The sequence below is a fragment of the Camarhynchus parvulus genome, chromosome 2 (assembly GCF_901933205.1).
Source record: "Camarhynchus parvulus chromosome 2, STF_HiC, whole genome shotgun sequence".
NCBI classification, from domain to species: domain Eukaryota; kingdom Metazoa; phylum Chordata; class Aves; order Passeriformes; family Thraupidae; genus Camarhynchus; species Camarhynchus parvulus.
Genome location: NC_044572.1, coordinates 97,246,298 through 97,390,476, shown reverse-complemented (window position 1 = coordinate 97,390,476; position 144,179 = coordinate 97,246,298). Strand labels below are relative to the sequence as shown.

The 144,179-nt window shown below is 35.4% G+C and overlaps 1 protein-coding gene across 3 annotated transcripts; it reads right to left on the bottom strand.

The window, feature by feature from the left end:
* Nucleotides 1-29,711: 29,711 nt before the first annotated feature.
* Nucleotides 29,712-94,700, bottom strand: CDH19 (cadherin 19). Of its 3 annotated transcripts, XM_030943395.1 has the most exons (13): nucleotides 94,553-94,700; nucleotides 69,311-69,370; nucleotides 66,478-66,704; nucleotides 62,874-63,168; nucleotides 56,943-57,062; nucleotides 56,142-56,306; nucleotides 54,964-55,148; nucleotides 53,656-53,909; nucleotides 51,160-51,296; nucleotides 43,650-43,771; nucleotides 35,468-35,585; nucleotides 33,258-33,509; nucleotides 29,712-30,898 (listed from the first exon to the last, which is right to left on the bottom strand). In XM_030943395.1, the coding sequence occupies exons 3-13, from the start codon at nucleotides 66,673-66,675 to the stop codon at nucleotides 30,405-30,407; spliced, it is 2,340 nt and encodes a 779-aa protein (XP_030799255.1). In that variant the 5' UTR covers nucleotides 66,676-66,704; nucleotides 69,311-69,370; nucleotides 94,553-94,700; the 3' UTR covers nucleotides 29,712-30,404. The 3 variants fall into 3 exon arrangements, with proteins under 3 accessions (XP_030799255.1, XP_030799254.1, XP_030799256.1); XM_030943394.1 differs by lacking the exon at nucleotides 69,311-69,370; XM_030943396.1 differs by lacking the exons at nucleotides 69,311-69,370; nucleotides 94,553-94,700 and adding an exon at nucleotides 65,005-65,314 and having other exon boundaries at nucleotides 66,478-66,593.
* Between the last annotated feature and the right edge of the window lie 49,479 nt (nucleotides 94,701-144,179).

Here is a 144,179-nt window from a genome sequence, read left to right as displayed (position 1 = left end):
GAATGTCTTAAAGGTAGGTCTCAGTCAGTGTAACATTTACTTCTACAAAGGGCCTGAAGATAACAGGCTGCAAAAACTCTGATTTCCAAAACATGTTTAATTAATTATAGAGATATATATCTGCACTTTTAGTGTTTGTAATGGCTCGGCTTTTTTGGTTGTTGGGGGGTTTTTACACAAAAAACTCTCTAACACATACCACAGAAAATTATTAATATGCCATGGAAATGACACAAATGGATTCCCTGGAAATGCACTAGTTCATGGATAAACACAAGAAATCACCAGCAGTCAATCTTAGCCAAAGTTGTTCTTTATGACAAAACTAGCCCTTGGACCCTTGGCTTTATTTCAGGGTCATGGCACTGAGGATCTGTGTAAAGGGGCAAAGACAGTCCCCATCTGCAAAAATCTTGTCCCCAAACTGTGGTAAAGAGCAAACACAGCAGTGAAATCTGGGGGGTTCTGCGTGATGAGAGCTTTTCTGCAGCACAGGTAAGCCTGGAAGAACCACCAGTGCCCAAAGAGAATGGCATCACCCCAGCCCTACTGACCATGTGAGAGAGCATTAAGAGGGCTGGTCTGGCACAGTTGCTTTACTGAGCAAGCCACTAAAAAAGAAGAGTATGGAAGAATGCAGCTAAGTCCTGTTTTACCTGTTCTGACTGCTCTTGAGCATTAAAAGTTCTTTTTTATCCCTTACTGATTTTTTCCTTGCTTATTGAATTAATTTTTTTAAAACCACAATTGAAAATGCTTTTGAAAGCAACATGAAAAGCTAAGACATATAGATATTTGTAATACCTTTTGGTTAATGAAACACATTTTGCTTATTTATTATTTGTTATTTATGTTTTTTTGGTTTTTTTCCTTTTTTGACCAGATGAATCTAGCCCTACATGAAAAACAATTCCACTTTTCCCATTTTCTTTCAGCTCTCTGACAAGTGTCAAAACACTTCTGTCCATCATTTCTTGATGACACAAAACAGCAGTTATAAGTTTCAAGTTATAATAAATATATATATAATAAAATATGCCAACATAAAGATTGTCAGAAAAATATTGTGAAGCTAGCACTGCAATTAAAGCAAGTATGTTTTCATAAGCAAGATTCCTAGCCTCAGGAGAGTTAAAATACTGGTATCGATTCATAAACTAAATGTAGGAAATTGTTTCCAAGGAGGTGATTGGGAATAAAACTTTTAAAATACCCAGGTTATTAACAAATATGACACCTTCTCATTATTATCATCTCTCTGATACACAATTTTTCCAGCCTGAGACACACAGTGATAAAAGTATAGCAAGAAAAAAATCTCTAACTTTCCATTTGGCATTCTGGTACTTTTTTCATTTTTTTTTTTTTTTTTAATCAGGATGGAGGCATTCAAAAGCTCAAGAAAAGTGCTCAGAGTGAGAGATGGGGTCTAGAAAGGGCTACAAGGAGTCAGGATGGGTCAGTCATGACAGCAAATTAAAGACATTGCAAAGACTCTTAATCTTACTTCGCACTATGTTCCATTAACAGTTCCAGCTGTTGAAGCAATCCAGAACCAGGGAGGGGATGTGCAGACTAATACTCCAGAATCCCTCTTTCTGAAGGGTTGCACTTTGTTCTGTTAATCGGAACTACAGCAGACTCACTGAACCATCCCACCGTGTGTAAATTAAATGTATACTTCTGAGGGAGTGTTCATATCATAATTACAGAATCTGTAGCAAAAGGCATGGGAAATAGCAATGTAATTTTAATAATCATACATTACCCATTTGAGATTGGAGAAAAACACTATACTGACAGAAAATGTCTTAAAAATAGTGCTATATATTTATCTAGAGAAAGATAATTGTCTATGCTTCTTTACTGTTTTATAATGGCCTGTTTTAATATTTCAATTTGTTTTTATTTTACAAAGTAGAAGAAAATTAATTGCACTATAATTTAAACAAATATGTCTCTAGGCACTGTTTCTGTGCTCCTTTTTTTAAGAAAAAATCTTTAAAGTCACAAGAAATATTCATTAGCTACAACTGTTCATATTTAAAATATAAGAATAACTAAAAATGCTCCATTAACATAAAAATAAGGAAACATTTAATTTCAGACATGGAATAGCCTAGATGAGGATGAGAAAATGTCATATATGCTTTTAATTTATCCTCAGTAAATCTCATGTATGTTGTTAAAAAGATTTAAAATAAATTGATTAGTAGTGCATTAAATTATTTTAAAATATTCAATAACAAATATTTAAAATTATTCTGCTCCTGTAAAAAAAAAATCACAATACTTGTTGTTTCTGATGCCAACAATTATGCTAAAAATAATTCAAGACAGAAACCCAGAAAGATAATACAGCTGTGGTTTCTCTATTCAGTCAAAATGTTGTCCTTACACCCGTAAAAATCATTAAGGATTCTTATATAAAGAGAAAAAACATAGAAATTTTTTGTGATAAAGGATTTAATAATGAGAAAATATGTATGTGCACATGAATCATCCCTAACAATATAAGATTAATATTTTTTCTGACCTTAGCTGGACATCATCTGCTCATTAATTCAGATTAACAAATGGGAGTTCATGGTGTTATGTTTGAGGGTGACATATCTAGGACATATTTGAAAACCCTAGTATTACCAACAATGTAGGCATATGTTAAGTGCTAAGAAGGTTGAATTTCCCCATTTCAGGGTTAGCATAGGTCTACCCAGACAAATACTGAAAAATAAGATTTTTCTCTGGATATGTGCACTCATTTTTCTTGTCTTTCTTGCATCAAAAAATATGTAAATATGAATGAAAAAATACAAAAGGTGCAATTCTATTTTCATGTAAGCTGGTAACAAAACTTTTGATTTTATTTGGGCTGATTTCTGTGACAAATATAATAAATATAATTTAATGTATTATATACTTTATTACAAAGATTATACTACAGCTGCATCAAGTACATTAAAATACAGCCAAAACACACTTCCTGCTTCCTTGTCTTTGCTTAAGTTTTAGATGAATTCTGAAACCTTAAAATGCAGTTGTAATTTTCTTCGCCATAGCAGCAGATGTCTTTCACGTGTCTTGCAGCCTACTCAATCCGTAGTCCAAAGTAAACAGCCTTTGTCTCTGATGCAATTTCTGGCAAAGTTCTATTGCCTTGAAACTAAAGAAAATAAGGCCAGTTTCTTTACTCAAAGAGAACCTACCACGGACAAATATTTGTAAACAGAAGTAAACCCTAAAAGTTAAAAACCAAGGTAGCTCAGGTTATCAAGTAGATACCTAAGCAAACCTGATACTCTGTGTCCACAGGCCAGGCAGGAAGCTTCCACAAAGGAGACAGCTCACTGATGTAATTTCATGGTCACTTTCAATAAGATTTGAATGATCCTAATGAATGGGAGAGGTTCCTAATGAATCAAGGCTCAAGGATATTAATTTGAGTTTTGAGATATCTTAAAAACGCCCTATGAAGTTGGATCATTCAGTGTGCTTAATTTATACACTCAACAGCATATGAGACCTTGTTTATGCTCTTAGTGTCAGTGGTACTTTTATAGTTTAGATAGGCTGGAATGGGATATTTAATTTTAACTTGTTGCTGAAGATTATCAGATTCTGAAAGGTCAGTGTGGATTTCATAAAGCATACAAATTTATACCAGCTAAGACAATAGCCCATTGGCTCTAAAACCCCTGCTTTCCTTGTGTTTCCATATCCTGCTGAGTGAAGAAGGTTAACTTGTCATTGCCTGGGTCATTAACTTTTTGGATTTTTGAATGCTCTCATACATAAATTTACATGGCAAGATGAACTTCTCAACTCCATAAAGTAGACACTTCAGAATCTCCCAAGGACAGCATTTGGAAATCAGCATTTTGATAAGCAAGTCATTTTTTTTCCAGAATGTAATTTTTAAATGGCACTGAAATACTATTACTGAGGTATAGAGATGATGGATGTGTGAGGTAAGCAGAGAAGAAAAAGTTCTCTTTGTTTGCCTCATGAAAAGGATCACACTCCCCAAAGACAAATCTGTTTAACCTGTGTGGAGCAAAAAACAGGCTACAAATAGTTGCTACTTTTTTTTTGAAGTCTGTTTTGAAAGAAAAGTGTAATGGAAAAAGGATTGAAGTCCTACTATGACTATTTTGTTTGTATTCAAATAATGTCATAGAAGCTCAATGCAACTGTGTACTGTCATAATTTTCCCACATTTCACCTATTCTATCCTACTATCCTGTAAACTTCAACAGCACTATGCATCTGCAGCTACGTGCACCAGCTTTTAGACAGCAATTAAAATTGGCATGTAGAGGCATTCTGAGATGAAATCTTATAATTGACAGCCTGAGACACTAGCCAAAGGGGTATTCATTTGGGTAATCCCTGGGCTGAAACACTGCTGGTTTGTCAGCCTCTGAAATTATTGGCAATCTCATAGACTGTATCTAGCAGCTGAGAGGAAGCTGTGCCAACTGGTGGCAGGCTTCAATAGGTTTAGAAACACCATCAGTGTAATTGTCATCTTTAACACTGAAAAGTGCTTATCTGACATTGTGATAAGTGTGATAGAAACTGTGTAAATAGAAAAGAGCCAGCAGTCTTGGAAAAGGAATTCTGCATTTACTGTCCCCCGCTGCTTTGAGCTGCCTGCAAACAGAAACTTTAAAACAACAGACAAATATCACATCCCATCAAGTACAAAGCATTATGAGAATGACCTCGGTGAATTTCTCTGATGCATTGTGCTGCACGGCAACAGGGGGATGAGGGCAAGAGCTGGCAGTTCTCCGGATCAGACAGATGCAAGATGGGACTGTGTCTCTGTTCCTGACACTGAGAGAGACAAAAATCATGAGGGGTGGATAAACACTTGCTGGAGTGTTTTGAGCTATTGTTAGTTTGCTTTATTCAGGGGAGGACAAAAACCCCAGCATATTCTTAAAGCTTTAGGTATTTCAGTGCAGGGCCTTTGAACTAGCACAGAAATATTAAAGCTATATAAATCATGCTGCATAGTGTGAAGCTGATAAAACTTTTCAGGTGTATTTTGCTGATTTTATTTTTAACAACAAACCAGGCACCTCTTTCATTGCACAGGATGGTTGTATGTTGATGCATGGAAAACAATTCCATCATCTAAAAGCCTGTAAGTGTTAAGGCATTATGTTAGAAAAAGTATGGATGGTTATGAACTAATTTCATTGTTAAGTGACAGAGCACTAACAAGAATAAAGGCAAGAGAAAAACACGTGAAAATTTTCCTAAATCAAATAGTCTGGAAGAAGTTGTCCTTGTGTATTAACTATTTATTTAAAAATAGCCAAATTGAAACAAGACTAATTCTGACTTTTTGAAAAAGTAATTGCTTTCCTGCTTTTTCTGAATGATGTAACATGTTCACACACTTGTACACACATAGAGGAACACTAACATCTGTCAAATAGAATTATGTATTATGCTTGTCAGCTTCTCTTACCCCAGTCTTTACCTGTTGAGAGAGCAACACAGCTGGGTTGCATGAAATGTCATTTTAGGGAAAATATTTTTACTTTTTGCTTGATTTATAGTGTGGGGATTTTTTCAAGCTAAAAGAGAATATTTCATTTGTTGCGTAAAATATATGGGTGAGCACAAATATACTAAGTAAAATCAAATTAAGGTTTTTCTTCTTTTTTTTTTTTTTTAATATGCTAAAAATAAAATTTATGAGGAGTTTTATAAGCATTCTCCTTAGTGGAATCCTTCACCAAGGATTACCGGCCCATTAGGAACCCACTGTGTCACTGTTGTCCTGTTTGTACATAGTCCTCATTCAAGTGTTACGTCTGTCACAAAATTAATTTTGAAAAACATTTGAGTCTTCTGCAAGGCATTTCCTGAGGTGCCTGTGTCTCTGTTTCCAGGCAAGCTTGAATTTTTTATCTCAGGCTCAAGAAGGGGTTTATTCTTACAAGTGGGTCTGCTCATGCCTGCTGAGTCTGGCTCTATCCAAATTGCAGCAGGAAGTAATGCTTCCTTTCACAGAGAGCTGTTCAAAGAGCCATGGATTATTGGAAGAGGCCTCCAGCCCAGCTGGAGAGAGAGCTATGCTGAATTTGCTACTCTGGCACTTCAAATAGCCTCTAGAAAAGTGTGATAAAAATCAAGGCAAAGGGACCCAACAAAGTAGAAAAAGAGTCCTCAGAATGAAATTAGGTAATTCCATTAAGTGACGCTAGAGATTCCTTGGAATGGAATTAGAATGAGGCAAGGGTGATGCTGCAACTTTGAGAGGAGGCTTCTCTATCTGAGGATCTACAGGGCCGTGTTTGTGTGGTTCTACTCTTCAAGCCAGTGTGGTTCAGTTGGTGGCGCAGCTTGACAATCTGGCTCTGAGACTGGGCTGGCAAACACCATCTTCACATGAGGTCAGGAAAATCCAACCAGAATTTCTATCTAGACAAGGATCCCCCACATGTTAAACCATCACACCTTCAAACCTCCACATCTTTAAGGAGTTGAGTATGCTGAAAACCTCCTCAGATCCAAAGGTGGGAGTTCCTCTCCTGATGTGCAAAATAAGAGGGTAAACTGGGACAGTATGTGTGTTATTATTTAAGAAAAAATTAAAAAGAAAAGCACATTTTCATATTCAGTTCTTATATGGAAGAATGCCTTTACAAAAATACCTAATAAATCTCTTATAAATTTATGTTACACATTTTTAAAATGTATTTCTTTCCAATGTCTTTTCTGCTCTGCCAAGAGAAGGATAAATAATGAGCATTTGAAGAACAAACATGATCAGCACAGGGCATACACTGAACTGTTAGTAAGATTGCAGATAGCAGCAGAGCCTTTTTAGATCTCTTTCATTTGTAAAGTGAAGCTTTTCCTTTGTACACATAATGTTCCACCATGTATTTACACAATAAATGGAGATGAATCAACATCTTATCTCTAAAGGAGATTAAAGCATCTCATTCATAAAATAACAACTCAGAAGCATCTGCTTACACATCCTTATTTAGACAATATGATGCACAGTTTGGTTGCTTGTGGAAATAGAGCACATGTGAAATAGCACCAGCGGCATTCCCGTATTTTACAGACTTGCATAAAAGTATAATGTGCTACTGCACAGTACTGAAATTATTCTAATGCAACTGCAAGTAAATATGTTTTTTTCAGTATTTCTCTAAGATTATAGGTTTTTTTACACTTCATGCAAATAAGGATGATGAGGTTCACTAGTTTAGTAACATCTTTTTCTAATTTCAGAAATAATTGCTGCCAGACACTTAGTGTAAATTGGCTATTTGGTGAATATGCAAATGGTGCTTTTCCCTTGTATTCACTTTCAGGAAGGACCTGAAATATTTAGGTTTTATTTGTAATGAACAAATAAAATAACTAGAGTTTCAATTTTCCACAGGAAAAGGCTTTTATAAAATAAACCCACAAATTGCACTGCACTATTCTTGGGCAGTCTTGGATGCTTTCGGTTTACTGATATTGGTCAAGTTAAGCACCACTCTTTTGCCCTTAAATACATTCAGTGTAAAGCCAGAGAGCAAGTGTAACATTTGAAATTTTTATTTAATGCTTACAGTACAAGCATAATCACCTATAGTCTCAGAGGAAGGCTGTGCTGTAGGTAGTCTAACCTGCTTGCAGAAATGTGTTGTAGGTAGTCTAACCTGCATGTTTTTGTGACAAATAAAGATTCATTAACAAAAAAAATACACACTCTATTAATTTAAAGATATTCTGACCTTACTATCCTGCTTTTTTTTTCTTCAGAGGCAGTTGTTCTTAACTTAGATATTTCTCAGCAGTGTAGAGAAGCTCTGACTTTCTAATGAAAATTCTGTAGAATTATTTGGACGATATTTTCTTCTAACGATCTGAAAAGCCCAAAAAAATGCCATGGAAAGAATAAATTTTTTGAGTGCATTTTATTGTAATTGCCTACCACAGGTTTTCCACTCTTTATTAACTTTTAATAGGCATTTTTTATAATTTCTAGTAAGATCTACTTAAGAAAAAAAAAATCATTTATTTAGCACAATGAAGCATGTGTCCTTGTGTGTCCTGAATAATGAAATCATAGAAACATAATAGAATAGTTTTCGTTGGAAAGGTGAAAAGGACCTTAAAGACTACTCAGCCAGGGCCAGGGACTAGATGTCACCTTCCAAGACAAGGCGGCATGAAGTCTTGTCTAACCCAGCCAGTTTCCCTGGGCAACTTCTTCCAGTGTCCCAGCACCCTCACAGTTATGGATTTCCTCCTAATATCTGATCTAAACCAATCCTCTTTCAGTTTGAAGCTATTATCTCTTGTCCTATCCCTGCAGAACACTGTGAAACATGCCTTTTTTTCCTTTTAGACCCTGTTAGGTACTGGAAGACTGCTGTAAAGTCTCTCCAGAGCTTTTTATTCTCCAGGTTGAACTCCAACTGAATCCCAACACTCTCAGCCTGTCTTCATAGAAAAAGTACTCTAGCCCTGCGATCATCTTTATGGCTCTTCTCAGGACCCACTCCAACAGGTGGAGTTCCACATCATTTACTGTTGCAGGTCCCAGAGCTGGATGCAGTACTCTGGTGGGGTTTTACCAGAGCAGAGTAGAGGGGCAAAATCACCTCCCTCTTCCTGCTGGCCATGCTGTGTTTGATGCAGCGAGGTTACTGTTATAGCTTTCAGGTATGCAAGCACATGTTGTTGGCTGATATTGGGCTTCTCCTCAACCAAGAAAAATTCCTCTCCTCAAGGCTCTTCTTGATCCATTCTTTCTACAGCCTGTATTTGTACTTAGGAGTGCTTCAAACCAGGCATAGGACCTTAAACTTGGTTTTGCTGAGCTTCACGAGGTTTGCACATGCCTATCTCTCAAGCTTGTCAGGCTCCCTTTGCATGGCACAGCTCAATTCTGTCAGCAAACGTACTGAGGGTGCACTGAATTGCGCTGTCCATGTCACTGACAAAGATGTTAAACAGCACCAGTACCCATACTGACCCCTGGGGAATCATTCATCACTGGTCCCTGCTTGGACATCGAGCTGTTTGCTGCAAATATTGAGTGTGACCATCTAGCCAGTTCCTTATCTACTGAGTAGTGCATACATCAAAGCCATGTCTCTTCAGTTTAGATACAGAGATGATGTGCAGGATAGCGTCAAATTCTCTGCATAAATCCAGGTAGATGCCATTGGTCACTCCCTCCTCATCCAGCAACACCATAATCTCATTGCAGAAGATGTCCAAAATTGACTGGCATGATTTTGCCTTGGTGAAGCCATGTCAACTGTCATTCTCGTATTTCATAGTTTCCAAGATGATCTGTCCCATGATCTTGCCAGGCACCAATGTGAGACTGACCAAGGTATGTGGTTTCCCAAGTCCGCCTTATTTCCCTTTTTGAAGGTGAGAGTTATGTTTCTCCTTTTCCTGTCAGTAGGAACTTCACTGTGTTGTCATAAGTTCTCAAATATGATGGATAGTTACTTAGCCACTTCATCCACCAGTGCCTTCTGGATCCATGGATACACCTCATCAACTCCCAAGGACCTGTGCATCTTCAGGTTCATTAAATTATCTCAGATCTGGTCTTCATTTACAGTGGCCAGTGGTAACCGGTTTTCCTAGTCCTTGCCTTGCCTTCTGTAACCTGGGTGGTGTGGCTGCAGCAATTGCTGGTGAACACTGTAGCAAATCTGTCATTGACTACCTCAGCCTTCATCACAGACCAGGGCAGTCAGATCTCCCATTTCCTTTCAGAGACAGTCCACATTATCCCTAGTCTTTATTTCATCACCAGTATACCAACAGCAGATTTTCTTGTTGTCCATGATATCCCTGTCCAAATTTTATTCTGCCTAGGCTTTAGCTTTCCTAATCTGATCCTTGGCTCTTCAGACAACTTCCCTGTATTCCTCCAGGGTTACCTGTACCCCCCACCCTCTGTAGGCTTCCTTTTTGTGTACTTGAATTTGCCCGGGAGCTTTTCATTCATCCGTGCTGGTCTGCCAGATTTTTTTTGCCTGGCTTCCTCTTTTTTGGGATGCATTGTTCTTGAGCTTGGATAAACTTGAATATTAACTGGCTTTCTGGGGCCTTTCTTCCCTTAATAAGATTGCTTTCTTCACAAACAAATGAAAGGTATATCATAAATGGATGAAATACCATAGATTACAAAGGTCAGTCATCTCCTCTGAATTCCTAATACCCAAAACCTGTTTGCTATCCATTTTCTCATGTGCTGCAGCACAGGTAGTATAAGGACAGTCTTAGAAAAATAGATAGAACTGTGTCCAAGGAATGTAGAGGAGGACTGTTCAGCTGTTTTTTCAATTTTTTTTTACCGTTATATGCTTTTCAGCAGTGACTGTTAAGGATTTATCTTTGTAAGATATGCTTTAAAGAAGTAAATGGCTGAATTCAATATGCATTGAAGACCCAGACTTTTCTCAGGCATAGTCTCAGAGCAATGCTAAATAATTTTTTCCCTTGCAAACAGAAAGAAAATTGTAACTAAGAAAATTCAGTAATAATTACCTAATAAAAATATATGTAAAACAACCTAACCAAGAAAAAAAATACATAAGCCTCTTCTGGAATTCAGTTTACTTTGTAAGCTCTGCTGTGTTTCATCCTGGAAAGAAAGAGATGGACAAAATAACCTAAAAGAATCAGATGTCTCAACACAGCTTAGCATTTATCGGAGCAAAAAAATAAAATAAATAAATGTGAAAAGGAAATTAGAAGATCAATTTTATGTGAGCAATAAACAGCAATGTTTTTTGAAATGTCAGCTCAGAAAAAGAAGAATAATAAATAACAAGAGCATCTACATTAACAAGAATAGTGATAAGCCAAGATGATGATAGTATTTTGCAGATTGTTTTGAGGTACTTTCTTCCCTTTATATGTTAGAATAAAACCTATAATCTTTTGCCAGCAAATGAGAAAACAACAATTTTAAGCTATTTGACACAAAACTGGTTGATATAAAAACCAAAAGTGCTGTGAATGGTGATGAGAAGTTTCATGACTGCATTTTATAATGTTGAGGTCATTCAGGGAACACATGTATGTAGCATATATAATTGGGAGGAAAAAAAATTCAATGCAGGCACAAAATGCAGTCAAAATCTTATTGTTATTACCGTTATTATTTTCCAGATAAATTCTCTGTTGAATGTTGCTCTATGCTGGATCTGGCTGCTTTTAATTTTTTTTTTACAATACATAATCAGACATTCCTGATACCAATGCAGCTTGTTAATGAGTATATTATTCTGAACTTTGTGGTAGTTAGGGGCTATGGCAGTCATTTCAGATAAACTAGAAACAAATAATTGAAAGTAATTGATTTTGTAAAAATGGAAACAGGATGAAGTAAAGTAAATGATTATGAGTTTTGTTGAATAATAAGAGATTGCTGAATCTCTTGTTCTAGGCTTCATCTGCAATGTAGTTTTGATGTCATTTAATCAGATTTCATCCATATCTCATAACTTCCTATCAGCTGAGGGGATGATTATCTATCATGCTTACATTTCTGTTAATGTAAGCATGAAATTAATTATTTAATTAATCTATCATGCTTACGTTGCTGTTAATTTCATTCTCACACAAATAAAACATAGTTTGGACAAATTCTTTGCTATCTGGTGTTTCAGGAGGATAATATTGTAAACTATAATTCATTTTGCAATTTCCTTATTATATTCTTATTGCCTCTATTCATGTTGCTTTGCTGTGTGTGGTTTTGTTTTCCTGAGACCTTTACATATTGCCTATCTTAATCACATAGGTTAGAATGTGTCTTTCTTAAAATCAGTTGGCCCAGGTTACATAGTGATGAAGCTAAAAGTGAATTGCTGAGTTGAATAAATACATTGTCTTGTATTTAAATCATTCAGGATGGAAAAGACTTCTATAAAGAAGTTAGAAGATAGACTGGTTTAATTCCTATGGTATTTATTTCCTATGGTCCTTTTAAAAAACCCCCAAAACCCAAGTCAAAATACTTAGTCTAGAGCTTTTATGATTTTGAAAGTGTTCCATTTGGAAAGAAAAGTAATTTATTTGTTTGATTGTCGAACTTATGATGAACACTACTGGTCCTGTGAAATTCACAGAGAACTTTTTGAAACTGGTAACAACACTGTTTTGGGAAGGCTGCTGGAGAAGGCAGGTGAGAGGGATGAAATACTGAGGTGGCTCCTACACTTCACATACACAATCCTAGTGTCTCAGATGTCTGCTGGAGAGTTCAGAGGGTTCTCAAGCACCTTGTACCATATGAGAAAGATACCTGCAGCTACTGTATGACAAGACGCTTTATAATTTTAGAGAAAGTCTGATTAATTTATAAATGTTCATAGGATGGATACTTAATTGCAGCTAGAATTGGGCACCTGTCATATGTTAGGGTTTCCTTTTGTTACAGCTATGATGCTCTGATGTATTTACCTTGTGACATATGAAGTGATTGGCATATTGAAAAACTGAATATTTAGGAGAGGGTTGAGTTTGTTTCAGGTTCAGCTGGAAAGTCATTGAATTCAAATTACCAAACATATTTTAAGATTTTTAGATGTTGATATCTTTTAGCTACAAGAAATTTCCTGAGAACATCTTAACTGAATTGAAGATATACAGTCAAGGACCTTTAATTCATTAAAAAATTACGTGTTATTGTCTTAAAATTTTGCTATCTCAATAAAAGAAAAAATCTTTATATCTTTTCATACTGTGGTACAAAAGAAAGCATTAATAAAATACAATCTAGAAGGGAAACATAACATTAGAAGCAATGCTTCAGCTACAGGGCCTTCCCTGAGCTTTAACCAAATATTGAACAACGTTAGATTAGTTTTCCTTCTAATCTTTTACTTCTCCCACCATCCCCGACCCCCCCACGCCAACCTATTTAAAATTCCAAATTCCAGGAGTCTGGGGATTTGGTCTCTTCAGTCAAACAAAGAGGTGCAATGCCATTAATAATATGAAATTTCTAGCCTTCTACTCAAAACCAATTTTAGTCTAGATTTAAGTGTTCCTACCAAAAAGGAAACATTCATGCTCTAGAAAAAAAATGTAAGTATATGCTGAAATTTGAAATAAATTTTATAAAACAGCATTTTTTTTTCTGAAGGCTGGATCTATGTTACCTTCAAAATATTTTTCAAGTTGAGTTTATCCATTCTGTCTGGACAGAAATAATCCTTAAGAGACAGACTTAGGGAAAATTTCCATGCACATGTTGTAGAACATGGAATGATAACTTTGAATAAAACCAAACCCAAAATATAAAAAACACATCATTTAAAAAATGACATAAAAACAACATAAAGAATGAAAGGCAAGGTGACATCTTTAGAAAGAGAAGTAGTTTCTAAAATACCAGAAAAAAAATCTCGGTACTGTTGATGCATAATCTGACTAACAGAGCAATCCTTATCAGAGAGACAAAATCATTTTGATTGGCTCACACTGAATAATTTTTAAATTATGAATTGAAACTTGAAATAAGAAAAAATAGATATTAAATTTACCTAATTTATTTTTCTATCAATTTGGAAAGCCCAAGTTCATATATGTGGCAGTCATGTTGAATTTAATTTTTCCAGGATTTTTGCAACACAGCCTACTTTCATGCAAAAAGAGTCATATTCTTCTCCTGGTCTCCAATTTTATATATAAAAAAACAAGGAAGCAAGCCTTTTTTCCAAATTCACTTGCTCTTTTCTTGTCAGTGCTTTGCACCATTTCATTTACCCTAAAAGTGAAATCTAGACCTAAACAAAAGACCCCTCCTAACAGGAAATGTCACCAAATATTCATAAGGTATAACCACCAGTTTGTCTCTCTTCCCTGAAGTCCTTGCATGTAGATAACCAATGTTTCTGGGTTTTTTTTTTAGCATTGTTAACCTGTGAAGTCTTTGAAGAAAATATGATCATTTGGATCATAATTTCTTCACTCGTAAGTGCAAAAGAGACTCATCCATGACTGACTCTCTAGGAGCTATGATAAGGCATTTAAAAGTACACTTATAAAATTAAAATTAAAATGTATCTCTGCACATGTATCATAAAACTACTTCTGCAGAGAACACACTTTCCTGCACATGAATTGTGAGCAGAATGTTGAAAATAATGTCAAATGCAGATTAAAATCCACAGCTCTGTAAATTTCTTGGAAAGAAAAAAAATGGTGTGTACTCAAGTTTAACATGGTAGGTACCAATTAATTAATTCTGAAAATAAGAAGTTAAAGTTTTCTTATTTATTTTTGACAGTTTATTCCTCAAATAGTTAATGTATTAGCTGTTACAGGGTAATTTTAGTGATGCTAATCAAGATATCTTTAGAGTAATAGCTACTACTGCTTACAAGTGTCAGATGTTTTATTGTGAACCAGGAGAGAAAAAAAAAACAAACCAGCAAACGACAAGCCAACAAGTAACACCCACCAACCACTCACTTCCAGAAAATAAAAATCCTCTCTGCCCTCATTATTTGTGATTGTGGATAGACAAAAAAATAGAGCACTTCAAACTAGACAATTTTAATAGAAACCACTATGTTATATGAAAAGTGAACACTGACAAGCCTTCCGTCAAATTAATTATCTGAAATTCGTAAATAAATTTCTGGAAGCTTCCCAAGTTCTCTGTAGTTTAGTGATGTCCTTTGGTTCTCATGTTTACAATTCAATGCTAAAAATTTATTGCCAACCTGAATTTGTAAGCTAGCCTATGAAATCAATGCCTTTATAAAAGACTGAAAAGACATTTCAATGAATGGCAAGTTCAAGCTAATAATTTTCTGTCTCTGAAATCCCAGATAATTTTCTATGATTCTGTTAAACTTGGAATAATACACTTCACCAGTTTAGAAGCTACAGAAAATTATTTTGTAAATGTACCATTTTTAGTGTATTTTGCATTATTTTAATCTATTCTTGAGTCAAATTGTACAATAAATTAAGTGATGAAAGATTGAGAAAGAATTTCCACTTGCCTAGATATATTAGAATAAAAAAGCCACCTGGATTTTACAGAACATTTTAAATTCAGAAGCCAATTTAAAAAAAACCCTTCTGTTTCATACAAAGCAGTAAAATGTTACTTAGTCTATTTTACAGGAAGAAAAATCAATCAAGATTGTCTCAAAGTCACCAATATTCCAGAGGTTTGAACATTGGTTTGATTGAGATTCTGCTGCAAGACTGGCACACAAATGCAGTAGAACATAGGTCATAAACAAAAGGTAAAATCCTAGAATAACTAAATCTGGAAACCATTTCCAGGCACATAAAGGACAAGAAGTTGGTTAAAAGTGATCAGCAAGGATTTGCAAAGGAGAAACCGTGTTTGACTGCTTGTGAGAGTCTTCTACAATTGAATGACTCAGTGAGTAGATGAGGGGAGAGCAGTGGACGTTGGATACCTCATCCTGTGGAAGGCTTTTAGCTCTGTCTCATGTAAGATCAAAAGGCAAGCTGCTGAAGTATGGCTGGATAAGCATGGAGGTGGATTGAAAACTGTTGAGCAGCTGAGCCCAAAACACTGTGATCAGTGGCATAAAGTCTGGTTAGAGGCCAGTACCAGGCACTATATCTCAAGGAGCCATACTGCATCCAGTCCTCTTCAAGATCTTATTAATGATCTAGGGAAAATGCTGAAAAAATTCACATTCTCTTCCACAAAACAGATATTTGGCTTGTGGAGTGGTAAGAGGGTGGAACTAGGACCCCCTGCCAACACTAGATATGGCAATGCAGGTCAACGATAACTTATGTGACTCTCATATAGAATCATCTACATAATAAATAAATTTCTCAAAAAAAAGTCATTCAAAGAAATAGTTGAGTGAAAAGTTATGACTGAGATGAAAAACCAATTGCTACAAAATCTTGAAGCCAGAGAAGTTATTACAGAATGAAAAAACAAGTTTCACTACTTTGACAGCTGATTCCTACAGATGGATGTTAATATATTACAGAACAAAAATATGTTTTAAAAGCAATTCCAAATGAAACAATAAGACAGCAACTGAGGAGGAATTTAATACTAAAAAGAATGCTTGAAAGATTAGAATGTACAGAAGAGAAACACACCAAAACAACCATTATTATAGACTCAGACAGCCTTGTTTTAGTCTGGGCTCATGCTGGAGTCCCAGCATACACGCCAAACTCAAATCAATGTCGTGACATTGCCTCAAATGTTCATCAGGCACACATATATACTATATATAGTATATATATTTAAACACACATATATGGAGGTTATAAAATGGTTGTAAAATATCTTACTCCAGAATTCTCTACCAGGGAGTGTAATGAAAAAAGAAAAAAAGAAGAAATGAAAACAAAAATCAATGAAACTGAATGAGCAAGTATCATCAGCTGTGATAGCTGGTGTCACATATTGAACAATCAGAATTTGTCATTCTTACTCGGTGCCAACTCTCTTCCCTGGCATCCCAGCCAAGAACTTGAGGGTCAATAGAACCTTCTTGCAAATTTTATAAAAAAAGTTAAGGAGAGAGACCAACTGCATGGGAGCTTCTATCTGAATTGCCTTTTGTGGCTATTCAGAATATTATGGGAACTTTTTCATGCCCCTTTCACAGACAAAGCTCATCATGCTTTAGGACAGTTCATTCTGGAACCATGTATCTTCTGGCTTTCAGTTTAACTTTTTGTGCGCTAGATTTGGGTATCTTACATTAATCATCAAGCCTGACTTACCATCAGCTGACCATGCTGCTTAGAGTGAGGCTCTTTGTGTAAGCTCTGACCTCATTACCAACGAGGAGGATGAGATGAGTGCTCCTTGCTTTTCCCAAGCTCTGGTTTTTTTAAGGGACTGCTGGTTGTTTCATCTACAGCTCCCTTTCCTGGTCTCTGGCTCTCCTACAGAAACCACTGCAGTCCCTGAACAGCAAGAGACCTATCAGGGTGGAGAAACAAAGGAAGCTCAGTCTGTAAAACTTTTTACAGTTTCCTTTTTCTATTATTTTATAAGAATTTTTGCTTTGTTCTTTTTCTTAGAGATCTTTTCATATAATGCTCTCTCTTGTTCTGATTCCTCAATATGTGCAGTATTGCAAAGCTCTTCATTTAAAGCAATAATATTTCTCCATTGGCTGGTATTGCTTATTTTTCTTTCTTTATAACAATAATAATGTCAAAATAAAACAAACATCTGCTCAACTGCAGTAAATTATCTGGCTTTCCATTCTCTGTGCAGAGTAAAAATAGCTGCAGTTTATTTCATAAAAGGCTATAATATGCCTGACATGAGTACTGCTCAAAGGCAGAATTTAACCTTTCATATCTAGTTTAAAGTGCTCAACTACTTTCCCATAATTTCCAGCAATTTTTGGCCCTGAGTTTCTATAAGACTTACATGATCAATTAATTAAAAAACAGAGAACCACTTGAAGAAACAAGTGATTTATAATGGACGATCCACTTCTGCAATTTGCCATGTTATTGGATTCTGTTAAAAAAGTTAACCCACAAAGTACTGATGCATGTTCTGCTGAGAAGCTGCTCTTTTGAATTTTACCCCAACAGTAAAATAATCCTCACAATTAGTCAGGATGAGGCTAATATTAGAGCACCTCTTTGCAGAGAAGTGCAGGCAAGCAGGTGTAGATATGTCAAGGCAGGCACATGTAAATCTGTTGTGATTTCAGAGCTGCATAGTGGAGCTGCTTTTAAAACAAGTTAGCACAATTTCTTTCTAATAAGGGTTTATTTATGTGCTTGAATGATAATATTGTTTCTATAGCTACAGCTGGCTGGCATCTGGACGGCTCAGGGGATGGTGGGAATATTCACAGTGCTCTCTTTTTTCGCACATACAGACACATGAACCAGAGTGACAGGAGCAGAACAACTCCAGTGCAGATCCTATTTGTGACACATTTCTTTTGCCACCTTTCCAGATGCATCTCGTAAAGCAGAGCATGCTCCCTGACTCCATATGCTGCTTTGAGTACCACTTTTCACAGCACTTTGGGTGAACCCATCAAGCCTTCTTAGTCCCTTGCACAAAAACTCTTATTGTTTATGTATGTAGCAAAGTAAATTATTTTGAGCTGTTCAAGGATGGGGATCAAGATCCAGACTAACAATTTGTTTTTATAGTTAGATTTACTATGACTAAATTTTTAGAAATCAGATGTAAAAAATTTCATGAGGCAGAAATTTGTTGTACATGAAGTGGCCTAGATAAGAAAATCAAACAAACAAATAAAGGATGCTAGTTTGTATACCTATAATTAAATAGAATTTATGTTTTTTTTCTGAGACAAAATATCACTGCATGGAGTATCAGCTGCATGGAATTATATATGTCTTAAGAGCTCTACAATACATCCATGCTTATCACAAGAAGAATATCAAATACTTTAGTATTTCTTATACAGAAGAGCAACAAAAATATTTAACATTTTTCTCCTCTCTTCTTGCAGCTGAACCCATATAGGTAAGCCACAAATAAGCCTGATTTGTTTACCACTGGATTTTGCATTAACAGTTATGTGTTATTTGATAGAAAAATCACTTGGAAAAGAAAATAACTGAAATATTAACATTCAAAAGCCTTGTGTGAATCTATTCTGAAATGAATCCTTTAAGAAAGAATTAGAATTATTTGCAGAATTGGTTTACTAGAAGCTGAAAAAGAAGATGTAGAATAAAAGCATTTTATGTGGAAATAGTGTATTTCTAACCAAAGTGTTCAACTGATAAGTGACACAAACTTATTAAAACCTAGAATTAAAAATCCCATTCTGTTGTCACTGAAAAGTTAATCACAGTGTGAAGCTAATCCTGGATATCAGGATTTTCCCACCAATAAGCTCCATGGTATATAAAGTAGGCCCTACAGTAGCACATCTATGCTTTACATGCTAAAACTTGAGCCCATATGAACCATCTTAAGTTAAAAAAATAAATAGAAGGAACGAAAGAAAATGAAAAAGAACCACAATAATCAGCATTTAAGTTAATATAGGAGCATGAAAGGATGTATATCATCATCTACTTAGTGGAAGCTGCTTGTGCAGTAATTCTCAATAAGTACTGGATCTTTGGGTCTTCTGTAAAGCCATAAAAATTCATTGCTTAAATTGATGAAAAAACTGTTTTCTGCAACCATCAGAAAAATAAAGTAAAAAAGCCAGCAGACCTAGGTATATTTCATTAAAAGATTCTTTCAATAGTTTTGCAAGATAAGTTCAGTTGACGGAAGCTTTTAACACTGCAATTACTCTACTGCAACAACAAAGATGTGTTAGAGTAGGAGCTCAGGAGCTAAGTCCTATTGCTTTTCTCAAAATTTTTTCAGTAAGGTGCAGAAACCTAATGGACAAATATTAAGGCAATTAGTGAAGTGTTTAGGCTAGCCCAGAAATTCAGAATATCACTTCTATAAAAAGGTTGGGCAAACATTTTCAGAATTCTTTCAATGGTATAACATTGTATAAAACATATGCTTTAACATTAACATTGTTAAAGCATATGAGTATAGCCCCAATGAGTCAGTGTGCTTCTACAGACACACAGAATTTCCAGCAGGGCAACTGTTTAGTGATCTGCTTCCCATCCATTAGTCTAAGCGAATCTGCGTGAAACAAAACCCCCAGTAAATGGCTCCACACTTTAGAAAAAAATCAACACTATACATATCCCCAGAATGACACTATTTTAAGGACTTTTAAAATATGGTTTCTCAATGTATAGACAATTGATTGTTCCCACCAAAAATCCTCTCTCAGTAAAAATAAAATACCTTGCAAGAAAATCAGTAGACACTTGTTTATTTTCTACTTGTTTTATATAAGAGAGGGTTAGGACTTCAGAATATCAGCTTCAGGTGGTAGGAATTTAGAACATGTGTTGTGAATTGGATAATTAGGGTTTTTTAATTAGCTCTTTTAATGAGGAAGCATGCATAGTCAAAAAAGGCATCTGAGAGCAGAAGAAGGAAGTTTTTGAAAGCTGTAATCTTAGATTGCCCTGGACTGCTACTTGGAATGTGTTCAAAGATTAGCCTAAAAGCTCAAAGTGTAAATAGCATTGAAGAAAATAGCTTTTCTATCAGAAAATTACGTTTTCCTCTCTTTACACTGTCGCCACAAATGTACTTTTGAAAACTTGAAGTGTGGTTCAAGGTATAGTGTCACTTTAAAACAATCACAGAGGAAAAAAAATTGATGTTTCTCTCTCAGGTTCATCTTTAAAGCTTGCCTTTTAATGGTTTTTCGAGGTCTGAGTTTTTTCTGATTTCTTTGTTTTTATGCTTTGTTATAGAATATGAGTTATGACTTAATTTTCTAATTTTGATTTTGAGATGCATGGCATTTGTTTTCTTTCTTGTCCTCACACATTTTTCTCTAAGGTACAGGTTGCAGGTCTTCCCTTCAACTACTATGAAAGATAGTGGTAAATGGGTAGGAATACAAGAAGTCCTTTGGATTTGCCTAGGTTGAATCTAACATTTTTTGGGGCATGCCAGCTTCTGGGAAATGGCAGGGAATATTAAATTCCCAGGAAGTCAGAAGCAATCAAACATATGAAAATTACCTCCCTGTGATCAAAGAAAGAAATAAGCAAGAATTGTTGGGATTATGATGTTATTTATCTAAAAAACCAATATGCTTTCTCTACCTACATATGCATAATACTGTTTTCACCTATTTAAAAAGAAAAAAAAACAAACAAAAAAAACTCCAAAAAAGCAACAAACAATCAAAAAAAAAAAAAACCAACAGATTTTGGGGTGGTTGAAGTCCCCTTCCAGAACCAATGGAACTTGCCTGGTTCTTTCTTGTTTGTTTGTTTTCTTGATTTGTTTGTTTTGTTGTGTTTTTTTGTTTTGGTTTGGTTTTTTTGGGTTTTTTGGGGGGGGTTTTGTGTTTTTTTTTGTTTTGTTTTGTTTTTGGGGTTCTTTTTGTTTCTTTGGTTTTTTTTTTTGTAGGGTTTTTTTATTATTTTTAAAGTTAGTTAAAGTTTGTTTTGTTTTGTGCAAATTGACATAAAGATTTCATTATCTCTTCCTTAAACATTACCTGTAGACAAAGACCACCCATTCTTGGACTGTTAAACCACCAGACTTCAGAGGTCACCTTTCATACGTTAAAAGGTAATAATAATAAAAATCAAATGGATATGAGATCAGATAGTTTGTGTTTAGTGATCCTGATTACATCTTTGAAATTTTTCCCATTTTCAGCTCCTAAGTAAGGATTATAAGAATGCTTCTCACCTCACTATCATGAACTTAAAATCTACAGTGAAATATCCATAGCATATGGATATATATATAAGGCAACAACACAATGGAAAGCATTTCTAATGTCCTAGGTCTCTCCAACAGCAGGAATGTTGTTAGGTGTCAATAAACATATTTTGCATCCTACAAAGATAAAAAAAGGCTGAAATTCTTATTTTATTACAGCTTAAGTCGTAAAACTCCCAGTAGGTTCCATTTCCAATTGTCTTTCCAACTTCATTGCACCATGACACTTTTACATGCCTGCTGATGTTTTGGTCTCCTCCTGCTCTTTTCTTTTTTTCTCTCTTCTTTCTTTTTTTCCCTTATTTTTTTTCTCCTTTTAAAGGCGAGCATTAAAGAAACATCAAGAAAATGCTCAGAGCAAAAAGTGCGCACTTGTCAGAATCCTACAAGCCAGTAAATCAATAAGGAGGAGAGACCTGGAAAGCAAAAATTGTTCTGCATGATCTTTGGAGAAAACCAATATACAAATGCAATGTGTATTTTGCAAGGAATGTCAGGAACAGTTAATTTATGTCCTGGATAATGCAAAGGAAAATTAGAAATATGGTACAAACTGGATTTAATTTTCAGTGCCAAGAAATTGTTTGTTTCCATTTACACAGCTATTTAGTATCAACCCAATATATTAACTACATTAATAGCCTGAAAACATCTGCTTTATCCCTGAGGAATGAAGACTCCAGAGACCTCTGCTGCAACAGCTATTTTGGTGCATTTTGCTGTCCCTACAATGACTTGCATTACAAAGTTCTTTTCTTGGATAGCAGAAAAAGCAAACGGAAAGCATCAGCCAAGTATATTTTTTGAAATTTTGCTGTTCCAAAATCAGCAATCAGTTTGTGGATCTTTTTTACAAGACTGCTTCTCTAATCATTACGTTCTCATTGTCTCTGCCACTCTCCAATAATAATGGAAAATAAATATTTCAATCCTATTGACATAAATCTTGAAAACTACTTGAGGTTGGTTGGTTGCTTGGTTGGTTGCTTGCTTGCTTGGGTTTTTAATTGAATCCAAACCATCTATCACATAGGAGCGGTGAGACAGCAGAAGACCAACAAATCTTCTGCTGGATGCATTAATAAAAACATGACGAACAATTAGGAATTTCATATTACAAATATACTCTGAAGAAATAGCAAGGATGAAACCGCATTTCTGACAAATACATACAAATGATAATATTCTAATATTGTTTGCTTTTTCTCTGCTAATTCAGACCAACAGAAAGGTAAGGGAGATCTTCACCTCCTTTCAGGGAAATTCCTCTTCCAGAAATACTTGAAATTTTAGGAGATTAATTCTTAGTTTCTGAATGTGTTTTCCCTTTGAAAACATTCCAGTGATTGTAGACGTGTAGGTAGTAACTATGCAGATGTTACTGTTTGTGAGTGGCTTGGTATTAAGATAACACAGGCCAGCTATTCTCTGGATTTACCTTGGCCTGAGCGAAGAAGTTATGGCTTGTTTAAACATAAGGAATTACATAACCATCAAGTAACTATTATCTGATTTGTTTCAGATCTGTTTAGCTTTATGTAATCATATGGTGTAACTCTATATATCTGTATTTGCATTTTTGGATTTGTTTGAAAGAGTCATTTGCTGTAGAATGAACCTATGATCTTAAAATAAAATCCAGAATATAATAAAATCATAAAATGAGAAGAGGCCTTGAAAATATTTTTCCAGGATTCTGCCATTGGAATAGGTTACTACAAGGTACAAACAGCTTACTAGGGCTTAGCTTCTGATCATTGAATGGATGCAATATTGAAACCTAGTTAAAATGAGCTTTAGAATAAAGAAGTATTCAATCTATCTAGAACATATCATATAAAATATAATCAGACTTGTAGACCAGCAAAGAAAGATTAATGAGTAAAAAAAATCCAGCAAACATATAAAATGCCCTCGAGCAAATATTTGGTCACAGGCCAAAATTTTTTTCACAGTGACCTACAAAACCAGAATTGACCAACTCAGGTGGATATAGAGTTTTTAAATGAAATGTTGTGGTTTAAAACTAGCTGGGAATTGAATTCCAAATAAGCTGTGCCCCCTTCGCTGTGCCCCCTTCTGCTGAGAGAGGGACAAAGGCAGAGCCTATGGCTTGAGATAAAAATTTCACGGAATCACAGAATCACATAATTTCTAGGTTGGAAGAGACCTTTAAGATCATCGAGTCCAACCCATCTTCTAACACCTCAACTAGATCATGGCACCAAGCACCAGATCCAGTCTTTTTTTAAACACATCGAGGGATGGTGACTCCACCACCTCCCTGGGAAGATGATTCCAGTATTTGATCACTCTTTCTGTGAAAAACTTCCTCCTTAATTCTAGCCTGTATCTCCCTTGGCGCAGTTTGAGACTGTGTCCTCTTGTTCTGTCTGTTGTTGCCCGGAGAAAGAGACTGACGCCCAGCTCACCACAGCCACCCTTCAGGGAGCTGAAGAGAGTGATAAGGTCACCTCTGAGTCTCCTTTTCTCCAGGCTGAACAAACCCAGCTCCCTCAGTCGTTCTTCATACGGCTTGTGTTCCAAGCCCCTCACCAGCCTTGTTGCTCTTCTTTGGACATGCTCAAGCATCTCAACGTCCTTCCTAAACTGAGGGGCCCAGAATTGGACGCAATACTCAAGATGTGGCCTCACCAGTGCCGAGTACAGGGGAAGAATGAACTCCCTGCTCCTGCTGGCCACACCATTCCTGATACTGGCCAGGATGCCTTTGGCCTTCTTGGCCTCCAGGGCACACTGCTGGCTCATGTTCAGCCGACTGTCAACCAGCATCCCCAGGTCCCTTTCCACCTGAGCACTGTCCAGCCACACCATCCCCAGCCTATAATGTTGCAGGGGGTTATTGTGGCCAAAGTGCAGGACTCGACACTTGGACTTATTGAACTTCGTCCCATTAGATTCTGTCCATCCATCCAACTGTTCCAAGTTTTACTGGAAACAAAATTTACTGAAAACAAAAATTAATGGGATGAGAAATGAACAGTAACAACAATATTAATAACAAAAGTATACAAAAGAGAGGGTGATTTGCACACAAACAAGGTGCTCACCACCTTGACTCAGTTCCACGTGGCCACTGAGACAAAGAAAATTGATGGATGATATTTCAGGACCTACAGATCCTGATTCTGTTGGGAAGACCATGCCTCAGTTTTTTCCAGCTCAGGAGCTAAACAACTACAGGAATCATTTGACCTCTTTTGGCCTTGATTCCACGCATTTTTCTCTGTATTTCCTGAAATTTGTGATATCAAAATAGCTATCTCCACAAGGAGCTAACTTGGAAACCTTTAGCTGTTAGCAGGAAAATATAAAGCAATAATAATCATTCAAGACTGACAGAAACTATCACCAAAGAAAAAAGCATGGAGTTTTTAAAAACTAATCCAAATGTACATGAAGCTAAAAGAACTTAGACGAGTCTTTATACTCCTATCAGATTGGGGAAAGTAGATGATGCTTTGGGAGTCATTATCAGTGAGTTAGTGTCCACAGTGACATGAAGGAAAAGTATTAGGAGGAGCTCTTTGCTATGGAAGGTCTACCGTGTCTAAGCCTTACCCATAAAGAAAGATGCCTCTCTCATTTCGAAGTCCTGGAGAATCCAGCCTGCCTTGAATTTCTATGATGCCTGAGGTAATGGCAGAACAGGATGGGAAGGAAGTTGAATAACTTACTCCAGATTTTTAGGTGTCTGAGGTTGAGTGAGATGTACCACAGGGGACGCCAATGCTTGTAGAAGCTGTCTAGGATATTTTTTACATTCAGTGGTGGAAAAGCAGAGTACGACTTTGTGATAGCAAGATACAGAAAGAACCTGGGAGATGTATTACTTTAGACATTAATCTTTGACAATTCTTATAAAATAATTGTAAAGTAATTGTACTAATACTTTGAAGTCATAAGTGATCTGAGTAAATTGCCATTTGCAACCAATGAATTGAGGTTCATCAGATACCAATGAAAGCTGGGCATATTAATTAGACTGTTGAAAGTCTAGAAGGAGATGTTTAAAGATAACTTGTTTTATCACCTCTTTTATATCTCTTGGACACCTTATCTTGATTTGCCAAAGTGTTTGTACGTTTTCAATAAATAATAAATTAGAAACCAGATTTTTTGTCTTATGAAAACATTTTATGGTAATATTGGGACTATTTTTGGCTCACTGTTTAAATGTATGGGTGAATTTCAGAAATAATACTAGTGTGGCTGCTCAGAGTCTGACAAACAGAATGAGCTGTGAAGTAATTAAACAGTTGGATAGTCTATTATTGATTTAGGTTCATAGTCAAAATTTTATATTACTTATTGTATTGTACAGGTGTTGTTCATATTTGATTTTATTTCTTTTTCTGGAATGAATGTTGTTGTCATTTCATAGTTATTTTAACAGCTAGACTATCCTTGTCCTGTTTAATTGCCTACTGGATTAGTGCCCAGTTTAAGAGCAGATTTTTATTTTTTCAGTACTATTTCTAGAGTGGATGATCTTTTTTTTGTCAATACATTTTAACCATTTTCTATTTTCCTTTCTTCAGGGTCATCCAATTTTTGTTTATCTCTCAGGTGTCCCCACTATTAATAATGCAGAATATTTTTGACATTTTAAAGTCCAATTTACTGAATCAGTACATAAAAAATTCCTTTTCCAGCTCCCAAGATACTAAAATTTGTTGAAGATGTCCTTTTTAAAGTCTTTTCAAAGGAATGTCTAATGACAGAGACTGATTTACTTACAACAGTGTCAGAAGCAATGCTTCGTATATAATTTTTTATATATATATATATAAAAATATATATACACAATTTTTTTTCCTATGGGTAAGTCTGTATCCTTTTAAGCTTTAATGTAATAGCTTTTGTAGTATCCATTTGGTCAGATATATGTATGCAGACTTTATTTTCTCTCTGCAAACCAAATCTATTTGAATCCCCATATGTGGAGCATTGCTTAAATTATAAACATTAATATTATGAAAGTATTATCTAAATAAAAATTAAAACATATGGGGAATTAAGATCCTTTGATATCCTGCTCCAGTTTCTGCTATTTGAAAGTTTTTTTGAAGTACTGATGTTTTCTAATTATATTTATTAGGTTTTGCTCTTAGTGCTATATATCTAACTACCTTTGCTGGCAAACTTCTTGTTGAGTCCTATACATATTTCTGACTAATGTTATTATCTGCTATTATCTGTTTGCTGCAGGTAAGGTGTTTCATACTGATGCAAGCAGTCTCTCTGTATGTTTTATTATTCTCTAGATATCAGAGTTAAATGTTACTGTTCCTTGAACTCCGTGTATGATACAGAAGGCTGATATAAGATCATGCATGTAGAATTTGTCTTTTCCCAAACAAATACAAAAGCAAGCAAATTATTTTAAAATGTGTCAATTTTTTTTATAAACATTAATTCTCTCAATTTTTCTTTGTAAGGCATAGGTTTATCAGTTTTCTGGAAGAAAAATATTGTGGGCTTTACAAATAGCTACTAGTTTTTTCATATAAATTCTATTCTACTTTTGTAATCTGGATCAAGGTGAAATACCTTCTTTTCCAGAGTGAAACATCACATAAACTCCTCAACTTCTACTCCTTAGAGAGGATATATTAGATCTGACTTTCAAGCATAAAATGTGCACTGTCATTTCAAACAAGTGTTACCTTCATCTGACAGGGTGATCCCTTATAATTAAGAATGATTGTTAAAATAACCAGATTTCCAATGCAGATTTTGAAAGCAAAGCTAGGCGTGTAATGACAATACCTGTGAGAAAAAATGAGGTAGGAAAATTATGTGAATTGAAGACTAAGACTACCCGCAGTAATGTGCAGAATTTCTTCCCAGTGTTATGATAATAAAAAACCTGCATTGGGATGTATGAAGTCAAAACCAAACTGAAACATTTTATTTTGGCTTAATTGATAAACGAATATATTTTTCTACTCACAGCAATGAGTCTGAAGCTGCAATATGTATTAAGTGATTGGTATATATTTTTTTTAGTTTAGACATCTGAATGCTAATTATTATTATTATTATTATTATTATAATATATGCATAGTGTTAATTTCCTTGTTTTTTATACAATAAAACAAAACCCACAACACTCTGTGGTTTTGGTCTGAATCTTTATGAGTGGGACCGAAACAGAAAGCCAATCTTTTGTCTGGTATTCCTTTCACCATAAGGAATTCTCAAGCAAATAAGTGTTCCTTATATTCCCTTGGGGAGGTCATGAACAGCTGAATATTTATTTATCATCTTTCACCATACTTACTTTCTTCAGTTCGGCCAATAACATAGTGAATTCTGGCTAGTAATCAAATTTTGAATGATAAAGATAATAGAAGATTCTGTTGGGGAAACCATGCCTCAATTTAATAGATTTCATCACCAGAAATTCCAATTTACAACTTATCCTTTATTAATTTCATGTTACTAATGATTGTGATCTCTTATATACTTTTTTTAGAATGTTTGCTTCCTTCAAATAACAAGACAATTCTAAAAAATCTTTTTCTACACATTTTTCAGCAAACTTAAAGAAAGTGTGAAGTTAAAGTGTGAAGTAAGTTCAGTGGTTCTTTTCTCACATGTGAAAATTGACAAGGCTGGGTTAGATTGAATACCAGGAACCTAATAAGATGTGGTCCAGTAACAGCTAGGAATAAATTCTTGTTCCAGAGCAAAACATGCCCTTTGGCTGTTATGTAAACACTATCTAAGGTTTTTTCAGCTAAAAATAATTTAAGATCCATTGCAGGCCGTTAATTTTTTTTCACATAGAAATTACTGACATTGGCCTACATAGAGTTAAAAAAACTGTTAGTGGTATGCACTACTTACAAAAAATATTTGTTGTTAAAATAGCTCACAGTAAAGATACAAAATTATAAACATGATGGTTTAGTGTTGACGGCTATTTTCCCGTCAACACTAAATGGACAAACATCTCTGGATTGAGAAAGGATCAGACACTGTTATCCTTTTTGTACTAAATACAATCTGAAAGCACAAAGAATTCTCTTGAAGCCACTGGGACCATCTGTGGAATAAGGATTTGTTTAGGGTATAACACACATAAATTTATAGACCTAATCCTGAAAGTGTAGTTTTCACTATTGTCAACAACTAGTGGTGTATAGTCATTCTCTCTCTAGTCCTCACCATGAAGCAACTTATTAATATGCAAAATATTTTCTCAAATAAAAGTAATTTTGCCACATCTATTTTTAAGCCATTGGTGTAAAAGGTTAAAGTCAGTAGCACAATGTTTTAATTTTAAAGCTCGTTTGTAGCTGCTCATTCACACTGGCATCCTCCCATGAGACTGGGAAGAATCTTTCTTCTTTCTTATGTAAACAGGTGCTGCTTCATCTGCCTCTGGTCAGATCACCACCGTGTCCTGTCCCTTACCCCCCTACCCATAATTTTTCAGCCATGAATATAATGACTAATATTTCTGTTATTACCAGACATCACACTAGAAATCTCTCCTGATTTTCAAACAACTCCATGTTTTATTTTTAGGTACCAGGAATTTAAACTGCACTGGCACTTTTTCCACTTAGCCTACATACCTTGGTTTCCTTCAGTGAAGAGCAACTGTAGTAAACATTGCAGAATTTGTTTGTTGGGTCTGGTTTATTTGTTTGCTTCTTCCTTGCACTAGCTTTCCCGAATCTGTAATTCAGTTTCACTTACCTAAAATTTTACTTAGAAGAAGAAGGAAAAAAAAGGAAAATAGAAAGAAATATGTTGCATAATTTGGTTTATCAAGATGCCAGCTTTTAGGTGATTGAATTATTTGATTGCAGGATATTGATTCTGTAAGATGAGTACTCAGTGAAATAGAGGTGAGTAAAATACAGGTGGTTTTTTTTTTCCAGACAGACCATTTTGAAAACATTTGATAACATCAGTTCCAAAATTGCTGCTGGGTAGTGGTTTTAGTAAAGAATTGTTCTGGGACAGGTATACATTTGTTATGGAATGGTTGGAAAAAAAACCAGTGTGAAATGAATTTTGAAATCTTACTTGAGTCTTGCAGAATGATTCAGGATCATTTTCAAAGTGGATTAGCATTTAAAGCATTTTATTATATTATTATCCAATGTCATACATAAAGTTTTATAACCATCAGTTTAGCATTTTAAAGATTCTTAATATTGTTATAATAAAACTGACTACTGCAGCTAATTTTATATTCCATAATAAAAAAATAAATCTGTGCTGGTAAATCAGTCATCCTTTAAGCTCTTAATAAAAGGAAAAAATGCCTGTATTTGGACAGTATTTTGTTCTAGGCGCAGTAATATATAGTGTGGTCAATTGCAGTATTTAAGTTAAATATTGATTCTTTTTCCTATCTTATTTGCTAAATTAAGTATTGCTTTACACATTTTCCAATAGCTTCATTAAATCTAAAATGGCAGCAAATACTTGCTGATGTCGTAATGTGCTTTAATTTTTCTCATAGGAAAAGAAATTTGTTTTAGTGTTATCATCCTAAGAACAATAAATAGATGATCTTGTAAGCACTTCTGACAATGGTATTAGAATATCTATGGTCTACTTTTTCATAGAATTAGATTTATATAATGAAGCATTATACAAATATGCGTGTTTAACTTTGGTTAATGTATGTGTTCAATCGCAACAGCATAAGTCTGTCAACTTTGGAAACTGTTTAAAGCTTATGGATGACAGAATGTTCACAACATCCATTTATGGCTTCTACTCCTCCTTTTATACTAGCAAAATCCAGATTTTCAGTATCCAGAAGAGGATCTAGATATCCAAAGCAGCAAGGTTTGCATTTAAGCACTTAGATTACCGCAAGGTTTTCAAACTATAACCTCCATCCCTTCATGTAGTAACACCCCATGTATGTTTTATCATTTCAAGAGGTTTCCACATCCAAAACTTTCCATATTAAATCCCTTGGGCTCTTATTTCTCCTGTTTAATGTGGAATGACCTCCTTTTTAAAAATCCATAGTTACATTTGGTTGCTGAGACTTAGGAAAACAAAAGAACAATTCAAAAAGTGCCTAATCCCCCACAGTTCTGTGGGAAGAATACAAGCCTGCAAGCTGTTTAAAGTGAGGTCCCCAGTCTGCAAGGTAGTCATAGCTCTGATCCATGTCTGAGGTGTTTGAACCCAATGAGCTGAGGGATCCTGCCAAGGAGCCAGTCCCCTCAAATGCGTAGGTCTGAAGCGAGTCATAGGGAGGAACACTAGGATCTGTATTTGCCTCTTCGAGCTTTTCTGAAATGAATTGCCTGAAGATTGCACTGTCTGGGCCAACCTGCAGAGACTGTCTGTAGAGGCTCTGGATTTCGGAGGCCACCTTCTTCCGAGGTTTGTGCGTTCGCATGACAGTGCGTGTCCTCAGTGCTGAAATATCAAAGGCTTCTGTGTCCTCCTCACCCCCTCCTTCATCGTCATAACTGACAATGTTCTCTCTGAATTCTTCAATCTTCTCTGAAAAGGGAGTCTTCTTCTGCTGCTGCTGCCTTAGGGTTACAATTGCCAAAAAGAACACTGACAAAATAAAAAGAAAAGAGAAGGGACAAGAGAAAAAAATAAGCAGAACTAGATACTATGAATGTGCTTGGAAAGATTTTAAAAATCCCTTCTTATCTTAGTATCAAGGCTGTTGAATAGTGAAGCTATCTTAACAAATTTATAGAGCTGTAATTTTTATGTATTTTATGGTTTTGAGATAAGCAATGGGTGTGTTGGGAAATAGCTACAAAGGGACTTATAAAGGCGAATTAAATGGAGCAGTTCTTTTGGTAGATGCAAATGTGAAACTGATAGAAACAGGTTATGCTTTTTGAAAGTGCTTTTTTTATCACATAATATATCCATTTCACATTCAGAATTTAAATTCTTAATCTCTATCAATCTCTGTGATAAAAGCCCCATCAAGATCAAATGAAAAATGAGACAATGAGCAAGATATCCTCCTCACCTGGTTGAATCATTCAGTTCCACAGACTGCGCTGAATGGTGTTCAACTATTTCTGTTGTGCTGATTTTAAAATTTGAAGACTCACTAAATTCTGTGTGATTTTACTGTCAAGCCTATGAATCCAATGATCTTATTTCTTTAATATGTGAAAAGTTTCTTACATTTTCTGTTAAAGCATTATTTTTTAATCCCACATAATTTCATTTTAACTGAACAATCCCTTTGAATTCGTCTGTGACTTTCAAAGAGATGAATTCTTTCAGTTTTAACTATATCTTGCTGCAGTTCTATGTAACAAGTATTTTGTGGACTGTAATGCTTTTACTCAGAACATAAAAGGATACAACTATCAAGAATTATATCATTTTACTTAAGAACATGAGGAACCTAAAGCAGTTCTGTTTTCTATCTAGAATGGTTTACAATAAACTGTTCTATTTGCATGGGAGATACCAACACAAACTTGAAAGCATAGAAAACAAGAATTTCTACCATGTATTCACAAAACAGGTGATTTCCAAATGCTTTGCCTGGTGAACCCTTCTGATGGTATACTTTCTACTTGAAAATTAAATTTTCAGATATAAATGGCAAACATTGTATAGAGAACATTTTATTATTTAATTTTAAATAATTTCAAAAATACATTCAAAGGATTAAGGAATTTAAAATATATGTATTTGTAAAGAGTGTAGTAGATTAAGTTTTTTCTTCTTTTGGACTAATATATTTATCTATATCCCTGCATTGACCTTGGTGATATGAATAGGTCCAGTAGATGCCATGGGTTTATTCCACCTGGAGAGAGAACCTTTCTGCAAGAACCCAAGAAATCATTGATTAATAATTCCCATTATGGCCTAGATAATGCAGAGGTACAATTTTCCTGATCCTTAGATCCTGAAGTCAATAACACAAAGTGAACCTATTCAGATACCCTGGAACCATCAATCAAAACTTGAAATGCACACTGACCTGTAAGCTTAAACTGACCAAAAGACATAAGGCAGATATCTAAGCTCAGATTTAAATAAGACAACTCTGGAAGTGTGCAGGAAAGCCTAGAAAAAATAAATTCATTGTATGCCTTCAATTGGAATTCAATTGATCCTATGCCTTCAACTGGAAACATACTGGAAAAATATTCAATAGGGAATATAATGCATCCCTCGGCTTTTCTATGGAGTCAAGAAATGGCTGGTGTCTAGAACTGCCAGCCTTGAGTTGTTGGTTTGGTTTTGAGTGCTGTCTGCCAGCTGTGCACAACCCTTTACAGAGATACTAGAAAAACTCCTGTGCATTTGAACCACTCTTAATCCCAGTTTTTACATCCACAAATTTCCAAAGGTATTGGAGGTTAAGCTGGTGTCTCCTGAGAGGAAAAAGGAGATGTCCAACATTTGGAGAAAAGGCTGTCTAGAGATGAAACTTTAATTGGAGAAGAAACTCCCTGTATCTAGAACTTTCTGGCTGATGTCAGATTCCCTGTTTCTTTTGTTATTCATAATTGACCTTGGTTCTACCTTTGCCATTGCTAAGGCAGAATAAGAAGGGTGCTACTTCTTTTAATATATTCCTACACTAGCAGATTTTCTTGCATAATGCTGTCTTCAGCTTTACCTGTGATCAGTACAGACTTTGGGCTCTGAAATCTTTGTTATTGCACTGCCAGGAGAGTAAAGAAGACCATGACTCAACTACACCTAACTTTTAGGAAATTATGTTAGAATTCAAATTTTACTGAAAACTAGGGAAAGGAAGGGAGAAATTATAGTTAAGAAAACAGGAAAGAAGTTAAACATTTGCCTTATTTCAATTTTTACCAATGGCCCAGTACTTCCAGTCTTTGAGTCAAGGATCCATCTTTGTTACTTAACCAACCCCTCTGTAAAAGGAAGCAAAGTCATTTTTCTTACTTGTACTTACCTAGGAATATTAATATGCAAGCCAAAACAGCAACTAAAGCCTCTGTGCTGAGACCCAAGGAATACATGAAAGCTCCATATCGGCAGTAGAAGGTGTTAACTTCAGTGTCACAGTCGCAGACAGTGACAGTGAGAGTATTTGTGCTCGTCAGCGGTGGGGTTCCATTATCCTGAATTAAGATAGGCAAGTAGAAAAAAAACTGCTCTTGCCTGCTGAAGCCACTTTTTCCTGTGAAAATTCCAGCTGTGTTATCTAGAAGATAAATTGTTATGATGATATGCATTTATGTATCTTGTAACCACAACAATAATATTTAGTGGTATTGGACCTATTTAAAAGCAATCGTACTCTGCAAAGCTACACATTAGCAAAAGTTACAAACATAAAAGCAGGCGCTGACATTTGGTGCATATTTTGTCAACCGTGAATAAATTGTATTTAGTTTTGATATATATACTCCAGGGGCAATAATAAAATTTGACTGAGGAGCTCTGGTTTTAATGTTCAGAGCTAAAGAAATTAACATCTCTTTCAGTACCTGGCACCTGCTCAGACTAATTAATTGGTTCTTAAAATGGTTCCTTGTATCCAGCTGCTACCAAGCCAGAAGTTCACAGATAAAATACAGACAGTTTGTCAATCAAAAAGGTTAAAAAGGGCTTCTAGCAGCACACAGTGAAAATAGGTGACAAGGGAAAGAAGAAAAAGCAAGAAAAAAGTCCACTTAAACAGCCTTTTATTTATTTCCCTGGCACAAAAACTGGAGCTAGCTGGGCTTCTACTGCCTAAAATAGCAAAAATATTTAGATGCTTTCACTTTGCTTTGTATTTAAGTATGAGTTTAGAAATCTGTTCTGTAAAAAACACAGTAAACAGCTTAAATTCAGGTCCTGCTGCATATCAGTTAGAGTAAGTAACTTAGATTGCTGCAAAACAAAATAGTCCTGTCTACATACATGTGTAATGAAAAGAAGAAAAAAGAATCTAGAAATATTTCCATGTCAGAATTCTTTCTCATGGCAGAGTGAAAGACTGCACGTGTGTATATGTAGAAGTAGGGAAAAAAGTGTTTCTACCATTATTTGCACAATACATCTATACAAACAGTCTACTGAGCTTAACTCCCTCACATATAAGTTGTTCTAGGTTTTTATCACAGTTCAGAAAGTAACTCTGAGATAAAATACTAGAGATCTACAGTCTCTTTTTCTCTTCCTTAGGGCTATCACAATTCAACCAGCCATTTCTGTTGGATGTGGCAGAAAGAGGCAGGATGATAACTTATTGCGCCATATTTCAAAAAGTTTTGTTTTCCCCATTAATAGCCATCGAAAGGAACTGAATGGGTTGCTTTGTGTGAGGGTCTGCTTGGGTTTTGGGCAGAAAGAGGGAAGGTGGAAAAGGCTCATGGCTTGTGCACAATTTGACCTTAATATAATGACATCTCTTCCTGGAAGGGAGTGAGAGATGAAGATGGGAACTGAAATTCTTATTGATACATTGACTAACTTTGAAGATAATTGAGAAGTAGTTTGGCATTTAATGTATTTGGAGCTCCCCAAAACTCGTTTCCATTGATTTGTTCCCTTAGCCAGAGCATTCAAATAATTACCATGGTCAATAAAAACGATGAGCACTTTAACTTAGTCCGACAAAGCCTTATTTTGTAGTCTCAGCAGACTGACTCTAAATGGTCACCTCCTTGAAATTCCATCAGTTATCACACCTGTATTTTCATCTCAGTCTGGTTTTGCTTGATATTATATATTCAAAAATAACATTTCATTCCTAGTTATCTGTTTTTATAATGTTGGTCTTGCTGAATTAATGAAATAACAATCTTCTTATATCAATCTTCTGTTTCTAATGGTCTTATTTCTCAGGCAAATAATTCTAACAAGAAAGTTGGAAATGACCACCATATTCAACATTAAGAAAACAATTTTTAAGAAATACCAGTGTATTTTTCATCTTAGCTGTTTTTTCTTTCCCTGAAATAAAACTGCCTTTTGCTGTTTATATTATTCACTTGAAAAGGAAAATATACTCTTTGATATTATTAAATTATTTTTTTGAAGTGGACCTCAGAACATATTTAATTTTTATGACAAAAATTTGTATTTAAATGGAAAATTTTAAGAAATTAAGAACCTGTTGGAAGCATGCATCTTCCATAGGAGGGTCTTAAAAAGCTGCATGACTGACACTACCTTGATTGTCTTTGACAGTAAAATGTGAGCTGTTTGAGTCCTCCTGAGCGAATGAGAAATAAAAATGGTGACCTTCTGCTGAGTCATCTTTATCCACTGCACTGATGGTTTGAATTATCTGGAAAAATAAGAGAACAGAGTTGTTTAAGAGTAAAAGAATTTCCTTGTCCTTTAAAGCAATAAAAAGGATACAATAGGTATGTTAAAATTAAACTACTGATGTTGAAGATGTGATCCGTGAATCTGTATTGAGTGCATAATATGCAAATATTCACCAAACACCCAAATAGGCTTATTGAGACTTATATTCTGCAAGTACTCTGCTTTAAGTTTTCATCCATTTGAGAAAGGCAGGCATTAAAATCATGAGAAAATGTAAAATGCTTTCCAGATCAAAGGACCAGGAGCAAATGAAGTCTCCATAAATCGAAAAAAAAGATATATAGAATGTTTTGTTCTTTTTTTTTTTTTTAATCCAAGGTGAACAGTACATCATTCTGCATTTGAAGAAATCTTTCTATGCAAAACCCATTCCTTTTGAGTCCACAAACACATTGACATCATTCAACTGGTATATTGTGGCTCCAGTAAGTTACATACGCTGACATGTTCACATGCTGAATTGTTGATTCTGGATATTATAACAGATTGATTATTGAAATTTTTGGCTGCTTTTTCTCAAGAAAACAAAATAGCCTTCATTTAGAAATCTGTCAAACCAGATAGTCATTGCAAGATAAAATAAAAAATAACAGCGTTCAAAAGAATGTTTTTCATCTCTGTAAATAAACAACCGCATAGTTAACATAATTAGCAGTATTTCTTTTTAAAAAGTCTATATTTCTTATATTTACCAGTAAATATTTAATTATCAGCATTTATTAGTGAACATCCTTGCTGATCAGGAGGAAAGCAAACTGCTGGAAGTTGGCCAATTTTCAGAAAAGAGAGGGTCAGATTTGAACTTTGGCTCTATGTTCTTGAACGCAAGAACTTGAACCCTCAACTTTTCTCAAAGCACAGATCACCTGAATGATACAAGCAGGGCTTTAAGTCAGTGGAAGTGGCTACTGCCGGTCTCCATCTGTGCCTTTGACAACTCTTTTCTGGCTAGATCCCTTTTTAAAGATCTAGAACTTCATCACACATTCTTTTTCTTTTCAAGCAAGCTATGTTTGATGAAATCATCACAGCAAAGTGCAAAATGTGGCTTACACACCAAAAGCTTTGTATTTTTAACACTATTCCCTGTCCATATGTGAAATTTATTTTAAATCTATATTTTTCTCTCTATTGAAACATGAGGACCCTTGAGGTTTTTAGTTTGTGTTTGTTGTGGTTTTTTTTATTTTTTCTTTTTTATTGCCATTAATGAGAGGAATAACTTTTCAGTGATGTCATGGTGTACAAGGGAGAGGGATTCTCGAGGGATTTTTTTTCCTTTCCTCAGAACTAACAAAATAGCTGAGGTGATGCAAATACAGGTAGAAAAATGCAGGTCAAGAAATCAGTGAGGATAAACTGCCAGTTAACGTTTCCTTGACTGCCACAAGCGTCATTTTTATAAGAAAATGTAATTCCCAGAATATGCTCAACATGAACAGAAATAGGGTACAAAGTTTAATATCCAATCTAAATTGCGAAGAAGTACACATTTTATTATATTTTGCCAACTACCTCAAAAAAAACTAAAAGAGACCATACTGGCTTTTCTTGAAAATTTGCTGGTTACATGTCACAGATGAGGATAAATCTTGGTATGAATGTACGCCAGTCCTTAAAATTCAGGGTCTATTAAGATATACTAACTATTCAGAATAAAATAATGATCTACAAAGACATCTTGGCCACATTTAGTTTGTTTTATTTTAAACCAAATTGTTTTGGTTTTAGTTCAGTTACTTGGTAGAGAAAAATTACCTACCTACAAACTAAAAAGAAAGTGATTTTCATTCAACCAGGTATTACCAATATCTTTTGAAAACATATTTTTAAGAGTATATAATGTGTGAAGATCATAAAATTACAGCAGTTGTGAATTAGATACTGTTTTGCTATTTCATTATTGACTTCCATATTGTACATATGGAATGTATTTGGCTCTGTACATTTTAACTATATCTGATTCAATCAATAAAATTCTAAGGAGAATGTGGCTAACTGAAAAAAAACCCCAAGCTACCTGCCCTTGCTTTGATCTGTGCTGTCCCATTCTGCACAAACTTAAGATTCCTATGGTTGTTCTAGATATAAATATAGATGCATAGAGATACATATATACATATATGGCTTTAAGGATTCACCTTAGCAGCAGGGTAAAATTTGGAATGTAAGGACAGGGCAAATCCTTGTTGTTTACTTCTTGCTGTAGCTCTTCTACTAAGACTCAACAAAGCCCACGTTAGTCTACAAAATACGCAGAGAACAATAAATACCTCTGATTTTACTGACTCAGAAGGAAAAATCACTCAGAGTGAAGGAAATTCCTTCTTTTTTTTCGATTTCCTAGGTTTTTGTACATCTAACCTAGGAGATTCTAGCCTTGTACCAGGGGAACTGGCATCACATTCCCAAAAACTGCAATTACTGCTTGTGTGTTAAGGCCTACACACCTCCTATATTTTAGCATATAAATAAAGAAAATATAGTGGATGAATTGCTGCTTTTGCAAGGTTATGTCAGTTGTTGTGATGACATGGCTGAAATTTATTTGCTTTAAAAATTCTTATTTCATGTCTCATTAATATAGAAGCGTTAAAGATCCAGAAGTTCATTTAAAAAATTGATATTTCTTTAAAACAGAGATTAATTCACTTGATTCTTTTTGAAAAACTAATTTAAATTTCTGATGGCTTTTGAGGACTTAAAGAATGCAGTGAAATATCTCAGTGCACTAGCAGAGAAGAAAGCCTTCACAAGATGAGCCACCAGAAGCATAGATGGGAAACAGGAAGATGCTCATTTTTGGCCTAAATGGAGGTGAAGGTTTAAAATCTGAACATTGGATAAAATTCCCCTGTGAGGACTTGTGGTAACTGTAGATGGCAACAACAGGGGAATACAAGGTGTGGTAAATCAGTTGTGAGTGATCTATCTGAACAAAAATTCCCACCCTGGCAAACTGAAAGAGGAAGAAATTCCTTATACATGTGCCAGCCCAGGTTGTCAGAATGGCATCTTGTAAATAAATTATTTATTATATTTGATTGTATTTATTCATCTTGTAAATAAAAACCTGTGGATTATAGAATAGTTGACTGCCAGGTAAGCTTGATAAAACTTAATTGGAAATTTATTTCCTGAATTCCAAATGGTTTTACTTTATTGGAATTATGGAGAGGTCCAAAAGGAAAGGTCAAATCTTCTTTGTTGCAGTCCTCTCTGCTTCTATTGGATTTCAACCAAGTTAAATTTAATGCATAAATTGTCTATCTGAACAACAGTACTCTTAATTTTGATGCTAGAGAACTCTGAATGTAGAATTTTGAGTCCTTTATGTGTTAGTCTTACCAATCCCATTAAAGAAATGGAGGGAAGTAGAAATATTTACCACCTCTCTCTTTCCACTTCAGTTTCTTTTGTTTGTTTTCCACAAAACATCCTTTGATAGGAGTTCTGCTGTGGATTATAAGATGAAGGAGACCTAATCACCCATTTTTTTAGGGAGTACAGAACTGATTTTGTTTAAATTGGCAGAAGTCTTATAAACAGTAAGATATTTCTCAGTCTCATAAAAGTTCCTGATCATCAGAGTTTAGAGCAGGTAAAAGTTTAAAGTGTTGATTAGTAGTCAGCACTACATGTTCCAGGTACCTCAAGACCCAGGTTCTCCTGTTGACTCCTTCTGTTTTGAAAAGCAAATTGGCACAGTACTCAACTGATTTATCTGGGTCTACTCTAAATGTTTCTGCTCAACTATAAATAAAATGGGGTACTTATCTGCAAAGAATTAACAATTACTAAGCTCATGCTGTGACACTGAGGTGCTTTTTTATGTTTGCTCACATATGCTAATAAACTTCTCCCACCTGTGCCATTTTGCTAAGAGATAATGTTGTGGAATCATGGTCCACATAAAACAGAAAAAGGAATTTTCAATGGGTCATTGTGCCCCCTGTTTCAAAACATCACGTTACACTCAGTGCATCTGCAGGTATAGCTCAGTCTAAGAGTCTGTTATATTATACATTGCTTTCACAGCTTCATCATGTTTTTACATTCTAAAGGATGCATTCATTGTTGAGGGTTTTTTTAACTTTTTATTTTCTTATCATTACTGCTCAGATGCTTTTTGTAAATGTTGAAGAAAACATGCAATATGAAATAATAAACAGTCTTACTTCTCACTTTCATTTCTCTGCTAGGAAAAACAATTTTGCATCATGATTTACTAGAAAGGATCTGTTTTAGCAAACTACTCATTTTTAACATTAATCATATGCTCATAGAATTTGTTTAAAGATTTCCTCTCTTTTCTTCTGTCAAAATTTCATTATGTAGAGAAGTAATAGCAAATGAGTACTTTTCACTTACACTGTAACTGATTATTAATTCATTATGTGCCAAGTACTGAGTAAATAAATTTGGTTTTTTTCTTATCTCTGACTCAAAGTTCCTGCATACTCAGTCACTTTGAATCTAATAAAAATTGCTAAGTAAGCTGTAATATCAAAATCACTTCATATGTGATCCCCAAAGTAAAGGAACTCAGAATTACCGGAACAAATATGCATTAGAGATGACAGATTAATTCAGAAAATAAGTAGTTCAGTATAGTTTATCTTCAGCTGAAATGGCTTTCTCTTTGATAGGAAGAAAGATCAATATTCACAAAAGGGCTGGAATTACCATGCATAGGTGCATTATGGATGGTCAGCTTGCTCACATATAATATAAGGATTTTGATAAAGTCTACATCAATCTTTCAAGCTGCATCATGCAGATGAGTTAATTTATTAATATCTTGGAAATTAGGCTTTTTTTTTGAGATTCTTTCTTGATGAGATGTCTCTAGTGCTACCTTTGAGGTGGATTTGGTCATCTTGGTGTTTTGAATATTTGTAAAGCATATTTCCTTGGAAGTTCAAAGGTTTGTACTTACTGTACACACCCATAAATGGTAAATATAAACAATTAATAGAACATTGTGGTCATAATTTACTGTGTTTACACACAGTTATAAAGTCAAAAAGTCTAATCAATAGGAAATCACAGGTTTGAATGCCTTAATAATATTGTTCTATTTTATCTGATCATAACTATAGCTGTAGTGAAACAAAAGACTATTCAACTGTGCAACTTTCATGTTCAATTCATTTGGAAAACAGTTTATAGAATAGTGGTGGTGCAGTGAAACTGTTTTTCAATGTTTTAAAGAAAACTTGAGTTTTGGTGTAGTATACAGCTGACTTCTGTATTATAGGACAGTACTAAACGATAACATTAAATGGATACTGAAAATTCCATTCAAGATGTCTAATAAACATGATTAATGCATTCAGTATGATGCCAAAACCATCTATCTTCTTTATATCCATTTTTATTGTCAAATTTGGATTATAGTCCCACAGACTGAAATCTAATCCTTTTGTTTGAATGACTTTTGGAGGCTAAGCTAAACATAGCTGTAACTCGCTCAAAAACACCATGCAGGGGCTTGAAGGTCAGCACTTAGTCAATAAAAGCAGACCAAGAATTTTCATAGTCTTTCAGACAATCCAAAACTTCAAAGCAAGCTCTCTCATCTAGACTGAAGTTATTATTAACTGTGTATGAGTCTGGATAATTAGGACAACAATTATTTTTACTCATGATGTGTTTTATATTCTATATCACAAATCAGTATGCTCTTAGGCTATGTAAAAATAACTTAATTGTAACCTCACTCTAAATTACTTTTATTATAAACCAGACTGACAAAAAGATAAAGTCTAGATTGAATAAGGCAATTCATTTTTTAGTGGTATCTTTCCCTCTGCAGAGCCTTTCCTTCCTTTTCCCCTAAACACTGTAAACTCATGCAAATATATTTTCGAATGTCCCATGAAATGAGACACAACTCAGCTCAGATCAGGGTAAGAAGTGAATTGCAGAAGTGCAGAACATCTCTGAAAACATCTCTCAGCACAGTGATTCCAGCTAAAAGGATAGGCAGGTGTGATAGTGTAGCTATACAATCTTTAGTCTCAACTTAACGTATAAGCAGACTCCACAGCTGCTTAAAATTGATTGCAGAAATATTGTTAAGATAAAAAGGTATGTAATATCCTGGATAAGTCCTTTAATTGCTTAAACTAATTATTCTGAAATGTAAATTTTATTATTCATTGGACAACCAGGCCACCTATAAAATCACATTTGAATCTTTTGGTTTCTGGCTGAGAAAAAAAAAATCTGTGAGTAAAAATTTAAAAAATAGTTAACACCAAAGAAGGTACATCAGCTAACAATTCTGTTTTAATCTTAAACGCTGAATAAAATATCATAAACTATGACTGTGATAATTATGCATTTCAGTAGCATTTTCCTGTTGTTCTTCCCAAGATAATTTGTTAATGAGAAAATTATTTATCATTACTGCTGCAGTCTCAACAGGCTAAACAAAGATGCTTGTGATTATCAAAAACCTATAAAAATGAAAATAAAAAATTAACATTATTCTTCTCTGTAAGGTGAGAAAAATATCACATTCATCCCTCATTCATATATTGAAATGTCAAAGAATTATTCTGTGTAGTATACTTAAAGAATTTATTATTATTGTTAACACTGCTATTCTTTGCAGAACAGTTTTACCCAGTGATTCTCAAAATATTTAATATATATATGTAATTGATATTGAAAAGTAGCTATTGATAGGTTAGCATACAGATATTATTTATCAGTAGGTGACTATGGAATACTAAAACCCTTGAGAAATTAATCACATGGGTTTTTATCTGGGAGGCAAGTCTAAAACATGGATAACAAATATCCATGTTATAAGCATCCATATTTAATTCATGGTGTCTTGAAGCAGTTGATTTAATGCCTGCACTTTCATCTGTCAATGAGATACCCAAAGAGCAATAGAAATGGCTTACTCCAAATACCTCCTAAACATAGGTAGCCTTTGCAGACAGGAAGATTTCCAAATGCAGAACAAACAAAGTAGTTTCTGATAGAGAAATATATAAATGGATGCAAAAGGCCATAAAGAGATCATTTGAGCATCAGGAAAAGCTTTGTTTAACTGCAGAGTAATTGAGGTAGAAATAAACGAAAATGGCATAAAAAGAGAGATTGCTTGACTGAGAAACCAACACAACAAAACGTTTGAGCAGAACCATCACATATATCCTAAAGGTCTTTTTTTTTAATGCCCAAATAATGCTTTAGAGTGGTGGAAAAACATATAGATGATTTTCCTCTTGTACACCTTTTTTTGTTTGGTTGGGTATTTTTAGATGTTGTTGTTTATGTCATATATTTTTCTTTTAAAAAGATCCAAACTGACCAACCAAAAAAAAAAGCCTACCCAAAAAAACATTTTTTGAACATCCTGGATTTTTTTTTTTTACAGGAGGAAAATGGAAAGACAGCAGTGTAACTGGGAATTGGGGCAGCTGACTGATGATACCCCATTCATGTGGATATCAAGTAGGAAATGGAAAATAACCTCCTGGGAAGGATGTTAAATATAACAATAAATTAAGCTGCCAGCTAGGGAAGGTGTTGTGAGGGCTGTGTCTTAAACATTTTAAGACTTGCACTGAACTAGTCAGGATTTTAATTCAGTTCACAGTAAAAGATTTCTATCTGAAGGACACAATGGATCTGGTTTGAAATTGGTCTAAGCTTGGTTCTTATGTTGTTGCTGAAGTTACCAGCCACAGGTTTTTCAACTGTGACCCTAACATGAAACAAATTTGTGTCCTATATTTTTTTCAGAAAATTCTGCCTGTACTTTATTGCTTTTTTTTTAAATACAAACAAGACATACAGATTTTCTTTTAAAGGGGGAAAAAATACATATCACTGTACAGAAATTTAAATTTCATATTATGCATATATCAACAGAACTAACTTTGGAAATAGAAAAAATGCAGTCTGTACTCACAGAACTGAAAGAATCAATGCTAAACATCTCAGACCAAATCTTCATTGCAGTGAGAAAAATGATGGCTAACTACTTCATGCTCACCTGTCCAGAAACTGCATTTTCACAAACAAATGTTTCATAATTTTTAGGGAATTCTGGTGCATTATCATTAACATCAAGAACTTGAACATACACATTTGCTTCCGAAATTTTTTCAGGATTTCCTAATGGTTGAAAAAAGACAGAAATAAAAAAAAAAGTTATTAATAATCTTCTACGTATTTTAAAGTAATATAAAGATTAGAAAATTTTAACTATATTCTGCATAGAAGAAAGTAATTAAAAAGACCTATGGACATATTTATATACTATTATAAATAATACAGTACCATTATAGTTGTATGTCTTGAAATAAGATATTTCATGTAAAATTTTGGATTTACTCATGCTTTTCTTTACCCAATCAAAAACTGATTTAAATGTAAAAATAAAACCTGATCAGGAAAAATTAAATAATGTTTTGTTGAATAAGAAAAATTTACTGTACAAGCCATATCTAAGATAATGTGTTAGGAAAATGTCAACTCTTCTAAGGGTATCTGGTCATTTTCCAGTGAAACAGGAGTTAATAAGACAAAGAGGAAGCCATGAACAACATACTGGATCAAAAACCTGAGGGACAAGAGATAAAGAGAGGGGACAATGAGGATGTAACCTGGTCAGGTATACTAATTGATGTGGGCACCTGAAGTGTGAGAATGTTTTTTCCATCACATCAGCGGCCTTGACAATTGATAAACCAGTGGAGAAAAAGGGGAAAACAGACACAAAACCAAGAAACAGGCCTGAGAAAATAAACACAGAGACTATGATAAGGAACAAACCTAATGATAATTGATGGGTTATCCAGAAGACACAGGACAACAATTCCAGCTAGATCAACTTGGACTTTGTAACTGGCAAGACCTGAAATGAGAGGTACCCCAGATCTGGGGAAATGGGGACTCAGGGGAGATTTATGGGCCCATGGGATACATGCAGAGAGGAACAAAGAGAGTTCAGCTAGAAAAGTGTATAGAAGGGGTTGACTGTGTGCCAGGGCCAGACAGTGCATTTGTCTGGCTTAGCCTTGCACCTGATCACCAGTCTGTTCTATCAACTTACTTCTTCTTAATAAATGTTTTCTTAGACATGTTTCTGCATAATCTCACTCTTTTTCTCTGCATATGTATGTGTGCTGCAAGGACTAAGTGGCAGCTACTGGTGTGACCTGCATATGTGTGAATGAAAATTGGTTCCATATACTGGAGTGGGATGGGGGTCTGTGATGCCAGCTACTGACTCAGGAGCACAGGGGACAGTTGTCTGTGCCCTCCTCAGACTTGGCGGGCATGGGGTTCGTGTATGGTGTTTCTAACAAACTTTAAACTGGACTCAACAATGGTTAGGGAGGTTCACACTTAGGGAGGACTTGCAAATCTGGGCTGCATGAGGGATTAGTATGTGAGTTCTGTGGGTTTCAAGTAAGCATCAATTGTGCACTGGCTGGTGAGTTGGGGACCTGTGAATTAGATAAGAGGACTTGGGATACAGGAAGGGGTGTTGGGCAAACAGAATTAGATACTGAAGGGATCCATGAATGTGTGTGTGCTTGTGAATCTGGAGAGTGCTGTGCATGTCTGCATTAGTGATCTTCTGCCTTCCCAGAAGAAGAGGGGAGTGGGCTGCTTGTGCTTGTAGACAGGAGGAGTCCTGTATGTAGGTGCTGCTGAAGGCAAAGCCTTGTCTGGGTCAATCCAAGTGGCTGACTGCTACTGGCTGAGCCTGCAAACAGGTCAGCAGCATTCCTGACCTGGGTCTGCTGATTGACAGCAGCTAAACATGAGCCAACCTGTGCCCAGCTGGACAAGGATTGGCTGAGGGAGCTGGAGTTATTTAGCCTGGAGAAGAGGAGGCTCAGGGGAGACCTTATCACTCTCTGCAACTGCCTGAAAGGAGGCTGCAAGGAGCTGGGGGCTCCGTTTGTTTTCCCAAGTAAAAAGTGATGAGTGGCCTCAGGATGCACCAGGGGAAGTTTAGATTGGGTATTAGGAAAATATTCTTCTTGGAAAAGGTTGTCTAGCATTGGAACAGGATGCCCTGGCAAGTGGTTGAGTCACCATCCTTGAAGGTATCTATAGTGCCAGATACAGATCGGGCAGCAGGCACATGGTTTAGTGGTGGGCGTAGCAGTGCTGGGTTCATGGTTGGAGTCAATGACCTTATCGGTTTCTTCCAAACCAAACTACTCCTTAATTCTTTGATTCTATATTGAATAGCTCTTGGAAGTCCTTTACCTATCAGGACACTGAATCCTGACTTACACAGCATAGCTTTAAGAAATATCTGCTAATCCTCAATGTAATTTATTATTTTTGTAGGCAAAAATTTCCTCTAAAATAACAATGCTCACATTAACGTGGATGTGTTGTTGGGTAATTAAGATGTTTTTCAACAATTAAAGTAATCTTAAGATATTCCAGGAATACTGAACATTTGTCAACCTAAATATCTGTCAGTGTATCACTCACCTATACCTAAACCAGGAATGCATCAATAATTACAGTTAAAATATGTCTCATGTTCAGTGCTAGTGTCACTGCATCTGACTTGTTCAGAAGTTCTTAAGGCATTGATTTAAATTAGTCAAATGGATCTTTAAGAAAAAAGCTAAATGTACTTCTCTCTGCCTCTTTTCAAACTACATGAGTTTGGTTGGTTCTTAAATTACTTTTTTAATGCATAATACACTAGGTGCTTGGAGCAAACATTTGTTTTCTTGGATGTTATGGAATCTATGCTGCTAGCCTCGAGTCTTTTGCTCAAGGAAATAGCAGGAAAAGCAAGTACCACAGACATAAAGGCATAGATACTCAGCAGTTTCACATTTCTGTTCCTCCTGTGAAGTCATTACAGCTGTGCTAATTTACCAAACATTGTGATCTGTCAGACTCATTTCAAAATTATTTCTTTGTGGGATGACATTTCTCCTGTTGAATCAAAGGTCCATATAATACAATAGGCAATGAAATAATGCTCAACTTCTTTTAGGTAAACATAAAAAGCAGCATACATTCCTTTTAGAAATAATATAAAGAGTGTAGGAGTTACCTTAATTCTTTTACTGAAGTCACAATTGGATGTATAGGGCAGAGATCTGACTACATTGTCTTTCAAAGGAGAGCTTTTTAATCTTTAACAGAAAGCAGGGAATACCTTTGGTGGCTTCAGTTGTATAAAAAGCGATACAGGAAGGATCCAGCTAGTTTGTAGCATTCATGGATACTATATTGGCTTTAAAGCCTACTCTTTGCTTACACAAAACATTTAGATAGCACATTGTTGGAATCACGTCTGTATTCTTTCAAGAAAAGGTTGCGGGTTTTTTGTTGTTTTTTCTGGGGGAGGCGGGCAGGAGGGATTTCATAATAGCCTTGTTTCTAATTCTTTAATATATTTGGATTTTAGCGCCATGGCTGCCTTAATGGGATTTTTCTTTCCTTAGTATAGGATTAAATGACAAGGAAGACTATTTCTCTCATTTCTGTATCTATGGAAGCTTTTAACAATATGAAAATTTTTAATTTTTCTGAAATCACAGCTGTTTTGTTTTGGGAAGGAGCAACATATTGCAAAGCCACTCTTGAAATCAGCGTCTGGTGAATATTTAATTACAGTTATTACAGTTTTGGTGAAGCAGAGTTACTGCATTAGTTGCATTTTGAAAAGAAGGTAGGCAGCATGCATTCAGCTAATGTACCCATATCGTACAATATCTAAATACCTCCCAATTAGCAGAAAAAATTTTGTTACAATCTCTACAAGAGAGATCAGGACTTGAAAAACAAGGACAAAGAGAAGAGGATGTCAAGTGCAACAAGCTGGATTAGTGTGAAAATTAAGATAACACTTAAATTGCTAGGGACCTGTATTATTAACTTGGAAATAAAAGTAATGACCATCTCTACATACAAAACACAATTCAGTATTTGCAGGGGATTAAAGAAAGCTTACACTGACATGAGCCAAGTGAACATAAACCTGTAATGATAACAATAATACTTGCACTACTACTAACAATGAATGCTATCTTCATAATTCATGTTTTTATAGCATAACTATCATTTATGCTAAGGCAAATTACTTTACTACCTAAAAGAAATGAACCTAAATAGTTTTTTAAATAGTTTTTTAAGAAAGGACTACTTCAAAAAGTTAAAAACTTATCAACAAAAATATATATGTGACCAAGGCAGGGTGACATTCAATTTTAAATTCATATTATCCATACTGAAATTATCACAGAACTTCAGTCCTGTATCCAGGTCTGGAGACCACCATGAAAGGACACCTGCAAGACTAAGTAGTAAAATGACTCTTGTCTGTTGTGAGTTAATTTTGTTGGGACTGACAGTATTAAGTAAAACTGATCACAGAATCATAGATAATTGAGGTTGGAAAAGACTTCTCAGTTAGTTAAGTCAAAATGTCAACCTAACTCTGCCATGTTCACCACTAAACCATGACCCCAGGTTGTAGCATCCCATGAATTCTCCCCCCTTGGTCAATCCTCAAGCCCTCAGCCCTGAAAACATTAACTACTTATCATAGAGTCATCCCTGCCAAAAAGAAAAACAGTCTCCCCCATGGTGTCGCAACTTCCTTGGATTTCTCCTTCCCCGGTCGCTGGCTTGGTACCCCTGGTGGCCACCCCTACCCCTGGTGGCCAGGCCCCTCTACCCACCCCTTAGCTCTGCCCCCCACCCCTTCCCTTTTATAAGCTGCGTGCTCCACATGGTTGATTCTTTTTTTCCTTGGATTGTCCTTCAGTAGCAGTGTTACTCTGCTGGAATGAAACCTTGCAAAAGAGCCTTTCTTGCCTCTATCGCTGAGCCAGCTGTGGTGGGTGTTGAGTGGAGGTTTGACTGCATTGCCTGAATGTTAACTCAGCTTGCCTTTCAACAGGAGAGGCTTGCTGGGGACAAGAGATAGGCAGCAGCACCTACCATTTTAACACCTGCATTTTTACCAGGTATCATATCCACAGGTTTTTTTGAACGCTTCCAGGGAAGGTGATTCATTTACTTCCCTGGGAAACTTATTCCAATGCTTGACAACCCTACTGCAGAAAAAAAATTCACTAGTATCTTATTAAACTTCCCCTGGTACAGCTTGAGGCCCTTTCCTCTTGTCTTACTTGTTACATGACAGAGAAGACTGACCCCTACTTCCCTGCAGCTTTCTTTCAAGTACTTGTAGACAAAATTCCCTCCCAGCCTCCTTTTCTCCAATCCAAACAACCCAAACTCCTTGAGCTGCTTCTCATAGGACTTGTGTTCCAAATCCTTCACTCCTTCTGTTGTCCTCTCCTGGATGTGCTGCAGGACCTTCTGGCCACTCTGCTCTTGGCCTGTAGCGCCACGCAGGGTTGTTGGGACCCAAGTGCAGGACCTGGAACTTGTTGGATTTCATACAACTGGCCTTGGTCCATCAATCCAGCCTGCCCACATCTCTCTGCAGAACTTTTATACCCTTCAACAGAAGAACATCCCACTGCCCAGCTTGGTGCCATAGGTAAGCTGACTGAGAGTGCACTCAGTCCAATCATCCAGATCATTGATAAAGCATATTGAATAGAACTGACCCCAGTACTGAGCTTAGGGAAAACCAGTACTGACTGTCTGTCAATTGGATAGTAATGATTTAAAGATTTCTTCCTCTCAGGCAAGATTAGAATGCCATTGTTTGTGCTTCAGCTTTGTACTTGGTGAAAGTTTCTTACAACCAAATAAAAACTTACTAAAGGAAACTTGATTTTTCTTGAGCTTTAGGCATAAAGTGGAGAGTCAAAACTTCGCAAGTTCTCCCTGCTCACATTTAAGTTCCAACAACTTAACATTAGGCCCTATTTCTGAATAATTTTAAAACATGCTCCCTCAATGGCATGAGGATAGGATGGTCCACAACACAGGTCCAGAATAACAGAGTCAAGACTCTCTCACTAATCTCTGATCCCTGCAATCATTGCAATGGACTCAAAAGCCTTGCGTAGTGTGTGAATGTCGGGCCATACCAACAGGCTCCCAGGGCCTGTTGTAACGCAGTATCAATACTTGACTAAGGTACAATGAACATCTCATTTGGATGAACTCTAATGACATTTTGATTGTGCTTCGGTGGAGCCACAATGTCATCCACCAAATGTCTCATGCACACAGTACATATAACTATATTTCAAAGAATAATATACTGCTAGTTCCTGATACAAATCCTGTCAGGTGTGCCCAGACCAAGGTGACCTAACTTCAGATCTTTTGAACATATCATTATAGACAGTGACCTTATCATCATTAAACAAATAAAGAATAAGAATTTGAACATAATGGGGTCTCCATTTCTCTACAATAACTTTCATTACCGTGAAAGACTCACTTTCTTTTGCTGCAAGAGACAGTTATTCATTTGTAACATTTGGTTCTCTCCTGTTTTATTGTTTAACTAAACAAAAAAGTCTAGGCCAAAGTTGTCCTGCTGTGTTTCCATAGAGCTGTTCAAGACATGCCAGAGATCAAATTTGCTAACACCTGTCATCTGCCCAACAACATGAGAATGAAATTCATGCTTAAAATCTCAAAGAGAAGCTGAAAAGGAAGATAGTACCATCAATTCCTAAATACAAGTTAAAGACTTCAATGAAAATTGAGACTGACTATCCTATAGTAGACTTCCAGCAGTAATGTTCTACAGGGAAGTCCCCTTTTTGGCAATCCTGAAGTTGAATAATATATGTTTAAAGTGGTCATAGCAGTAAATGACATTTAACTGAGATTCAGGAGTAAAGAACAGGTGCTAAGATTATTTGGCAAAATAGGTCTGATTTATTGATTTTACTCTAGTTTCATATTGTTTTTCTCCTTCCTGAGGATGAATGGGAATAGTTTTTAAATAATATCCCAGTAATCTTGTTAAACTGCCTTAAAATGAGGAGCTATTAAATTTCTAGCGCTGTCCCGGATTCAGGGGAACCAGATCACCAAAAACACAAACAGAGGTAATTTGCATTTGACTTTCAAACAGAATTGACAGCTGAAATATATATAAAGGGTGCTTCAAGGCTCTAATTGTCCCTGAATAGATGTCTAGATGATTTAGGCCTTAACATTCACAATTAATTTGAGCCACAGGTTTCTGACTGGTGTTAAATTAGACCCTGGCTAATTTCACACTAGTCAAAAATCTGGTGTGAAATTAACCAGGGTCTAATTTAACATAAGATTTTGCACAGCAGGAGCAATTCTTATGCTTCAGTGTAACTTGAAAGCATTACACTCTCGATCCTATTACAATTTCTTTTTTCATAAGGTCATCTTTTATGAAAAAGCACAGGACCTTGGAGATCAAATACATTCCACTTCTATTTAACTAATCATTTTAATAATGCTCCTTAGTGTAGCAAGCAACAGTAATATAATCAGAAAGAAGAATGTATTCTCCACTTAAAAGAAGGCACATACAGAGGATAATTACAGTTCACAGTGTAAGAACCCCAGCGTTCCTTACATTTCTTACTCACTTGTTTCTGTGGCTGTAACAGTTATGTTGTGCCAAGAAGCTATCTCTCGGTCCAGAGGTTCAGTGGTAATGATTGCTCCATTGTGTTCATTGATGCTGAACAGTCTCTTTAAATGACTGCTGTGGACAATAGAGTACCTGCACCAAAAAAAGGAAAGACATTCTGTAGTACTGAAAAGTTCCATCAGAGGCAAGGATATAGAAAGCTATTGTCAGCTGAGAAAACAGAGCTGTGCATATATGCATATAAATGTGCGCTGCAACAACTCGGAAATCATGAAAAATGTACATGTATAAACATTTAAAATTCACTGCTGTCAAGATCAAAGCTCTTCTTTTTATAAAACTAAATACGTCTCAGATCTATATTAATATGAACTGAATCTGAAATGCATTATTCATTCTTACTTCTAAGTCAGTCTCCCAGCAGGTGAATGACTTCATTGAATAGAAACAGCAAAATTGCCACTTGTGAAATGAATAACACCAACATCTAAGTGGAGGTATAATAGCAAATCTATTTTATCATTGCTGACATGCTCTGATGCCAAGGGAAGGGGCACTATAAAGACAGACAACTGTCTGTAATGAGGTGACACTAAGGCAGAGTACAAAATCCTACGGCAGGAGATTGCAGGAAAGACTCAGTGTTCCTGAGTCTTTGCTGAAAAGGCTCTGGATGTTGTGGATATGTGGTTATGTACATTAGCACATACATAAACACATGCTGCTCAAACTGTTAAAGTCTAACCACTTGTTGCAGGACAAAGATGAACTGAAATAGCAACCAAAGATAATGCAAAATATATTTACTGCTGTTTTTAATGTTCTACAAAGCAAAAGACCATATGATGCAGTTGCTAATAAAGTCTATTTCATGGAAATAAAACCTGTTTGAATAATTGAAAGATTCTTTGCACTCCAATTTGGAATGACCACATGCAACTTTTCCTTTTTATTGTACCTTTAATTCTGCTTGACAAAGCCTTTCTGTTTCCCGTTGACACTTAGGACTCCAGCTCAGACAATGTGTCAGCGTTTAAATGACTCTCTAGTTTGTTATTTATAGCTACATTTTGTCTCTTTTAAAAAACAGTAAGATAAATCGAAGAACCAGCACAATACTATAAGTGAAAGCTCTTATAATTTGAACCAAAGTTTGGATACACATAAACTTCTATTTAAGGTATTAATAATTTTTCTGACATAGTCATTTTGTTTGGGAATTTTTTGGTAATCTAAATCTTGACAAAAATTTCAGAAAAAATATATTAGGTATTTGTAATTTTTTATTTTTTATTACTAACATAGTGAGGTTTTGTTGCACATCTTTTTTAATTTGTTTGTTTGAAACCTGGAGTCCACAAAGCAACACAAGTTGTTTTCTATATTATAAGTACTGTTTTCATTTATGATAGGAATAATTTCAAAATTAGATTAATTTTCATGGCACTGAGCCCAAAAACATTTCTTTGTATTAGAAGTGATATACTCTCTTCTAAAATAACTCATTGATGCAATACCTTTATCATTGTTTTGGGACTATGTGGGCATATTCAACTTGAAGCCAGTTCCTCCAGAACATTTCTGACTAAGAAATTATAGATATGTGTTCATGTTTAATTGGTCCACAGGAGATATTGAAGTCATCTAATCAAATGACCAAATGAGCCCTTTTAGAAGGGGGAACAAAAAAAATCTATGTACATTTTTTTTCTTAGTTAATTTATTCTATTATTAGTCTAATAAATAACAGGAAATTAGTGGAAAATCATAATAAATCACCACCTATAGCTCTGAAGCTGTAGCATAATATATATGTATTTCTCCTATTAGAAATCTACACACCAAAAATTATTTTGTGTCTCAACCATTTGTCACTGCATCCTGCTTTGTCTAAATTGCACAGTACACAGTGATGTCAGGCAATTCAAGAAGCTATTTTAATTATAAATCCCATGGTTAAGATAATTACCTGGTTTCTCCCTTAAGAGACAGAAAAATTATTTATCATGGATAGCATAAAAAGAAGAATCTGCTATTGTTGGGTTGAGTGGCTAGGTGTCAGCTGGCTTGTAGTAAGATATTGTTTTGGGTCTTTTTGCATGACTTTTTTTTCTTGGGTATTTGTTGTAGATTTGGGGTTTTCTCATGCCTTATTTTCTTTGATATTATTATTATTATTATTATTATTATTATTATTATTACAATAAAATAATAATAAACAACTGTCTTTATTTGAATTTATTTTATTTGAGTTCTCACAACTTTACGCTTTCAATTCTCTTTTGCATCCCAGTGGCTGTGGCAGTGAGCAAGTGCCTGTGTGGTCCTTACCTGCTGATGTGGGTTAAACCATGACATCTGCAATAACCTTGACTATCACAGTAAAAGCACAATTAACTGTAATTGTGAGCTCTGGTAAGGAACAGAAATATCCTTTGGAAATACCAACTACATTTGCATTAGAGGCCTGTTCACATTTTAAGACAGGTACCTGACTGGACTCTCATCATCATCTGGATCTCTGGCAGTTACAACCCCAACCAGTGTGCCCCTCATAGCTCCTTCAAAAATCTCCATCACATAGTTCGCCAAGGTGAAAACTGGAGGTTCATCAGCATCTTCCACATTGATTTTGACAATGGTTGTGTCTTCAAATGGTCCTTCTTTCAAGAAACGCTCATCAATGCGTCTATTTACAGCTTTTACTTGAATACTGTATCTCCTTTTGCTCTCATAATCCACTCTCTGTTAAGAAAGAAGTGAGATTTGGAATATTTCTTTCTTCACATTTAAATTAAATATAGTTCAATAAATGGTGTGAGAATAAAGACAAAGTAGTGCTATACTTCTTTTAATATTGTTTAGAAAAAGGATTACTACTAGAAGTTAATTCTAAGGTTTCCTTTTTATGTTAAAAACACTTTCAAATTCAAATGTACTTGTTGTTAGCTTTCACATTTCACACTGGCTTTAATGCTGCAGTCAAGCAACACTAAAAAAGAATTGCCGTAGAATGTCACCCCTAATGACACATAGCTTCATTAAAATTTAGATAGTCTTTATCTTCTGAATTAAAGAAATAAATAAATAAATAAACAAAAAAAATATACTAAAGGAATAGCTTCCCACACTAAAAAACCCCCACAAAACAAACAAAAAAAGATCGAAACAAACAAACAAAAACTTTCACACTTAAAGCATTCAATTCTTCAGGGGCCTACATTTCACTAGGCTATTGAACTCTATCTTCATTTCAGATGATCCCTGAGATGACTGAGAAATCTTTCTGAGTGATTCCAAAATAATTACACAGTATCAAAGAATATTAATTTTCTTAATTCATAAACTGGTCTTTTTTGATTGTACTTAGTAGCTTTTTAAAACTATGTCCCAACAAAAAATCCACTATCTAATATATTAATAAGTTCTTTCAGTTTGCAGGAGGTGTTAGAAGTGAGGTGAGATTGCTTGAAATTTATTAATAAATATTTTACAGGCAATGCACAGAAGAGATAGAACATTTTCTCACAACGGGATGCACTGTGTGGCACAGTTACGGACAAAATTAAGATATTCTGACTGTCACTATTATATTCAGTAGTAATAGGAATGAGTCAAAAATGTCAACAGAAATAAAAGCATTTTTCTTTTTTATCCTTCATAATATTCCAATCAAATCACAAAGCTTAAATGAAAAGAATAAGAGCATCCAAAGCAGTAGACTTTTTTGCATATCCAGCTTACTTGAGGATTTTCTTTCAATTATTAGAGATTTTTTTTAAAGTTTCTGAGATCTCACCTTTTTCAGTAAGATAATTCCTTCTTGAGTCTCATCGTTAGTAATGATGTTAAAAATATCTGAGCTATCTGCTTCAATGAAATAGTCCATGGCTGCGTTGTCCCCAATATCTCTGTCTTCTGCGAAGACTTTGCCTACAGTGGTGCCCACGGGAGCCTCTTCAGAGACACTCATGTAGTAGAGTCCTAAAGAAACAAAAACTGGCAAAATTTAGTGATCTGCCATGGTTAATAAGTACTGTGGCTTGAGGTTCTCAGAGAGCTGGGAAAAGTCCCAGCTTCTACCAGAGCAATTGATGTGATCTGGCATTGTATAGATCTTGGGTGCAGGGCAGGACAATCTTTTCCCTTGGGAGCCCTTCGCTCTCAGCCTTACCTCATCAGTGCATAGAGCAAAGGACTGAAATAAAAACCAAAACAGCTCATGGTTTTAAACTGAAGGAGGGAAGGTTTAGATTAGATATAAGAAAAATGTTTTTTACCCTGAGGGTGATGAAACACTAACACAGGTTGCCTAGAGACAAGGTGAATGTTCCATTCCTGAAAAATTCTAGGTCACTTTGAATGCAGCCCTGAGCATCCCTGCCCAAGGAGGGTTGGACAAGATGACATTTAAAGATCCATTCCAACACAAACTATTCTATGGTTCTATGACTGAACATGGTGAAAAAACAGCCAAGGACAGCACTTCCCAACAGCGCAGTTTTTTCCTGGTAGCCCAATGATCAGCTAGAAACAGCCCACATCTGCTAGAAACTACCTGGACAGAGAGGTTCACATCATTTGCCAAAAACTCTCTAGCATGTGTCAGAAAAAAATGAAGAGAGGAAAGGAAGAAAGAAGGTGAGTGAAAATGATGCTAAATATCCTGTTTTCCAGATTTTTGGCTGAGGTTGTGCAAATTATAGGGAAAGCAGTTTAATGATTTGTCTCCAGAGCCTATTAGTAAGTGAAACCAGCAGATTTGAGATTTTTGAAATTATAGATTTTTTTTTCCTCTTGGTTTTTGAGCTTTTGTGAGGACTTTGGTTCTTTTTTCCACAATTTTATTTTTTTACAGCTGTATGCTAAAGGTAAAGCACAGCCCTGTTCTAAAAAGACCTACCTGCAAACCTAACAGAGATACAGTGGATCTAAACTTCCTCAAGACTTCCATTACTGTAATTAGCCTCTACTCACGCTGCTGAAATTCAGGTGGATTGTCATTGATGTCAGAGAGATTGATGGTAACAGTGGCTGTTGCAGAAAATGCTCCTGGTTGCCCAACCATATCTTTGGCTTGAATGATGACCAAATACTGGTCTTTTGTTTCTCTATCCATTTCGGAAGCCATTCTAATGACCCCTAAAAATAAAAAGATTAATACAATGGGATATGTCTCATTTTTTTCCCAACATCTGACATGGGTTTATAGTATAATATGCATATAACATATATCACTGCACCCAGTTATGAATTTTCATTCTAAACTCTGCATAGCACAGCTGTTCTTACACTGGGTGTTAGTAGTCCTCATGGTAGCAAGTACACTGTATGTCAAACCCATTCTGTATATTTAGAGTTCTGGGGAGCAGAGTACTCCATGTATTTCCTCTACCATATAGAAACATGTCTATTACTCAGAAATTAGGTTTTTGGAGGGATGTCACATATCTGTCGTTTCTCAACATACAGATAGAAATATCTCATGATGTGCCATAGAGGTGTTGATTCAGAAGTGTTCCTAGATTTATTTATAAAGTGTGATATTCAGAGTCTAACTCTAACAAGATAATTTTCTAATAAAGTTTGGATTTGATAGAGAGAAAGAATTTTATCTTCCTATGGGAAAGAGAAGTTGATTTTTTTCAGCTCTAGGAACTATGCAAAGATCTAAGAGTGTAGAGTGGTGCCTGTTGATATTTGTGGTAAAATCAAGGAAGACAATTTTGCTTGCATCCATTTTATGAGTTTATGAATGTACAAATTCACTTGTTGTACCTGTCTTTGGCTCCACAGAGAAATAAGGCTGTCCCTCAACAAGACTGTAAAGCAGACGAGCACTATTCCCATAAGAAGGATCATCAGCATCTGTAGCTGTTACCTGTGTAACCGAAGTACCTCAAGGAAAAACAAAATAGATTATGTTTGTTTTCTTCTTGTATAAACTGTCTCATAATTACAAAACATAAATTATTTAAAAACCTTTTAACATACCAGTTATACTAATAAACAGTCCTAAAAATTTACAGGAGCAAATGGTACCTATTAAATTTACCGATAAAAAGGGAAAATATTTCCTCAGCAGATGCTCTTGTTGCATTCAAAATTTCAATTAAAATAAAAATAAACCATATATGTTTTTTCAGCACTACATGTATATTGCTTAAAATGCTACATATATCATGCCTATTTTCTAATATGTCAGTGGAGTAAAGCAAATTGTTTCTCCTCCTCTCCTTCAAAGTATTTTACAGAATTTTCCCATAGGAATAAGAAAACACAATCACTTTATCACCAGTAGGCCCACTGGTGATAAAAAAATTAATTGTTAACAAGCAAAGCAACCAAGAAGTATAACAAGGCTCTGATAAAATTTTTTATTCTCAAGTCTTTAATGAGCTTGTCCCAGCTCAAAACTTGTGGCAGAAATCCCAGCGCAAAAACACAGTGGAATCAAACTGCAAAGCTTGGTTTCTTCTTTGATGATAAGCTGTTCATATCCCAAATAGAAGATTGACAGTAATCTCATGGCACCTTGTCTAATGACTAAAAAAAATATCCACAGTGACATAATTTTTTAAGGTAATAATTATTTTTATTTTTTCCTCACCTATATTCTGCATTAGAAAACAAATATCACTTCTTGTGAGGAACAGCAGGAAATCAACTACTTTCTAAAAATTTCTGGCATACATTCACACGGTTGCACCTGCTTATCAATACAGCAGTATAGTTAGGCTGGAGGGGAAAATAAGAAGAAAAAGTGGAGTGCAAGGAGTTAGACCAGAAGCACCATTTTTTAATGACAAAAGCAAATGTGATATTTGTCCCAAATAAAACCAATATATTCATTGCTGGGTTTTCTAGCAGCTAAATAGTTTTATTTTTAAATAGAAATGAAAAAAAGCTTTCTCATATAAGGAAAGTCTAAAATAAATAATTTGCTTCTTTAAAAAAAATTATTTTTTCATTTTCTCTCAATTTATTGAGCAGCATTTGAAGTGATTCCATAATGCATGTTTTCCTCTCTCAGGCAGAGAGTAAACTAAGTTGTTATTAATTCACACCAAATTTTGGATGTATTGGTCTTTCATAACTTATCTACAATATCAAATATCTGACATGTGGGTTTAGATGCCTAAATATAGATGATCTAGATGTGTGTATAGACGTATAAATATATATACAGATCCTATTGCTTTGGAGAAATTTTAAAGTTAAAATTACAAATTCTTATTTAATCAGGGCATATGTATGCCTCAGAAATTACAGAATTCTTTAAAAAGTCTAAAGAGCAAATGGAATCTTCAGCTACATAACTATTAACTTCATATCAGCTGTGATCTATGAAAATTGGTCTCACAGTTGCAGAAAATTCATCCTGTAAGAACATTTAGCATGACTAGAACACAGTTGCTTTAAAAAAAATATTGCTAGTTAGGAAAGGATCAGGCACTATGGATGATCCAACAGGTTTAGTATGTCATTAATGCCATTTTCTACTAAACAAACTCAAGTGTCCACAACTATGTTTAGGAATGCACTTATTTATAGCAATATATTTAGTAAATCAGTAATAAAATCCTGCACTCCAAGGAGGAAGCTAATTTATTTCTAAATTTGGGTGACTAGAGACCATGTAAAGAGCAGGCTATCATTTCTCACATTCTTTTAGAACAAAGATTGTGTGGTAACTACATTAAGTATGTAGTTAAGTATGTAGAACCTCTACATTAAGTATGGACTATGTAGCAAGAAGAAGAAAAATGTTACCCTGGCTTTAGAGTACTTCCTCAGTTTTTAATTTTCCACTTTCATGAAACTTGTATTTCTTTATACATTTAACCATCAGAAAAAAACAATCCACCAAAACGAACTAAACTGAAACTGAAACAAAACCCCAACAACAACAAAAACCAAAACAGAACCCAGAAAAAAACGCAAAACCCAACTCAAACCATTAGCAGAATGTATCATATTTACCTAATATTTGTATTTGGGTGACAGAAATTGAAATGTTAATATTCCATACTCAAAAACTCCCAAGAGCCATTATTTGTTACTACATGATTTTGAGAAGAATAATTGAACAGATACAAATCACTTATTTTAAAACAATCAATTAACATATTTCACATTGCACATGCCCTCTAAAGTTAAGAAAGCACAAAGCCCTAGTCCTGACATTGCAAACATCACATGATATAGCTGAAAATTGAACTTTTTGATTAGCTTTATTCAAGGCAAAGTGCTACTTTGTATCTCTGCAGCCTTGATTTTACCCTTCTTGGGTGAAATATGGTAGAGTGCCATTTCTACACTGCAGCCCATTAGGCATACTGTGGGGCCCTCATATGGCAAATAGCTCTTCACAAGAGCTTAGATCTATAAAGACATTAAATACTGATAGATTATTGCATCTGACTCTTAACCACTCCATCAAATATACTGCATTTGTACAAGTTTAACAGTTATAAGGAAGACAGTGTAAAATCGTAGCAAGTGCCTGAGGGTAAAGCAGAGTCCTGCGTTCTCAGAAGAGAGTCCATTTGCTGACACACTGTTCATTTACTGTGACACTTGCATATAAAACCCTAATAAAATTTAGTACTGAAGATAAAAGAGAGCTAATAAAGAATTAAAATGTATTCTAATTTGTTGGCACATTTGTATATATATTGGTACTTGTAACTAACTTCAGGCACAGTTATTTGTGTCTATTTTCTGGTTTTGCTGTGGTTGTCCGAGACAAGTGACCAGCTCTGAATTATTATCTACTCGCTTTCTTAGTTCCAGATAAAATGTGCAGCAGAAGTGACCTGCTTTTCCAAGTCTTGACCATGTTTCCTAAGAATGTTTTCTGTGAGGAAATTATCAGGAGACCGAGCATCAGTGAGCTGAACCGAAGCTAGAGAGCACTGAAACAGAGCAAAGAGCAGGCCTCTCTATTGCACTGCATCATTTAAATTAACTCTGTTTTTCATCCCTTATTATGCAAGAGTATGTTTTAGTCTACTGGGAGAAAACCACTAATGTAATCAACCACTATCCTACCGATACTGCAAACTTCAGTGGGTTATCCTTCCTCTTTATTAAAATTTTTAAATTTATAAATTACAAGGAATTTATAAATTTCCTTGTAAGATTGGTTTAGAATGCACACTGAAACAGGTTACACCTCAGTAGTGCAGTCCCTGCCTTTTGAGAAGCAGGGGAAGTGAGGCCCAGAAGTACTCATGGTGTGTGGCTCACTTGTTTCATGTTTTGGAGCTGACCACTATCAAGGTATACACTCCACTTGCATTTTATGCTCCAGACATAGGAGCATTAGTATTCCAGTAGTGTCTCCATGGAAGAAGTAGATGAAAGAATGATCTCTGGAATGGCTATGGTATTAGTGCTAGAGAGGTCAAGTGTAGAAGCAGTAATGCAGAAAATATTTTAAGATCCTGGATGACCTGGATTCATCTGTCATACACTAGATGATCATAAATCAGTGATTTTACTATTTCAGGAAGTCCATGTCTGAAAGAGAAGGCAAATAGGGTTCTTACTTCGTTTTTTACCCATTCTGACAAATGGGACATGGCTTTACTTCTGATTTTTAATTTATTTTTTCATTTCATATGTTTCTATATTTCACTGGAATATTTTTTTATTTATAGTATTACAGGAATATCACAAAGTAAATTACATTTTCTGCAGCTTAATTAATTTTATGCTGAAGTGATACCATGTTTTAGGAATGTAAATATAGAATAGATGACACAGGAGAGCGGACAGAGACAGCTGAGCCTTTCATTTTTAGTGTATTTCTTTATAACAAATTCAAGGCAGTAAAGAGTGAAACTTCTCAATTGTCAACTGCTTGTTGATGGTTTCAGATAAGAAACAGAAGTGTATGGGAAAAGATTACTACTGTTCTTTTTGGTCTTAAGTACCATCCTACTTCACTATTTTTCTTTTCATTTTACTTTTTTCTCATATAGCTTTCATAAAGGCAGAAAGATAAAATGGAAGAAATTCAGTTGTTCTTACATGTGAGTGGTTACAAGTCTTTATGAGTATAAATGAAGACATACTAGATAATCATCCATTCAAAAAATATTTTTATAACAGACTAAGGAGCCTATAAACAGTGTTTTACCACAGAGGAAAAAAGAAAAATAAAGAGAAAAAGAAAAAAGGATTTTTCAAAGTCCTAAATTTTTGAAATCCTAGGTAATTCTAGACAATGAATTGTACTAATTTTTACTGTAAGTACATAAAAAATAGAATTGCAAAGGTCTTTGACAAATCACCTATCTTGTCTCCAGACCTGAGCAAATGAACAAGATGCAAAAGCTGGAAGGACCCTCTGAACTAGCAAATTATTATGTTAGAAAAATTATTTGAGCGAGAGGTCAGGTGCAGAATTAAGTCTGTCTGCACAGAAGAAAGTGACAGTGAAGAAACAATAGAACTGATTTCCCTGGTGGAAAGTGGTATAAGGAGGTAGCAAGTATCACTAGCAAGTAAATTGATCAAATGCATGTCTGTTGCAGCTACTGCTGGTAGTGATGATGACCTGCTGCATCCTGGAAGAAATTAGGATACTAACCTCACTTTCGATTAAATAACAGGCATGAATATCCTTTTCTTTAACCTGCTATCCTGGCTGGTAGAAGAAGATAAAGCTTATGGCTTGCTGTCAAATATTCACTGATTCTGCTCTAAAAGTTGAGGAGATAATACTTAGTAGAATCTAATGCTATTACATTAATGATCTCATTTATTCATAATAATTAAAGCAACACAATATTTGAATTTCTTTTCAATATCAGTTGCAATAAAAATAAGCAAAAGAAGTAGGTGTATAAATTTGAAAGATTACTGGAATCTTTTCTGTAAGATCTGAAGAATGTAGTTTCCCTTTGATTTTGAAGATAGCTATTTGGAGATATTACCTATAACATTCCTGTTTATGTCAACTGTATTAACACTTTGGGGTTTTTGAAGGCTTACATATTATGAATGCAGATGTGTATGTAAACATATGTATAGACATATACCTATATTTGCCAGATATTGACTTTGCTTTGCATTTGTTGTATTAAGTTTCCAGATACATGACAGATCCTAATACAGGTCTGTCTGATCATGTAAAAGTGAGAAAGAAGAGGTATAGGGATTGAGTTTTTCCCCTTGACAAGAAAATTACAATTCATGTACTTAAGAAATCAGAAGGCAGAATGTATTCACTGCACACTATCTAATCCAAACATTGGAGAAGCTGACTGAAAGGAAAGAGGTTTGGCAGTGTAAATAAGTAGGCAACATGCAGACAGTGAAAGTGGCTATCACTTCTTCCCAGCTGGCTGCAGTGGTCTACCTATTTCTACTGAGAATGTTATATTTTTAAACAAGTACAAATTTCAAGGCTGAATCACTGACGAGAAAGACAAATGCCTAAAGTCAATCCAAACGTATCTAGAATCTGTAAAAGGACTTGGATAGATGTAGGTACCTAAATATTTAAAATCAAGAATGTTAAGTAGAGGTATTTACAACCCTCAAGTTAAGAATATACCTTTGCAAATTTCCAAACCGATAAAACAGTTTCCTTCCTTCTTACTGAGATGCAGTCTGGTCAAAAATTAAAATTTTACTTCAGCGTACCTGTCTAGAAAAAATCAGGAAATAAAGGGTTTGATTCACAGTATATCATACCTTCAGGTGACATCTCTGGAACAGTGGCCACATAAGGTCCATCCAGGAACTGTGGTTCATTGTCATTGATATCTCGAACCTTGATGATAAATTCTGAATCAGGTTCAACAGGAAGCTGAGTGCTTCTGTTTATTGCTTTTGCTGTTAGAATGTAGAAAGGTTTCTTTTCTCGATCCAACTTTTGTTTTACATAAATTTTGCCAGTATATTTATCAATGTAAAAAAAGCTTCCGGCTCCCTCCCCGGCCAAAATGTATTCTAAGTTGCCATCCTCTTTGTCTAAATCTGATTTCAGCTGAAAGTAAAAGGGAGAAAAATAAGTTACAGTTTAGGAAGAATAAAATTTTGAAATATTCATTTTACGTTTTGCTTTGATTCTACAGTGAACTCTGTGGAATCAAAACAAAGGCTGCTAACGAGCCTTCTTGGACATTATTGTTTGAAAGGAGGTACTGTCACATTTTCAGCCGACCATTTTAATTTAAATTTTTTTTTAAATTTAAAAATATTTATATAACAGACTATTAAATGTGTGATATACCTGAAAAGAGATGCTTCAGCTACTTTGAAGTGATAGGAATGCATCTAAGTACCTACTTTAGTTCATTTTATCAGGTCCCCTACAATTCTACTGAAAACAATGCAAAGGTCATTAAACATTATCTAATTTTTATTATTGCAGATGATACATGTACTTTTTAAGTAGTTTATTTTTTTTTTACTCAACAATGCTAAGTGTAAATGTATGCAACAGTGATGTTCTGTTTCTGTTGAAATATTAGAGGGGAAAAGACATTCTGTGGTGAAAGTCTGTATTGTTTATTCCAAAACAAATTGATAGACATTTTCCATTTCTATCCAGGATGATCTACATCCTCTGTTGTATTGCTAAGATGAACTTTATGGTGATGATTCCTTTGATGAAGCTGAGCTTTGGAGACAATTTTAGTCCAGCTGCATTTGTTCATGACAACCAAATAGTTCTGTTAATATTAGTGATATATAATATTATATAGTAATATTATAGTAATATTTTAAGAGCAATAACCTAATTTCCTGACATAGCAAGCATCCACAGTTGAATTTTATGGGAACAAAAATTTCCATTATATCATTAATTCTCTATTTTTTTTCTCCACTTATTTTGGTTTTAGAACAAAAAATATCAAGCTCTCTAAGAGCCTGGATTGAAAAATCCAAAGTTAAAAAAAATATTCAACTTGCTTCTTTTATGAAGAAACATGCTTAAAACGCAAATAATATGCCTAACTGTTGACTTTAATATCTCACTGTTTTGCTTATGTTTATTGAACCTAAAGGTCACTGTAAGTTGTGAAGCCATAGAACAGTAAAGTAACAGTTCTCTGTCAGATCTCCTCAAATATTTTGTAATAACTTCTGAGGTTGCAAAAATAGTTTTAACTTTTCTTTGGAAGAATGACTATGCCTTTTAAGATTTTCATAATGCATAATTGTCTGCATGCATCAGATGGATAATTGATTCAGAATGTGACTGGGACACAGCTCTGAGGTATGAGGAACAGTTTTGAGTTCCTACTCTGAGTTCTGTAAAAGTATTTAACACCTAAAATATTCAGAGTTAATTGTCCTTGCCAGTACAAAATACAGAATTTTCAAGTCTTAGGGAGTTTAGAACCATTTGAAATATGAACTTAAATATTTTCAACGTAAGTAGTTGTGTGCTAAGCATGGACCATGTTACCCCCTTTATAAATGGTCTGGTCAAACTCATTTTAACACCATCCAAATCTGGCATCTCACTAAGGAGCAGCACAGATTCTTCGTTACCCATAAATCTTGGTTTCCTTTTCACATAAGCCAGGACATGGGAGAAGTGATATATATCTAGGTCTTTAAACTAACATGGGGCTCAGATGTCACCACAGAGTGTATCAAACCCTTAGGGTCTGGGAACATGCCTTTGGCTGGCTGCTAAGACATAGCCTGTGTTTAGTAATTTCACTCAGAATCATTTATCCACAAGAGATTTCATGGCCCTGAACATGTTAAATGAGAGGTCCCTTACAGATGACATTTGCTGAGAAAGAAGAGCAAAGGTTCTAAGTTTACTTGTTTTTTTTTAGGTTGGGAACAAAATAAATGGTCTTACCATTGTAAATGAGAATTGAGAACAAATATTTTTGTACTCATCCTTGTGTATCTGCCATTGCAGTGCTGATGGACACATTTATTTTTTTTCTTAATCTTGATAATGGAAAAGGAGTAATGAGTCTATGTTAAATAAAATTTGAAAATTTATTTCTGACTGAAAAAAGATTTTGATATGGAATAATGATTTAAAAACAGAGACTGTCTACCTTTGTATTTTCGTTGATGCAGTTTTCTTCAGAGCCTTAATTACTAAAAATTCATGTGTTGATCATAGACTACCACTTCATTTGCTCAAAGCAGCGCATATTCTACTCAATAAAAAGACACAAGTAAATATGTCTTATTAGACAATGGTTTCACTGCAATATATTAACAATAATCTTCAATAAAATCCCCAGTTAACCTGTGAGAAATAAAAAGGTGAGATCATGAAAATACATGACATTTATGTTTGTTTTTTTTGCAGGAAGTACTTTTCCAAAGTATTGAAAAAGTAATAATAATTGTTTAAAAAATAGACTGTATGTCTTCACTTGTTCTTTCAGAAGTGAGACATCACACTTCCATAGTAACTACTTTGAAAGGGCTGTGAAAAAGTAATTAATGAATTTTGAGCACTTCACCCTTTGGGCCCAATTAAATTTTAGTGCTAGTTAATTAGCAGTTAAACTTATTTTAGCTCATTCATTTAAAAAGGGCCTTAAAGAAAAGAAAAGCAGATCTCAAGATTAAAATTACTTCTAGCATACAAAAATAAATAATAATAATAAATAAAATAATAATAATGATAAGCAGAGAGAGAAGGGGGCAGATAAACCCTCATTAAGACAATTATCTTAAAGCACATTTTTAAAGGAGGGTGAAAAATAATTGCTCGTTGTTCTAAACCCACGTTAATCTAATGAACCATGCAGATTCCTGTAGTTTCTCAGTGGTAAAAGGATTTAGTATTAATCAGCTTCATTAAAAATTAATGAGGGGTAAATCAGCTGCTACTTAGTGTAATAGAAAATCAAACTAAATACTGTTTGTAAACTACACTACACTCAGTATGGCTGCTTTGATGCAGGCCAAAAATAGCACAAGCAAATTGCCAGATGTTGATAAATGAGTCTTAACTTCCACTCAGAAGGAAGAAAGGAACTTTTCAGCTTTATACCTTCATCTGCTGCACATGGATCTAGTTTTAGTAACAGCATGCATGTGAAGTTTCCTTGACAGCAGTCCTCAGTGAAGGAAGGTGCTTGGTACTGCTGTGGCCCCAAGCTCTCGAACTTCTCTGACCTTGAGAAAGGTCACAGGAAAGGAGAAACGTGGTACTGCCTTATTACAGCTTCCTGAACTCCTCTTTCTACTTTTGTGGCTATTTCCATGCCACTGGAGATATTTGGCTTTCCAAGCCAGGGTAGAAGCTGCTACTCAGCATGCTAAACCTAACCTTGTGCCGTCCTTGAATCATTACTTATCATACCTGTCCAATATACACAGGATCCGGCGAAGTCTGTTCCTCAGTTGCAAAAAGAGGTTCCCACAGCCAGCCGCGTTTCACTCTTCGAACTGGTGTGAAAAACTGAACTGTGTTTTGAGTGCTGGAGTTCTGTGTGCTGGGAGAGCAAGGCCAAAGTTGAACCAGCATCACCATGAGACATAGCAATACCGAGGAATTCATGCTGAACCGTTCTTTCAATCAGTCTTAATCTGTGAAAGAGGGAAAAAGAAAAAGTCTTTGACAAAGCATCACTTTTGTCTTTCTGCTTCTTTATATTGATTCTGTGCTAATGTAAGAGCTGATTTGCAGTGTAAAAACCTCCTCCTCTCCCCAAAAGTAAAGAGCTGAAATGAAGTCTGTTTCTTATTAAAATTTTAATAACAGATTTTAAAAAGACCTTTCAGAGTCTCTAACATGAAAGTCAAGTGCTTAGCTTTTCTTTATGAATATCCTACACGGGGACTCATTATGCAAAAAAAAAAAAAAAAAACAATCCTTCAATTAATTCATCTTTCAAATTAAGCTGGATAATTGTATTGTGTAGCCTAGGAATAATTTGATTGGAATAATTGTATGTTTCTGCTTAGATAGGGCTCATTTTGAGCTGCAGTCACAAAACTGCCTGAAGGGTGAATATCTAGCTTTAGTAGCCCTGATGTCTGACAGCTGAAACAGAGTGATGCAGATATTTTTTTAACCTCTTCTTACCCACTTTCCCAGCTCAGCAAAATGCCTGCAAAAATGTTAAAGGTGATAGGGTACCATGAAGAAGCAGCAAAAATTTACAACTTTCTCCTTCCCAGCCAAACAGCAGCATGGACAAGGCAGATGTGTTTGATGGATTCTTTGCCTGTGCCTTTGGCATGGATGATGCACCAAGGGGTTCCCACAGCCCTGAGCTGAAGGACCATGACTGCAACAATGATCAACTCCCAGGCGATTCTGAAATTGCGCAGGAACTGCTGCTCAAGCTGGATCCCCAAAAATTTAGAGGGCCTTATGGGGTTGATCTGAGAATTCTCAAAGAGCTGCTGATGTCATTGCAAAACATCTCTCAATGTTTTTTGAATGGTCTTGGGAATCCAGAGAGATCCCAGCTGACTGGAAGCTGGTGAATGTTATCCCAGTTTTCAAGAACAGCACGAATGAGAACCCCAGAGACCACAGGATTGTCAGTTTCACTTTGGTACCTCCTCAAGTTATAGAGAATGTTATTCTGGGAGGTATTGAAAAATACCTGGAGGACAACACAGCAACTGGTCACAACCAGCATGGCTTTTTGAGAGATTTGATACTGCTTATCAAATCTGTTTTCCTTTTATAACATGGTATGTCACATAATTGATCTGTGGAAGCCTGTTGATGTAATCTGTCTGGATTTCAGGAAAGCTTTCAATAATTTCTCTCACAGGATCCTTCTAGACACATTTTCAGCACACAGCTGGATAAACACAGCATGGGTTGTTGTTGGCTGAGCAACTTGCTCACAGGTTGGGCACAACGTTACAGTGAATGGGGTCATGTCAAACTGGAAACCTGTCACTAGTGGTATTCCACAGGCCTCCATGCTCAGCCCTGTATTCTTCAACATCTTTATGAATTTCATACAGCACTGGAAGGAATATTAAGCAAGTATGCAAATGATAGAAAACCAGGAGAAGCCTTTGAAGGAAGGGAGATCTTGCAGAGAAAACTCAAAAAATTAGGGGGCTAGGCAATCACCAATTGTATGAGCTTCAAAAAGGGAGAATTATGGATTCTGCACCTGGGATGAGGCAACCCTGGATATATGTACAGACAGAGATGCTGGAAAGCAGTGCCACAGGAAAGGACCCAGGGGTGCTGGTCAATGGCAAGTTGAGCCTGAGTCAGCAGTGCCCTGGCAGCCAGGAGGGCCAACCCTGGCCTGGGGAGCATCAGGCACAGCATCTGGGCAAGGGAGGGGAATGCTGCGCTCTGCTCTGCACTGGGGCAGCCTCACCTTGAATTCTGTGTGTGCAGTTTTGGGTGCCACAATATAGGAAAGACATTAAGCTATTTGAGAGCATCCAAAAAAGAGCCATGTGGATGATGAAGGGCCTTGAGAGGAAGCTCTATGTGGAGAGAAGGAAGTCACTTGATCTGTTCAGCCTGGAGAAGAGGAGACTAAGAGGAGCCCTCATTGCATTTAAAAGTTCCTTGTGAGGGGAAGAGGAGAGGCCGGCACTGATCTTTTCTCTGCGGTGACCAGTGACAGGATCCAAATGAAAGGCCTGAAATTCTGTCAGGGGAAGCTTAGGTTGGATATTAAGAAAAGGCTTTTCACCCAGAGAGTGTTTGGAGACTGGAGCAGGCTACCCTACCCAGGGAAGTTGTCACTGCACCAAACCCATAGGGTTCAAGAAGCATTTGGACAATTATCTCAGATACAGGGTGTTACTCTTGGGCATGGTCCTGTTCAGGGCTAAAAGTTGGACTCAGTGATTCTTGTGGGTCCCTTCCAACTCAACACATTCTGTGATTCTGTGAATAGAATTCGTCATAACAGATTTTACCACCTCTAATATTATTTTTTCCAACTAAACTGACAAAGGGCAAATGTATCTTAAAAGCTGTAGGGTTCTGTGGCTAGTTTCATTTCCACTATGTGTACTTTCAGAAAATGAAGGCTTTTGACAAACTGTAAGCTATTACTGGCTTTTCAGTGATTTTTGACACAATGAAGGAAATTTTAAATGTAATTCTAAAAATTTTAAATATAATTTTAAAAATAATATGCTTAGTTAAGAATAGCCATCTTCTGTGAGGCAAAAAGAAAAACTTTGAAAATACCTACCCATTTGGCAATGGCATTAGCCATTCTTTTCAAGGCTTTAGCATTGAAGAATAACATTTCCTATGAAGGAGAAATCTGGTTTATGAGTTTGTAACACAATAGTCAGTTTGAAAAACACACTGAAAAAAAAACTTGGATTAATTTATCTCAGACATGAAAAATCTATAAGTTTTTTAAGTATTAATATTTTAAATACTCATCCTTATCTGTAGCTGCATTTCTCTTCACAGAGAAAAGCAAGGCACACCTTCCCAAGAATGTTTCTGGGATTCGCATTCTCTGAACCTCAGAGAAAGAAAAAATAATTCTTATTTCATTTACTGCTCCTGTGTTTTGGAACAAGTGGAATGCATTGTGGAAGATTGTTTACCTGAAGGGAATTGGTAATTTGATTCTGGTATGAGTGTTTTGATTCATTGACCAATTGAACCCATGTGTGTGTTGGTACTGTCGGCTGGCAGTCACGAGATTCTGTGCAGTTGAGTGCAGTTGTGTTGAGTTGGGTGCTTGGCAGATTCATTTAGATGTAGTGTAATATAGCATAGAATAGTATAGTATAAGTAATTCATGAGCCTTCAGATATCCATGGAGTCAGATGCATCATTTCCCCCCTTCATTGGAGGCCGTGCTTTTACTATACTTACCCAAAGAGAAATGCCATAATTGCTTAAATAGACAGACAGATAATACAGACAGCTATTTATTTCCTTCCAGCATCTTTATATGATGTTGGACAACAGTTTGTTAAAATGTAATCTGCAGAGATGGGAAGAGAGGAGTTCTAATACGAAAGTCAAATAGAACCACCAAGACTAAGTATACATTCCAATTTTTTCACATTTTGTGGTTTTTGACTGTAAAGCTGTAACAGAGCAAGACAAGATTTGAATAGATGGAATGTAAATTGGGTATCCTCTTTTTCGAGTTTCCTGTAGAAAACTTCTTATTTTCCCATGGCTGCAAGAATAATATTTGTGACATTGAAGAAAAGTCCAACAAAGCTCAGCTTGGCTCTGAAATAAGTCGTGTGAGATTTAGAAGGCCTAAAGACCTTGGAGAGTCTCTATGCTATGGGTGTACTTAATTCTAAGCAGTAATCTGCACACAAAGTAACCTTGAAAAGGAGCATTCATTTCATTTTAGCACATTGCAAAGGACAGACTCCTCAAAGAACAAAAGCTGAACAGTCAAGGAGACCTTTCTGAGGAATCACAGAAAAATGTATTTCAGTCACTGTTTATATCTGAAGAGAGGTGTTCAGTCTTGGCAATAGCAAATTCTTCTGGCTAGGCTTTTTTGTTGTTGTTTTGGATGCTTGTTCAAGCATTTTTCACATCATTCAACAAAATATCTCAGACTTGTGGGGCAGTATTTCATGCAGAGGGAATGTCAAAGAAAGAGTCCTTATCAAACTTGTATGAAGACACTGTGTATTGACAATTACATAGCAAGGGTGCAGAATGGCAATGCCGGTCTGCTGCTGGCCACCTTCTTGCAATGTACTCAGCAGTTACATATGAGCAGCATAAAGCATGCAATGGATGTTTTGGAGCATTTTGGTGTCTCTTTTTACTAATTTATGTTAATATCCTGTGTTATATGGAGTTAAGCATCGTGCTCTGACAAATTGGAACATGTAAATATTTTTAGATTCTGATATACTGCACACACTCTGAGTGTAAGAAGACTAACCTAAAAATAGAGATGATAGGTAAATTCTTCTAAAAACAAAGCTATTTAATGTAATTGAGATCTATATGAATCTCTGTTTTTTCTCTCCTTTGCTATAGCAAACATTCTGAATTTGCCTTTACTTTCAGGACCTTTCAAAGCTTATTTACTTCTAACATCTTCCTACTCATTTGGCATTGAGACACTGCCTCCAGCTTCTGGCCAGCATGTGTTGCCATTTTTTATAGTCCAGTTATAGTCCTTGTGAAACAATCATATTCTTTCTCTTCCACTGATTGTAGCTCAGTCTCAGAAGTCAGTCACATAAAATATCCAGAAAGTAGTTTCTCATTCCCTCATCATTTTCTAGTCTTTAAAAACCCAAACTTCAGTATTACCTATTTAAAAGAAAAATAAATATAAAAGCGCTTACACTGTTAAGATGATTCTGTGCTGAGAGTGCTGCCTATCACTTTGTCTAGTATTGCCTCATTATTCCCTCGTACTTTCCTGTCTTTCCCTATCTGTCAATTGTGTCTTGTTTTACACTCATTTGCTATGGTCTTTGTAAATGAAATGACCTTATACTTTGTGTTATAATTATAGTATGCAGCAGAAGGGAGGATTAGAAAAAGCACTGAGCTTTTGGGCACTGCAGTAATATGCCCTAATAGATAATTTTTTAGTAGAATAGTTTCTCATTGAAAAAAAAAAAAAAGACAAATATATTTTCAGAGATGAGCAAATGATCTATCACTAAAAATTTCCCAAGAGGAAGAAAGGAATGGAAAGCATTGTTCTGCTCCTGTCCTTTTGGAAGTTTGTTTCCAGTTTTTCTCACATGCAGTGAGTTGCAATAATAAAGTCTAATAGTAAGACCAGAGCAATGAGAATATCCATTGCAATTGTAATAAATGTGCTGCAGCTTTTAAAGCTTATAGAGCAGCATCTTCCTTTCATACCCAAGAGAAACCACAAGTTCCCTGGAGACTAGAAACAGATTTACCTTCTTGGAACAAAGTTGATGAGTCCTTTCAAAAGTTTATTTTGGAATCTTCACTGAGTGACATCCTGTCTCCATTTGAAACTGGATGTTATTTTAGGTGTGCTGGTAGTGTGACTTGATTCTGAGTTCCCTTTGTTTCAAATTTTTTTTTTCAATTATGATTATGTAATTACATTACAAAATAATACATGCTACTGCCTAGCATTGCAAGAAAAACAATAGAAAGAAACAGAGGTCTAAAAAAGACTACTTCTGGGATACAGTGAAGTTATATATTTGTTGGTGGAGAAAATAAAAGACTAAAGTTAGAGACAAACAGCTTTCTCAAGAATTAAAAAAAAAATCCAAACAGCAGGTTAGAGTGCAGGTGCTGAAAAATTCTGTTCCAGTTCTCTATGTTGAAGAATAAGGAACAACGAGCTTAATTTTGTAACAAAAGTCCCATAATTTGATAGAAGTAAAGCCTTTTAGTTAGGAGGTAATAAAACACTGAAATAGGGTAACAAGGAATGTGGTAGATACTCCTAAGTAGAGACCATTAGGACCATCTCCTATACATGTTTGGTGCTACAATTTTGAAACTGACTCCTGAGAATAGCAAATCTCTCTGTCCTTGAATGTGCTCAGCCAAAAAAAAAAAAATCAGACTGAAATACATTCCTTTTGTGGAATTTGGTGCCGTCTTTGCTTGATTTAATAATGTCAAGTAAACAATGAGAGGAATAATTCATGTAAGCCAATCTAATTCATTAATATGCAGCTTCTGAAACATTTCTTATCTCAAGAACAGCCTTAACATGATGTTGTTTCAGTTGCATGTTCTGTTTTATGCCTTGGTGTTATTATGATTGTAGTGAAATCTGTCTCCCTTGTATGTTGCTATCTTTAATTTTCACTTAATAGGATAAAGAAGAAAGGCTATGTGTAACTAACCCCTACAGATTACCATGTTATAAAAAGCTTAAAGGAATAGAAACCTTCATGTTTCTCCACTACAGACTTGTCCATTTGTTCTATGTCTACTGGCTATTCATCCCAATTGCATTTGATGTGGTTGAATACTGAGGATCCTAGTGTATTATAATGCTACTCCTCTATGTTTTTGCCAGAAAAAACTAGATACAAGCTCATTTTCATTGACTAGTTTAGGTCTTGCACAATATGGTAGACACCAAGACTATATTACTCATGCAATTCTCAGAGAATTAGTAGTAGCTAATAATATATATCTCAACTATTTTAATTAATGCATATATTTTGTGGGTTCACTAGTTTGTTTTTTGGGTTTATAATCTCTACAGAACAATGATAAAGTATTCTGGCATGTGCAAAGTACTGGGCTTAATCTTATTCTTGCTAGTTCTTACCATTGTTGAATTTCAGATAGAGTAGGATAATAATTTTTACAGGTTTGGTGTGTTAAAGCTCTGCCTTATCTTTTTTATGTATTTCATCTGTGATTTAGTCTTTTGCAATCAGTGCCAAGATGTTTTTAAAGAAGGTTTTCCATTTTTCTTGTATTTTTACTATTTTATTTGGAGACATTAGAAGAAGGCATACTAAACTCCTAAGGAATAAATATGGCATATCTAACTCCAATTATGCTGGAAGTCACTATTTTGACAGTAATGTTTAACTAATTTTATAATAAAGCAGCAGTGAAGAGAAAGTACTAAAATTTACAAGAATTTTTTTTGCAATTTGAACTTAATTTTTACTAAATACAATTGCAGTTACCATTTACCATGCATACATATTGTGTGATTGACTGAGTGATTAATTGATTTTTGTGACAGGGTAAAATTGACACCAGTCTTGCTGTAGCTTAAGGCACCTTTTCCACAATCCTCTCAGTTTATATTTATCTGCCTGAATGGATTTATTTGTAGTTGTCTATTTTAGCGATTATTTTTATTGAATCTGAACATTTTAATTTCATCTATTCTGACTTTCTTGTCTTTCACATATTTTTCTTAAAATAAATTTGGACTGCTATATCTAACAAGTGTCCTGAATTTAATTTTATAGTGCTTATCAGAACTAACATCTAAATATAATATTCTCTTCAGTCAATTAATTAGAGGTATATAAAAATTGTCTTTCAAGACTGCTGCAAAACTAGCTTATTTAAAAGTTGCTACTTAGCCTTGAGAGGTGTTTCCTTTAATGCATATCTTGATGTGACATTTGAGCAAATTATGTTGACTGGTAGTGCATATTAATACAGTATGGCTGCATGTGTCTCCACCAGTCACCCTAAACTTCATTGTAATTGGCACATTATTTTCTTCATTTTGAAAGTACACCATTGTGCCATTAAGGAAGGCCTTCAAACTATTATATAGAATTAGAAGTGTCATTATCTGTCAGATATACATGGACAAAATAGCTTAGAGAAAGGAATTTTTTAGTTGATTAGTGCCTTTAAGGCTGTGTATTTTAATCAGTAGAGAGCAGACTCACTAGAAATCATGTCATTCTCAGTGTTTTATGTGTAATAACACAGTATATTAACACATCCCCCATATTTTGCTACGATATTTGTTGCACTGTACGAAAAGCCCAAATGACATTTTGGATGACAAAACTCTGAGTCTTCAACGCATGGCAAGCAGTAGCTAGATTTCTGTCCCTACTAGATATTCAAAACCACTTTTTCAGTGTCAGATTGTAATATTTATTTCTCAAAATCCTATGTCTTCCATTAAAAACGTATGACAACTCTAGGCAAAGGTAGCAGATTTGTTTAAAATGAGGAGAAGACGGGCTAAGGTGAAGGATGAGATTTCCTGTAGTGAGCAAAAATAAAGAGAGGTAGAGCAGTTACTTGTCAAGCTCACAAGTCAAAGGAGATTATATAGAGGATGTGGTGACACACTGTATGTTCTACAACCTCATTCTGCAGTGTCATTGGTGCCTCTCATTTTCTTAGTGGAAATCTCTCTCTATTAATCACCAATAGACATGAGTAAACCCATATTCAGAAACAACTCTTTAATTAATTAAAGCTGGTGACTTTGCTAGTATTTTATTCCATCTGAACTTTGGCATATAAAACTGGCTTCACGGTGCCTATTTCCTGATGGCCATGAGCATACATGATGATGTAACCAGTCTCTTGCCTTTTTCAACTCTGAACCACCAGTATTTTTAGAACTGATTAACTGATTGCTGACCTGTGAGTTTGCTGAAGATATATATAGCTGGAACCAGCTCAATATTTCTGTGTGTGGTGCAGCATTCTTATGTTTGGCTTAGGGGCTTGCTGCCACTCACTGCTGTGATGGTGTGAAGATTCTCATGAATCTTTGAAACACATGATTATGAAAACACAAAATCATTATTTTATTCTCTGTTATCAACCATATAACATAGTGCTGGAAGCATAGCCTCAAACATTTCAGAAGGCAAGGGACCCAAGTCCTGTCATTGCAATTTTTTTGAGATCCTTTAGAAAGAACCTGGAAAAGATTACTCAATTCACCTAAAAGTCTCTAGGTACAAAGAAAGTCACCCACACCATTCCCATCAACAGAATAGAGAGTGCATGTGTATAAGGGTAAACTTCTTTTGTGCAGGACAGCTTTTGCTCTGCAAAAGTGACCTTTGGAAGTGCTGATCAAGGCAAACTCTTCATAGGGACTGAGCAAGAGGCAAGCCAATACTTCTGTAAGCTTCCTCCGTGAGTGTTTGTGTTAATGTTTTTAAGATAATAAAATTAAATCCGCAACCTCATAAAGTAATAAAGTAATTAAGTGTTTCATTTGGAGTCTACTGACATCCCCCAAAGGGACCGGCAGATATCAAGCAAGAACATCATACTCACATACACACAGATGCAATTAAACCTATGAGGTTGCTCCCTGGTTGATGTGGCATTTTGTGTTCTTCTGGAAGCATAGCTTTTCCACATGTTATTAACTGAGGTGTGAAGTTATTCGGTGAATAGTTCCATAGACAAGGTATAGAGATATTCCTACTTCACTTTCTTTGTGGGGAAGAAAAACAAAGCAGAAGGAATATGTGTGTCTCTTTTCTAAATACTGATAAACTAATGACGACATTTTGTTCTTTTTTAGGGACTTTCTGCCATAAAGCTAAATGCTACTTCAGTCCAGACACTTCCTAGTTAAAGAAAAATTGAAAAAATTACCTTAGAACTTATGAAAAATTATGTTCATTCTCTGCACTCATTCAATAGCTTCAGACACTTTATTCTGATATAAAAATCTATTTGGTAAACAGATGCTGAGATGTTAAAAGATTCAGTTATGCCAATACAAGTAGTTGTGTTACACCACACTGTCTACACTAAAAATAAGCAAGCATTTAGTTTTAATTGTAGCTTTCCTTAACTAGGACTATTATTTATTTCTAAGATAATCTGCACTATAGAAAATTACAACTAATCCCGTGTATTTTAGCATAAATATTTTGCTTCTTTAAAAAGACTAACACATGTACACAGTAAAAACAGAAATTCTTGCCTTCTGGCATTTGCTTTTTATTGTAGGCAAGTAGCAAATCCAATTACAAGATGTTTGATTCACTGGGCAAATCCTACTGGAACATTTTTGGCTCTGCAGGATACCACTCAGTAGTGAAGAACCACTTGTCAGCATAATGATGTAAAGGACTGCATTCTGTGATTCACACTTGAATCTGTTTGCCAAATGATTTTCAGGATGGCACTTCACGAAATGCTCCAAAACTCTCTGTAGGATTTAGGTTCTTTTAATGTCTTTAATTCATAATTATTCTTTGCATATATTTCAGCTAATATTGCAGTGAACTCACCTTTTCCATGGTTTTGGAGGAGATTTAATTCCACCAAACATGAGATAAAAAGAAGCTTTGATATTTGAGAGGATGCTCTTTGCTAGAATTTGACTTATGTTTAACTTCTGGGTTTGGTTTTAGAGTTAATTTTCCATGTTAGATGAGGCAAATCAGAAACACCCTGAAATTAAATAATCCAGTCAATGGAAAACCAGAATGAAATCAGATTTTAATGCTTATATTTGAGGAACCTTACCAGGATGTGTTTGTAAAGTAAATAAATATTGCAGAAAGCAGTCCCTTAGAAGCAGTTAAGGAAAGCATATCTTTACATTAGAAAAAAAATAAAGAAATAAGGAGAGGAAAGAAAGCCATTTAATTTATTTTTTTTTTTTTAACACTCTTTGTTCTCTGTTTATTGATAAAACACATAAGATAAATAGAGTAAGGAACAATTACTTTTAATGGTATGTAGAGTTTTCATTATAAGCAAGAAAATCTGTTCTGATATGTAATCCAGCTATTCAATTTAAAGGTATAATTTAAATTAATGAACAGAAAAAGTCTGTCCACCACCACTGTGGAAGTCACTTGGAAAAATGCTGAAAGAATGCACCTGCCTCAGAGAATCTGCAGTTGCATCAGATAGGAAAGGGTAGAATTTGTCTGATTTTTTAAAGAGACAACACACTGGAGGTTATGCATATTTTTCAGAATAGTGAAAAATAGAAATAGAAAATATCTAACTGACAAAATTCCTAAAAATATAATATATTTCCTTGCTTTTTTATTCTCTTAATCTAGTACTCTGTTGATTAATCTTCCCTTATCTCCTGCAATAAAATAAACTCTCTTTCTGTTTTGCTTAGGTCTCAATGATCAGTGGCTTGTCTCTCCCTTATCTCTGATTTCAATATTTCACTATTCTACTTTACTACTAAGAATGTATCTTTTCTTCACTCATTCTGTGAGTTACATTGAAGGCTGATATATTTTTCTAACCTCTAATGTATCGAAAAGATTTTAATTAAATGAGGTCCTTATTTGATTCAATTAAACACTGGAAGCATTTTCCAGCACTGAGTTAGTCAGAACAGTATAGAAGCAGAGCATTAGGTCATCCAGGCGACACAAAGGGTGTTGTACAATAAGTTTCATATAAAAAATATTTCAAAAAGGTTTTCTTTTCTGTCATGTTTCAAGGTGTGGAATAAAATTTTTCAGATAGGGTCCAACAAATCCCATCAGATCTGCGAACTGCTTTTTTTTTAATGAAATAATATTTTATTAGTTATAAATAAAAAATTGTGAAAATGGAAGGATGTTTCTACCTATTGATATTACATTCTCTAAAAATTATTTACCTAAAAGCTATTTTTAAAGGATGTGTCTGAATTTAGATTTCTGACATCCCTATATTCTGACAGAACATCAAGATATACTATCAGGTTAAGCAAAAATAAAATTTAAAGTGCATAATATCTGCGACTTCACTGTCCATAGTCAAGTTGCCTTGTGATATCTCAGCATAATTTTTATCCATTACTTGCATGCTCACCTGTAGAATTTCTCTTATTACCTTGCTACTTGGTACATGCAAGTCTTCCTATAAAGATGGGGGAATTGCTGTTTATACTTCCCTTGTCATTCAACACAGTCCTTACAATGAATCAAAATAGGATATCTTTGGATATTATTATTAATTATTAATTTGATTTGACTAAAAATCCACTCATAATGAAGTCATGAACATCATTGAGTATGTGTTGAAATTTGCCTTTTGAAAAGGAATTGTTCAGGTTTCACTATGGTTTTGGGTGTGTTCTGTAAGGTACCTATGTAGGACAGAGGCTTTGAAAAATTCCTGTTATTATTTTTGCGCCTGAATGCCCACATATGCTGCCTTTTCAACACACTTTTATCACAGGTCCTTACATTCTGGTCACTCTTCAAGATTTATGTTGTTTCAGAGGGGAAAGTAAAAAAAAAACTTTGTGATAGCTGTGGAAAAATGGATTAAAAATTCAATATGGCTAAAGATTTCAGAGTAACCCCCAAAACTCAGATGATATTAATTCAGTTAAGTGTTATTGTTAGTTGTCAACACTACTTAGGTTCTGGACTAGTTCTCCCGATAGAAGAAAGCCAAACACCCAGATTGCTTTGAATCTGGAAAAAATATTGGTTTTTATTTCTCCATATTTTTTGTTCTGTTTTTAAAAAACTTTTCATTGATTTCTTTCCTTTTACAACCACTTTTTTACCTTACTAAAACATAATTCTTCCTCTTTCTAGCCTGCACTGAAGACTCCTTTCTCACTGAGAAGCCGAGGCACTGAATGTTCCACCCCACTTTTTTTCCCTCTCTTCATTTAAAAATGTGTCCTGTTTGCACCTCAGATTAATGCATTACCTATTCACCCATCACTTCTGTCCCCGCTGCTGTAGGTCATCTGCAATAACAATTTATTGCATCCTTTTCCCTCTTTATAATCTTTGTGTGCCGTTCTCCCCTTGTTACCTCTGTGACCCTCTGTTGCTTCCCTTCAATGTTATCTCTCAAACAGACCTCTCTGTGCAGATTTCTTTTGATATATTGCTTTATAGAAGCCTATTATAAAAAATTATTTTGTTGAGCCAGTCCCCGTGTATCATTCAGAGGGTAATTTTGCCAATTTCAAGAGCTCTTCTGTACTTTGTAGCCTTAGCTTTTGTATCTCCAGCTGAGCAGGTATGATCAGGACTTTATGTATTATCAGAGTATTGGAATGCACAATCAGACTCAAAATTTTTACATTTCATCACCTACTTTTTCTTTCAATTTAAGAAGCTTCTTAAGCCAAGAAGCAAGTGGAGGAGACAGGTAGAAACAGAAGGAAAGTAATTCTCATCTAGGATGACTTTAATGGGATAGGAATCACAGTGAATGGTAAGTAACAAGTAGTGAAATACTGGAAAAGTAAGATGTTTGAAATGTAAGACTTCATTCTTACACAATGATTAGGTAAGAGAGGAGCTATACGTGAACTAAGGCCTGCATCAGAAAGGGGAACCAAGTGTGCTGAGCTGGGGGATTTTCAGTCCACAGGAGACATTGAGAGGACAACTTCCCTCCTGGTCAGTACACAGCTCTGTTGAGTAGGGCTTTGGAAAAGAGCAGACAAGTCCTTTGCATGTTCCAGTTTTCTCCAGAGTTTTAAAAACCATCCTAAGCTGAAATCTATAGATATGTCCAGTATAGCTCAACTAAAGTTATTCAGAAATATTACTCATGGGATGGTTTTGTGTCCTTTCATCTGACGTATTTATCTGTTGTTGAAATTCAACAACTGGGAGAAATCAGCAGAGCACTCTGTTAAGTATGAAGTACTCTCAGTTGTTTCAAAAGAATATTGAAACCAACAAAGGCTGGTGCTGGTGCTGTGACATCAGTGCGGTACACTGTGTGGTCAAAGTAGTGTCTCCAGAACAAAGAAGGTAAGAGAAAGGATTAAGAAAACAATAGAAATTATTGTTATCAGACCTTGGTAATGAAGTGGCCCAAGACATACTACCTGAAGAAGTTGTGCAGTCAATAAAGGAGGAGAGTTTGTGGAAGGCAGATGTAATCTGAGGTTTCGAAGAGCCATGAAGAACTGTATTGACATACAGGATGCAGGAGGCTTGGGAGTTGAATTGAGTTGCAAATAGCCAATTTGTTCAAAAATGAAGCATGTTAAAGGAGGCTAACAGGATAAGAATGAGTAAAGGTGAAATATTAATTTCCTGAAAACAAGTTCTGGAAAAAGAAACAAAGAAACAAAGTAATGATGTAGAATTTTTTTAAAAGGTCACAATGTAAACATTAAAAAACCCCCAAAAAACTAAAACAAAAAAAAAATGGGAGACCTACCAATGCCAAACTAAATGAAATTTAAAAATATAGTAAGGGTAAGATTGACTTTATACAACTAAATTCATACCATTATCTGTATTGATTTTCTTAAGTAGGAGAGACTGTATAATAACCAATGACTCACCTTGGAAACTTGCCTATAAAAATTAGAGACTTATGGTTCTAAGTTGGCAAAATATGACCAGAACTATTTCTGCCATGACAGTGACCACTTTTTATTGGTATCTTTTACATGACTCTTCAAATTGAAACAGCAACTCATGAAGAAGAGCAGAAAGAAAAAGCATGAATTGTAATTCCCATCTCTCATGGCTTTAATTACTAGATTTGTGAGACACATGGGGGAATGTTCCCCTGGGAAGTAATGTTTTAATAAAATCTCAAGACAGGAGATAGGACACCTCTTCATTGATGTACACATGTATATTTTAAAAGTGATGTGCAAGGTTTTGGGTACTTCTTTTAAAGTTAATCCCTTCACAGTGGTGCATGGAAAATAGTATTGAAGAAATAGCACTTCAGAGTTCATTAATGAGTGGATACTTTTCAAGCCTCTTGAAAACCACTTCTTGGCCCTGAACATAGTCATCAACACTCCTGCTTTGCAGAGTTTTCCTTTCCTTCATTAGGCTGTGGAGGTTTATTTGGTTCCTGTGGAGCCAGCTGGATAACTTCAATGCATGTAAATGCATGAATATGCATGAGCTTTCAGAGACATCATGATTCACTAAATCATAATTTGCCCCCAAAATAAGTTCTTACAAAAGAAATTACAGTTATAGGTTTTTATGGATAGCTCACTATTTTAAAGCAACTTCATCCACATAATACCCCTTCTTTCACGAGCCTGTCTGAGTTTCTGACTTTAATTCATTGCAAGCCAACAGAAACTGGGAAGTCCATGAAGTTGCCATAGTAACTCAATGGACAAAGACTTAATTCCCTAGTTTATGTAAGACAGAACTCATATCCTGCAGATAGTAATGGGCTTAAATTATTTAGGTCTAAAAAGTCAATGGATTATATATATTTAATAAATAAGTGTCAGTTCCTTAGTTAGTGAAAAATGGGCTTTGATTATCCCATGCTGCCTCAAAAGTATTTGTGTGTGCGATAGTAAGCAAATCAAAAAGCCAAGGGGAATAAAAAGGAAGAGGAACGTGGGTATGGTGAAAGTAGTTCTTTCCATGTTAAGAGAGGCTATGACCTATGCTATTAACTCATTAAGAATTTATTTTGAAAAAAATCCCTCAAACTGAGTTGTTAAGGTCCATAAAGGTCATGTGGATTTAACAGAAAAAGAGGATGGCACACTTGGAATTTTGCAGTCTAGTGAAAACAATTGGACAGGCATGAATTGTTGTTTACCGTTCACAAATATAATTTGCAGTAACAGTGCTGAGGTAACAAAATGTGGTACCGCAAAACTGAAGAAGTCTATTGAAAGATGTGTTATGAACCACATAATTTTGTCATGGGCAGCAAGTTTTACTGAGGGCACTACATAATTTTTGATTCAGAGTGTGGCATAATCAACAATTGGGCTCGGTTGTGTCAAGATGAATGTGACAAAAATAATGAAAGTAACTATATATTTGCTTACTCCAGAAAATTTCTCATTTCGCAACTTCTTGATCAGAAACTGAAAATCTCAATTGATTTGAGATCACCCACTAACAGAACAACAACAGTTTTCTTTTTTTGTCTGTTCAAATTTGCCGTCCTTCCCCACACCTTCTTCTTTATGCCATATTTAGCAACTGGGTAGAGTGAAATCATAAACCAGGCCTGCTGCAATGCAACTTGCCTAAATAGCATTGGTAAATATAAATATAATAAACATTCTTTGGGAATTTTTCATTAGCAAATGTATAGGGACATTTTAATCATCAAATCTACCAATAACTTCATGTGTCTTAAAAAAAATTCTATATATTTTAATTCCCTCGAGTAATGAATTCTGTAGCTATTTTTCATGAGGTTCCTGAGGACATGAGTTATTTATTTTAATTTTGCAAGTGCAAAAAGAACAGCTCATAGGGGAATTACGACTACAGTTTTATTGTATTTTATGTTGTTTTTTTTTTTATTCTTTTCTGGTATTTTAATTTATGTTCCAGATTTCAATAAGATGTTGAGCCTGAAAGTTTCCCATGTACATTTAATTTGAAGAGCAGACTGACATCTGTATTTCTTCTGGGATGGGAGGTATTCATGCAATCAGATTTACTTTTTTTGTCATTCCAGCTATCTCCTATCATTCCAGTGTTTTGGGTCGTTTCATAGTTTCCTGCTCATGACTTGTAAACTGTAGGTAAATGGCATGAAATGCAACAAGACATGAAAAACTTTTATTTTATTCAGACAAATAAAAAGAAGATTGTTACTTGCAACCAAAGAAAACAGGGAGCAGTTAGATATGCCACTATCATAAATTTCTTTGTCGCTCCATATGATAACAGAAGGCTTGGGGTTTTTTTTTGTGATTTTAGGTATGTTTTGCTTTGTTCAGGAAGTTCTCATGACTTGTGAGATGCCATAGGCAATTGCCTTAATGATAAGTTTGCTTTCATCTCCCGTTTCTAACCTCCACTGCTATTCAGCACACTCTCGAGTTTTTAGGGGTCTCTCAGAGAAAACATCCTCTAATTTGGAACGTTTTTACATATTTATATGTATACATATATGTATATGAGTTTGGATTTCCTTTGGTCATGTGTTTTTGGCAATTTTTTTCTCCAAAAAATATTTTTTTCTGTTGTGGAAGATAGGAACTCTGCATTTTATATGCTATAGCCTAATAAGCCTTCCACTCTAAGCATTAATTTTAATGAAAATATCTGTTCTCTGGACACTCAGAATTAGAAGACCACTCAGGAACCAGTGTCTAATTCATTACTTTCACAAAGGCCATCAAATATGCCAGTGTAATAAATGGAGGGTATTTGCAAAATACAGATATGTGCTTACTTAATATGGTTTGAAACTTCATTAAGTACTGCTTCATAATTTCACTAGGTCTTTTTTTAAATAAAAATCAGGTTATAGTATCTAGGCTGAAAATTCAAGTAGAGATAAGCTGGGATTACTCCCTGGTCTCATGGTTTTGCTACAGGGAAACATGTAAACAAAAGGGCAATAGCAATATTTTAGTCCTGAGTTTGTGCTGTTATTGCCAATTCCTGTCAGCCAGGAAAGTAAATTCTGTACATTTTCACTCTCATTTTCCTTCAAATTACTTTTGTGACCTCCTTGGCCCTAACTGAAATATGACTCCAAATATACATCGCTAATGCTGATTATGTTATTGCACTATTTCACCTTCGCTGTGCAGTATCAAAGGAGCAGAAACAGGGACATGGTATTGGCACAGTGCAAGGGAATGTTAAACACAGCACAGAAATCCCCCTCTTTGGGAAGGGGCCAGGGCCATTATCCATGCTAAGAGAGCCAGCATAGCAATGTGAAAACAAAACAAAAAATCCCCCCTGGATATAAAGTGTCATTTTCCAAACAAATAAATACAAGGGTTTCAAGTTTTCTTAGTAGAACATTAAAATAAGCTCTACTCTGTAGAGTAATGAATAAATCTAGTGTGTTGATTCTGCCCATTGCTGAAACAGTGTCAGGAAGGATTAGGTAAAACTAAAGGAGACAAACGTATGAAGCACTCACACACAACCTCCAAGAGAAAAGAGGCAACATGCCGGCTAGAACAAGGAATAGATAAAGGATTTTAGATCATCTGAACTTGTCTTTTGAGATGTCTTGCCATTTCCTTCACTTGATATCCAATGAGTTTTGCAGAATGCAAACAGCAATATTTAAAATAAGACAATATGGAAGTACTACAGCTTAAAATTGAAATATGCTTGAACAAAATGTTTTACCTTGAGAAAATGATTGAATTCTGAGCTATTTCAAAGTTGAAAGTTTCCAAGTTAATAAAATTATCTGATATTTTCAACAGATTATTTTTCTCTGTGGAAGAGAATAAGCAGGGAAAAAACATCTCATAAAAATCCAGTTAGTTCATCTAAGGAGAAAAAGAGAGCGGGCATTTTTTTGTGTGGATCACACCACTTGATTTTTTTTCAAATACTGGTGTCAAACTGGATGCTGAACTATTTGCAGCTAGGATCAAGTAGAGAGTAGGCTTTGTGAAAAGGTAACCTTAAAGTAAAATATGTTCTATTATCAGGATTCTACCAGTACAGTCTATTTGGATTTATAATCTTTGTGGAAACAGCAACTGATTCAACATACAGGGCATATAATTCATCTGTAATGAAAGCACTTCACCTTGAAGAGCACTTCCACTGGCTCTCAGTAGAATATTGTTCTATATTAAGAATTCAGGGGGGTGAATTGTGCTTAATGGTAAATGAATTGTAAGAGTTCCCTTTTTATCCCAACAGAGGACTATGCTGCTCTTCTGCAATCTTCTTAAGGAATATTTTGCAGTTTATAGCTTACAGTTTAACAGCTGTTTTCAGAAGTCTGCCTTTTCCTTCTCTTATTACTTTTGCTGCCCCTGGTCAGCCCCTCTTGTACTTTGAGTGGAGAAATTGTATGCTGTGAGTTGAACAAATGATAAGAAAAAAAAAAGCAAAACAAACTAAAAAGCTTTTTTTTTTTCTTGCCAGTTTATTTACTACTTGTACAACAGAAGAGAAGGTTTGAAGGAACAAAATGCCTGATAAGGTAGGAAAGCGACTGTCATGCTTACAGCATGTTTTATGGCTTCAACTCCTTCATAAAGATGGTTTATTTTGAAGGCTAAGGTTAATCTCTTGTCACAGGACTTTTTCCTGTACAGTGTTGAGTTTGTTGAGCATTTTACTACAAGGTCTATGAACTACTTCCAGCATCACTACACATAAATCCAAATGCTCGTTTGTCTTCAGAATGCCTGTACAATATCACTGAAACTATGGGGTTTATTTCTGCTGATGAAGCAGAGGGATCAAAAGAACTGAAAGAAAATTATTATTTCAAGGTAATATGGTTTTTTAATATTTTAGCACATTTTCCTAAGTGAAATACAACTGTCACAAAGTAGAAAGTACTTGGAGTTTAAGTCCTTTATCCATCTGATAACCAAGATCCTTCCTGATTATCTCTTTCTTTATAGAAAGAGGTCTTCAACTAGGTTGAGTTCGATGGAATAAATTGGATGGAGCTCTCTAAGTTGTGTTTACTGCACAATGGCAAAATGGCAAACTAATCTGAACCCATGCCAAAAATTTCCGCTGCTGTAACTGTAACCTGTTTTCTTTATCACAGATGTAGAAATGAGAGAGTTAGAGTGCATTATAACTAAACAAAACATGAACATATAAACATCCATACAGAATTGTTCTAAATTTTATATGTAGTTTAGAATTCAAAGCAGAAAATAGCTTCCAACACTAGAAGTGAAGTTTTTTAGCACACCATTAGCATCTCTGTTGGACTGTTTCTGTACATACAGATTGTAGCCCTTAAAATCCCCAAAATCAACTCCAATTTATCTTTGTAAACTGAGGCACTTGTATGTGATTTAATGGAAATGCTATCAATTTGCTTTTCTTTTATACATTTATATGTAATTATTTTTTAATGGTAAATAGTGGTAAACTATTATTACGTATCAATAACTAGCTGCTTAATGGGGTAGACCTGAATACCTAAAAAAATTACTATTGGGGTACGCCCTGTTAAAGTCTTTAAGGTTTGTGTCTTCAGTGCCAGATACTTGAATTAATACTTTTAAATACAGTAAATTGTTTAGATGATATTTTATGACCATTTTTATAAATATCTTGGTATTCAAAAATAAAAATTGTGGGTTTTCTATATGAAAGCGATTAGTTTAGCATCTCAGATTTTCAAAACTTGCTTTCTTCAAATTAATTTCCTCTCTTGAGAGAGATGTGAGAACAAAAAAAAAATTAAATTTGATTTTTTTTTTTTAATTTGGCTGAGCTTTCATTAATTGTGAAGTAATTTCAAACTAACCTTTAACTAACTCTTAGGATCACAAAGCAGTGCTGGGCAAGACGGAGCAGACTGTGACTGCTAACCCCGTTCCCCGTGGTTTGTCAGCAGTGCTGCTGTGGGCTGTGTGCCTGAGCTCGGCGGTGGGGGTGGCAGCAGGGCTGGGCTGGCTCAGCATCGCGGTTATCCCCAGTTATCTCCTTCCCCCAGCTCTGTCACCCGCGGTTTAGCCTCGCATCGAGCAATCGATGTGTCTGATGGGCAAATACCTCGCAGTGTCTTTTACACAGATGAGCTTGCTGCCGCTTGACAGACTTCCAACCTTTTACACCTATTAAGGAAGGAAACAATAATGCTGTCCTCTTCTCTCCGGAGTTTTCTATATTCTGCCCCTGACTGTGTCCTAAATGAATCAAGAAATCAATTTGCAGCCTCTCAGCCTCAGTTAAATCAAACTTATTCACAGTTTCTACTGAGTGAAAAACATCCCATGCCTCACTTCAGTACCCACTGTCATTTTAACAAGATCTAGCAGAGCCTTGGCCAAAGCTACACTGTCCAAAGTGTTTCATTTTGCCTTTCCCCCCTCTTTTTGTCTTTCCTTGTTACCTTTTCATTATTTTACTTTACCTTTATTAGTAATATTTGTGGAAATTATTTCTTCTCCTAGAATCATTGTCTGCTGAATACAGCTGCCAAATGAGGTATAAAATTAATTTTATCACCAGAAGAATGGAACATAATATGGAATAAACTTCTTTTATTGAAAAATAGTTACTACAAGATGAAATATTACAGTGTTTATTGTGAACTTATAGATATTATAGGCCAGGCAATAACCCAAGAGTTTATCTAATTTTTTTCATGTGAGTGTTTACCCTTTGTGGCATAGATAACATTTTTGCTTTTAATAATACAGGGCCTGAGGCTCTCATGTTTTCTTGAGATGGCATTTATTAATGTAAACCCCTGAAAGTTAAAGACTTAGTGTAATATCCAATGCAGCCTCCCTAAATTGTCAATGGAAAGAGAAAAGTATCTGTGCTTTACAGCATTGTAAGAAGGGCAAGGAGCAAATGAGTCTAAAACACCATCTTTCTGTCTAGAGAGAATCTTGGCAATTAACCTAATGTAATAAGTTACTTAAAGACATCTACAGGCAGCTCACATGTTCCTCTATTAGGAATGTTTTCCTTTCAGGTAGCGAAAGATGATTCCAGTAAAGGAAATTAGACCAGAACAAAGATGTTTCATTGTCACAGACATCCTTTTCACAAAAATCCTTTCTTTAGGATTTTTTCCTTCTAGGAAGCTGAGGTCCCAGAAACAAAAGGTAAACAATAGGTTATCTGCTTCTGTGGAATGCAACAGGTCAGTTCTGGATTGGCCCAGACTGAGTGTTTGGAAATAATGGCCAATCCAGAACTGAGCTCTCTCGGACACAGTCCGAGAGAGCAAGGTTTGTTGATCATTCTTTTACTTTCTATTCTTAGGTAGTTAGCAGCTTCTGGAAACTCTCTTTTTCTTTTTCTTTTAGTATAGTTATAATGTAATATATATATATATATCATAACATAATAAATCAAGCCTTCTGATCATGGAGCCCATCTCGTCTCTTCCTTCACCCCGAAAACCTTGTGACCAACCGTCGACATTTCATAGATAAACTAGTTTAAAATAATGTTTAAAATTCTTAACTAATATGCTTTTTATCTTCTTGGTGCAAACTACTTCAAATTATAATATAAGCCCTTATTTTTTAACCCATTTTTTTCTAGATTGAACAAAAGGAATAATGTTATCCAAAGAAGTTGACATTTCTTCTTTTTTTCCAGTATATTTTTAAAAAAGATAAACTAAAAACTTCAGAAAATTTTTTCTCAGATATTTTAATCCCTGCTTAACACAGATGATCACCAGAATGCTTTTTCTCCATATAATTACTAAGATTTATTATCAATATATCATAGTATCATAAATTTGTGGTATCATATTAACATATAAATCCTAACCACTATGTCATGTAGAAAGAAAAAAAATAGAAAAATAATATCTCCTTTGGTTATGAGAAAAGATCAAAACAAAAGAGTTTTATTACCTCACTTTATAGCGATTTTGTCACATATACATTAAAATTATCTCATTTTTCAGGCATTAGAGGTAAATATGAGTGCAGTCTTTCACTGACAATAATTCATTCTCCAATAGGTTCTGCTATATCAGCCCATAGGATCACCTCATTTCCCTGGTTGGCTGCAGTGAACATTGCTCCAACATAGCCAGACATAAAAGAAGAAAGCCTACAGGCAACAATTTCTAGGAATTATGAATTCCTAGAAATCTAAAGTTGCTGCCAGTGGAAGGCCACTGAAATAGTTCCAAGAGTTTATCTTCTGATCTTCTCCTGAAATAGTGTGCTTTTTACTCCCTTTGACATTTATGATTAGTAATACTCAGGAATACACTCTATCATTTTTATGATGCAACAGTTTTTGCTGTGCTGTCTAGTTTTCATTTGAAACAAAATAGGCTGAATCAGTTTGTAGTAGTTCAGACTTAAGCAGTATTTCTCCACTTGGAAATCAGCTATTATTCTGAAGAGGCTATCTATCAGAAAAAAAAAGAAAAGAAAAGAAAAGAAAATAAAAAAGGAATAAACAGGCAAGCTACACTACAAAAACCCAATGGAGGAAAAAGCAAAATCCATTATTTATGACAACTGTTATTCACATCTCTGAATTATTTACTTTTGCAGTTTGTGTAATATAGGTCGCAAATCTGAATATAAAATTTTATTTCAGGGTTTCTTTGAATCTTTCGTGCATGCAACATTACTGTGCTTGTAGACACTACGTTTGCGAGTAAGTTCTTGCTTTAAATTTTCTTCTCTTCTGAGAGAATAATTTCATTTTGGGGGGAAATAAGCAATATTATCTGCGGAAAATAACTAATTTTTAAAATTTTTAATTATTTGGAGGGGGTTTAGGTTAATTAATCTCAGGTTTGCTCTTTACGGACTTGATGTAATGGAAACTTGGGGTTTTTTTGTTAGTACTGGGTTGCTAAGAGCACTGGGTTGCTAAGTTACATGTCAGAGTCCTTCAGATGGCGGTGCTGGAACTAGCTCTGCCCCTCAGATGAGGATCCTTCATGATCCAGTCTTGGACTGTCACCTGAGGGTGGCTCAGGCTCCCATTGTAAGCAGTTTGTGCTGCTGCTCTGCAGGAGCCACCAGCAGAGGAGAAAAGTTCTGAAACACCCAGTCAGAGCCACAGCCATGGGCTGGTGCAGCGTGCAGAGCGCTGGAATGGGAAATCCCTGCCAGATATCCATTTGTGGGACCAGCAGTTGATGGGGCTGGGGTTGCTCAGAGGGTTACATGGGGGAGGCACCCCACAGTATGTGAGGAGAGAAACTCTTTGTGTGCATGTGGGAGGACTCAAAGAGGGAATCAGAAAGACCCATCTGATGCTGGGCACCATGTGGTGGAGACTGATCTGTTGACCTGCCTGAAGTTCTTCCTGGAGATCAGCATCACTGTCACTGTCCCAGGCTGCAGGCCAGAGTGGTAGAGTCAATCATAATATTTCATATAGCTCTGATTAAAATTTTCAGGTAACTGGGCCCATTTGTTTTGTACACTGTGAAATTGGCCTTATGCTGTGACAGTCTTTCAGTCTAGGCTCTGTTTTCCTGTTATCTTTTCTATCTATTTTTTTTCCTTAATATGATCGCTTAACAAAATAGTTGAGATAAAGGATCGAGTAGAAGAAAATTACAAGTGAGGCACCAGAAAATGGACCTAATTTTGTAACATTTGCACACCCCTGAAAGACTGCGTATGAAAAGCCGAGCAATCATCACAGTTTATCTCTATGTGACATTTCCAAATGCTATTTATACATTTTCTGGGTCAGTCTTTTATGAAAATAGCCATGTATGCCAGCTATCTAATGACCTGGCATTTGAAACCAATTCAATTTATATGTTAAATTTGATGTTAGGGGAAAACCAATACACTTACCACATTTTCGTTCTGTAAGACTAGTTGTCTTAATTTGTCTGGAAACATCTTTTTATTTTCCAGGAGTATCTCGTGAGATATAAAGTAGCATAAATCATTCTAGCTCTTCTACTACTGGGAATTACTGTTAAGGGTAAATTTTGGCCTAGTCAATATACATCACAGTGATACATATAAACAGCACCAGAAATGCCCTTAATATTCTCCAACAACTATCTGCATCTCATGGAGGAGTGAGAAATCAGCTGTTCAAAGTTGAACTGGGCAGTAACTGAATGCATCACTGTTTTCTAATTTGTTAGCAAAGATGGAAGGTTTACATCCTAGTCACCATTCTGAAAAGGTTCTCTACAGGGAAAGGATTGTGTAACCACAGTGTCTTTATCATTTAACAAGCATTGTCTCTTTAAACCCCTTTTAATATTTGTAATCTTGGTAGTTAGAGAAAACTCATCATTTTGACTAGACCATCCAAATGCTAACAATGAAAAGCTTCAAACCTTCTTTATGCTGCATGACAATGAGCACAGGGCATTTGAAATATTTTTTTAACATAACAATGTGGTCTATTATTGCTTAAATGCTTGTAAACCCAGTCATAAACACAAAATTTTTAAGCAAAAAAAAACTTCAAGAATTTTAATTTTCTGTTTTATTTAAGACTGTCTAAAAGATCTGTAAAATACTGAAGCATTTTGTAGACCTATTTTGCGGACCTGGTTAGATTTTAATCACGTTAAATACTAAAGATAATATTCAGTCGCACAATTCAGTTATTCTTTTGTTACTCATATTTTATAATTTATGCTACTAGAGTGTCTTTTGGCTTCCAAGGTGTCAAAATTATGTGTAAAAAGTGACATGTTAAATGACATCTTACACTGTCTCTAATGTTTAGTTAACAATTTTAAAGTTGTAACAACTGTCATTCGCTAGTTATAAAAACATTATATACAGTGTCAATGTAAGAAAGAGTTTTCCCTCCACAAATTGAACATTGTATCAGAGTACATGTGTTAGAGTTCTCCCTCAAGATAATCTTAGCAATCTTTAGGTATCATATTTTTAATTCCAGTACTGTATTTGCAGATACAAAGTCTTTTACTGAGGTTTTACTTTCCTTTTTTTTTTTTTTAATGGTTTTATTGTAATTAAATATCCCTTTTTCCTTAATTATGTTTTCTTAAAAGGAGTTTGCTTTAACAGTTAGGTCAGTGGCCTGAGACTGAAAGATTCTAATTTAATACCAAGGTCTTCACTGTGTTTGTGTCCCTAATAGAAAGCCTGGGAGAAATGTTCTTTTGCAAACATTGTTAGCAGTTACATCTTGTTAGCAGCAGCAACTGCAATTTCTTTTGTGCTACAGGCAATGCACATGCAGAGAAGAGACCTTGACATGTGTATCCAAAGCAGAATTATGTCCCCTGGTCTGTCCCATGTGGTCCTGAGCCACATCAGCCTCCTCTGTAATGGATGTGTACCATGTCTGCTTAGAAGGGTCTGTAATGGATAATCAGGATAACCAGGATAGCTGAGATGACCATAGACACTCTCCTGCCCTTTGATTCACCCATTTGCAGAAACGAATATGTTTTTGGATAAAGAAAATTGGAAGGACAGATAAGAAAACCATTGTGACACATCTCATTCCCTTTAGCATCAAAGGGTTTGGAACATAGTTGAAATTGAAAAAAAGTTAAGGGACTGTGGTGGAATCTATCTCTACTGCATTTGACTTACAAAGTAAAAGGAAAATAATGGTTTTTACCTAAAAATGATCTAATATTTTAAATCAGTATTATCTATTGTATTGTTAAATCTGTTGGCAAAATTACCTTATAAATTAAACTCATTTGAGAAATAGACAAATATTTCTGATTAAACTAAACAAGAAGATTCCAAGGATACTTCTAGAAAACGTTGCAAAGACTACACAATGGAAATTTCATCCAAAAGTATATATGTCACTATCGGACATGAAAGAATGCAAGCACACTACTGTTCTTCAGGTGAAGGAAGGAAGAGGAAGTTTATTTCCCTGACTCCAACATTTATAGTTTTCCAAAAGTGACAGCAGATTGGAGGGTGATAGGGACACCTCTCCAACAACACTGGTCAAACCAACAGTCCATCAACTTTCTCCTCTTCCATAAAAGAAGACAAAACAATCAGTTATTTACAGAAAGTGTCTGAAAAAGTTCAGCACAAGAATGTCCATATCAGAAGGCCTAGAAAATCTTAAAAAACCAGGGTGACATATATACATATAAAGTATCAAATCAAATAAATGAAAGAAAAATGATGAAAAACAACAAGTACATTAAACCACAGACATCATTAAAATATGCCTGTATGGCATATAATATATTGTTTTCTTTTTTCAATATCAAATTGTGTTGACACAGTCTGAAAATTACTTCATATCAGTAATTGTAAAACATTCGGACACATGAAAGAAGTATATAGACTTCATTTTTAGGATACTATACATTTTTCAGTTTTGAATATAAAGTGTGAATTATATTTCCATAAATTACCTTAGACTGGGTAAAAGAAGTAAAATTTTACTTCTAATTATGTGTGGTTTTCCATAGTAGATTTGTGACTTTATTCTTTAATTTTAAACTACATTTCTAGAGTATTTTGTGAGCAAGGCCCTCTCTCATCCTCTCTCCACTACCTAAAACTAAGTCCAAGAATAGGTTTTTGTTGTCTAGTTCTTTCACTGATGTATTTTTTATTCTGTAAAAATGCAAAAAGTCTCAACTCCAGTTCAGCCCTATATTCATTTTATGTAAGTGCTTGGTTCAACATTTCCAACAGAAAAATGCTGAACATTGAAATGTATTTTCATAACTCCTAAAACTGAGTTGACAGATCAATTTTTGCACATAGTGCAAATTCGTCCAGGTATAAAATAAAAGTAGTTTATCTAGAGTGCTTTTGCAACCATAACTGATTCCAAGTAACAGTCTATTAGAAAATAATATTCTAATCCAAAAGCTGTGTAATTCCCACCAGTTTCATAGCAAAATAATCTGCAGAAATGAACAAGTTGACAGACGCTTAGTATTTTAATAACAAATCAACAACTATTAAATATCTCTGGCCTATATTCTCTTGGATGCTTTTTGGCTTCAGTCTATTTGAAAAGTCTGAGCTTTAAAAATAAATTTTAACTATACCTCCCAATAGAATTGTTACAAAAGAAACATGCAATGCAAATATTTTGCCAGTGCATGGAATGCACAGTTCTTTGGAAAAACTCATATTAAGAAATTGCCATTTCACACTCAAGAGCTGACAAAAGTAGACGCACACATTTTCTGTGGTCTGAAAGACATTGCAGTTTCTAGCTGGGAGATTATAAAGAGAAATGGAAACAAAAATGTGAATGAAAACAAGAAAAAAATATATTGTTTCTGTTTCTGGAGTGAAGAGTAACAAGACAAGGAGTATTTCCTAGTGTTCTTTAAAACAGGAAAATTTTCACTCTTGATGTCACCCTCAGAAATTGCAGGCACACATTCATGACAATCACTTGCATAAGTGCAGCTGAAACAATCATAAGCATTCTGTCAGAGCTGGGGGTCTTGCAAAACATGGATTGATAGCATGAAAATTTTAATGTGTAAGTTGAACACAAAAAAAGCATAGTGAATATTTCTCCTGGTAAATCCAATTTAGAAATTTAGAATTTCACAGACACAAAAGTTAGACAGTGGACTCTGAAGAAACAAAAGCAGATCTCTCTTTCTAGAGGTTTTGAGGGGCTTCTGGGTTTGTCTTTGCCTTTTGTGCCTTTTGCACTGGAGGCACCCAGATAAATGTTTTAAGTTTGATTTCAGAATATAATAAATAAAATAAAAAAGTAGAAACATATCTTACCTGTGTAATTTCAGGACCTTCTAGAGGAATAAAGGAATGGATATTGCAAAAGTTGCATGAAACATGGAATGCAGAGAAGTAAGCAGTCCTGTTTTACTTCACAAATCCTCAGAAAGCTCTGGGAGTTACAGCTTCCTGCCAGTATAAGTCAGTTCTGCTTTTACTTTTGAAAACTCACAGTATGACACTGCTTACTGCATGCTATTTTGGGTGCCCTGAGTAAAACTATGAACACAGGCACTTTTGTGCAAAACATCATAAAGCCTCTCTGATGTTCATTCAGAGTCCAGAATTAAAATGCAGAAGGCTCTAGCAAGCAAAATACAAGCTGATTTTCTTCTTCCTAGTGGAAAAATAAAGTACTCTCTGGCAAGTAACCAGGGTGGTGGGAAGGTAATTTATTTTGTGTGAGAGCATTTTGCAAGTGAAAGGGATATGCCTTCTGTTTAGAGATTAGTCAGGGAAAAAGTAGTCAATTTAGAGCAGTCACAAAAGTTAGTCAAAGAAAAGAGTTTCTATAGTCTGGGTTTTACCCTCTGGCCATTTTTTTTTTCCACCAAATAATTTAGTTTCAAGAATGATACAATCTTCACACTGAGTAAAAAAAAATATGCCCAATATATTGTTTTATTTCCTTACATGTTTTAAGGGACATTAAATTACTGTTTTTTCTTTTGTTATAATTCTCTGTGAAAATTGAATTTTATTTACTAGTTAGTGTTGGGGTTTCATAGTCAAATAAAAAAAAATATAATAAAAATAATACAATTAAAAATAAAACAACACAAAAATCACCTAAAAATATTCTGGAATAATTATGCAGCAGGTAATAATTTTCCATAGACATCAGCTTTTATCTTAAGTCAATTTAGTAAATTTTGAGGATTAATTCAAGTATTCATTGTACCTTTAAAAAAAACAACGATATTGGGTGAGAAAACAAGAACTGTGTATTGCAGTAAAACTTCAGTAGTTATTATGGAAGGCATGTTTATGGTAGGATAATTTAGAGCCTAGTCCTACATCAGTTATAACTCCAGGCCAAGAAGATTTCTGAGCAGTCCTAAATGGAAAAAAAAAAGAATATATTTTTTAAGATATAATATGTCCTGCTAGTGAGAAAACTAAAACTAAAAAAAAGCTCCAAGCCACCAATCTCAAGAAAAATCTCTCTCCCTTTTTCTTCTTCCTCATATAGTCTCAGAAAATTTCTATGTGGAGCAGGAAAACTTCTTTTCTGTACTTCTGTCACATACATTGTAACATTTATTTTTTTTTAATAAAATAAGTCATGGAAAGCTATGCAGATCTTAGTCAGATGTTCAGGAATTTCATGAGCAGAACACAAGAGATGGCAAAACGGCAAATGAGGAAAGTGACTCTTTAGAATGGATAATGCTGTCAAACAACATGGTGAGATCATGATCTGCAAAGAGAACAGTTCTGGTTGATGCAGATGTGAAGTCTGGTGCCTTGGCTATTGCTGAATCCCTGTTTAATTTATTTACATCTAGATGTCAAAGTCAAATTGACTTCTACCAAATAAATACAAGAACCCCTAATATCACAGACTTTAAAACTTGAATTGAATGGGCTTGAAGTAATACAGGAAAATTGTCCACCCATCATGCCCATCCTGACAGAGTCAGAAAGATTTGTTCTCTATAGGAAAATAAGGTATAAATTATCTGAGTAGCTGGATTTTTGTAAGATTATTCAGAATCACTTGTGAGTCTTTTGAGGATGATTTCCTGAAAACTTCTTGAAGATTATCTCATCCTAATGACTTAGGTATATGTAACATAATTTCGGTATCAGATTGGAAATGAATGCAGTTTATAAACTTATAAACACTTTTAGCTTTAAGAAGTAGATAGATCAGCTAATATTTTTTTTCTCAAATCAAAGCAAACATAATGTTTTACAGCTGAAGATTCTTTGACAACACTGTGCTTCTAGTACACATTATTTAACTATTCATGAAATTATATATTAAAAAAAAAGCTGCCAGAGTTTTATTTCTGCTGGTCTTACCTCAAGTATTTTTTATCTGTGCTAGAAAAAACTTGATTTGTCTAAATCTTGACATTAGATTTGAGTAAGGAAATCAAAATGAACTAAGATCACATTTTCATATCTTCTGCACATTTTATCAAGCTTCATTTTTTGTTTGCTTGTTTAAGAAACAGGAATGTTTGGTGAGAGCTGCTATTTAGTGAGAATGGTTACTTCTTACAGTTTATTCATGGTCTGACTACAGCTCTGTACAGATTGAGGTAGAGCTAACCAGAAGAATGTGAGGAGGAGACAGACGTTCTCCTAAGCTCTGTGAAAACTGAAGTATAATTGGAATTCAGAGATATGTTGCCATCTACCACCTGGAAAAAACCTGCTTTTTTATGAACTATACTTCTCACTGACTTTCTACTGGTAAAGAAGAGGTGATAGTTCATTCAGCAGGGCAGAATTAACTAGACGCAGATGTAAAAAAGGGCCAAACCTATTGCTGACAGATGTCCTGTCCACATCCTCATTTACTGAAATGAGGATGTCCTCATTTACTGAAAATGATGGATCTTGTCACAGGATATAATCTAAGCAAGATGTGCCATGTGAAGCAAACATAAATGAGCCCTAGAAAGCAAACAAAAATAGAAATTTCTTGGAAATGCTTGTTGAAGAGCTGATGAAGAGGGCTGGGCAGAACTATGGCCAGGTTTTTGACAAGGTGAAGACAGTATGCAGCTATAAGGAAAAAGCTAAAGCTAGTTGTACAGGCTGCACCTTAAAAAATAGTCAAATGAAGGCTCATTCACACAATTATGAGAAAAATTTTCTAACTCAGAAGAAAACACATGCTTCTTCCCAGTACAATGTTCTCATGTGGTCAACAGTCTCTGCTTCTCTTTGTGTAGGCACCTTTTAATGATAAGCAGGCTTTTTGATATTAAAATAGAGATGAAATAATTTGGACTACCATCTATGAAGGAAAACTTTTACCTTGTTAGCTCTTTCCTGATCTCACAGACCATGATATTTCCTCTAGAGAAGGGCCTCAGCTAAATGGGAGAGATCAGCAGAATAACTCTACTCATCACCTGAGCAAAACTTTTCAGGAAGTTTGGAGTAGTTGAGTGAATTTTTATTCTTTAATAAATAAACAAATTAATGAGATTTTACAGAGAAAACAAGAACTAAAAAATACAGTTAACCTGTTTGGAGTATTTTTTTCACTGTCTTTATCATAATTTAATATAGGAATTTTATCCATCCAAAACATGGAGCATAAATTAGGTGTTTGCTTAGAGGTAAGAGCATAATAAATTTGGAATTAAAAAATATATATAATTTAAAACTTGCTTACTGATAAGCCAACTATAACATGATATTTATTAACTTTTTTTAAATATAAACCTGAAACATAGTGTTCAATCATACTTCATGGATATACGTGTACATCCTATAACAACTTGAAGAGACAGTATTAAGAATTCAGTAGAGTTAATTACCTTTTATTTTCTCTTTTTTAAAGAAAATATATTCAATTTTCCAGAAACTGAACAAAATAAAGATGGAGAAACCCAAGAGAATTGTTTGTTTTTTAAAAAAACAAAGAACACTGCAAATTTTTTAAAGGGGTCATTTTTCATTCAAGGAGATGCATGCTTTGACATTTACCTAATTGAACTGATGTAGTAAGATTTCACTCTCTTGGGTTCACTCAGTTAGCTGATATCAGAACATGTTGAATTTATTCAGTGAAGGAAAGGAAGTATGGTGGGGAGAGGGACAGAATTTCCATTATTTCAAAGGGGATGATTCTCCCATACTACCTCTGTCCAGATCATGGCTCCTTGGAATTTGCATTTTGAATTTTCATCAAGCTAAAAAGTATTAATCCAGGATAGGTAAATAGCCAGCACAACACTTGTGGAAAATGGAAGTTCTGGGAAAAGAGAAGGAGGTCATTGCTCACAATAGCAGTGAGCCTTTCATAATATCTGTATCTCTGGAGACTCAATACTGAATTGGTGGGGTTTGTGTCATTTGCTTTGTTTTGTTTTGTTTTCCTGTTGTTGGGATCTTTGCCATTTCTAGAAGGAGTTTTTAGTGGGGATTTTGATATGCAGCTTTTTCTAAAGCTAGTCTTACTTATAACCACTTCAGGGAGGTATAGCTTCAAGAGGAGCCAAGTGGAACCAAGAGAGAACAGAAGTGAGGCCTGGAAGGCTTCATAGGCTGAAATGCAATAACTTTTTCTTTCAGACCTGAGAATTCACCTGTCACTAGACCAAATAAATATACAATGCTGAATGAAAAGAAAAAAATGAACGCCCCTTTTTTTCCCTTCCTTTCATCTTTAATAATTTTGCAACTAGAATTCCATTCCCCCTAAAATATCTTCCAAGTCACAGCTTCTGGAAGAGAAGATTAAAGTTACACATGATTCACTGTAAATACAAAAATGCATGGATTGATCTATTAGACTAATGAGAGTCTTTTTAATTGAATTATCTGGAATCTATTTAAAAATAGTTTTCTGTATTTTCTAATATTATTTTAATATTATTTAATGATAATCTTGTGCATTTTTTTGTTTTCTGTGTAATGACTGTTTTTTCCCAGAGGGAAAAAAGTTTAATGAATTGCAACAAAATATAATTACTTATGACTGTACTTATTCAGATTCTTTTAATGACTGGTTATGCACCATTTCCACAGACTTTTCAAACAAGACAATATCTCACTGTAATCAGATCTTTCCAATGATATGTCCTTTCTCTTTTACTTTCCTTTACCCTTCCCTTTTCCTTTCCCAGTGAATATTGTTATGATAGAATACACTGTGTTTGGAAAATAATATTCAGATAATGATTATCTTTCTCCCCTCTGTTTCTATTCCCACCAAAAGATAGAACCGAATAAGAATGAATTCAGAGCAGGTAAGTCTTCTAGATGATCCCCAGAAGGAATGGAGTTATTGTCTTACTATTAAATGGTGTTTAGATATAAATTGAATGAAATAAGGGATGTCATCTCTTCTCTATCTTTAGCCTGAGGTCTCATGCTGATGATCAGATCCTAAGAGCTTGAACTGGGCTGGTGTCTGTAAGTAACTCGTTCATATTCTTTTCCTGCAGAGAAGACAGTGCCTATCATGAGATACAGATCATATGTAGTGCAAGGCAGAATTCAGCTGTGAATAACAAAATATGTTGGAGAATAGCAAGACAAATATTTTTTCCATTTGTTTACATAATCCTCATACACCTTTTCTCATACATGATCAGCTGCCTACAAATGTTAGAGCCTTTCTACTTTAATGTAAGTAGCAATATGTCTTAGTACACCCATTTACATGTAGAAAAAGAGTAAGCATGAAAAAGAAATATTAGAAATATCAAATGTATTTTTATGAAAAAAAAATATAACTGTATCAGATCAGCCCAGTATCCTGCTACATTATAATATCCCAATTTGAAAATAAGTGTAGAAATTAGTGCAAGAACTGGAATAGGGACTACAAAGCTGGGACATTTATGGAGCAGACACTTATGTACAACTTTCAGTGGCAGAAAAGTAACTGTGCTGGATTAGTTCAGAACTAAATTAAACTAAACTAAATTAAACTAAATTAAATTTTCCAATTTCAGAAATGTCAATGTGTTTTGGTTTGTTTGTTTCATTTTGTTTAATTAATCCTGACATTTCGTTTCTGAAAAATGAATGAAATCAAATAGAACAAAATAAAATGAAGGATTCTCACCTGAAGAATTCCATCATGTCAACAGTTCATCCCATATGCCACCAGATAATCTTAAATGATAGCTTGGAAGACAATGGTGTAAATTTCAAATCCTTTGAGATGAGCTGCTGAGTAAGGATCCAACGTTTATCACTTTTGCCATGAGGAAGATAAAAATAGAATGCCAAATATGATTTTATTTTTGTAATGGGTGCTAAAAAGGTTACATAGGACAAGGTACCCTCAATCTATGCTCAGTGTACCACCCTAAACCTCTACCTTGTTTTGATTTCTAGGGCATAGAGGAAAGGAGTAGAGCATTTTTTTTTGAGTTGTCTGATTTCTTAGAATGAAAAAACTGGGCTTTTTAATTACACCCTGAGAAAAAGTCTTTCGGCCAGTAAAAATGAAAGAACCTTACTTTGTTTAACACCAGTGCCACCTACCATTTTGTTTGGTTTTGGGTTTGTTGCTTTTTTGTTTTGTTTTATTTTGGTTTTTTCCCCCCTAAGAATTCCCCTCCTATCTCTTTTGTAATTCAGAGAGAAAAATGTTTTCCTTTTTTTCTGCAATAAGATTCAGAGGTAGACACCTAACAGAAGAGAATTTAATACAGTTTACAGTTGCATTTTGGGCACAACAATTATACTAACTTGTTTTCTTTCATTTTTACCTTGAGGAACCCCTGACTGGGTCTGTACCATCTGCCCTGTGTTGTGGGCCAATGCCTCCACCCAAACAGAGTTGTTGAAGGGGGAGTCTCCACTGCAAACCTCAGACTGCAGCAATTCCCAATTCTTTCTCTTGGGGTAGCAATGGGCAGCAAGGAGGGGTAATGGCTTTGGAGTAAAAGAGGGTGCATTTAGATGAAATATCGGGATGAAATTTTTTGAAGGTGTTGAGACACTGGAACAGATTGTCCAGAAAAGTATGGCTGCCCCATCCCTGGAAATATTTAAGACAAGGTTGGATGTGGGCCTGGTTTAGTGCAAGGTGTCCCTGCCCATGTTGGGGAGTTGGAACTGGATGACCTTAAAGTTCCCTTCCAACTCAGATCACTGTGAGATTCTTTTCTATGATTCTATGATCTTTAAATATCTAAGACACGAAAGATAGCATTGAGTAACTGCTCTTGGCAAAATGTTCCTATTTGATCTACGAGCAGGAAAGGCAAATGCAAATATACCTCGCTTCATTGGCTGCTGTGTACAGTCTGCCAATTAGACCAGCTGATGCCCTGATGTGAAGTCTACATGAGTAACAGCATGGAAATGCATTGACCTCGAAGAGTGAGAGTCAAGCAACAAACAAGACCTTGTGTGACAAAATCATAGGGAGAAAAATGAGCCGGTTAAATGAGATATTTCATGGTAAACTGAAAATATTCACAAAGCCTCTTCCTTTTAAAAACGCTATCTCTTCATGTGTTTTACTTGTTGGTACCAAAGATATTTGGTAATATGTAATTATTTCTATGAATTTGTGTTGTAAATATCTGTACCCACTGGAGAGGGAGGAATGTATATACGCATGTAGTTGATAGTGATGTATCAAAAGGACAATTAAAATATGGTACAAATATAAAATAGAGAATTTTAAGCTGTTCTAGTTTTGGAAGGGGGGTTGTTTTCACAAAACAGCAGAGAATAAGTAGGAAAGTTGTGTAATGATGCTGAAGTGATCTTATGAGGGACAATTTCACAGGATTTAGGAAACTTACTGCTACTGGAGGACACACAAGAATCAAAGAAAAAAAAATCTGGGGGGAGGTGCAGGGGAGGAAGCCACATCTCCTCTCCACAGTTATTCAGAAGTCCAGCCAAAATTAAATATGTGTAGATGAAGTAGGCTGTGGAGAGAGGGTAGGAAGAGATCGACTGTTCTAAATTAAAACATCCAGTTCATCTTTCCAAGAATAAACCAGATGGAGAAACTGTGACTGGATTGGTCTGGACACTAGCCAGATGGAGGACCAGTTATTCTGGCAGCCAGGAGAAAGGGGAGAGCAACCTATGAGAAGCACAGCAAGGTCCCAGACAGATGAAGATGTGCGTAGCCCAGGAGCAAGGTCAGCCCTGCCTTGGGTGCTGGCCAGCTCACCCACAGCAAGATGGGGAACAGCTTGTGCAGTGGTCAAGCTGCTGCCTCCAGGAGCCAACCCACCTCCCGTGTCTATGGCAAGGCTGTGGGGCTTCACACAGGGAAGGATGTTGATAGCAAAAACAGCTATTGTTGTCACTAGATGACTGCTCTTTAGGGAGGGTTTAGAGAATCAGGAAGCTAAATCTAGCAAGGATGAAATGGGAAGCTTGGATTCTGTTGTTTTATGAAAAAAAACTTAAAATCTACTTTTTTTACTTTTCACCTTGGCCAGACAACATGCTTTCCGAAGTGGAAATTCAAATTTCCCAGTATTTTTAAGGTCAGCAGTAACATGTATTTTATGTTTAGTCTCAAATTTGGCCATTTTGACAAAAGTTATCTTCGTATCTTGTGTTTGTAGGTGATTATTTTATAAGTGTAAAGGTGAAGTCTTCCTTTCTCCTTAACAAAATTCCATGTCTGTTTGCAAATGTAGATATGAAATCTGAAAGTTTGCACCATAAAACTCTGAAAAAAATGCATGTGACAGAGGAAAACTGACTTAGTAATCTAGAAGCTAAGATACATGGACGATATACATATGTATAGCTTCTTTCACAGGTACCACTATGCCAAAAGTACCTAAAATCAGGATTTTTCTGCTTGGTTACACTTCTGATTTTCTGTGATTACATGTAACCTCATAAAATAGATCGGCTTTTCAATAAAATGACACACACTGAAGTAGTGATGAGTATAGCTCTTTATCTCTCATCTTAATTTCAGGTATTATATGTGCTAGACAGCTAAACCTGTCTTGGTATGCAGGGCCCATATGTATTTTGGAGCATTCTCATAGTTATGGCAGCTACCTGTTCAGAGTATTTAAGATCACTGAAACTGGCATGAATAGGAATATCAGGGCTAAATTTAACAAAGAGTGTAGCCCCAGCTATGTAGTTCTGCACTGCATTATATGGACTTGACAATTTTTTCCTTCAGCCATTGTATCTCCATTTTATTACCTCTTAGAACTGCAGTTTCCCAATAAAGTAAACTCCTAAACATAAATAGTGTTTCAGGTCTTTGCCAGCATCAGTTGGGACTATATGAAGAAAGTAGCAGTTTCAAGACTTATAGCTTGTTAGTTTAAACTATGTTACAGAAAACAAAACCAAATGGCATGTGCCATTGCAAGCTCTGTATTAAAAGTATGCTCCGGGCCTGACCTGCAGAGAATAATTGCTGTGTAGTCTCTCACACAACTCTATAATAACTAAAAAAAGAAAAAATATACTATGCCTAACAAGACAATCAGTTTATCAGGTTTATCAGATTTCCATTGCCAATGATTCAGTGCCTGGCTTTCAGTCAGTGAGTGATGATATAAATGCCCTATAAATGGACTGTATCTTAGAACCTCCTTTTTCAAGAAAGCAAGCTCAGCCTTTGAGCTGTGCAGAACAAGGTCATTGCTAGTTATGGGCTACAGGTTTTGTGTTGAGGAAACATCACATGCTCTAGGATTTACCATGCTTTGCCTGAATTCATGTCTGAAAATCTTTTTTTTTAGCTTGTTTAACAATAAAAGAGGTTATCCAATGATCAGTTTAATAATTATCTGATTTTGTTTTCTCTTTCTTTGGCTTTGTAAAATTGTGTAGCTGTGTATAGACATGCATTTTTGTGTATAGCTCTACACACTTTGATAGCTGCTTGATATCCATATTCAGCAGCTGTGTTTGGTGCAGAATGAACTCTCTATGACCCCAGAGTGAAATGCTGCATGGAAAAGGGGAGGCACAGGATCAGAGAAGAAACCTTAAAATTCTGGGCAGGGAATGGTGCCTGAGATGAATACTGATGTTTATGAGGAGGATGTAACCTGGTAACCTGGGTAAACATGAAAAACATGCATAGATAGTGCATTTGGATCCGACATGGTCCTGCAGACCAATGAAGAAAGATCAAGATATTACAAATGGGGAAAAAAAATAAAAGAAAAAGGGCCTCAAGCAGTGAGGGGGAAGATGTCAACCATCCCAAGAGTCAGCTACTTCCAGCAAAAGGCTGCAGATGCTGATGCTTCAATGCAAAATTTCCTTTAACCCTCACTGAAGCTACTGACCTTAGCACACAGCAGGCCACTAGAAAAGATGATCACTTCACCAGTAAAATAAAGTGAACATACCAGTAAATTTGAGCACAGTAATTTTAATTGTCCATATTTTGAACTATGACTTATTAATATGGTAATTGTGATAATATTAGTTATTATTTCATTTTACTCTTGAGACTATAATTTGAAGAAAAAGTTCTTGATTTTTAAGAAAATATGTTTGTTGCCCTTTGTTTATAACAAGATTTGAGACTAATTAATTCCAAAGGAATTTAAGCAGCCCTTTCTACAAATCAGGTGCACCAAACAATCTGGTAGCATAAGTATGCATTTACCACAATGTTTTGGAATTTGAGATTCTCTGTTACTCAAAAGATAATATTTTCCCTATAGCATAAAGATTTTGAGGCAGTTAAGAAAAAAGGTAAATGCTTATAAGTAGATATTTACATGTCTTTGCTCAGCATTCTGAACATAGTAAAAATTTGTTTAGTTCACACACTGAAAACCTAATACAAATAATAAATGAAAAAGTGTTGCCTTCTCATTTCAGCTAAGAGATTCAAGAGGAAGATTTAAGAGGGTGTTTATAACTTTAGTTTTGCAATCCCTTCCTAGGTCAAAGCATATATTCTGCATGTTTAATTATCGCTATGAATAAAGTAATTTTCATTAATTTAATACCTTCAATTTTATAATTATAAGTAATAAACTAAGTTCTCAAAAAATGATATGCAAACAACATATCACATCAATTGGATGATGTATAAATTGATAGCTTCTCCTGCATCATAAAACTTTCTGGAACCTACATTTCTAGGAACATTAGCATTCAAACGTTTCTTCTTCAACACAATAAATAAATTTTGTTTTCAATCTAGTAATGATATTTCCAGAGGAAGTTATTTCATTACATATCACAGATTATTTTTTCTCAATTAATTTATCTGACTAACCAGACACAACAGGTTTATAAAATATTATATGCCATTAGGAATTTTCCAAAAGATCATATTCAACAAAAGTAGAAACAAAGTATACAGAATAATACCCTAATATTCATCAAACAAGGCAATAAGTCTTTCTCATCTTCCTTTTTCAATGTGACCTAATATTTACAGATTATAGCATTGTAATTTTTATACATAAAGTTTTACAACCATTCTTAAAATAAGAAATATAGAAAGGGAATGCAGAGAGGTTCAAAATGTAATTTGTGGCTAATAAAATTAACACAGGAATATTACAAGAAATAATATTCATTCTCTAGAGGTCAATATTACAGCATTTCATTTTTAGTTGTATTTGACTTTCTGCCCTTTTTGTTTCAAATGCAAATACGTTGTCATAAACTAATTCACTCTCTCATGTTACATCTTTACCATTTGTTTTAATTTCATAAAACCTTCAAACTACTAGAAATGTAATTCTGTAAAAAAATAAGGGCACTGCTCAAGAAATAAATTTATTCTGAAATGTTACCCCAGAAGGTTTATAATATTATTAGTTTTTCCTAGTATGAACAGTAATGTCGAGAAGACTCTAATAAATACTATTTTCACTGTGTTAGGTACTGTAGCCAAAGAGAATAAATTTCCTTAATGCAAATATATGTATACCCTAAATATTTTCATTTAAAATCAGAGGTTCTTATGCTCTTTTTAAAGATTGTCTGATATTCATAAATTAAAGACAATAATTCATCATCTGTATTTGATCTGTTTGTTTTGAGCATAATCAGGGAAATGTCAGAAAAGGGATTCTTCTTTCAACAGCAAAAAAAAAAAAAAAAAGCTTGGAAAAATTGGTATGTCTATAACACAGCAATTCCAGTACAGAGAAATTATCATCTTTGAATTTACCAGTGTCTGTGAGTCTGAAAAGCTAAAGATTTTCTAAGAGCTTATGGATTCATAAGAATTTGAATATTCGGTTTAGCGACCCTAGCAGGTAAAGAACAGGTAGAAAATGTTCTGAGACCTCAGCTTCTGTGTACTGCCATTCAGGAAGCATAGCTACAAGCACAAATGAAACCTATATATTCACAGATATTTTTAAAAGTAAAAATTTGTGTACCTTTGCTTTCTTTGTACTCAGTTCTTGATTAATTCAAATTACTTTCTTGTCTTAAGGGAAAACAAGTATTCCCAGTGTTTTGTACAAGTAAAATGCATCTTGGCTAGGTTTAACTATACTGGTCACTGAAACCAATTTTGTATCAGAAATTTGCACCAACCTATTGCATCAATATTTACAAGGTACCTTCTTCTTATTCACTTAATGCAATATCCACCCTTCTTTATCTACACTATAATAAAAGTGACGGGGATAACTACTTACAATAATCTTTAAAATATTTTTGCAGACCATGCATTCTTCTGAGAATATTTATTACCATGAGTTTCAAGGGTACTTAAAATATGTTTAGCAGAATGTTGTAATAAGTGCAGTACCAGGACAGAGGTAATCGCAGGAACATTGGAATAGCCACATTGGATGTGGCTGAGGTCTACGTAGAGTAGGAGCCAGTTGTCAACAGTTTGTAATGTTAACTGATCCCGAAAGTTATCAAAAGAAGGTAGCAAACCATTATAAGGTAACATGATTCTCTCTTCTTTTTCTGAACTATTCTTATCAATAGCCTGATCAAATTCTTAGGCAGTTTCAGGATTCTTCCACACCTTTATCTTGAAGACAAAAAAAGTAAAAAACATTTCCAACAGACTAGAGTAAATCTGGGAGAGGACAGGTTTTTGAAAAGGTGATAATACTTCAGAATGGCCCAAATAACTGTGGCCTTTCCACAGAGTAAGTAAATTGAAAATATGTGTCAAATCTTTCCACTGTGGTGGGAAAAGGACTCTGCAAAAGGCACAAGGACTGGTTAAGGTGCGTTTCTTTACAAAATAAAGAGCAAGTTAGGATCTGAGCAAATAACCCCAATAAAGTCCTTATATATAAACACTGATAAGTAAAAATTTACTGTCTCACCCATAACATTGAAGATTTGGGTTTGGATTTGTTCTATTTCTTGTTTTTGGAGAAGGTGAATTAACGGTCCAGGGGCTGGAATGATTTCTCATATGAGTATCATAAAGGTGTTTGGCTCAAAACACAAAGTCTTCCAAAGTATAGCATAAATAAATAAATAAATAAATACTCAGATCCATGTGAAAAGCAGTTACTAGAAAGAAACAATGCTGCTAGGCATTACATATCAGTAGAGGTATCTCCAGATTGTAGTGCTCAGGAAAAAAATCGGGAAATTGGTAAAATGGTTGTGATGATTTTTTTTGGGATTTTTTACCAGGCTTGAAATAAAGCAGCCAATGGAACAAGAAAACAAGGAGTGCTATTCACATCATCAAATATATCCAACATGAGAAAAACAGCAATCTGTTATAAGCTAAAGCTCAACAATATAATAAAGGAAGCAAAATCAGCTGCGTAGTAAAATACATAGAAATGAAATATGACTTGACATTAAACTGGAAGGCTGAAAGTTGGTAATTATTTTTAAATATGGCACCAAATTAAGAAACAGTTGGTATTTGCAAAGAACAGATGTTAAAGATCATTATTATAACCACTGGCAATATTGTATCTTATAATATGCAATATACCAGCACAAAATAGCACAGAAGGAAAGAAAACCTCTGTTGAAAATACAGTTTTATGAGCAAAAAACTGTCTTGGTTATTATTAATTGAGATCCTAAAAATATAGCACATCTTAAGTAATCAGAATCACACTTTGTTTATAAAAAGATGAAGTACAAAAAAGTTCATCAATCTCTGTGAATAAATAAAGATCACAAAGACCTTTAAGAGTGACGCCTCATGTAGTGATAAATGGAAAAGAGCTTCTCACATCTGCAATGGAGCATATGACAAACATCATTACTGTGAACATCCATATCAGCATCTAAGTTACACGCACATTTGAACAGTGCAAATGTACTACTCCCAAAGGGAGATGTTACTGCCTGCTTCCAACCACAGGAAAGAACAATGTTTTTTGTACCCTATTGTAAATATACTGGTTTGGAGTCCATGGGACATTCAATTGAGGCCTTAAAGGAAAAATATTAGAATGTAAACCAGTATACTATCTAACTCATAGCTTCGGCAGCTAATATATGAAACAGGAAGAAATTACTTGACAGAAATCAAATATGCATACAAAACCTCCAGAAGAGTTTCCATGAAAAAAAAAACCAACCAACCTACCAAACAAACAACAATCTTTTTAAACACAGAATGTGTCCTAGCCTCAGTAATACCAGGGTAGATTGTAGGGTGGAGAGGCTTGGTTTTGTTTTGTTTTGGTCTTTTATTACTGTAGTAAAAGGACTGTCAAAAGATGAAAGACTAGATGAGCTTTGAGAAAGGCATTCTGGTAATTGTCCACCTTGATGCTTTCTTCTATTTTTTGCTGCTTTGTCTCCCTAACATGGGTATAAAAAGGAGAGATTCTCTTGAAAAAGTATGACACTTCTTTTTGTTAAGGATGGCAGCAATAACTTCAGTACACATATTAGGAAAACAGATAAATGAAAAGCCAGAGATTTTCAGGCACTAAAAATATCTTCTACCGCTTGAACTTGACTTGGTAGTCCCAAGTTGTGCTTTAATGTTGCTGCTTATTATAGTTATATTTTATTTGCTCCTTTCCTACCATCTAATAAGGAAACTGGAACTGCAAGGATAAAAAAGACAGAGAGGGAAAGACATACATAATGCAATTCATACAAAAGTGCTCTAAGTGGCTCATTTAGATATAGTTTTGACATATGGGCTAAATTAAGACTTTAAATAGTGCAATACATCTTTTAATGCAAAAGAAATAGTATAAATGGGACTCAATTAATGAGCGGAAAATGCAAAAGACATTCTGGAAAAGCTATAAATTGCTTACTAAAATAAACCAGCAAAATTAATAGATAATGACTCTTGCAGCTCACTGTCATGTCCTCTTAACCACAACATCCATCAGAAAAAAACGTGCTTAGACCCAGTTATTTTACTTATTGAAGCTGCATGATTGAACACTCTGATGAGGATAATTGAAAGTCTCCTAAACTGCCAGCACAGAGGTAAAGCAGGAGTGCAGATACAAAAAAAATATGTTAATCCTTCCAAGCCCCATGCGTTGACACCTGGTTCCCTGCTTCTGAAGTAAAAAAAGAGACCTCTATCAGCAAGGCATGAATCCTCAGGTGGCTTCTGGTGTATGCTCCAAGCAGGGCCTGCCTGGCTCCCAGGCTGCTGCTCCTGCAGATGGATGGCAGAGCAATGGCATAGTGGGCAGCCCTGTGGGAAGGGGAAAGGCGGAGAGAGGCGGGCAAGGGGCACATCCCTGCCTCATCCACTGGCACTGCTGTGTCAGTTTTCTTTTCAGGGAGAAGGGAAACAAGGCAGCGGGGCACAGCGCTGTGTGTTTCACCACAAAATGATTAAGACAACAGAAGTTTTTATTTCCTTTCCTGTAACTGTTGATGTTACTGCTATTGCCATCTTCTGAGATAAATTACTCATTTCAGGCTTCAGCAGTTTTATTTCATGCTCACAGAGGAAAAACTGATGAGGTGTTGTGATTATTTATATTACTGCTGGGGATGGTGACTTTAACTCTGACATTCAAAACTGATGTATACTTCTGCTTTACAAAAGGTACATGTGATAGTTACCATGTTCTCTTTCATTAGTGAACTACCATTTAACTCATCAAAGGACAGTGATTATCATCTTTTTGTTTTATTAGACAAGTATGAATAATGCAAAATATTAAGATTATTTCTGTTCTTTGATCCACTTGTATGAAGACTTTTTCTTGTTACAGTATTTTTAATTACCTCTAAGACAATCTAGCCAAGCATGTTCTACCACTCTTAGCAGTGCCCTAGACTCCAATGAAGTTTTGTGTATTTTTACTTAATTTATCTGGTGTCTCCAATAACTACAGTTCTAGGGCTGTTTTTCTTTTTTTCCTTTCCTTCTTGACACTTATCATACACATGGTACTCTCTGATTATTAAGTTATATGTCATTTACAATAAAACTCTTTCTGAGGTTCCTAGAATGCTTTCTTTTATTGTTTAACTTCTCTGTGTCTTCAAATATTTATAATTTTCCCCCATCTTTTTCCAGTTTTCTTTTGCACACAGTTGGAATTGGTCATCTTTCTGATGTATAAAAGATGGGAAGTAGAAATGAGTAACTGTATGGGAAATTATTATGGGAAGCAGAAAAGAGCACTAAACCAGGCACAATATACCCTACTTTCAGAGTACTTTTGTGAATCAAAAGATCCTTAGTCTGAAACTTGGCAAATTATAAAAGAAGCTGCTTTGGAGAAGGAAGGTGGGCCATGACCTTCAGTAACTTCCAATGACAAAATACCTTGATATCTGTCTTCAAAGCCTTTCAGATTTGACAAACTCATCTTTTCACTAAAATTTATCAAGCCAAAATATTCACATTATTTCTAGTCATCTTGTAAGCCATTCAGCTTGCAGTGGACATTGCTGGTGTTTTAGAGTGATGGTGTCTTTGACAGGGAGCTCAAGGGATGTTGGGGGAGGGAGGGATGGAGGGCAGGATTTTTGCAGTGATTCTGAAGAAAGTTTAGAAATTTAGAGAGACATGACAAGCATGACAAGTTATAAGTATGTGATGACATGCTTAGATATATTATCATCTGGAGACAGAACTGTCAAAAAATTAAACACTCATGATAAGCCTATAAAAACATGGGCATATGGAGGTCTTCATGTATACATCCTGTTTCTATGAGCTACAAATATCTTTCTCCAGAGGAAAGATGAGGTCACATATGTATATTTGCTTTCTTATAACAGAACACATGCATAGACCTGAACCTTTTTATCTGTAATTTATCATAGCAAGTTTAGTTGCATCATTTTGCTTTGGTTACACTAATAATTTCACATATAAAGCAAATGTGTTTTCTGGTTTTTTGGGGAGCTTCATCAAGCTTACTAACACCAATATTAATTTTGGTTATTTACACAATCCCAGGGATAAACAATGCAATGATTTAGACATAAGTTGGCAGAGTGGCAAAATATGATTGGGAGCAAATGTTGGAATCAGACTCCTGAATGGAGAGAAAATGCAAGTTCTTTTTAAGGAAATTTAGAGATCAAAATAAAAGTAGTATTTCAAACAAATTAATAGAGATGCTTACAGATAGTTACATCTGAATGTTTTCGAACCACCCAGGCAATAAGATTATGCTATGGATTAGGCTATAGGTCCACAGAACTGAGGAAAATCTCACCATGCAGAATATTTTGAAAAGCCTATGTAGTTATTGTGGTGTTTAATAAAGAAGAGTGTAATTGTGAAAAGTCAGTCTATTGCAATATATGACTTTTTTGAAATACTGAAATCTGCTAAGAACATAGGAAAAAAAAAGACAAGCAATAAATGAAGGAGTAGGATAAAATATGCACTGTGATCTTCATAGGAAGACAACAAAATAATGAATGTCATTCTATATGAGACAGCATGAGGATAGGTATCCTGGGAATAAATCTAACAGTAAGAACAGGTAAGTTATCTCTTGATTATAAACTGGTAAGCATTGAGTTAGGGGTGATTTATACAGGAATTTACAATGTGATGTACCAAAAATAAGTTGGTGGTGGTGGCGGTCTGGATACAGGAGGGAAGATATGTGATAACATTTGTCTTTTAGGCCAAACTATTGAAACATCTGTCAGCAATGTTTCAAGTTCAGATGATTCAGCCTTTTGAAAAGGAAAGACCTAATGATGCCTTAAGGTCCAGCCCAGTTTGTTTTTTCTATGATACCAGGGGCCTGGGATATAAGGTTATCTTAAAATCGTGTCTTTAAATGTCAAAAGGCTGCAGTAGCGATTTGTTCCAAAAAGTCAGTTTTCAACAATGTAATAATTGTCCTCAGCCAAATTTTCTACTAGTCATCCAAGAGTTAGAGATTGATTTATACTGCACGAGTGAACATGTTTTTAAGCTTCAGTAATTCTTAAACCCATTGAATGAAATGTGGAAGGAAGGATCATTTTCTTTCAAAATTTATTTCTCTATACTTCTCTGAAATATTTTAAATCTTCTTATGTTGTTTGCCTTAGACTGTGTCTTTTTTCCCCTGTACTTGTGCCATTGTAAGCTCTTATCAACATCAGATAACCTGGCACCAGAGTTGGTATGAAGACAGTGATTTTGATTTGCACTAGTGACTACAGCAACTGGACCTCATATGAAACTCTGTTCCCATTCTGACTTGATTATAAAATGGGTAAAAATATAACATTTTCGATTCTTGGTAGATAATGAAGATAGTCTAGCGAGGGCTGACCTCAAGTTTTATGTTTACATCCAATCTTTATTTCTGAAAATCAGTGAAATAGAACAATCAATAAGTTTTCTTCCTTCAGAGAATTTAATTCAGTTCTGGATTAATATTAATTATAAAACATTCCTGAGGCTTCAGACACTGGGCGGTCAGATAGAAATTAGAGTTTTAGAAATCTGCCAATGCATGTGCTATTCACTCTTACACAGAATAAAGTAACTATGTTAAGTCAACCAAGCAAAAGAAAAAGGTGGGAAATTTGCCTCACATATTTACAAAAATACCTCTATTTTTGCACCACTAAATATTTGAGAGTGGAGAAGTGATGTTGGAGCATGAGGCTGATTTTTAATATGCAAGTAAGTTTATCCATTTTAAACAAAAAACCTTAGACTACTCCCGAATGCTTTTTTTGCTCGGAGATAAATAGCCTAATGGCACTTATGGAATATCCTAAAGTGCTTTACATCAACAAAAGTTACTATCATAGGTATTTGAGTGAATTTTTACTTCACATTGAATTATTATTTATGTCATCCCCTGCAGATATATGACTCCTCTACAACGTATTTTCATAAAGATTTAATAGGTTATTCCTAATGAGTTGGCTTTCTCCTTTCTTTGCAGCTTTTCCCCCATAGTAAAACTTGTTACTAGAAAGAAAAAACACCTGTATTTTTAAAACAGTATACCTCAGTGATATGTTTTTTAGTGGAGAGTGTGATTCTGAACTGTTAGCAGAGCAATACTTAGGAGATAATATCTCATAAAGGTTGGAGTACTCTCTATTTTTCATGTGGTAGTATAATAAGAAACTATATGACAGGCTGGGAGGAAGAACCTTGAAGTGATAGCTACCTGAATAGAAATGAGAAATGGGGGGAAGAAGTTGAGTGACCTTGCTCTGTCATATGTGTGTCATACTCCCAGAGCAACGATCAATTCTAGTAGGACTTGCCTTAGTGACCTCAAATTGCTAGTGCTGGTGGGAGTCAGTTACTACTGCAAAGAACAAAAAAAGAGGTGGACTGATGATAAATAACAGAGAATGGAGGGAGAAAAAAGAAAATAGCTGGATAGAAATCTCCAGATAGCATGAATCCTTGGAGAAGGATGGCTGGCCCAGTAACAGTAAGTGTTGTATTTCCTGACACTCTTTCTTTCTTTCTTTCTTTCTTTCTTTCTTTCTTTCTTTCTTTCTTTCTTTCTTTCTTTCTTTCTTTCTTTCTTTCTTTCTTTCTTTCTTTCTTTCTTTCTTTCTTTCTTTCTTTCTTTCTTTCTCTTTCTTTCTTTCTTTCTTTCTTTCTTTCTTTTCTTTCTTTCTTTCTTTCTTTTTTTTCTTTCTTTCTTTCTTTCTTTCTTTCTTTCTTTCTTTCTTTCTTTCTTTTTTTTTTTCTTTTTTTTTTTTTTTTTTTTTTTTTTTTTTTTTTCTTTTTCTTTCTTTCTTTTTCTTTCTTTCTTTAATTCTTTCTTTCTTTCATTCTTTCTTTCTTTCATTCTTTCTTTTCTTTCTTTTGTTCTTTCTTTTCTTTCTTTCATTCTTTCTTTTCTTTCCTTTTCTTTCCTTTTCTTTCTTTCTTTTCTTTCTTTCTTTTCTTTCTTTTCTTTCTTTTCTTTCTTTTCTTTCTTCTTGGGTTTTGGGATTTTTTTGACAATAAGCATATTTCACATTTATGTACAGCCTACTATTCTTTATTAATTGTAAAAATATTAATTATTCTGATGAAAGAACAATTGAATTCAGCACTTACATGTCTCTAACACAAAACTCAAACAAAGAAGTAGCTTAGCAGTGCACCACAATGCTCTGCAAAGAAAAGGAATCTTGCTTTGCAAATTGAGTAAAGATTATATCAGATACAAGATGAAATAGCAAAACTCTTATTCTGGGTTTCAGTAGACTGTGAGTCTTTTTTAACTCCAGCATTTTCTGGCAGATAAGTGACTAATAAACTTGTGTCAATTTTCTACACTGTCTAATCTGTCCATCGTGGGCTTGATTCAAAGTAGAAGCCTCATAATTAACATACCTTTTACATGAACTCCATTTTAAAGCGAGAACAGAAACCAAGGAACAATTCAGTATTTGAATATTTAATGGCTTCTTGTGTGTAAATTGAAAGCAACCTGAAAAGGAATGAGCTAGCCCAATGAAGCGTACTGTGAAGATAAAATTTAGTAAAAATATGTTATTGATAAAGATAGTGATAAAGACATAACAAATAAAGATATGAAGATAGACATAAATTTATAAAGATAAATATAAAAATAGACACACTTCTTCATAGGAGAAAGTTTTATTCTCTCATATGTATCCTACAAGAAATATCATTGGGAAGATCCTTAAAAATATTTTAATCTCCAAGACAGGTTCTAATGCTAATTTTCAAAATCCTTTATATTTTCAGCCTGCTTTAACATTAGTCTCTAATTCTTACTTGCTTTCTGCTCTCTTGAACATGGTGCTCAAAAAGAATATTTTATTTCAGCATAACGAATGGTTTCCCACTTGAATTCTTTATATTGAACAAAGTATGTATCCACATAATTCTGCTTCCTGAAAATAATCATGAAGTACTGCACATGCTTGTTGGGTTTCTGTAATTGAGAAAATATGAATTTGCATGAGCAAGGGCTACAGTCTTCTTCTAAAATGTTCTTATGGGTGATTTGTACACTATATCTTTGACTGTCACTTGGTCCTGTCTTTTGTAGTTATTCCCTATTTTTCTGTACTCATTAAATAGAGACAGCCTCATGTAGCACTGGGAGATTATGCCCTCTGCCAAGCAGCAAGTCTCTTCCCTGGAGGATGCTGAATAGTACATCTGAGGCAGTTAGGAGGACAGATCAAAATCTATGCTCTTGTTGGGTTGCCAAGGGTACTTACACTCTCACCAAGAAGAGTAGGGTTTTGAATATGTTCTCTTTTTTTTTTTTAATGACCCTTTCTCTGCTTTTGAAAGCCATATCATGCTCTGCATCTAGTTTTGTGGCAGAGCTATGTTTAGGCTTATTTAAAAAACAGCTATGGAAATAAAGTAATAAAGTGACAAGACCTTGGAAATATATAGACACACACAAATGCACACCCATGTGCATACACATATGCAGACATATTTGCACACAAAATCAGTATTGCTAAGATTTGTTACTTCTTCCTGTAAACAGGGAAATTGAACTACACACGTTTGTTCTTTAACATGGCGAAGATCGGTTAACAAAATATATGGATTAAAGGCAAAGATGCATGAATGATGTAGCCTGCCTGTATCATGTAAGTGGACCCTTATCAATGTGAGGAGGTGTCTGTCTGTATTCATTTGGAATTACTGTGATGACCCTTTTTTGCCAAGACAAATAGAGTGGTAAGTACAATAAAATAAATTTTTATTGTATGAGAAGAGAAATAGTATCAGGGTCTTGCTGAAGAAGTAAAAACCTGATAAGATAAAGTTTTCATCTCTCCTAAAAGATGGACTCCAGAAACAGAAGGAAAATCATGAAAGTTTCTGAAAAAAAGGAAACAGAAAAAGGGTACAGGGATGGGGGGAGAGGATCAGCCCTGCTGAGGTGAAGGTTCATTTTCCCTAAAAAAAAGCAGCTCAGAAAACTGTGGCAGATGTCACCCTGACAGGGAAAGTGGCAAGTGGCCATCTCAGCTCTGCTTGTAACTTCTTTCACAAGAGTCAAGCTGTTTTTTCCACTCCATTCGGCATGTTTGTGAGTACTGAGTTTGTTCAGAAGACAAAAAAGGACAAGAGCTCTAGAATTCAATAGAAGGTCAGAACAGCAATCTTTGGCGGGGCTGGGCTTCCTTTCATACTGTGACATCTGGAGCCATTACCAGAACAAATTAGACCAATTCAAACCACCAGCAGGAAAAAGTGGGTTTTCTGTTTTCCATACAGCACAGCTACAAATTTGAGAGCAGGAACTGGGGCTACCAACAACTCAGCATAGAAATAGATTTGCAATACTTGTTTTACAAATTCATATGGCAACAAATGTAATCAGTGATTATGTTAAAGATGTCCACCCTTCAGCACAGCCGCCACAAAAGGAAGAGAAGAAATAATTACACTGATGAGTTTGCATTTCGTTTTCAGCCTGTTAAAGCATGAAGTACTAATAGTTCCTAGGAGGCATGCAGCAGAATACAGAGCACACCTCCTCTGCCTGTCTGGCATTTTAATATCAGTGACTAATGTAATTTTTTAATTCCATATTCCAGTAAATAGTATTGAATATTTTACTTGTAGATACAGATGTAGACTCCCTAGATTATTTAGAATATTAAGTCAATTACTAACTTTAAATATTTTGAATATCTGGCTGACTTTAAACTTTAGTGCTCAAATTCTTTTCCATTTTACCCTATACTTAAATAGAAATTCTTTCTACTGCCTATAAATAGGACAGTTGCACAGTTAATACATCTTCTAGGTACATGAGCTGCAGGCAAAACCAGGTCTTCCACATGTAATCTATACTTGTTAGTGGAACTCTGTTCAACAGTAAAACAATTTATTGTGTCAGATTGGACTGACTGTCACTTTCAGGAGACTTTCACAGCTTTTATTGTTAAATTCTTTCCCCTGTCAGAATTCGATTTTCATTCTGATGATATAAGCTTTTTTTTTACAAAACACATCTTGCTGTGATTCAAGCAGAAAAAAATGCATCTTGATGAGGTTGAGCAGAATTGTATATGCAATACCAAGGTCCCTGGTCTATTAATAGGAAATATCAGAATACCAAAGATATTATGCTCTGCTAACTCAACATTTGTAAAAATGTTCCCTTCAGGCACCAATCTCACCTCAGGCTGAGAGCCTGTTCTGACATGTCTCTGATGTCTTGATATTGGGCTGATGGCCAGCAGATAATGCCTTTTACTTGTAGTGCTGAGGGGACTTGGAGGACTCAAACTCACAGAATGGTTTGGTTTTGAAAGGACCTTAGAGACAATCTAGTTCCAACTCCCTGCTATAGGCAGAAACAGTTTCCAACAGATCAGGTTTCTCAGAGCCTCATTCAGTCTGGCCTTGAACACTTCCAGGGATTGTGCAACTTCTCTGGGCAACTTATTCCAATGTCTCTCCACCACCACAGTAAAAAATTTCTTCCTACCATCTAATCCAAAGCTACCCTCTTCCATTTAGGAGCCATTCTCCCTTGTTCTATCACTACGTGCTCTGGTAAAAAGCTCTTCTCTTTGTTTGGGTTTTTTTTGGGTTTTTTTTGGTTTTTTTTAAGATTGTTTTTTAGGTACTGGAAGGTCACAGTCAGGTGCTCCTGGTGGCTTCTCTCCTCCAGGCAGAGCTGCCCCAACTCTTTCAGCCTGTCTTCATGGAAGAGGTATTCCAAGCCTCTGATCATCTTCACAGCCCTCCTCTTTGACGTACTGCTTCTCTCAAACTGCAGATTATTTGACTGGCTACTATATGTACAGAGGGTTCCTGAACAGATATATAATATAAAAAGCAAGCTACTGAAAGTACATATTTTACAATACCACAGGCACCCTCTAAATAGCAAGACTCCATTTGTTCATACATTGTTATTAGGAGGAACTGCACTCACTGCAGATTGAGGATTGAAAGATCTAAAATTTGAGTTTCAGGGACACTAAAATTAATTATGAAGTAAATCTTATAACTCAACCAATAATAGCGACTTTTTTTTTTCCTGCCTTTTATATCCTCACTTGCAAATTTTAATTTTGCCAGAATTGTGATCTCATGAAAATAACATGTGTTACTGTCTTAGTTCATAGGGGCATGGTGCAAAGTTTTCACCCTGCTGTGTACTACTTCTTATCTGCCAGTGTTTTCCCATTACATCATCTTCAAGATGACATGTTGTTTTCTCAACAGAACCCTTGATACTGAAGGACATCAGTCATCCAACAGATCAAAATAATTTTGAAAAACTGTCAGGAAACTGGTAAATGCTTTCCTATCATCTAGTTTTATAGAATAATAAAAAGAATCCCAACACATTTTTCGCTACTGCTTATCCAGAAGACTTCTAACATCCCTTTAAGATGAAGATCTCTTTACTCAGAGATGGTCCACAGTTATCAATAATCAAAACAGGATGTCTGTCTTGTTTATGGAGTGTCCCGTGTTTAGTAGGACCCCTAAGTGTGAGATTAGCACTGGATAAAACAAGTTTTTTTCTCTATAAGAGGTAGACTACTCTTCTGAGGAGCAGGGAGTTGGATTCAATGTTCCCTTTACATTCTTTCCAACCAGAGATACCCTGTTATTCAAGGAAGGTGTTATACTTTGTATAACTTGCAAGGTGAATCACTCTAACCAGCTTCTGTTTGCTCTATAAAGACAAATTCAAGTATTTTCTGATGGAATTTTACTATAAATCTACTATTGTACATGTTAATCCATTAAAAAAAAAAACCAACAAAAAACCAAGAGCTGATATTTGAGACCTAGCTAACAAGAAGTACAGCCCTTCTTTTCTCACAAAAATCATAGCAGAAAAGACAAACCAAGAGTTTAACCATTAGGTATCATCTAATATTCGCTTGCCAGAATAAGTCAAGCTGACCATATGGTAGCAAATACAAAACCTGAATTTACACAAATGTGATCAGTTTATCCATTCATCCTATGCAAAATATGTTACTATGTCACCAGGTTGCTAAGATAAATTTACAAGCCAATATGTGGCTTCGTTTGGTCCTTGCCAGCACGTGGGATTGCCACAATGACCCATCCAAATTATCAAAAGGAGTCCATAAATATTAATTTTTCAGAATTTGGCAAGCAAATAATGGATTTTAAAAGGCCATTGTCCCACTGAAAAGGACTTGAACTGAGTAAAACAGTCGCCAAGTTGAGAAGTTTGCATGTTATTTAGTACAAGCTGTGGCATAACTTGTTTATGGAAATCAAAATTTTTAGTCTCAGGTGACCTGTAAAGGAAAACTCCATGTCCTATGCTCAGCTTAACCTAACTAAAAACATCTTAACAGAGTAGATATGCCATATTGCTTATTTACTGGTATATACTTTTATCTCTTTGGAAGTACTCAGGAAAACACAGTTTAGGATCTGTGGCAGCACAAATGTATATAGGACTTTGAGAGAGTTGCATTTCACAGAGCACATTTTTACCTAGAGGCATTTACTTAATGAAACTATTTATTTCAGAGTCAATATTCCTTGTCTTTATTGTTTCATAGGAATATACAGATTCCTGCAAATAATTAATATCAGTGAGCCCTGAGGAAAGAAGCAAAACTATCTAGAATCTCCTTGACACTAAATCACTTCATGACTTTAGACAGTGACAACTTCCTTAGAGAAATTATGTTTCACGATACTTGCTTTACGTATTTGTTTCACATTCAAAATGACATTCACTCTAGTTTTGCTAAAAAGGAACCTACACATCCAGAGCATGCTGACAGAATGTGAATCACATTCAAGGTTGATAACACACTTTGCTGTTCAAAATACATGCCAACCAAAATAGAACTTTATTAAGTTCTTTCATCTAGCCTTCCGCCCAGCTATTCACCTTTAAACAGATGACTTTTAAATGCTCTGTAATTAATGTTAAGCTGGTCTAGTTAAAGCAGAGGAAGAGATCCTGACATGATCGATATCAAAACACTCTATTCTCCAAAGCTGAATCAAATGACCTGTGAAAAGTACTTTCTATTTTTATAGCCTTACACCTTCATATCTGAAGACAGTGAGCAGAAAGCATAGACTGGATCTAAAATGAAATGGCCTGTCCATCAATATCCAAAACTAAGATTCCCAATCTGAGTAGTTATTACAACAGGTGACAGAAATACAACTCAACAGATGAATCACTCTCAGATGATAATGCTAAGATGTAGGGATTGGAATGAGTGCATATAAGGTATTTTTTTAAAATATTTTAAATTAATTTCTACATTAATCTCTTACTCATGTTTACTAGAACAGTGTGCTGCAGAGCTTACTGAGGTATGGAATCATAAGATGTTTTCAGGTATATTATCATCTCATTGCTTATTACTAGAAATGCTGCTAAAAGTGTTTGCTGTGTTGTTTTTCTCTTCCTCCCTCCTTGCCCCCCCCCCCATTATGTACTCTGTGTGCATTTATTCTCTCAAGGAAAACCCAAGCTGTATGCCTTTGCATGCCAAAAGAATTTTTTATTCATCAGGGTGGAAAACCAGGATAACTGTGTGTGCAAAGGTAAAGGCTTGTATAAAAACAGGGCAGCAAATCTGAGCTGAGATATTCTGGGGCAGGCCACCTTCCAAGGGTAGAAATAACTCCCCTTTCACCCTCCATACACAGACAGTCAAGGTTTCCCTTCTCTAATATATGAGAAACACATCTGCCTGAACACAAGGGTTTTTTTACTGATTTTTTGTAGAAAATCACAATAATGGTCATTAAGCTGACTGTCACAGAGAAAAGTAAATCTGTAATTCTTTGTTCTGTATGTGCAGTGCAGCAGTCTTACACTGTCCTGATAACAGCAGCCTGCACAAAACCAGCCTAGTTTCCCTCTGGGCGTACAGTCAAACATTTTGTACAGGCTAACAATAGAAAATTATTTCATAGGCACAGGGTCTGCCCTGAGCTCACCCAGAGGTTTAAAGTAATTCACGCAAGCTCCCTCTTCCACTCCGTCCTTTTGCCCTTCTGCACTTCATTGACATCCAGAACACAAACCATCCTGACTAAATTTGATATTTATATGAAGTTTTCTCTTGCCTGAAACTGACAGATTTTCAGTGCTTTTCAGTACCTCACTGAAACCTCAGTACAAATAATTGAAATTCCGAGGCCCAACACAACACATCATGAAGTTGTATACTAGAATAAAAATTTGGTAGCTTCTTCAAAATAACTTTCTGTGTACAAGAGCATACTTCTTTTAAATGAGGTTTAGCCTTTGGATTGCAGCTGTAGATTGTAGTGTTGGTGTTGGGTGCCATGAAGAACCCTCCTAAACTTCAGTTCTCACCTGACAACACCTGTACATTGGTTCAATGGTGAGTCACACAGGTCCCACTTCTCAGACATGGCTGGGAGTTGTTATCAAAAGAGACTCTCTTTCTACACTTCAAGAAAAGTAAAATGAAAAGTGGGATCTTCCCGCTCTTAAAGAACTAGCCAAGGACTCAGGCGCTCATTCTTCTAATGAAACACTTGCTAGAAATTGCCTCGTTTATGTGTCTCAGAAGTGTTCTTCACTGCTCCCTAAATCTAGAAGCTGTGTACTGCCTGGTTGGAGTCATGGGGCTAGGGAAATCTTCTCATGGTTATCTCTGGGATCCAGAGAGCCACTCATTATACTCAGCAGGTTGATACATCTAAAGAAAAATAAGAATCCTTTTCCATCATGATCCCTTGAAAATGCATTTCTCTGTTTTAATTTCATTTTTCAGAACTGGAGAAGTAGTGCACCATGTACGTTTTATACTGTCAGGGGTGAAGTGAAAATCTCAAATGCCTAAATAGAGGGCAATGCAAACCTTTTTTGAGATTGACTGTCAGATCCAATGGGAACCTAATAAAGCTTTTCATCAAAGTGTTTGGCTGTTGGAGGGTTGTTCCCATCTCTTGGGTGGGTTTACCTTGTTTTTGTTACAAATCTGCCTATCCCAAGAATGCTGGATAACTCAGAAATAAGACATCTTCTCCTTTAAGGAGCAGCTTCAGTCTCCCAAAATAGTTCTGGTTTTAGCAGGTAATGGTATAACTTTCACAATAATATTTCATAGATAGTATTTGCTCCCTGGTTTCTTTAGGTGTATGTAAAAAAGAGGTATTTAGCTAGGAACTGTATCCCAGTGTTTGACAGCTAGATGCTTCCTGCCTGGTTTGGTGACAAAGACTGAAACTATGATTAGATGTCTCAAATGTGTTTCTAACACGGATTTGAGATTAGTCTTAATAAGTGGGTACATTTTATCTCCTCTGGTTTGTAGAAGAAAACTGTAGTACTTAGCTGGAGATATTTTTGTACTTTCCCTTTCTTTTTTCTTTATATTTCATTTAGAAAAAGAATAAATGTAAACTTTAATAGCACATTAACCTTTCCTTTGTAAGTTTTCATTTTAGTATGCTTTTTGGTTTTCTCTCTTCTAATTTTCAGTATTTACTTAGCTTTACCTCTATGAGAAGCTCTTAAATTCAAGGGCAGAAATGGGTGAATTGGTGTTTATAGTTTGTTTTGCATCCCACTAGTTCTCTTCTGGTTTTAATTATCCAGCACGTTTTTTGCGTATTCATATGGCCTTTTACACAGCACTGGTACAGTAATTCAAACATATTTGTAATATTTGCCAAACCGTTTTCCGTAACTGCTTCTATTTATAGTCACTGTTGATGCTAAGTCTTTGGAATTACTGTGAAACAAAATGTTCTTATATTTGGGGTTTTTTCCGAGCATTACTTGAAATGATGTCTATTTTCCACTCAAACTGGAACATCTAAGTGTGCTTTCGGATAGGATGTCCCTGTTTCCTTCACTCACATTGCGACTATCAAGAGGCATCAGTAAGGGAGACTGAGATAAATTAGAAGGCAAAAACTCTGCTAATTTGCTTTGTAGACTGAGAAATACTTTGTAAAGTTGTGGAATCACACTTGTGGTACATCTCAGAGGAGACAAGATTCCAAGGAAAATGAAAAAGGAGAGATATATGTAGGTGTGTTTTAAGACCATATGATACATATGGTGAAAAAAAAGAGGAATGCATATGTTTTATTATATTTACAATCAGAATATAAATTTTATTAGAATGCATATAATCTCTAAGTTTTGTTCAAATTAGACTAATTTCTCAGGTGTGAATGGTACAAACAGCACAAAGAAAAAAATATGATATAGATATAATGGAACACCCTTGCTTAAACACTGCAGAATTGCTGTGAGAGCTTTTGTCAGCCTTGAATCCCATAAGTCATGAGTTTTCTGGTTCTGTTTATGGACATTCTCTGTCTCTGCCTGAGGTACATTAGATATGAGCTTCCCCTAGTACTCTGATAATCCTTTGGCACCAAAGTGCCCAGAATGACTGGGTCTTGGAAATAAAGTTTGCCTTCCCCAGACACCTCCAGCAGCTCTGACTGAAGATTAAATTCTTCCTTTACAATAAATGTTTTAAAGAATTTGTGACAGGTGTGAGTATTACACATATGGGCATTTTGCTCATACCTGAAAGCAAATTGCTCTCAGACTATATGTCAGACTACATTAGAAGAACAAGACAAAACCAATAAACAAAAAAACACTCCTCCCTGACTTAATGGTTTCATTGTTCTGAAGTGTTCGGGGATACTTCTGAGAGCATACGCTTACTTATCCTCTGCATTTTGTGGATTCTCTAAAATAAAATGTCTTCTGTACTTCATAGAATCATACAATCACATAATGTTAAGGGGTTGAAATGAACCTTAAAGGTCTTGTAGTCTTAATCTCTTGCTATGGGCTGGGACATCTCCCACTAGATCAGGTTGTTCAAGGTTTTCTCCAGCCCAGCTTGTGACAGGGTTGGGGCATCCACAGCTTCCCTGCGTGACCTGTTCTAGTGCCTAAATACCCTTACAGTGAAAAATTTCTTCTTCATATCTAACCAAAATTTTCCCTTTTTTATTTGCACATATTACTCCCTGTCCCATCACTGAAGTTCCTGATGGAAAGCCCCTTCCGTCTTTGCTGTAGTCTCCTTCAGATACCGGAAAGTTGCTGTGAGGTCTCTAGACAACCTTCTCTTCTTTGGGTTGAACAGCCCCAGTTTTCTCAGCCCAGTTCTCTTATCAACTTCAGGGCCCTCCTTCTGACTTTCTCCAGCAGTTCCATCTCCTTCTTAGGCTGGAGACACCAGAACTGGACACAGTACTCCAGGTGGGATCTCACAAGTGCAGAGTAGAGAAGAATAATCTCCTTCAACCTGCTGGCCGTGCTCCTTTGGATGCAACCCAGGATTCAATTGGCTTTTTTGGCTATGAGTGCACTCTACCAGCTCATGGTGAGATTTTCATCAACCATCACACTCAAATCTTTCTCTACAGAACAGCTCTCAGTCACCTCTTTGGCCATTTTTTTCTCTTGTCACATTGGTCATATAATTAAACCAGATAAGCATTCTACTTCTTCTCTGTCTTAAGAGGATAATTTTCTAAATGTGAGAAATCAATAATTTTCTTTTCTTTCCAAAGCATTCTCTGTGAATTTGTAGATTTGACCCATTTTTTCTCATTTCCCCAGTAATGTGTTTCTGCCATACTACGTCCTACAAGTTTTCTCTGCTCAAGTTCTAGTCTCACAAAAGTTACATTCCCTCTGAGACAGATAGTGTAATAATTCCTTTGAGAGCACACTGACTCCCTAGGGCATCACCACTGCATGATAAGAACACAGGCCTGATGATCTTTTTGTTCCTAATCCCAGAAAGATTTATTTCAGCTTCTCTTTGCCAACAGGAACTTCCACACTTTCTGAAACCTTCAGTGATACAACAGGAAAAATATAAATTAATGAAACTTCACAGCCTTTATCTCTTCTAATAAACTGTGCTGGCATACTGCTTTTATTTGCTTTGCAGGGGAAACTGAGGGTGTTTTCAAGTTTTGATTGGTGGCTGCTTTGTTCTCTTAGACGTTTGGGTTGCATGGAATTCATTGCCTTACGATATGGCATCAGGGGCATATTTCTAGCTCATTTCTAGCCATCCATAGCACAAACTATGCAGCTTGATTTTTTGTTGCTGTTTTTAAAGGAGTTTCAATTTATTTGTGCTTTTTATGCAATCCACTAGACAGAGGAGGAAAGTTCATGCTAGAAATCAGTCTTAGTTTTCACACTTACAATAACTAAACACTGAAATCCTTTCATCAATATGCTGTTGAGTTCTGCCTCTGCAAGTCTTTAATATTAGACTAAGAACCTTTCCAAAAAAAATTGTAGCTCTACCAGATGTTATCAATGCTCATAGACTGAAATAAGATGTAAAAATGTAAAGCCTTAAGATAGATACAAGAACTATGGGATAAAATCTGTCACCTGAAAAGGTTAAATTAGGTGACAAAAATGTCTATCCCTGTGACTGGAAATTGATTAAAGAATAAGGATGCCTTGGCATCTCTTTTCTACCTGGTCAGTCTTACCTTTGAAGAGAAATGTAAAAGAGATTGCAGAAGCTACATTCCACAGCATAAAAATAATCCTTTATTTGGATTCACTCTGAGCTTCTATTGAGATTGACCTTAGAGGAGCTTTTCAGCAAGAGTGAATAACTGCAGTTCTAGGATAACATTATTGAAAATATGGTATCTATAAGAGGGAACATTTTAAATTCATCCAGCTTTCTTCTCCCTATTGATTTTTAACTAGTAACATTTTGAGTTGTGTACATTTATTTTAGTTCTCCCTGACTTCCATAAGTATCAAATTTTAAGTTCCTGAACAGATATTTATTCTCTCAGGAAAACTTCAACATCGCAATCCTCTGTGTATGTGTGTGTGTGTGTGTGTGTGAGTGCTCATTTGTGCCTAACAGTGGTTACATGCAACACTAATTTAAAATTAAATTCCCTTCTAAAGAAGAAATTATGTATAAAAGAAAAACTTTTAAATTGATGATCAAATTTTTCTTAAGTTCTTCTACCATTGTTCTTTTTGTCTGTGAGGTATTGTTTTTTCTCTGCATGGAGGATAAAGGACCCCAGAAAGAATTCAAGCAACCACTTAGATACAGCAGACCTTTAGGGATTCACCCTAAACTTGAGGAAAACAATTGACACCCCTAAACTTGAGGAAAACAATTGTTAAAGTGAACCTTGCCCTTCAGGACAGTAAAATTAAAACACTTGGAAAATAGAATAGAATCACAGAATCATAAATTTGTTCTGTTTAGAAAAGACTTGAAGGCCACTGTATCCAACCATTAACCTAACACTGCCAAGCCCACCATTAAACCATGACCCCAAGATTCTACACATATTTTAAATGTCTGTGGGGATTGGCCTTGGCACATCAACCCAGACCGTTCAAATCCCTCTGCAGAACCTTCCCACACTCCATCTCAGCTCCATCAGGTAGGTCAGCACTCCCACCCAGTTTGGTGTAATCTGCAAATCGTCTGAGGATGCACTCAGTCCCTTCATCCAGATTATAGATACAAGATATTAACATAGGACCAGCTTCAACACTGAATTCAGGGGAAACCCTCTCGTGATCAGCCACCCCCTGAATGTAACTCCATTCACCACCACTCACTGGGCCTGGCCAGACAGCCATATTTTTAATTTTTAATTAGTAACTTTTTTTTTTAACCTATGCTGTTTAGAGAGAAGAACATTGTTGGTTGGAAATCCAATCCTTGATAGTTGTCTATGATTCAGCTCCTACTGCTTCAATTCAAAATCCAAACACCTCACCTCAAATAATGGCAAAAGTATATTAAAACAATAGTGTATGCTCATGTACTTAAAGGAAAATACAAGATCTCCCAAAGCTGATTTGGTATTATTATCAATATTAAACAAGTAGAAGGGGAAAAAAAGAGAATAGCAGATGCAGTTACAACAATGTCAAAGGAGAATGCAAATCTGTTTGTTATATTACTAATTTAATTTGTATTCAGGATTTAGAATTTACTGATGAATATTTTTGTCACATCATCCATCATAGCCTGGCACTAGAGAGAAGGAAGATAGAAAAATTAAAAACTTGCTTGTTACTGTAAACTAAAGAGCATGAACAACATCCATCAAAGACAGACAGATAGAAGATAAAAGCGATTGCCAAAGCCAAGTGATCTATGCTGATTTTCTTTTAAACATTTATTAAAATGCTCTAAATGCAGATCCACTTTCTTTTGGTAAATATTTATTGTTATTTCTTTTGCCATGGACTGGAAACTGTGAACAGTGATAAATTAGTTGTAGAGGTCTGTAATTTTACTCTTGTTTTTAAAAATATGTTTACATCTTTTACTGAAGTGCTGGTTTTTGTCTCTGATTAACAAGGATGCATTCTATGCCAGCTGTTAAGTAAGATGCTCTTTTCTTTTCGCTGCTGAGCCACAGAACAAGGCATAGGCCAATAGTAGAGGACAGATACTGCACAAGGGACCTGCTACAAAGTTAGCTGCTGCCAGTGGAAGTGTTTTCATTGATTCAGTAAGCTTTAGATTAAACTAGAGAGCAACTCCTTTGTACCCTCAAACCATAAATTTTTGAGCTTTAACTTACACAGAAATACATGCACTTTTTTTCTTAAGAGGTGTTCTGAATGCCAGTCTATTTCCAAACTGGAGCTAATGCAATTGTACCCTCAGATTGGACAGTATCAAAACATATACAATGGCTTACCTTTTAGAAAAAATTGCAAGGTATAACATTCCTGATAGCAGTGCTACTGGTTCTTGGACAGCAAGTACGAGGATGGTGTGAGAATGTAAAAACTGTGCTCTGACACATAATGCACAATTGTTTCCTTTGTTTTCTCCTAACAAAGTAAAACCAAATGTGCTCAAAACAAAATTCAAACGGTCTTACTGAGAGACAGCTTAAGTAGCTGTACCCAGCAACTGCACCAACAAACTAAGGGTAGCTCAAAAGAGGAGCTCTTTTGACTACAGACAACAGAAGAGAGAAATGTGTTTGTTTAATACAATTAAAGCAGGGATAAAAAACAATTAGGAGGGTGAATAGCAGTCAAAGAAACTGACATGAGCATAGCCCTTGCTCATGTTAATGAAAAGCAGGGGGACAATGCAAAAAAAATTAAGACACTTGACAGGAAATTATATTCATTGTCATCTAGAGCAATGTAATGCACCTAGCAAGGAGGAAAGAAAATCCATTAAAATTAATAGATTTAGAATTATGTGTCAAAGCAGGCAGCATATCGAACTTGGTTTCTCAATGCAAATAAATGCTCAGAAAACTAACAATTTTTTATTTAATTATGAGGTAGAGAATAATATGAGAAAGTGTGTTGGTAAAAGCTGACACTCATTTTCAGAACAAGACTGATTTGTACTACATTATCCAAGTTCTGTGTCACCAAAGCTCCATTAAATCCTATGCTGCCACAGAGTACAGGTAGACAGCCGGCTGCATCACATTTTGTTTGCAGTTCATCTCTCAGCAAAAACATGTTGGTTGCTGCCATAACATTCTCTATAAGACACTCCTGCCTCTGCAGCTGTTTGCCCTATAAAGTCAAAAATAATCTCTTCAGCTTCTTCATAGACTACAAAACATGGGCTCTGGGAGAAACTTTGAGATCCCTGTTTCTCCATTGGGCCCTCAGGGCTCCTCTAGGATGAATATTTATGTCTTAACCTCATTTAATGATGGGCAACTGATTTAGAAGTCAACAGGCTCTTAGATTTTTTGCTGAATGTTGAATCCTTCTTCAAAAAAATTGTTAATACATTTGAAGGCAAAATTAAATTGTCAGTCTTTTAAGGTAGTTTTATAAAGTCTGCCCATAAGCTAGGTTTTTATGGGGCAATACCACATCAAATTTACCTGTTATCCTTTCCAAACTATCATATCCTAGTTGTGCAGTTATGTAGAAACCTGAAATGACTTAGGAGCTTTCTACCTTCAAATGGGAAAGAACAATATTCTCTTTGGAGAGAACACTCCTCCACCTCTGCTGCTTCACCACTTCATACTGTACAACCCTTCCCAACCTTGAGCCACCAAAACACTGTCTGTGTGGTAAATCAATTCAATAAAATAAATCTGGCTGAAAAAAAAACCCCAACAACAAACCACAAAATATAAACTCCCCCAGGAAAAACAAGAGAGTATTTTCATATTGTTATGACAAGCAGGTTTATCAACCTATTGCTTTCATAACTCTTACGTGCATTTGCCTTCAAAACCAGATGTGTCACAGTGGACACAAGAGAAGTGAGATTGCTGCACAGAGATGAATGCAAATATGAAATGAAAACAAAGGAGCTGGAGAAGAGAGAGGATTGATTGGACGAGGAAGAAAATGGAGGTAACTCAACCCCTTGAAGTAGCTATGTTAGTAGCTACATCCAAAGAAGAGATTAAATCTTATTTTATGTCATATGTATTTTCACACACTTTCAGCTTTAAATGTGCAGTAATTTTGATTAAATTACCACATAAGTAACACATCATAATTACTATGTAAGTTCCCATTTCCCAATTTTCAAGGCACTTATCTAGCTATAGAAAGAAAGAAGGAAGTCTGAATAGTGCTTATGCTTAGTCACTAATTCAAAACAGAAGGTAAATAGAAATAACTCCACTGCGTCCTGGAATGGATGGCATTTGCTGTTTTTCTTGAAGACATTTTATTTGTGCTGCTGGGGTAAGAGGAGCTACACTGCAATAAAAGATTCCTAACCCACCAAGACTGACACTGAGATAAATCTGTATCAAACATATTCATATACCAATAAAATAATAGAAATAGTCTTATTTTACCTGCCTAAACGTGCTTCCATTCTCCATGTTAAGATTTGCTTTGTTCATTTCCCTTGGGAACTTAAAACATAAACAGTAAAAATTCCAAGAGCATCTTTCCCTGCTGAAGCGTAAACTTAAGCTTTAGCTTTCATTTACATATAACTTCATTCATATTCAAAGCAGGAGACTGCTCCCTAGAGCTACTAAGCACCTTAAATTTGAGCTAGCCTGCCAGTGTGTTATTCTGGGTTCCAAACCAAGAGCTCAGTTATGTGCTGACATTGTGAACACTGAGCAGTGACTTTGCAAAGGAGTTCACCTAAGTGTTGAAAACCTGAGTTAGCATCAGTGGGGAAAAAACCACGAGCTTGGATAAAGAGCTGACCTCGAGATCACCCTAAACTCTAGCAGGGCCTCAAAAAACAGTAAAGAACTTCACCAAAATGCCTTAGAACAGAAATAAGTCTAACACTGGAAGAAAATTATATTTCCAAATGCCTTTAATTCGCAGTCTCTTTGATGAAGTTCCCAAAGAATTCTAGTTCTGATGATAAATTTCCTGATGGACACTTGCCTCCCAGGAAAAGAGCTGCTACAGGTATTGCAGTGATTTTTACAGGTGCTATGGAAGAGATACTGACTTCAAAAATGTAACCATCTCTTTATTTGAGTTAGGTAAGCATCCACGAAATACAGATTAAAATATTTTCCCATACTGGAGCCAAATGGAATTTTCAATCAAACAAAATTAAGCTTTTGTAAAAAATTTTAAAAGCATCTTTAAAGACTAGGCAATGAGTTCCAACACTGCATACAACTAGTAAACTCTTGTGTATTCTCTTTATAGAGAGATAAAAATTTGTGTAGGATGGAAAAGAAAAATCAACCAGTTCAATGTTTATGGTTTGTTTTTTTCTGATTTGATTATGTGGTTAAAAACACAGATCTATGGAAATATAGCTAAGAAAATATGTCCTCCTTTAAAACATTATACATATTTGGTCAAAACAAATATGTATAATATAGGGAACATTCTTCAAATTTCAAGAGTTGAATCAAAAGCCTTTCTATTTGAGAAAGAAACTGACAGCTGTTGGTGACAAATTTTGAATCTGAAGAATATTTTGTAACATTAAGGATTTAGGAGTAAATAGAAAATTAGAGCAGGGCTTCTATAAAAAAATAATAAAGCCATAGAACAAGGTTCAAGGTTCAAGAATAGAGTATAAATGAGTTCAAGAGATTCCTAGGGTATAATTGTTTCTCAACAAGGAAGAAATTGATGGATACGATGAAAAGGTGAGAAGCTGAATTCTGGGAATATGATAAACCTAGGGGGAAAAATACACATGCTGAGTTGCTTGGACGCTTTGTAGTTCAGAAGTGTTTCATGTTCACTAACCTCTGATAGAATTCTTTATCAGTTTGATTTGATTGTAGTTCAGGGTGCACTGTGGCAGACTTTTGCCAGAGCTGCCCATTGCTTCAGCAAGAGCTGTTAGCTAGAAAGTGCAATGCTGTCTAATTATTTCTCTTGAAATATGAAGCCCTATTGTATGTATTGTGTATTATTTTTAAATATGATTCAAGCCTTTGAGAGAGCCACAAGTGGCTAAGTTTTCTGAGGCAGTTCTAGGTTTTTGTATGCTATTTTAGGCAATGTGTCTCTTTTTTACAGGAAGATAAAAGTGACTTGGTTGACATTTTGTCAGTCAGGCTGCCCAGGATTTTGTAACTGTTACATGTTTGTTCAAGTCGTACCATCACCCTGGTAAATTCTGTCGCACAGTCCATTTTCACCACCTGAGCTGTTGTGACAGTTATTGTTTGAAGACAAACTTGCAGGTTTACCCAAAGATTTGGCAACCTGGACTGATAATAATAAAAGAAAAATTGGTGACAACTCTTTTTTGCTGCTCATCAAGAATAGGTGAGTGGTGGAAGTGTATACATGACAGGTTCTTTCTCTTACTTGCTTCATTTTTTGAAAGACCAGTATGGCTCATCTGACGTTTTCAGTAGGCTCCAGTGCTTTAACCAGGTCCTCTTTACACTGACAGGAGCCAAGGGAAGTTCAAAACATGTATACCAAATGACAAAGTTAATAGTCTTCATATATAATGCTGAAAAGCACAGGTTTGCTTTTGCTTTTTGGAATATTCTTTGTTTCCTAAGTGTACTTTCATGCTGTTTTCATCTGGAACAGCATCAGACCTATAAGAATGTCACTTGCCTCTAATTATACAGCCTGTATTGTCTGATTTCAATTGATGTGTATTCTGTGAGAGTATTCACATACGCTTAAACTTAGAGACTTCTTGTTCTTTTCAATTACAGAATTAAGAGAGGCTAATCAGGAGAGAAATTTGGCAAGGGATAAAAAGGAACATTGTTTGCCTCTATCTCTACTCTTTCACTCAATTTCTGCTGCTTTATCTGTATCCCAGTCCATGCTCATGTCATTTCTTTTCATTATGTGACATGAAAAAAAATTTAATATCTGAGCCTGGGAAAGTCAAAGCTTGTTTTTTATTTTTGTTGCTTTGCCTATTTGTTTGAACACAAGGACTCCAAGATTTATTAATCATCCCACCCTTCTGAATCTTTTCACTCTGGTTATCACATGAACTTCCTTTCCTGAAAAGAAACTTTTTATGTATTTTGTGAAGTCTCACTTGAAACAGAGAGGAAAATGCTCCTCTCAGACGGGATTTGTATTCACTCCGTACTGAGCACTGTGGCTGTGATCCAGCAAAGCATTTAAGGTTAGTTTATCTTTAAGCATAATCCCATTGAAGTTAGTGGCATGATCCATGTACTTAAATTTAAACACATAGCTGAGTGCTTTGCTGGATCACAGCCAGAGTACTCAGTACCTTGCAGGATTGAACACTCTCTTTTCCTTGACACTGGCCTAAGGCAAGATATACAGACATGTGAATATATGTTCCTTATAGTATAGAGGTCAAACACAGTGTTATTCTCAGATTCTTTCATGTTCCATTTAATAGAAGATATTCTCCAGTTTCTTAAAACTCTTGCCAGTTGTACTGAAAGTGGAAACATTACAATTCCAAAAGAGTCTAGCCCAGACTCTCACTTTTCTTTCTCTTTTTTTGATCATGCTGAATTTTGTAGCTCAGGAGATTTAGGTCAAGCTGGTGTTCTGAATGATAGTAATTTGTTAACACACGTTTAAATCCCTGCAATGTTCTGCTGACAAAGGCTAACTTAATACGCAACAGATTCAACACCTCTCCAGTGGTGGTATGTGCTTTAAATGAAAGTGCTTTTTACAGCTTGGACTAACTTGAGCCCTTTGGGGCTGATTGAATGTCAAGTGCTTCAGGCAGCTGAAGTTAAATGTTTCTATACAAGTTTGTTTAAGCCTGGTTTGGATAGTAAGACCTACAGTTCTTATTGAAATATGGGGAGATATCTTGAACATTTGTACATAATAAAATATACAGTCCACTAGAGAAACAAGTTTTCCACCAGATTAATCTATGCATATAAATAAAATTATATTGTTACTGAAAATATTTTTTTATTGGCTGCATCTCAGCATATTTAAAGGTGATTTCAAATCTGATTAATGGGAATAAGTTTGGACTCAAACATGGATTCACTTGAAAGGTGTTTTTCTTCTCCTTCTTCTTAATGCTTTCTTTTTTTTCCCCACTCTTAAGCACCCTTGTGCAATTCAAAGTCCATGTTCCTTATCTGAATATCAGCCAATCAGATTTTGTATCTGTACAGACTAATGATACATTCCAAGTATTATTTGCTTGATTATAAAGCCTGGTTTGATGGGATACAATCACTTTTCTGTTCTCAATGACCCACTGAATGATGACATTACTCAGAATTCCATTTAGATGATGCAAATGACCTAATCAACTTGTCTTCTGCCATGGCACTAACTGAACTCAAATGTCAAAGAAAACTTAGTAAACAAAATCTTCCTTTTATGTAACTGAAATTATGCTATGGAAACCTTATGAATATTAGCTATAGAAATAGTTTCATTTTTTTCATTTGCATAACATAATTGTACAGGTCCATACTCTTTAATACACTCAGGATTTTTTTTCTAAACAAAGACAGAAAAAATACAGAGCAAAAAGTAAAATTACATTATATGAAAACTGCAACATGGTTATTTCGTTTCACTTTCCATAACAACCTATAAACTATATCTTAATTCAAATTTTGCACCAAGTTCTCAATGGAGTAAATATTCCTCTTCTGCATTTTCAAGTACTGATAATAGTTGCTCTGTTTCCTCTGTTTCTTTCTTCACCATTAAAAAAAGCCTGAGTCATGCAAGCTATGAAATATCATAAGTATTGTACTGGTAGACTAACCACAGTAGCTCAAGGTAGCTTGTATCAAATACTGTCATATGGGTCACACATATGTCACACATATGACACATCAAAATTAAACTGTATATATTGGTAGCAGTCTAGTTTCCACAGCACTGAGATTTCTGGAAAACAGCCGCTTGTTTTTGCTTTGGAGGCCTATGTAGCTGAGCTTGCTGTTTTAGCTGCTTTATCTAATGTTCAAGGTTTCTAGTGAAAAATAGATGAATAACATTTACATGACCTGCTCTTATGTCTTGGTTGCAACATGTGCTTCCCCAAAATTGTCACCTAAAAAGATGGAGATAGTCTTCTAGATTGCCTTAGATGCACACAGAGCTTTTCCATAAGCAAATGTTTGAAATTCCAATCCGGTTCTTGCACATTTATTTGCTGACGTCGGGGCAAAAATCTTGATAGGTAAGGTTAAAATGCTGCCAACTAGTTTTCCAACTATTTCACTTATTTCTCAATATCATACTCAGTTAACTGTAAAATGATATTTGATTGTTTTGAGAGAGTTTTTATGCTGAAGAAATGTTAATTACCGTCTTTCTGCAAGAGTGAGAATTGAAAGCTGCTATCAATGTTAACAGTGGTTCATTGCAAGTGATCCCACCTTCCAGGTTGTTCATTCTTTTGATTTTAGGCAGATTTACACATGCCAGAGGACATAACGATCTTTCTATAATAAGATTATGTTCCTGAGGTATTACATGTCTTCCTTTATACTGAAGATCAAGACTGAAGTTTGATGGTCTGCAATAAAATTCATACTTTAGGTTCCTTGAGAGAAAACAAGAGTACTTGATCCATTACATTTAAAGCATGGGTATGATAGATATTTTTCTTCTTTTTTTCTGGATACTAAGCATACACACATCAGCACCTATAAGAAATGTTATAGATTTGTGAGAAAACATTCACCATTAGTCTGTGCACTGCTCTCTTCATGTCAGTGAAAATAAGGTTATTTTTATCTAATCGGTGTCTGACAACAGAGAGATTCATATAGACACCACATGATCAACTACACCAAAATATATTAATCTAACATTGAGATAGAAATTTCAAATTTGAATTTTTTTAACCACCTCAATGAACCATTTAGGGACTACTGTGAAGCTCTGATTTCTAAGTTCACCAGAGTTTGGGATTTTCTTCAAGAACTAAGATCACAGCAATTAGATGAACAAATAGTGAATATAGGCACACAAATAAAATTTAAAGTAGAACTATGTTGACTTTGTCTTTTTTTACATCTTAGTTGTGGTCTTTAAACTCCATTTTTCATACAGTTATAAACATCAAATAATACATACTGAAGAGTGAATAGACTGATGCATTATTTTGGTCTAATATCTATCATCAAAAAAGGCATATGAAAAATATTTTTTATGCTGTGGAACTAATCCATAATTTTAGAAGTTGTATACTAACTTAAGCACTATTTTATTTGTACTTTTGATCTGACATATCTTCCATTTACAGTTTTCAGTCCAGTTTATTAACTTCTAGTTATTGTCAACAGCCCAAATTCACAAAGAATATTTTATTGTTATGTATGAGTATGTTTATACACACACACACATATAAAATAATATTTATCTTTAGTATAAAAAGTCACCTAGAAATGTTCTGAAAAATTCAAAGCATGATAAAATCTATTTAATATAATTAACTTAAAATGCATTGTACAGTTTAAGGATTAACATCAGCCTCACAATTGTTTATTTCATCTGTGGTCTTAAAAGATATTTTATTATTTCTTTCCCCCTTTTTTCTCTCAATTTTGTTTGAAATAGGAGTAATTAAATTTAAAATCCCAGTGAGTCTACCACAACATTCATGGGAATGAGATAATAAATGTCCTACAGCAGCCAAGGCAAGTCATCAACATTGTTTTACTGCAGCTTGATGATTTTTACCATAAAGATTATTGTGCTTCACACACAAAAAGCTCTGTTGACTATCAATCTTACATGCATGAAATTTTTGCTTCACCTTTTTCTTCTTCTGTAATACTCCTTGCCTTCAATTGAATATTGTCTGATTCCTTGGTATCATGATTTTAAAAAAAGCAGTAAAATTTTCAAAGCCTTGATTTCAAAAAGAAAAAAAAATTAGTTTTTATATTCACAGGAAATTATAGCTGGATTTTAAACAACTTTATTTCATGAGTGTTTGGACTCCATATGTCACCACTTTTGGTTATTCATTTCATATTTGCAAATTGTAAGGTGGGGACACTGAGTGTATAAAGAACATCTTTTCCTTACTGAAACAATCAAATATAAGTATCCTTAAGGCTATTCTTTTCCCTGGATTTGCGAAGTAAGCGGTGTGTGACAAATTAAATCATGATGAGACAAATTAACTACCTGATGTAACAAAGACCACACAAATCAAGAGCTCCTCTGAAATCCAGAATCTAAGAAAATTCTCAGTAAGAGTCTGCTTTATTCATTATCAAGGTCGGTCCTGGATATTCCAAACCTTGACATTCCACTTTTTTGTTTAGCTTAGGGATTTTCCTTTTGTATTTTCTGACAAACTTAAGGAATTTTATGAAAAAAAACCCTCCAATAATATACATTTCTCTTGTACCCTAATGAGAGATGCTTAGATAACATTGTTAGTTCAAAAATTAAAATCTGAAAGAATTAAACAAGTTCGGAGAAGTAGATCCACCTTTCCTTCCCCTATATCACAAGTCCAAACACTATTTCTGTGTGTGAGTAGGGCTGATAAGCTAAAGAATATGAGCACATACCCCCATATATACACACATATTTAGACTCAGTGTTTAGAAAAACAAGCAAAACCTATGTTCCCTAAACATCATTTCATAGAACACAATGAAAGTATAGATTGTATGGATTTCAGTAAAGCAGTATATATTTCAATAAAGGAGGTAATTCAAGCAATTTGGCCAGCTAGCAACCTGGCATAAGATGCTTTGTTCTATTACAGCAAAATCTTTCACATCTTCTGGTTTTTGGGTTTTTTTTTGTTGGATCTTTCACATCCCTTACACGGGTCTATGCATTTAAAATTAACTAGAAAGGTCTGAAGAAGTTGCATACCAGGAAATGGAATATGCAAACTTTCTTTCCAAGAAGAACACCACTTCTAATACAGAAATTTGATTTTACGGTAATCTTCAAATGATGACTGAAAGTTAACAGAGTTGAATACTTCAGACTATTTCAGATTAGGATTTGTTGTCATTGTCTAAAAGGTAAATCATCATTTGTTATTTTGTTTAAATGTGGAAAGATATAATCACACAAGGCCTATAGTTTATGTTTGTTTAAACACCTTTTCATTACTCTGTTGCAGCCCAGAAGCAGGGTACGGCTATGGAAGAATGGAAGAAGGGTACTATTGCACTGGAAATCTTTTGGCAGACTTGAAGAAAAGGCCTGAATAGTTCTGTTTTGTTTTTCTGTTTGAGTGTTTCCATTTTTTAAACATAACTTTAAAACATTAATGACAAGTCTCTTAATTAATCAAAATCCCCAAGAACTTCTCCTTGTTATACTCATCTGATATGGATGTACTCATGAATTTTGTAGACAATTATACCAAAGAAATACCAGTGTCCCAGATAGGTTACTGTACAGCAGAATAACAGCCGCAGACAAACTGAATGAAAGACAGTGTGATCTCACCTAAGAGTTTTCCTCTTCTCTCATGTTATGTGATTATCCTCAGTTAAACTCAGACAAATATGCTGTGCAAAGCATAAGATCTGATTTGTAATAAGTCACTGAGATAACTGTAAAACTTTACCTATAAAGTTGGTAAAAATGCATTTAGTATTTAAATTGTTCTGTATATTTGGCATACTTCAATATCTCCTTTAGAGCTGCACTGGTATATTAATTCTGGGTTTGCATATGAGAAAGTCCTGAAAAAATGGATTTATAATCAGAAAAAAAAGCAAAACACAAGAAAACCAGTGTACATACAAATCTTCATAATGAGCTTAATTTTTTTAAGTACACTGAAGACAAAAGTAACAGATCTCCAATCTATTCTAATTCTTGGCATGAAGGCTTTTCTATTTGTGGATCATTGATCTGACAGACTGAAAAGGCAATGATTTCTTCTATTTCTTTTGGTGGCTTACACCAGTCTTTTGCAAGGAAAATAGACAAAACATTCAGATTTGTGTGCTGTGGCATCAGATTGAACTCTTCTGCTAATGTCTGTGGTTGTCTTCCCAAGGAAGACTGGGATTATACCCCATTCACTGTGTGCACTGTTGCTGGATGAGTTGTTCATAAAAGCATTTCTAGAAGCAGTTCTATAATTTTTGCTCACTGTAATATACTGAAGTTTCTGGGAAAATAAGCTTTACAGTGGGGCAGCTGAGCCATCTTGTTCTTTAACAAATTGATAAAGGGGAATGTGGGTATTTCTTTATACTCCTGAAGAGACACAAGGAATTAATTTTTGTGGCTAGTATGTGTCTCATAAACAAGTAAATTGAGTCATCCGATGCAAACACGGGTAAGCAGGTAGTGGGAAGAAAAACATTTTTTCAAACTCAGTTTGTTTCCATGGGACAGATAACTCTGGGTTCAGGATACAGAAGAAAACTATTAGACTGTGGAACATAAGTTTCACTGATTATTCTGTTAGATTTGTAATTTCATAGCACAGTTCATAAGAGAATATCCAAACAACCTTTCCCACCCCATGCTGTCTGCATACAAAGATTTCGTCCTTCACACCAGCCATAAAACTTTCACTCATTTTCTGATTTTCTTTAGGATATAATAAACAATTGCTGTAATGATGTAGACTTTGTACCCCCATTGTGGAAGAAAAGGAGTTAAATGTATCCCAGACTCAAAAAAATCTTCAAAATTCTAGCTCTGTGGGATGCAAGGATAAAAATATGATTCCACTGTAAGGAAGAGAAAGACCAGACATGGATACTGATTACTCTTCCCAGCTTCTTTCATGCTCCTTTTCCTGGAAAAAAAGAGATTTACTCCTTTATTTTACATTTTAAAACACTACCCTTCTTGCAGCATTCCAGGTTAGGAGAGTTAATTGGACCCAGATGTCTATCTTGTCATGACCCAAACCCAAAATTCAAAGTCCCTTTGTTTAGTCAGCCTTACTTCTGAAGGGAAAGAAGGAAACAGGTAAACACCTGAGTAATTTCTTGATCTTAGAATGCATTAGAGGAGTAAAAATTATTATAAAACTAGTGTGACGTTTGGCAAAGAGGCTTATAATTATTGATAGAACTGAACTGAAAAACCATACTCCTACTTGTGGCTTCTCAGGAGTGAAAGAAAATTCATTAATCATTCAGTACCACAGTCTGCTGTAATATCACACCTTCCATTGAACAAATGGATCTATGATTAATCGGGTTAATTGATTTTGTTGCTTAAATCCAGACTACTTTGGCCATGGAATAATTTTAGGCTCTAAAACTAATTCTGAGAGAATGAATAGGGCTAAAAGAATACGTTATCTTCTGGTGATTAATATTGTTCTTCCAGTGACCAGCCAAATTACTTTCTGATCAGTTTGTACCTATTTAATCTTGTTTTGAACTGAATATGGTGATAATGATCAAGGGAGGCATGACATGACTTGTAACATTTTCTGTGTTCATATTATGAAGTAGAATTGAGAAATAAAGTCTATGAAAAAAAAAAGGGAAAAGTTTTGCTTAATTTATTCACTTTTCCATTCCTAGCTGTAAACCATTATATATATATATATATATATATATATATATATATATATATATATATATATATTTAGTTTCCCTGGCCCTTAAGATTTCTGAATTAAATAAAAAAAAAAATGAAGCACAAAAGATAATAACTTAATAACTTGTTAATCTCCAGCATTTTTATCTCATCAAATAATAATTATTTTTAAAATTGGTGTAGTTTTTTCCTAAAATGAAATAAATTTCAAAACAGAAAGTAATTTCAATCAAATAACTACAAATTGGACAAGCAACTCAAACCTTAAAATGGTAAGTCATAATACTTAAATAAATTAAAAGTCTTTTACTTTCCTGTGTGAAAGCAATTTGTGAATACTTACATTTCTTCACTTATTCATATTGCATGTAACAATTTTTTTTTCAAAAATTAAAATTTCATTAGAACACTCCCTCATATATGTCAGCAATTGCCTAAAGAGACACAATTTTTAAAGAAAACGTTTTTGCATCAACAGCAAATTAAAACAAGCAATTTTTAAAGGTTTTGAAATATGTATGTCCTCATGGTTGCTGGATCATACCACTTCAAGTCAATCTACAATTACCTACTCTGGGGTAAGTTTAAAATGTCCTCATAACCCCTGAATCAGTGTCAGTGAGTCACACTTTAACACTCAGCACTGTTTGGTTCTGAACCTAAGAGCTGAGTGGATAAAAGTGTGGTTTCTTTTAAAAACTCTCCTATTATTGCTGGAAGTAGATCAGAGCCTGGTATAACATATTGCAAATTCTTTGATTTCTACTTTCAAACACCAGTGTTTCTGAGAAAATTATGCCTATTCCATTAAATATGTGTCACACCACAGTCACCATAGACTGTAATTTTTATATTTCCCCATAAATAGGATCTGACACAATGCAGAGACAAAACTCAAAGTGTTCTTTATCTTCCAGGTCTTACACAGCCTACTAAGCTTATAGGTCAGGATTTCAAGGTGGTTTCAAAATCAGATATTGAAGAATAGATAGAGCCAAGATTCATAATTGAAAGATAATGACTGAGGCATTCATCTGTGGAGTCTATGCATGTTTTCAATTAGTTGCAAATGTTCTTTACACAGTTTAATATATGAGGCAGGTTAGACTGGTGTCATGGTTTAACCCCAGCTTGAATTGAAGCTTTGCACACTCCCCTCCTCACCAGTGGGACCAGGAAGAGAACTGGAGGGGTGAAAACTGGAAAATTCAGGGGTTGAGATGAAGACAGTTTAATAGAGAAAGCAAAAGCCAAGCACACAAGCAAAGTAAAACAAGGAATTAATTCACTGCTTCCCCTGGGCAGGCAGGAGTTCAGCAAACCCCAGGAGAGCAGGGCACCATCACATGTAATGGTGACTGGAAAAGACAAATTCCATCACTCTAAACCTCAACTCCTTCCTCCTTATTCCCACACTTTATATACAGAACATGATGCCATATGGTCAGGAATATCCCTTTGGTCAATTGGGGTCACCTGTTCTGGCCATGTCTCCTCCCAGCCTCCCATGCACCCCCAACATCCTTACCAGAGTGTCAGTACAAAAAGCAGAAAGGACTTTGGCTCTGTGCAATCCCTGCTCAACAATAACAAAAACATCTCTGTATTATCAACCCCCTTTTCACCATAGATCCAAAACACTGAGCCATACCAGCTACTGTGAAGAAAATTAACTCAACTTCAGCCAAAACCAGGATATCTAGAAAAAAACTGTACAACCTTTCAAACAAGAGAGCTGTTCTTTAGGACAACTCAGACATTTTGAAACTGGGAATAAAAACATGAAAAATCAAAGTGAAAGGAGGAAAACTAGGAACCCGCTATCCATTTTGGGGGAGTAAGAGTAAGGCATATAGAATCACAGAGCCCCTTTTAAGTCTGAACACTTCCTTCTCGGAAGAGCAGAACAACTTTTCAAGACCTCCCTCCTTTAGATGCTCTTGATCACATCTATACCTATATAAACCCATCCTAGGCACAAAGAAATAAAGGTTTTGCTGTCATGACCAAGATTCTGTCTTGAAACAGAGCATGTAAACATGTCCCAAGTTTAAGAGAGAAGGAAAACAAATGTGCAAAGGAAAAATAAATGCTGTACCTGCTCTCTTCATTTAATGAGTTGCCTCTTTCTGTGAAGGAATTCCTCCTGGATACCCTTTTCTCTGCTTGGCTGTGTCTCAGCATTCACTTGTGTTGTACATCATTTATCAGTACCAGCTCTGGGAGATAACCAGCATCTGAGAGATGTGTAGTATGTTTTGGATGAATGCTGTCCCTGTTGCCTTTAACAATGCCAATTGTTCTACATCCCCAGTGTTCTGCACTTGTCTTCGGTGGTTAGAAACAGCATTCCCAGCTGCAGTGTGAAAGGGTTTTGAATAAATATTAAGCAGACAGCAAACATGCTATATATAAGTTTTTCATGAATGGTATTTTAAACTGGGAGTAGCAGTAGGTTTTAAAATTTTTATGGGTGTCTAAATTAGGGGCCTATTTTTTTTTAAGTATCAGAAAGGAAAAAACATTATTGCCCTATGTTTTTCAGTGAATAAAAAGAGTCCTGCATTTCTGATTCAAGATATTGGATTCAGACTTGAGATCCCAGACCCTGGAGGCTCTCACATGCCTGACAGCAATTCCAACCACACTATACTTTGGTAGAAAAAATATTTTCCTTCAAAAATATCTGCAGAATTTTATGTCACGATATGATAGCTCCTCTGGTACAACCCACCCTATCTGCATCATTCAGTCCAGTCTTCAGAAGTGTTGGGCATGAGGAAACTTTCTGGGCATGGAGAGGTCTGACTCATCTCTCACCATGGTGTCCAAGCAAGCTGTCTGCGGCTGCTGTGATAGCAAGAAAAACAGCTGAGATCTGTAAGAAGACTGCCTCAGAGTGTCTGTGTTCTCTATTTAGAAGTCACATGGATCCAAATTTAAGAAGATGGGATAATTCCTCAATTTCCATTCTAACCTTGACATGGGGAATTTCTGGAGGTATCCTCCAGATGGGAAATTGCAAACCTACATTTTGGCACACAAGGTCACAGAGGTATTGTGCTCACATTTACCTTCTCAGTAGCACTTGTGGAAGACAGGACTGGACAACACCCAGTGGTGGGATCCCATGACTCCTCAAATATGCATGCTTACACGAATGATTCAGATAGTAAGGTGTCTTGGTTTGAAAAGACGAGTGTCTGCTAAGGAAGGCAGGAGCCTCTCTTGAAATGGAAAATGTAAATCCCCTCCCTCTGAATTATTATAATTTTGAAATTAGGGGGCTCGCAGACAAAGATACGGGAGTAGGAATTACAATTCTTTATTGGGAAAAGTAAAAACAAAAATGTAGTAATACAAAACAACACTGACAGAACACAACCTGACACCCCATGGGTCAGTGTTGGTAGCACTCCAATTAAATGGTGGCTGCAGTCCTCCTGCAGTGACAGGTGGGGCTCTGCTGGAGCAGTGATCCTGCAGAAGGGTGTAGTTTTCTTCTGAATGTTCAGTGGTGGTGTAGATGGGCCTGGTCTTCCTCTGGGAATCTAGTGGGAAAAGGTTACTCCTCTTGGAGTCCAATCGGAAAAGGCTGCATGCCTTAGTGTTCTAAATCTCAGATTATGTCCCGGTAGGAATGCTTGGCTCCTCCCCCTGGGTGGAGTATCTCACAATGGGATGATGCAATTTTGTCAGTCAGGCAGTGAGACTCAATGGCCCGTTAACAGAAGATGTTTTTTGGAGGGAGGCCTGGTTTG

Coding starts and splice junctions, on each gene's coding strand:
- CDH19 (XM_030943395.1), bottom strand. CDS start 66,675: ATGAATTCCTCGGTATTGCTATGTCTCATGGTGATGCTGGTTCAACTT. Junction 33,510..35,467: donor TACTGTCAAAGACAATCAAG/GTAGTGTCAGTC, acceptor TTTATCTTCTAG/ATAACACAGCTGGAATTTTC. Junction 30,899..33,257: donor TTGCATATTAATATTCCTAG/GTAAGTACAAGT, acceptor TTATTTTGTCAG/TGTTCTTTTTGGCAATTGTA.